Here is a 143,516-nt window from a genome sequence, read left to right as displayed (position 1 = left end):
CCTCTAAACCCTTCCTATTCATTTACCCATCCAGATGCCTTTTAAATGCTGTAATTGTACCAGCCTCCACCACATCCTCTGGCAGCTCATTCCCCACACGCACCACCCTCTGCCTGAAAAAGTTGCCCCTGAGGTTCCTCTCTCACTTTAAACCTACGTCCTCTAGTTTTGGACACCTCCTACCCTGATGAGTACGAACCTTGTCTATTTACTCTATCTATGCCCCTCATGATTTCATAAACTTCTATAAGGTCACCCCTCAGCCTCCGATGCTGCAGGTAAAGCCGGCCCAGCCTATTCAGCAATTCCCTATAGCTGAAACCCTCCAACCCTGGCAACACCCTTGTAAATCTTTTCTGAACCCTTTCAAGTTTCACAACATCTTTCCTCTAGCAAGGAGACTGGAATTGAAAGCAGTAGTCCAAAAGTGGCCTAACCAATGTCCTGTACAGTCACAACGTGATCTCCTAACCCCTACACTCAATACCTGACCAATAAAGGAAAGCATACCAAATGCCTTCTTCACTATCCTATCGATCTGCGACTCTACTTTCAAGGAGCTATGAACCTGTACTCCAAGGTCTCTTTGTTCAGCAACACTCCCTAGGGCTCTGCCATAATGTCACTGAGGACGCATTTCAGAAAGCTGTAAATTCTGACAGGACTAGACTGGAAAGATGTTCCTGATGACCAGGGAGTCCAGAATCAGGGTTCACTGTCTAGGGGTAAGATGGCGGTCATTTAGGACTGAGGTGAGGAGAGATTTCTTCACCCAGAGAGTGGGGAGCCTGTGGAATTCTCTACCACAGAAACCGGTTGAGGCCAAAACATTGAATGTTTTTGAGAAGGAGCTGGATATAGTTCTGAGGGCTAAAGGGATTAAAGGCTATGGGGGAGAAAGTGGGAACAGGGAACTGAGGTGGATGAGCAGCCATGGGTCAGATTGAATGGCAGAGCGGGCTCGAAGGGCCGAATGGCCTACCCCTGCTCCTGGTTCTTATGTTTCTGTGATTGTTTGTGAATGTTTCCTCTTGTAAGAGCCCTCTGTTTAAATACAACAGGCCATCCGTTTATGACAGAGGTGAGGAGATTTTTTTTCTGTCAGACGATAGTGTGTCTTTGGAACTCTCCGGATAAAAAGCAGGTGGAAACAAAGCCCTCTAATCTTTTTAAGGCAAAAATAATAAATTCTTGTCAAGCGACAGGGGTGAAAGGTCACCACGGCTAGGTGGGGGAGGGGGATGACAGTCCAATCAGCCATGATCCTGTTGGTGGTGTAGCAGGCCTGAGGGGCTGAGTGGCCTCCTCCTGCTCCTTGTTACAAAGTGTTTGTTGCCCAGACACCGTCAGGCATTGCTCTGGGCAGTTTCACTCAGTCTCTGTCCCTTCTGCACAGCCCCCACCACAGAAACTACTGCCAGAGCACGCTCAGACCCTGGAGAAATATGACTGGGAATCGTTTGACAGCCATAGCCAAGGTACCGATCCTGCCTAACCCCTCTGACGGCTCTCCCCATGGGTGTGGGCCCTGGTGAGTGTGTGCCCCCCATGGTGAGTGTCCCCCCCCACCCCCCAGTGAGTGTGGGCCCCCCGGTGAGTGTCTCACCCCCCCCCCCCAGTGTGTGTGTGGGTCCCCCGGTGTTGTGTGGGGCCTGGCGTGTGTGTGTGGGGGGCCCCCGGCGAGTGTGGGCCCCCCAGTGAGTGTCTCCCCCCCCCCCCCCCCCCCTGTTGAGGGTAGGCTCTGGTGAGTGGGCCCTCCGGTGAGTGTCTCCCCCCCCTCAGTGTGAGTGGGCCCCCCGGTGAGTGTGTGAGGCCTGGCGTGTGTGTGTGGGGCCCCCGGCGATGGTGGGCCCCCCCGGCGATGGTGGGCCCCCCCGGCGAGTGTGGGCCCCCCGGTGAGGGTGGGTCCCCCGGTGAGTCAGGGCCCTGGTGAGTGTGGGTCCAGTGAGCGTGGCCCTGGTCAGTGTGGGTTCCCCCGGTAGGTGTGGGCCCGGTGAGTGTGGGTCCCCCGGTGAGTTTGGGTCCAGTGAGCGTGGCCCCGGTGAGTGTGGGTCCCCTGGTAGGTGTGGGCCCGGTGAGTGTGGGTCCCCTGGTAGGTGTGGGCCTGTGACTAACAACCTGCTGTCTTGCAGTGAACTACCTGCCGGAGAATGTCTTCCTGCTGCTGCAGTCAGTTGTGGTGAGTGAACGGGGTTTCCTGGGCTGCGAGCTGGGGTTGTGCCTGCAGTGATCATGTGGAGGGGCTGGGGGTGGGGGTGGGGGTGGGAGTGTGGGTTAGAGGGTCATTGTGAACTGGAGCCATTTACTATCCACTGACTCTGACTCCGACCCTGTGTCGGCAGCAGATTCTGACTGTGGGTTCCCGCTGGATTCCCCCGATGGCAGACTTGCCCCGGTGCGGCTGACCAAGGGAGCTGGTGTCTCCCCCCCACCCCCCTGCCCCCACCACCCCCATGTTGCAGCTTTCCCCTGGTGCAGCCAGGATGTCCCACGCACTGCCCTCTCACTCCTTGGGGCTGAGAGGAGGCGAGACACAGTATGGGGGGGGGCCTGGCTGGAGACTGAGTGGGCGATCGGGAGAGGGTATGATCTGGGAGGGGAAGGGTCAGTGTTTGTGGCAGAAGGGGTGGTTGTGTGAGGGAGGGGGAGGAGTGGGTGTGCGTGGGGAATGGGGAGGGGGCAGTGTGTATAGGAGAGGCCGAAGGGTGGGGGTGAGTGGGGGAGACAGAGGGGGCGGTGTATGGAGGAGGGGATGATGCTGTGGGAGAGGTGAGGGGATAGTGTGTGTGTGAGGTGGTGGGCCTAGGTCTGGGTGGTGGGTGTGGATGTGGATCTGGGTCTCTGTCTGGGTCTGGCTCTGGCTCTGGCTCTGGCTCTGGGTGTCAGCTGCTGCTGCCAGAGGGAGGAGGGGGAAGGTGACGGTGAGTGAACCTGATGCTCTCCGACACTCCGTGACCAGCTCCTCCTTTTATTTTCACAGATGGCCTGTCAGGAGAAGGATCTCGAGTCCTTAAAGGTTCTGCAGGTGGAGCTCTGGTGAGGATCACTGCTCACTGCTGCCCACAAAGTGGACAACTCCATCCCGATTCCCTTCACCTCCACCTCTACCTCCCCACACCCCCTCTCACTGCACTGTCTGCGGATCTCAGGGATCTGTGACCGTGATCCTGCCTGTGACCAAGTGATTTCCCCTCACACTCCCCAGGCACCGAGATCTCCGGGCCCCAGCTCAAAGCGGGGGGGGGGGGGAATCAGGGCTGGGTCCATCTCTCAGTGTGAACCCCTCCAAGACTCCAGGGGGCAGCTGCTGCTCATTTCTCTCACGAGAGAAATCGCCTCAGAATGAGAGGGGGAGGGCGTTTGGGGTTTGCCGGGGGGGGAGGGGGTGAGAGTGGGTCATCTTGCTCAATGGTACCTTGAGCTAAAGGGGAGTGGGAACCTGGGAGCCGTTCTGGATGAATTGGAGGAGTAAACGGGAGGTTTTTCAGGACGTGGGTCACGGTGGAACCCTGACCTAACCCCACGACAGTATGAGCTCGATGAACTGAATGGTCTCTTTACCAAGAACAATGCTTGGGGCAGGGATCACAGGCCCCATTGTGTCTCCTGACACAGACCCCCCACCCCCCACCCCCAACCTTAGTGTGACCCCCAGTGTCCCAGGTAGTGCTCCAGTCCCTGTGCCTGTCTGAATCTCCCGGGTGGGCCCACTCTTCCTCATCCTCCTCTCCAGTTTCTTCCCCAGTGGGGGCTGTAGTGAGGTGTTGCTTGAGGGGACCCAGTTTGACGATTGTTTGCCTCCCTATGAGCTTTCCCGTTGGGTGAAGGTCCCTCCGATGGGCAGTCCCTCTGTAACCTCCGCCCTCTCTCTCTATAGGCCGCTGTTGACCCCCGAGCAGAACCACCTGCTGCACCTGGTACTACAGGAGGTCCTGGCACCCTCAGGCCGAGGTGTGTGAGATCCCACCCACGTGCCCCCGCCACCGAGATCTCCTAACTGCCGTCAAGTGATTGGGGTGTTGTCTGTACTGTCGAGTGCTCCCTGACCGTCCTGCTGGGGAGCTGGGATTTAAAATGTATTTAATAAAGGTAACACTGACATGACCCCACTTTGGTTTGTGTCAATGTGTCCTCACTCTCTGTTCTATCGAGTATCGTTCTGAGCGTGGGCAGCATTTTCACTCTGGTCTTGATGCAGAATGCTTGAGGATTGCAATTGACGCTGGCTCAGTGGTTAGCTCTGCTGCTTCACAGATTTGATTCCAGCCTCGGGCAAAAGCCTGTGTGGGGTTTGCACGTTCTCCCCGTGTGTGTGTGTGTGTGTGTGTGGGCTTTCTCCAGGTCCCACCCACAATCCAAAGATGTGCAGGTTAATGTGAATTGGCCATGCTAAATTGCCCATAATGTACAGGGATGTGTACATGAGGTGCATTAGTCAGGTGTTAGTATAAGGTAGAGGGAATGGGTGTGGGTGGGTTACTCTTCGGAGGATCAGTGTGGACTTGTTGGGCCGAAGGGCCTGTTTCCACACTGTAGGGATTCTATGATAATGAAATCTATGATGATGGATTCAGTAGACAACAAATAAAAGGGCACAGAGACTGATGTGCAGTATCCAGGCCACACTGTGCTGCTAGCTCTCACCTGGCTCCTCTGTGGATATTAAAGATCCCAATGGAGGAAGAGTGGGTGATGTCTGTCTGGACTCCTGTAACCTTATTTATGCCTCAACCAATATGGCTTTCACAAAATAGAAAGGTGTTCTGGCCATTACCATATTCCTGATTTTGGGAGCTTTCTGTGCATACACTGACCGTCGTTGTTCCAATATTATCAGTCACCATGTTTCACTTAGATATCTTTTTAACCATTTTGGGAAGCTGTTGTGTAGTTACCTCAGGTGTAGGCGTTGACCAGGACTTTGGTAAGGCCTCTTCCGGAGTAGAGCATCCTGTTATAGGAAGGAGATTATTTAATCTGGAGAGGGCTCAGAAAACATTTACCAGGATGTTGCCGGGAATGGAGGCTTTGAGTTATGGGGAGAGGCTGGATAGGCTGGGACTGTTTTCCCTGGAGCGTAGGAGGCTGAGGGGTGACCTTATAGAGGTTTACAATACTGTGAGGGGTATAGATAAGGTGACTGGCAGGTATCTTTTCCCCAGAGTGGGGGATTTTAAGACTAGGGGGCATAGTTTTAAACTGAGTGAGCAGTTTTTAAAAAGAGATGAAGGGCAATATTTTGACACCGAGGGATTCACGTGTGAAATGAACTTCCTGAGGAAGTGGTGGATGTGGGTACAGTAACAATGTTTAAAAGACATTTGGATATGTACATGAGTAGGAAAGGTTTGGAGGGATATGGGCCAAGTGCAGTCAGGTGGGACTAGATTAGTTTGGGATTATAGCCAGCATGGACTGGATGGATCAAAGGGTCTGTTTCCGTGCTGTATGAGTCTATGATGCTGAAAACGAAAAGGGTTCATTTTGAGGTGGGGCTTTAGGGCTGTACAGAAAACAGATAGGGAGGGGTTGGGTGTCAAAGGTAGCCAGGGTTTGTTTCACACTGTTCACTCCTAATTGTGGGGGTGGGTAATTAAACCAGGTATAGGGGCAGGCACCACCAAACTGTGGGAAGTTACTGGTGTAACGGGGATGGAATTGGCAACGAAATGTCAAAGTGGATATACAGTATGTGATTTGATGGGAAGAATAAGCCACACATTCTCTGATCCAGATGTAGACTAGCTGGGTAGAGCAGGTGCTGCCACATGTTTCCCATAATCCCACCTGGACAAGGTCGCTAGCCTGAATCCAGAGGTTGAAGCTTGAAGGAGTGCCACCTCCCATCAAATATGACTGATCACAAGTCCCTCCCCAAGGGCATGCGACATCAAGGCCAAGTAACAAGGGCTGCTGGTCCTAGGGTCCAGTAACTAAGGCCTGGGGTCCTGGGGACCAGTAACTAAGGCCTGGGGCCCAGTAACCAAGGCCTGAGGTCCTGGAGCCCAGTAACCAAGGCTTGGGGCCCAGTAACCATGGCCTGAGGTCCTGGGGCCCAGTAACCAAGGCCTGAGGTCCTGGAGCCCAGTAACCAAGGCCTGGGGCCCAGTAACCAAGGCCTGGAGCCCTGGGGACCCGCTGTGCTGGGGACAGCCCTGAGGCCCATCCGCAGCCTCAGACATGTTGGAAAGCTTGACAATTACACTGTTTCTAATTGTAATCTTCAGCCCCTGGAGTGGGATGTCAGGGACTGAAAGAGGGAAAATCTGCAGGACTACATCTGGAGGTTTAAAATAAGTAGTTACACTGGATATAAACTGCTCTGAGATTCGACAGTGATTTCAGGGGATTTCATGTTAGCGAACAGAACATCGCTGTTCAGACATTTGGGAGAGAGAAACTGAGATTAACAGACCAGTTCACTGGAAAACAAGGGGACTACAGGCAACTTATCGTGAACAGAAGGAGCTGCAGGCTGGTTCCCATCAAAACAGAACTAGAAGCTGGTTACCATGGAAACCGGGAAATACCGGCCAGTTACCATGAAAACCGGGAACTACCGGCCAGTTACCATGAAAACCGGGAACTACCGGCCAGTTAGCCTGACACAAGTCAGCAGGAAAGTGCTGTAAGCTGTCGTTAAGGAGATCTTAACACTTGGAAACATCGAGTGAACAGAGTCACCATGGTTTTCACAAAAGGCAAATCATATTTGACAAATTCATTCGCATTTTTTGTGAGGATCTAACCACTCCAGTAGAAGAGGAAGTTGTTGGGGCAGCAAGACCAAATAAATCACTCAACACCTGGCAGTCTACTTCCTGCATCAAACAATTTATTGAAATGATCCTGAGGGAAGAGTCCCAAGAATCCAAAAACTTCTTCAGGAGACAAAGGAAAGACATACATTTTTATACATTTGTTCTCAGCCTGCCTTTAGCAATTACAAATCAATCATATTATTAGTTAATTCCATACACTTCCAATTAAGCTAATCATTGTAACTGTAATCATGTAATCTCATGGCGAGAGATGGGCAGTCTTATGGTCTCATGATTTTTCCACAACGCTCTCATTTCCTTTCTTGGGGCTTTTCACCATGTACAATGGATTCAAGTACATTACGTTGATAACCACGCTCTTTCTCAGATATTTGCTAACTGCCTAACGTTAATTAACAATAATTATGACAATGATTACTAAACTTAGTGATCTCAAACTAAGCCCCACTCTCCGCAACTGGATCCTCCGTTTCCTGACCCACAGGTCACTATCAGTGAAGATTGGGGACAATATTTCATCCTCACTAACACTCAACACTGGAGCCCCCCAAGGGGTGCATAGTCAGCCCCCCTACTGTACTCACTTATACCCATGAGTGTGTCACCAAATACCAGACTAATGCCATTTACAAGTTCGCTGATGACACCACTATAGTCAGTCGAATCTCAGATGGTGACGAAACAGACTACAGACGGGAGGTGGAAGACCTGGAAAAATGGTGCACTGAGAACAACCTAGCTCTCAATGCTGGCAAAACCAAGGAGCATTTGGCCCCTCTCTACATTAACAGCACAGAGGGGACCGCGTGGAGAGTGGTCATCCACAACGAGCTCTCTTGGACTCTTCATGTGGACGCACTGGTTACAAAGGCCCAACAACGTCTCTTCTTCCTCAGGCAGCTGAGGAAAACTGGCATGATGGCGAATACCCTCGCCAACTTTTATAGGTGTGCCATCGACAGCATTCTGTCTGGATGTATCACTACCTGGTATGGGAACTGTACCATTCAAGATGGTTACAGAGAGTGGTGAACTCGGCCCAGACAATCACAAAGGCCAACCTCCCATCTATAGAATCCATCTACCAGGCCCGCTGTCAAGGAAAGGCCTCCAGCATTCTCAAAGACCCATCCCACCCTGGCAATGTTTTTCTACAACCTCTACCATCGGGGAGAAGGTACAGAAGCCTGAACACACGCACCAACCAGTTTTGAAATAGTTTCTACCCTCCTGTTGTTAGTTTATGGGCGGCACGGTAGCACAGTGGTTAGCACTGCTGCCTCACAGCGCCGGAGACCCGGGTTCAATTCCCGCCTCAGGCGACTGACTGTGTGGAGTTTGCACATTCTCCCCGTGTCTGCGTGGGTTTCCTCCGGGTGCTCCGGTTTCCTCCCACAGTCCAAAGATGTGCAGGTCAGGTGAATCGGCCATGCTAAATTGCCCAGAGTGTTAGGTAAAGGGGTAAATGTAGGGGAATAGGTGGGTTGCACTCGGTGGGTCGGTGTGGACTTGTTGGGCCGAAGGGCCTGTTTCCACACTGTAATGTAATCTAAACAAAAAAAAATACTGAATGGACTCATACTTAACATTCGCCTGTAGCTATGTTTTTGTTTTTGCCGCTGTTTCCCTATTATTTACTTCTCTATGCTACTTAACTCTGTGAGCTGCCTGTATTGCTCACAAGACCATAAGACATAGGAGCAGAATTTAGGCCATTCAGCCCATCGAGTTTGCTCCACCATTCAATCATGGCTGATATGTTTTTCAACCCCATTTTCCTGCTTTTTACCCAGTAATACTTGATCACCATTATACTCAAGAATCTATCTCAGTCTTAAATATACTCAATGACCTGGACTCCACAGGCTTCTCTGGCAATGAATTCCATCGAGGCAACACACTCTGGCTGAAGAAGTTTCTCCTTATCTCCATTCTAAAAGGTCTTCCCTTTCCTCTAAGGCTGTGCCCTCGGGGCCTAGTCTCTCCCACCAATGGAAATATCTTCCCAACATCCACTCTGTCCAGGCCAGTCAATATTTTGTATGCTTCAGTTAGAACCCCCGCCTCATCTTTCTAAACTCCATTGAATGTCCAGGGTCCTCAAACATTCATCGTACGTTAAGCTTTTCATTCCTGAGACTATTCTCGTGAACATCTTCTGAACGCACTCCAGGGCCAGTACATCCTTCCTGAGATACGAGGCACAAAACTGCACACAATACTCCAAATGTGACCTGACCAGAATCTTATAGAGCCCCAGATGCACATCCCTGCTTTTGTACTGACAACGCTTTTCACTGTGCCTCAGTAGGTGTGACAATAAATTCAATGCTATTCATAATTTCTCACTAAGGACCTTTCGAATTCCGTTGTACGGTTTATTTTTCTTTCTGCACTCATTACAGAAAATACAAAAGGTTGCCAATTTCTACCAATGATTTGAAAATCTGCGATGTAATGTTATATCTGTAATATGAAGTTCCAGTATAAAGTTAGTGTTTTTTTTAGATTAGATTACTTACAGTGTGGAAACAGGCCCTTCGGCCCAACAAGTCCACACCGCCCCGCCGAAGCGCAACCCACCCATACCCCTACATTTACCCCTTACCTAACACTACTGGCAATTTAGCATGGCCAATTCACCTGACCTGCACATCTTTGGACTGTGGGAGGAAACCGGAGCACCCGGAGGAAACTCACGCAGACACGGGGAGAATGTGCAAACTCCACACAGTCAGTCGCCTGAGGCGGGAATTGAACCCGGGTCTCTGGCGCTGTGAGGCAGCAGTGCTAACCACTGTGCCACTGTGCCGCCCACTAAAGTTATACAATTACACTTCAGGTCAATATGAGAACAGCTCCTCTCTCACTGAAAGTCACTCTGTCTTGCAGCTGCAGGTGTAACTCTTTGCCAAGACATCGCTCGGCTGGTGGTGAGAAGGGCACTGACTGTCAGATCCTTCATGTACGCCCGGTCGGTCTGTGCCACCGCACGCTGCCCTCGAAATGGCTGGGGGGGGGGGGGGGGGGTAGAGACTATCACATCTCCTTCTGGAATGTGCCTTTTGTTATGAAGATGTGGGTGTACCTTGAAGAGAGTTAAAAGCAGCAGAACTACTGGACGGAGCACCAAGTGTTCTCAATAAGGCAACAATGTATGTAAACACTGGGTTGAACAACTCAAGTAGTTAGTTGCCTGGAGCCAAAAAGCAAATTCAAATTCGGCAAATCAGTTTAAATTATACTCCAAAAAATACCAATTTCCAATCAAGTTTGAATTGACAATCTTAAAAGTCAATGACACAATCCGATGCTTTGGGGTATAAGACTAGGGGAAAATTGAACACTTGAGAGGAGAACTGCCAAGTCCTAGCATGTAACAGACTGCTTGAAAAAAAAATCTCTCTTAAAAGAACCTTTTCAATCAGTAACCTGTGATGCAGAAATTCTTAACAAGGAGAAAAGAAGACACAGGAAGATCTGAAGACAAGCACCTATAGCTGCCTGGTTTTGAGGTAGGAAATGTTGTTTTGTAAATCTTAATTGGGAGTTTTATCAGAGTAGTATTATAGAAGGAAAGGTAAAAGATATGTTAGAGAAAGAAATTGTAAATAATGGTTAGTTAATTTTCCTCTGTTATAAATTAAGAAATAAAGTGTTACTTTTTATTTTACAAAGTTCTAGACCACTTGAATTTTTACAGATTGCTGCACGGGATGAATCTTTTCTGTGTTGCTGGTTTTAAATTAAGCAGGAGGGTTTAGCCCGTGTCATAACACTTTGTAAAGGAAGTCTGGAGAGAGATGTAGTGGTTTGTGTCAAGGTTTGTCCCGAGCAGCTCCGTGACACAGGAAATGGCGTGGGGGTCAGGCCGTCTGCCTCCACACCCTCTCCCTTCCTCTGTTCCCTCCCCCTTCTCTATCCCGTCCTGTTCACTGGAGGGTTTGGTGGGCGAAGGCAGTTGGTCTCCTCGGTGATGGCCGCGTTCCCAACTCAGACCAACAGAGGGCTGGGTCCAGTGGAGAGCAGGGAGCCACAGTTTACCCGAAAGTGAGGCTGGAGGCTGGGTGGAGGATTGGTCCTTTGACCATCCACCTTCAGAGTCCTGTCGAGGCTCGTCCCGAGCAGCTCCGTGAGGCGGGACTCTATGGGTCTGTTCCCCGGGACACACACCGAGACAAACACCGACTGCGCCTGGAGGACCGTCAACTCAGTGAGAGACGCTCTTTGATCTGCCCGAAACGTGTTGGTCTTCCAGAGCAAGGAGCTGACCCTGACCGAGTGTTACAGACTGACACCTTCCAAGGTCCAGGACTACGTGCTGAGGGGCGCACTGAAGCTTGGGGCAGCTGCTGCCAAGGGGCAGCGGGGAAAGACCCCTGTCTGAGGGCTTCCTGCTGAAGGGAAATGGGGGTCTGATCAGTTATGAGACTGTTCCAGTCGCTCAAATATGTGTAAATATCCTGTAGGTAAAAAATGCTTTGGTTTGTCTGTTGGACAGAGTCAAACTCCAATGTTTGTTCGTTTCTTCATATGCTACTGCCCAGAACCAAACTGTTTTTGTGACTACTTTATGAATAAAGTATATTTTTGATTTAAGGAAATATAACACATGCTGTAAATGGGTTTCCTTACAGTTCATCTCTCGAGGTGTTTATTAAAGGAAATGGAATCGCTTAAATGTTTATGGTGGGTTTTAGGTTCGAAATCTATAACTATTAGATGAGATACTCTACAGTATGGAAACAGGCCCTTCAGCCCACCAAGTCCACACCGACCCTCCGAAGAGCAACCCACCCAGACCCATTCCCCCCTACATTTACCCCTTCACCTAACACTACGGGCAATTTAGCATGGCCAATTCACCTAACCTGCACATTTTTGGATCGTGGGAGGAAACCCACACAGACACAGGGAGAATGTGCAAACATCACACAATCACTGAGGCGGGAATCAAACCTTAGGTCCCTGGTGTTGTGAGGCTGCAGTGCTAACCACTGAGTCATTCTGCCGCCCTGAAACTATGGTCATCTAGAAATCTTAACTAAAGTAAATAAATCTTTTCTGCTTGGTTACCTGCGAAGTCTTGTTATCCAGCCTGTAGAGACTGTCTGTACATTCTTCATTACCTGGAATTATCTTGCCCTTATCTCTCCGCCTATAAATTCTGTGCACCTCTCTCCAGCTCACCTGTCGAAGGTGGAGAGAGGCGCTCCGAAAGCTTGTGATTTCAAATAAACCCTGTTGGACTATAACCTGGTGTCGTGTGACTTCTTGACTTCGTCCACCCCCAAGCCAACACTGGCACCTCCACATCTTGAGAATAGGACTAACTGCAAATTTCCCTCCAGGCCACTCACCGTCCTGACTTGGAAATATGTCGCTGTTCCTTCGGTATCGCTGGGCCAGAATCCTGGAATTCCCTCCCTCCCTCCCTCCCTCTGGGTCCACCTCAACCCCCCGCAACTGCAGTCATTTAAGAATTGTCTCCAGGAGCAATTAGGGAGAGGCAAGTAAATGCTGGTCGAGCCAGTAATGTCCCATGTCATGGGAGGAATTAAGGTTTTATGACTTACATTTATTTCCAATGAAGACAGTAATATAGATTGAATTTCATTCAGCAGATCATGTAAATCCTGTATTTCCCCTTCAATAATACTGAAAGATTGGAGTATGAATTGGGCCACATATAGATATTAAATAAAACAAACTAGATGATTCATAACGAGCTTAAAAGATGATTAGGATTGAAACACAGGCTTACAGAAAGGTGTTGTGGTGAATAAAAGGAGGAGATGGGTGACCCATAATGCGGCACGGTGGCTCAGTGGTTAGCGCTGCTGCCTCACAGCGCCAGGGACCCGGGTTCAATTCCAGCCTCGGGGCGACTGCGCATTCTCCCCGTGTCTGTGTGGGTTTCCTCCGGGTGCTCCGGTTTCCTCCCACAGCCCAAAGATGTGCAGGTCAGGTGAATTGGCCATGCTAAATTGCCCGTAGTGTTAGGTGTATTAGTCAGGGGTAAATGGATCTGGGTGGTTTACTCATTGCAGGGTCGGTGTGGACCTGTTGGGGCCGAAGGGCCTGTCTCCACACTGTAGGAAGTCTCGTCTAGTCTAAATACAACTGAGGCATACATCAGCACCAATCTGACTGAACAGTGGAACCAGCTAGAGAGAGTGAATCTTGGTTTCATCTCCTGTCTGGGACTATTTATACGTGACTCCAGTCACATGACAACATGGCGGCCGACTCCAAACAGTCCTCTGAGGTGCCCCAGTCAGGGAAGGGGCAGGCAACTCCTGAAGACTCCCGAGACAGTGCCTTCCAAACCCACAGCCACTTCCACCTCGAAGGACAAGGGACAGCAGATACATGGGAACACCAACTCCAGCAAGATCCCCTCTGAGCCCCTTCACCATCCCGACTTGGAAATCTATTGCTCTTCCTTCAGCGTCGCTGGGTCAAAATCCCGGAGCTCCCTCCCTAAAGGCCTTGTTCTGTACGCCCCACAGAGTGACGAGAAGGCAGCTCAGCGATAGGGCAATTGTGGACGGACAATATACCCTCACCTCGCCAGACATCACCACGTGCTGGAAAATAATGACAGCTTCTCTTTTTAAAGATGCTGGTTTTTGCCAATATCATTCCCAGGGTTGAATTTGAAAAAAAAAAGCTGTTTTCAATCAGCGAAAAAAGCGACTGCTTTTACAGGACAGAGGATTAGAATCAAATTGAAGGCAAGATCTGGGATTAAACTGCGATCAATTCAAAGCCAGCCCTGACAGGAAGGGAATTTTATTACTAACTGGAGAATCAGCAAACTGAACACCATCCTCCTCAGAAAGGTGAGGCAGAACATTATTTTAAACAACATTCTTGTATTTTCAGAGTTCACTGTGAGATAATTGTCTTCAAAGTGTTTAATTGCTGTCTATAAATGTGATTAATGCTCTTGCTTGTCTCATCTGGGCACACGAGGGATAACAGAAACTGCTTCCGTCGTAGAGAACCTCAAACTACAGCTTTCGATAATCTATCGAGTTCATTCCACAGTGTCAGCCATCCCTTCGTGTAAAACCATGGAGAGACACTAATGCCAGTGACACTCCGACAGTGCGGCACTCCCTCAGCACTGACCCTCCGACAGAGCGACACTCACTCAGCACTGACCCTCCGACAGTGAGGCAATCCCTCAACTCTGACCCTCCGACAGTGCAGCACTCCCTCAACTCTGACCCTCCGACAGTGCAGCACTCCCTCAACTCTGACCCTCCGACAGAGCGACACTCATTCAGCACTGACCCTCCGACAGAGCGACACTCACTCAGCACTGACCCTCCGACAGTGAGGCAGTCCCTCAACTCTGACCCTGCGACAGTGCAGCACTCCCTCAACTCTGACCCTCCGACAGTGCGGCACTCCCTCAACTCTGACCCTCCGACAGAGCGACACTGATTCAACACTGACCCTCTGACAGTGAGGCAATCCCTCAACTCTGACCCTGCGACAGTGCAGCACTCCCTCAACTCTGACCCTCCAACAGTGCAGCACTCCCTCAACTCTGACCCTCCGACAGAGCGACACTCATTCAGCACTGACCCTCCGACAGTGAGGCAATCCCTTAACTCTGACCCTCTGACAGTGCAGCACTCCCTCAGCACTGACCCTCCGACAGTGCGGCACTCCCACAGCACTGACCCTCTGACAATGCAGCACTCCCTCAGCACTGACCCTCCGACAGTGCAGCACTCCCTCAGTACTGACCCTCCGACAGTGCGGCACTCCCACAGCACTGACCCTCCGACAGTGCAACACTCCCTCAGCACTGACCCTCCGACAGTGCAACACTCCCTCAGCACTGACCCTCCCGACAGTGCAGCACTCCCTCAGCACTGACTCTCCGACAGTGCAGCACTCCCTCAGCACTGACCCTCCGACAGTGCAGCACTCCCTCAGTACTGACCCTCCGACAGTGCAGCACTCCCTCAGCACTGACCCTGTGACAGTGCAGCACTCCCTCAGCACTGACCCTCCGACAGTGCAGCACTCCCCCAGCACTGACCCTCTGACAGTGTAGCACTCCCTCAGCACTGACCCTCCGACAGTGCGGTGCTCCCTCAGCCCTGACCCTCCGACAGTGCGGTGCTCCCTCAGCCCTGACCCTCCGACAGTGCGGTGCTACCTCAGCCCTGACCCTCCGACAGTGCCCACTCCCTCAGCACTGACCCTCCGACAGTGCGGTGCTCCCTCAGCCCTGACCCTCCGACAGTGCAGCACTCCCTCAGCACTGACCCTCTGACAGTGCGGTGCTCCCTCAGCACTGACCCTCCGACAGTGCAGCACTCCCTCAGCACTGACTCTCTGACAGTGCAGCACTCCCTCAGCCCTGCCCTCCGACAGTGCGGTGCTCCCTCAGCACTGACCCTCTGACAGTGCAGCACTCCCTCAGCACTGACCCTCCGACAGTGCGGTGCTCCCTCAGCACTGACCCTCCGACAGTGCAGCACTCCCTCAGCACTGACCCTCCGACAGTGCAGTGCTCCCTCAGCACTGACCCTCCGACAGTGCAGCACTCCCTCAGCACTGACCCTCCGACAGTGCAGCACTCCCTCAGCCCTGACCCTCCGACAGTGCAGCACTCCCTCAGCATTGACCCTCCGACAGTGGAGCACTCCCTCAGCCCTGACCCTCCAACAGTGCGGTGCTCCCTCAGCACTGACCCTCCGACAGTGCGGTGCTCCCTCAGCACTGACCCTCCGACAGTGAATGTGAATGGGGTGAAACCTGAAACCTTGAATGATGCAGCCCTTGAGAGTCAACCGTTTGGTTTAATTTGATGGATGGGTGTTGTACTGTCTGTCCTCACTCAGGGTCGTTGTGGTTGTGTTCTGCAGGCAGCCGGCTTTGGGATGGGCTGTTTGTCCATGAACCGGGACACCGTTTCGCTGGTGTTGAATGTTCTCGCTGTGGGCCTATCGGCCGTGGCTCTGAGCAGCACCTACTGGTGTGTCGGGACACAGAGAATACTGAAACCCGCCTGTACCGAGTTCAGGAGGACAGACTGCACCGTTCGCCCGGACACGGAGACAGAGTCTGACAGTAGCACTGGGCACAGCCAGTACAACTGGGAAATGGGAGATGATCGTTTCACCTTCCGATCATTCCACACCGGGATCTGGATCTCCTGTGAAGAGAACATCACCGGCACAGGTCTGAAAATTCCGATCTCTCTCTCTGGTGTCGTGAAACGTGAAAGGGTTCAGAAAAGATTTACAAGGATGTTGCCAGGGTTGGAGGGTTTGAGCTACAGGGAGAGGCTGAACAGGCTGGGGCTGTTTTCCCTGGAGCGTCGGAGGCCGAGGGGTGACCTTATAGAGGTTTACAAAATCATGAGGGGCATGGATAGAATAAACAGACAAAGTCTTTTCCCTTCCTATTCATATACCCATTCAGGTGCCTTTTAAATGCTATAATTGTACCAGCCTCGCAGTGCCAGGGTCCCAGGTTCCACTCCAGCCTCGGGTGAGTGTCTGTGTGGAGTTTGCACATTCTCCCCGTGTCTGCGTGGGCTCCCTCAAGGGGTCGGGGGAGTCCAGAAATAGAGGGCATAGGTTTAGGGTGAGAGGGGAAAGATATAAAAGAGACCTAAGGGGCAACTGTTTCACGGAGAGGGTGGTACGTGTTTGGAATGAGCTGCTAGATCAAGTGGTGAGAATTAGAATTCAAATTAGATTCCCTACAGTGTGGAAACAGGCCCTTTGGCCCAACAAGTCCACACCGACCCTCCAAAGAGTATTCCCCATTCCCCGACATTTTCCCCTGACTAATGCACCTAACCTACACATCCCTGAACACTACGGGCAACTTAGCACGGCCAGTCCACCTCACCTGCACATCTTTGGACTGTGGGAGGAAACCGGAGCACCCGGAGGAAACCCACGCAGACACGGGGAGAATGTGCAAACTCCACACAGACAGTCGCCTGAGGTGGGAATCGAACCTGGGTCCCTGACACTGGGGGCTGGTACAATTATAGCATTTAAAAGGCACCTGAATGGGTAATGAATAGGAAGGGTTTAGAGGGATATGGGCCACATGGGGTTAGATTAATTTAGAATATCTGGTCAGCATGGACGGGTTGGGTGTGTTTCTGTGCTGGACATCTCAATGACTGTATAAATCCCCTGCCTCAGGGATAGGGGGCTCATGGAGTTCGGATCAATCCTACACGTCACAAAGTCTTTCTCCATGAGATCTGTAACCATTCACCATTCACCTAGTCTCTCTAACCCTCCCCAACACACATTACCCTCATCCATCACCACCCACTTCCAATTCCAGCCAATCACCAATACCAGGCAGAGTGTACGGACTGGCACTGCGTCCAGACAGAGTGTACGGACTGGCACTGCGTCCAGACAGAGTGTACAGACTGGCACTGTGTCCAGACAGAGTGTACGGACTGGCACTGCATCCAGGCAGAGTGTACGGACTGGCACTGGGTCCAGACAGAGTGTACAGACTGGCACTACGTCCAGACAGAGTGTACGGACTGGCACTGCGTCCAGACAGAGTGTACAGACTGGCACTACGTCCAGACAGAGTGTACGGACTGGCACTGCGTCCAGACAGAGTGTACAGACTGGCACTACGTCCAGACAGAGTGTACGGACTGGCACTGCGTCCAGACAGAGTGTACAGACTGGCACTGCATCCAGGCAGAGTGTACGGACTGGCACTGGGTCCAGACAGAGTGTACAGACTGGCACTGTGTCCAGACAGAGTGTACGGACTGGCACTGCGTCCAGACAGAGTGTACGGACTGGCACAGCGTCCAGACAAAGTGTACGGACTGGCACTGGGTCCAGACATAGTGTACGGACTGGCACTGCGTCCAGGCAGAGTGTACGGACTGGCACTGCGTCCAGACAGAGTGTACGGACTGGCACTGAGTCCAGACAGAGTGTACAGACTGGCACTGGGTCCAGGCAGAGTGTACGGACTGGCACTGCGTCCAGACAGAGTGTACGGACTGGCACTGGGTCCAGACAGAGTGTACAGACTGGCACTGCGTCCAGACAGAGTGTACGGACTGGCACTGCTACCAGACAGAGTGTACGGACTGGCACTGTGTCCAGACAGAGTGTACGGACTGGCACTGCGTCCAGACAGAGTGTATGGACTGGCACTGCATCCAGACAGAGTGTACAGACTGGCACTGTGTCCAGACAGAGTGTACGGACTGGCACTGCGTCCAGACAGAGTGTACGGACTGGTACTGCGTCCAGACAGAGTGTATGGACTGGCATTGGGTCCAGACAGAGTGTACAGACTGGCACTGCATCCAGACAGAGTGTACGGACTGGCACTGCTTCCAGACAGAGTGTACGGACTGGCACTGTGTCCAGACAGAGTGTACGGACTGGCACTGCGTCCAGACAGAGTGTATGGACTGGCACTGCATCCAGACAGAGTGTACAGACTGGCACTGCGTCCAGACAGAGTGTACGGACTGGTACTGCTTCCAGACAGAGTGTATGGACTGGCATTGGGTCCAGACAGAGTGTACAGACTGGCACTGCATCCAGACAGAGTGTACGGACTGGCACTGCTTCCAGACAGAGTGTACGGACTGGCACTGTGTCCAGACAGAGTGTACGGACTGGCACTGCATCCAGACAGAGTGTACGGACTGGCACTGCGTCCAGGCAGAGTGTACGGACTGGCACTGCGTCCAAGCAGAGTGTACGGACTGGTACTGCGTCCAGACAGAGTGTACGGACTGGCACTGCGTCCAGACAGAGCGTACAAACTTGACTGGGTCTATACAGGGCCTACAGACTGGAACTGTCTGTCCCTCAACGATTCCCCTCAGTCAGAGGGAATGTTGATGAAAGGCTGGGATTTGAACACATGAACAATAGCTGGTATTTCAAAAGCACCCAGACCGCAGTGAAATCAAAGTCTCCTTTACTGGAGTAATCGCAACGCAGTCTGACCTACAGTGACAGGAGGTGATAGTTGTGCAGCTGACCAGAAGAAACTGGCTTTAAGGGTCACCTTAAAGGAGTGGGGTCTGCTGGGAGACAGTGGCAGGATGTCCCTGTTCTGTAAGTACAGGGACAGTCAGAAATCAGCGATGGTCAGAGCCCAGGAGCATCTGGGATGCAGAGATCTTGGACAGGGTCGTGAGGCTGGATTAGCTTCGAGAGGTAGGGAGCAGGTGGAGGGGGAAAGGCCCAAGGGGAGGTGGAGACATGGATTTGAAATTGATATTCCAGAATTGCGGCTTGCTCAAAGGGGAGCCTGTGTAGGTGATAGTACCAGGGTGATGGGTGAAGGGATTTAGAACATAGATCAGAGAACTGTCCAGCACAGGACAGGCTCTCAATGTTGTGCTGAGTATTTATCTTAATCTAATATCTGGTGAGACTCCAGCTCAGCTTTGTGGAGGGTGCAATGAGGAATGCCCCCTCCCCAGTGGGGGGTGGTGTTTAAGCTCCACACAAACCCCATTCCAGCCCCCTCAGCAAACCCCTCGATTTCATTCGCCCTCATTTACCCCTGCTGCTCCCCCTAGTGTTCACACGATTCGACGGTATTTATCTTGCGTGAGGAATGGAAGAAAAGTAGGTTATTTGAAAGCAGGAAGATTAATCACCGGGTCACACAGTTCAAAGCAGAGATTACAGGAGTGTAGATTGGAAACGAAAGCAAAAAGAAAATAATGCTGCAAACCCACATCCGACTGGAGGAAGGTTGAGACTTTAATCTCATCACGAACACTAGCCGAGAAATTAGATTACTTACAGTGTGAAAACAGGCCCTTCGGCCCAACAAGTCCACACTGACCCGCCGAAGCGTAACCCACCCATTCCCCTACATTTACCCCTGCACCTAACACTACGGGCAATTTAGCATGGCCAATTCACCTGACCTGCACATCTTTGGACTGTGGGAGGAAACCGGAGCACCCGGAGGAAACCCACGCAGACACGGGGAGAATGTGCAAACTCCACACAGTCAGTCGCCTGAGGCGGGAATTGAACCCGGGTCTCTGGCGCTGTGAGGCAGCAGTGCTAACCACTGTGCCACCGTGCCGCCCACCATGATGTAGGGACTGAGTGGGCCAACACTGGTCGATGCTCCAGCCTCCGCATTTTACCAGGATCTTGCCAGGTTTGGAGGGAAGGTCTTACTAGGAAAAGCTGAGGGACTTGAGGCTGCTTTTGTTAGAGAGAAGACGGTTGAGAGGTGACTTAATAGAGACATATAAGATAATCAGAGGGTTAGATAGGGTGGACAGGGAGAGCCTTTTTCCTCAGATGGTGATGGCTAGCACGAGGGGGCATAGCTTTAAATTGAGGGGTGATAGATATAGGACAGATGTCAGAGGTAGCTTCTTCACTCAGAGAGTAGTCGGGGTGTGGATGCATTGCCTCCAACAGTAGCAGACTCATCGACTTTAAGGGCATTTAAATGGTCATTGGATAGGCATATGAATGAAAATGGATTAGTGTAGGTTAGATGGGCTTCAGATTGGTTCCTCAGGTCAGCGCAACATCGAGGGCCGAAGGGCCTGTACAGCGCTTTTGGAAGTTTATAATATCATGAGAGGTAGAGATAAGATGAAAGACAGTTATCTTTTCCCTCGGGTGGGGGATTTCAAAACTAGGGGCACTCACTAAGGTGAGAGAAGAAAGATTTCAAAAAGACACGAGGGGCAACTTTGATTTTTACACAAGAGAGTGGTTCATGTGTGGAGTGAACTTCCAAAGGAAATGGTGGATGTGAGTAGAGTTACGACGTTTAAAAGATGTTTCGACAGGTTCATGAATAGGAAAGGTTTGGAGTGATATGGGCCAAGTGTAGGCAGGCGCGACTCGTTTAGTTTGGGATTCTGGTTGGCCTGGATGGACTAGTTGGACCGAAGGGTCTGTTTCCGTGCAGTATGACCCTAAGACTCTAATATTGCCAGCACCATCCATGAACTTGCACCTTTCTCTCAGGTCTCTCCTCCTGCGTCCCTCACCGTCTTTGAACCCTCTTCTCTCTGAGACCCAATCCTTGCCCTTCAATCCTTTATGTTCCTTCATTCATTCCTGGGATCGTACCAGCCATCTCTAATCGTCCCTTGAACTGATTGTCTCTCTAAAACCATGTCAGAGAGGCTGTTAGGAGTTCATCCCATTGGCGTGGGTCAGGGGTCACATGTAGGGTAAGGATGGGGGTTGGTCTCCTTCCCGAAAGGGCATTAGTGGGCATCAAGGGGCTTTTAATCCTTGTTGCCATGGTTACCATCACTGAGGTAGCTTCTGAAATCCCAATTTATTAAACTCTGGCCACCACCATGATAGGGTTTGAACCCACGTCCTAAAGTGAATATGTAAATGCAGTAACTGCCTGTTCTTTTCCTCAGGGGAAAGGTGCCGGAGTTTCATTGATTTGGCCCCTGTCACTCAGCAAGGTAAGAGGGGGCAGGTCACTGGGATCTAGTGGAGGATGGATCACTGGGGGGGGATGGGGAGTGAGTGGGGAGGGGTGGGTGGAGGGTGACTGAAAGCGGGGTTTGGGATGGGGACGAGGGACACTGCGGGTGATGGCACTTGTGGAGGGATAGGCAGGAGGGAGGATAGCTTGGGAGGGAGAGTGAGAGCTGAGGGTTGGGTGAGGAGGGAAGGCAAGGGGCTGGGGGCGTGGGGAGAATTATTCATCGTGGGTTCAGTCTGAAATCAAGCATTCAACACAAAAAGCTGCAAAAGATCAATTTGTGAATGAACATAAATCTCTTTGAGATTAAAGACGCACTGTGTCGATGTTACAGTCTTCTTGTGAAGTGAGACATGTACATTTCTCGTTTTAAATAAGGACGAATTTTTAATCATGGGTTATTAGGGAAAAGCAGGTCTCATTGCACGATGGGCCGAATGGCCCACTCCTGCTCTAGTTTGGTCATATCGCTGTCAGGCCTGGTCTCTCTGGTCTCTACCTCGGCCTAGTGTGTGCTGTCATGCCTGTCTCCTGTCTTTCTCACATGTTATTTGTCTCCTCTCTCATCTTGTTATTTGTGAGTCATTTCATATTCCTGTCTGTCTGAGTCTATTCTCTAGTTCATCTGATCTTTCTGTCTGCCATTTCTCATTAGTTTGTCTCGTCTGTCACTTGTCTCTTGAATGTGCACTGGGTCTCATATTGGGACTGATGCTGACTGACTCCCTAATCCACACTCTCTCTGACTCTGTGTCTCTGTCTCTCTCTGTGCTATTTACCAGGTATCCTGTGGCTCTCATTGGTCTCTGAGGTTCTCCATGTTGGCCTGCTCTCCTTCAGTTTCCTGCTGATGGGGTTAGACTTCTGTTTATCTGGCAACCCTACCTGTGGCCTCAAACTCAACGCGTTTGCAGCCATTTTCTCTGTTTTATCGGGTAAGGAAGTGTCAAAACTTATCAGAGCGTCCACAGGATTAGATACTGAGTAAAGCTCCATCTACACTGTCCCCCATCAAATACTCCCAGGACAGGGATAGAATGGGTTAGATACTGAGTAAAGCTCCTTCCACACTGCATTCCACACCGCCCCATCAAACACTCCCAGGACACCACTGTCATAGATTAGACACTGAGTAAAGCTTTCCCTACCATTTTAAACTGAAAGTGAAGCCTCCTCTGCACTGTTCCCACCAAACACTCCCTTGACAGGGACAGCACGGAGTTAGATACAGAGTAAAGCTCCCTCTACACTGTCCCCCATCAAATACTCCCAGGACAGGGTCAGCACGGGGTTAGATACAGAGTAAAGCTCCCTCTACACTGTCCCCCATCAAATACTCCCAGGACAGGGTCAGCACGGGGTTAGATACAAAGTAAAGCTCCCTCTACACTGTCCCCATCAAACACTCCCAGGACAGGGACAGCACGGGGTTAGATACAGAGTAAAGCTCCCTCTACACTGTCCCCATCAAACACTCCCAGGACAGGGACAGCATGGGGTTAGATACAGAGTAAAGCTCACTGCACCGTCCCCCATCAAACACTCCCTGGACAGGGACAGCATGTGGTTAGATATAGAGTAAAGCTCCCACTACACCGTCCCTCATCAAACACTCCCTGGACAGGGGAAAATTACTTGTAATTTCAAAAATATACTTTAGTCATATCCTTGGATAGAATTGAATTGTTGTAGTGACTATGTATGTATAAAGCGTACAATTCTGTAAATACAGGCACAGCATTGTCAATACTGACAGAACTAGCACATAAATGTGGTGTTTATGTTCATGCTGGAGTCTGGAAAGGTGAATGCCTGCATTCCTAAACAGCAATGTGTGCACAGTGTGTTAGTTACTGCTCCTCGGGGCTGTGTGACTGCCTGTGTGTGAAACTGTGATGCTGGGTGACTGTGTATGTTAGTGAATGCCAGTGTGAATGTCACTGTGTGAGCACCTGCAAATATGTGTGTTAATGTGTGACAATATGCACAAGTCATCTTTGTATGTCAGTGTGCGAGAATGTGTGTGTTGGTGTATGTCTCTGTGAGGGTCTCAGTGGTGTGTGAGAGTGTGTCAGTAAGAATGTGTCAATGAAAATCTGTCTGTGTGTGTGTCAATGAGAGTATGTCAGTGTATGTTAGAATGTGTCAGTGAGTGTGTCAGAGTGTCAGTGAGATTCTGTCAGTGAGTGTGTCAGTGTGTCAGTGAGTGTGTCAATGAGTGTCAGTGAGAATCTGTCTGAGTGTGTCAATGAGTGTGTCAGTGAGAATCTGAGTGTGTCAATGAAAGTGTATCAGTGAGATTCTGTCAGTGTCAGTGAGTGTGTCAATGAGTGTGTCAGTGAGAATCTGTCTGTGAGTGTGTCAATGAGAGTGTGTCAGTGTGTCAGTGAGATTCTGTCAGTGAGTGTGGTAAATGAAAGTGTGTCGGTGTGTCAGTGAGAATCTGTCATTGTGTGTGTCAATGAGAGTGTGTCAGTGAGAATCTGTCTGTGAGTGTGTCAATGAGAGTGTGTCAGTGTGAGAGTGTGAGACTGAGAGAGATTCTATCCCTTTGCTCTCAGGGTTGCTCGGAATGGTCGCCCATATGATGTACTCGCAGGTTTTCCACGTGACAGCGAGTCAAGGGCCTGAGGACTGGAGACCCTATCACTGGGACTTTGGCTGGTCCTTCTAGTGAGTACCTCACTGTGGGGGGGTGGGGGAATGCCAACGTCTCGTTTGATTTGATGTGATTTATTGCTTCACATGTACAACACAAAAGTGTTGTCTTGCATGCTCTACAGGCAAATTGTACCATACACAGTGCATCAGGGTAACGGAACAGAGTGCAGGATACAGTGTCACAGCCACAGAAAGGGTATAGAGAGAGAGAGAGAGAGATCAGCATTCACATTTGAGAGGTCTGTTCAAACGTCTGCTCACAGCGGGGAAGAAACTGCTCTTGAATCTATTCAGACACATGTTCAAACTTTTATATCTTCTGCCTGATGGAAGAGGGTGGGAGAGAGTATAACCGGGGTGGGAGGGGTCTTTGATGATGTCGGCTGCTTTCCCGAAGCAGCGAGAAGTATAGATGGAGTCAATGGGGTGGAAGGCTGGTTTGGGTGATGGACTGGGTTGTGTTCATGACTCTCTGACGTTTCTTGCGATCCTGGGAAGAGTAGTTGCCAAACCCCCCCCCCCAAGGTGGGATACATCCGTATAGGGTGCTTTCTGCAGTGAACCTATAAAAAGTGGTCAGGGTCCTTGTGGACATGCCGAATCTCCTTAGCCTCCTGAGGAAGTGGAGACGTTGTTGTGCTTTCCTGACCGTTGTGTCAGCGTGGGTGGACCAGGACGGATTGTTGGTGATCGTCACTCCCAGGAATGTGATGTTGTCCACCATCTCCAGCTCAGCACCATTGACACAGAGGGGCATGCCTTCCACTCTGCTTGCTGAAGTCGATGACCAGCTCCTTTACTGTGCTAACATCGAGGGAGAGATTGCTGTCTTTACACCACACGTCTAAGAACATGATCTCTTTTCTGTGTTCTGTCCCATAATTGTTTGAGATCCAACCTATAACAGTGGTGTCATCAGCAAATTTGTTAATGGGGTTGGCATGGAAACTGGCGACACAGTCATGAGTGTGTAAGGAGTAGGTTAAGGGGCTAAGTATGTGGCTTTGTGGGGCACTGGTGTTGTGGATTATGCTGGAGGAGGTATGCTTATCCTCACTGATTGCAGCCTACAAGTTAGGAAGTCGAGGATTTGGTTGCAGAGCAGGGAGCAGAGTCCTTGGTCACAGAGAGTAGAGGTGGGTCTGGTTGGAATTATGATGTTGAAGGTGGAGCTGTAGTCAATATGTAGGAGCCTGATGTAGGTGTCCTTATTATCCAGATGTTCCAGGGATGAGTGTAGGGTCAGGGAGGTGTCTGTTGTGCCAGGAGGTGAATTGCGAAGGATTGAGGTAATCTGGGAGGCTGGAGTTAATGTGAGCCATGATTAACCTCTCACAGCACTTCATAACGCTGGAGGTCAGAACCACTGGCCAGAGACATTGAGTTTTGTTTGGCACTGGGTATGATGGTGGTCTTCTTGAAGGAGGTGGGAACCTCAGATCATAGTAAGGAGAGGTTAAAGATGTCTGCAGAGGTCCCACCATCTTTGAGCATTGCTGTATAACCATCAGAGATGCCTACTGCTCCATCCTCCGTCTGCATTTTGGAGATCACCCTCTGTGCTCCTCACCCCGGTCTACAAGCAGAAAGTGAAGCGTGGGGACCCTCAGTACAGAAGGTAATGCAGGGTTGGTCTGAGGCAAAGGAACAGTTTCTGCAAGACTGCTTCGAGTCTGTGGACCGGTCCATATTCAAGACCTCAGTGGCCAACCTCTGCCTCACAGGATCTGAATACACGACCGGGCAGTCCATCCAAGCCAGTCACTTTCCGTGGGCTCACTTTTAAGAAGGCCAGCCTGACGTCAGCAGTGGTGACCATGGGTACAGATACACCCGAGGCTGATGGGATAGGTGACATCGTTTCAATGACCTCCTGTTCAGAGCGAGTGTAGAATACATTGAGCTCGGTGGGTCGGGATGTTCTGTTACCCACGATTCTGTTCAACTTCGCTTTGTAGCCCGTTATGTCGTGTAAGCTTCACCATAAACAATGGGTGTCCGTGTGGTTAGTCTGGGTCTCAAGCTTAGTTTGCTGTTGCCTCTTGGCATCTCTGGTGGATTTCCTGTATAGGTCAGGGTCACCCGACTTGAATGGCTCAGACCTGGACTCCAATGGGAAGTGGGTCTCCATGGTTTTCGATTGGGGATCATTCGGATTAACGTAGTCCTCTACATACTGAAGTCTATAACAGTAGTGACGTACTCGTTTAGGTTGGCTGCTGAGTTCTTACATATGGCCAAGTCACTGACTCGAAGGAGTTCTGTAGAAAGTGTTCCATTGCCTCAGACCAACACTGCATCACCTTCTGCACTGAGGGTTTTCACGCTTCACTTTCTGCTTGTAGGCCGGGTGAGGAGCACAGAGGGTGATCTGATAGTCCAAAGTACAGATGGGGGTAATGGAATGGTTGACACTTCTGATGGTTGTGTAGCAACGGTCAACCATGTTCAGGCCGCTGGTGGGACAAGCGATGTGTTAATGGTAATTTGGTAGTGCATTCCTGAGGTTGGCCTGGTTGGAGCTATGATAAACAAGGCCTCGGAATATTCAGTCTCAAGGCTTCATCACGAGCCCTCTTCACTTTCGCGTGGGGTGGGACATAGACTGCTGTCAGGGTGGGGGAGGTGAACGCACACATCATAGGGTCATAGGGACGGCACTTTACCGTGAGATGTTCCGGGGAAGCATTAACCTGCCTGGATCGCCATGCCTGAGCACCAGGAGGTGTTGGTCGAGAGGTAGGCCCCACCCTCCCTTGCTTGACGACACCAGGTGGGAACGTTTGGAGAACTGGGAAACCCTCAGGGTGTGAGGTACACTGAGGTGCACCAGGAGTGAGCCATGTCTCTGTAAAACCCGAGTACACAGCAGTCCCCTCTGGAAGGTGAGTCTCGCTTTAAGTTCATCCATTTTGTTCTCAATGGTCTGGATGTTTGCCAGGAGTATTCTGGGGAGGGGGTCCTTGAAACCCTGAAGTTTCAGTCTCACCGGACGTCCAGTGTCTCTCCCACATTTCCTGGGTAGGTGGCTGCTCCTAATCAATCCCGGGTATTGGTGAGGGATGTCTGCTGCGCCATGTGGGCACTCCCGATAGAGTCCTGAGCACCAGTCGCGGCTTTGAGCGTTCTTAGGGATTGGGAGGGGGTAGGGGGAGGTGGTGCAGTGGGCCTTACGGTCAGTTTGGCCAGGCCTCCTCAATGTCAGGTCACAATGTTCCTGGTTCCACCGCTGGTCAGGTCTTGGTTCCGGGGTTCCACAAGCTTGGGCCTGTGACAGGCCGGAAGGCCTCTGGCCTTGTACCTCCAGCATCAACAAGGTAAGTAGATGCGATCAATGGGGTGCTGGGCACTAGCCTAATTCACAAGCACTCTTGGGCAGGGTCATGTGGCTGTTGGGGCTCCTTAGTGTCGGGTCACTGTGAGGTTGGGTTTTATTCCCGTGCTGGCCAGGCCTCAGTTTTCTCTGAGGTGGTCCAGGGAGCCAGGCCCTTGTCGGGCCTTGTTGTCTGTTTCTGGTGACCGCTCACTCTCTGTCCTGCCCCTAACCTTCTGCTGTTTTCTAGCTTCGCTTGGGCTTCCTTCACCTTCTGCATGGCCTCCTCAGTCACTGCTCTGAACAGCTACACCAAGACAATCCTCGAGTTTAACCAGCTGCAGAAAATCTGCCGGCGCTATTCGGAGCGGGGGCTGGATTCTCTCCCGGGACGGTCCTGTAGCTCAGTCCAAACATTTCCCGATCCGGTTCGCGGCCTCCTGACCTGCAGGCCACCAGCAGATGAACTCGACACCGCGTCCCTTGGTGATGAATGTTGTTAACTCCAGGAAGACAGACTGTGTCTGCCTCATTCCTCTTCATCGATATGATCCCTTTCCAATATTGTCAACGTAAAAGCTTTCCCCAATAAAGAAACTGAGCTGTGGTCAGATTGAGCCCCTTCCTGGAGGTTGGTGTTTGGAAATCAGTTTCTTTCCCAGTCACTGAGTGGGACTGTCAGCAGGAACCAGCTACAATGTGAGCGACCACACCATCAGCCAATAGGGCTGCACGGTGGCTCAGTGGTTAGCACTGCGGCCTCACAGCGCCTGGGTTCGATCCCAGCCTCGGGCGACTCTCTGTGTGGAGTTTGTACATTCTCCCCGTGTCTGTGTGGGTTTCCTCCCACAGTCCAAAGATGTGCAGGTTAGATGGATTAACCACGCTAAGCGTGGGATTATGGGGATAGATTGAGGGGCAAAAAGAGTGACGCTGGAAGAGGAACAGGAGATTTGATGTTTTGAGCATAAGCTCTTCATCAGGAACATTCCTGATGCTTGAATCGTCGACTCTCCTGCTCCTCGGATGCTGCCTGACCCGCTGTGCTTTTCCAGCACCATACACTTTGACTCTGATCTCCAGTATCTGCAGTCCTCACTTTCTCCCTAATTGGTCGGGGGGCTTGTAGGTAGGTTGCTCTTTAAAGGGTCGGCGCAGACCCAATGGGCTGAATGACCTCTGCCTGCATTCTAGGTGTGAGGAAAGTTCCTTACACAGAGGGTGGGCGGTGCCTGGAACGTGCTCATCTGGGAGGTGGGAGAAGCTGATCCAATAGCAATGTTTAACAGTCACTTGGACCAGCAGGGAATAGACAGGTATGGACCATGTGCAGGCAGGTGGGGGTTAGTTTAGAATGGCATCATGGTCAGCACAGACATAGTGGGCCGAAGGGCCTGGTCTTGTGCTGTACTGTTCTGTGAGTACATAAACACATTAGGTGTGAGGGGTGGGGGGGTGGGAACGGTACAGAGTGTGTGGGAGGACAGGCCTGTAATCTGTGCCAGAATAATCCTGTATTTCCTCAAACAGTCTCGGAAAAGGCTGGGTCATGTGCGTGACACCGAGGTGAGGAAGCGTTTCGGTTCTCCAAGGTTAGAAACTGAAAAGGCTTCGGGGAAGAGTGTTTGAGAGAGAGAAAGGCAAGGTGCTGGAACAGAGAAGGAAGTCAGACTAAGAGAGAGAGAGAGAGAGAGAGAGAGAGAGAGCACGACAGAGGAGCTGTTCAGGGAAAAGTGGTGAATGAGAAATTGGCAAAGCAAGGGATGAAAGATTCAGGGAGGGAACATAGAAGTTATTTGAGATGTAGGAGCAGAATTAGGCCATTAGGCCCATTGAGTCTGTTCCATCGTTCGATCGTGGCTGACGTTTCTCAACTCCATTCTCCTGCCGTCATCCCCTTACTAATCAAGAAGCTACCTATCTCCATCTTAAAGACACTCAATGACTCGGCCTCCGCAGCCCTCTGCTTGTGGCTCCTCTGAGGTTAGTGAGGGACTGGCTGTTGAAAAAAGCTGACGATTTTATTCTGGGGCCCGGGTCCCCAGCTAGCACACTCAGGAACAAAGAGGGCAGTTTGAATCAAACAGCCCATTGTCACCTGAAAGTACAAGCCACCAGCCAGCTCGCTCCTCCCAGCTCACCCCCCTGTCCCATCAAAGGACTTTCTCACAGCTGCCCAGTGACGGAGAGGATGCAGGAACAAGGTGGTCTATTCTCTTCCAAGATCAAAATGACGAGTGAGAGCTAGGGACGGCCACGTGACAGATCAAACTGGGGTTTCTGATAGCATCACAAAAGGAGCCCAACTGATGTTGTCAGGGTTGAGCTATAGGGAGAGGTTGAATAGTCTGGGGCTGTTTTCCCTGGAGCATCAGAGGCTGAGGGGTGACCTTATAGAGATTTATAAAATCATGAGGCGCATGAATAGGATAAATAGACAAAGACTTTTCCCTGGGGTAGGGGAGTCCAGAATTAGAGGGCACGGGTTTAGGGTGAGAGGGGAAAGATATAAAAGAGACCTACTTTTTCACTCAGAGGATGGTACATGTATGGAGTGAGCTGCCAGAAGAAGTGGTGGAGGCTGGTACAATTAAAAGGCATCTGGATGGGTCTATGAATAGATTAGATTACTTACAGTGTGGAAACAGGCCCTTCGGCCCAACAAGTCCACACAAACCCTCTGAAGAGCAACCCATCCAGACCCATTCCCCTACATTTACCCCTGACTAATCCACCTAACACTACAGGTAATTTAGCATGGCCAATCCACCCTAACTTGCACATCTTCGGAAGATGGGAGGAAACCGGAGCACCCGGAGGAAACCCATTCAGACACGGGGAGAATGTGCAAACTCCACACAGACAGTCGCCTGAGGCGGGAATTGACCCTGGGTCCTGGTGCTGTGAGGCAGCAGTGCTAACCACTGAGCACCGTGCTGTCCACGGAATAGGAAGGGTTTGGAGGGATATGGGCCGGGTGCTGGCAAGTGGGATTAGATTGGGTTGGGATATCTGATCGGCATGGACGGGTTGGACCGAAGCTGTACATCTCTATGACTGTATAACTTGTCCCTGAGTGGAACAGTTAATATTTAAACAGATGCTGCACCATGGCTGGTCTATCTGAAACTAAAGAGGGGCCGATAGGACAGTGAAAGGACACAGGGACTAGTGCCATTGCTCCTGAATGAGGAACTAACAGCATTAAGGGGAAAAAAAAACTTGCATAACTATTCTTTCAAACAGTGAGCATGGCTATACTGGTCAAGTGGTCTTTCTGTTCTACAACCGATGTGTCAACCGCTACCTAGAGGGAAAAGCTGATCACGGTACAGGACAGATGGATTGGACTGAGATGAGGGAAATTTGAGCTGACTGAGAAGGGAGGGATGAGTATTTACTGTAATATATTGACTCGAAGGTAGCTGACAGAGGGTGGTGGTGGAGGGTTGTTTTTCAGACTGGAGGCCTGTGACCAGTGGAGTGCCTCAAGGATCGGTGCTGGGTCCTCTACTTTTTGTCATTTGTATGAATGAGTTGGATGTGAACATAGGAGGTTTGGTTAGTAAGTTTGTAGGTGACACTAAATTGGAGGTGCAGTGGATAGCGAAGAAGGTTACCTCATACAACGGATCTTGATCAGATGGGCCAATGGGCCAAGGAGTTTAATTTAGATAAATGCGAGGTGTTGCATTTTGGAAAAGCAAATCAAGGCAGGACTTAGGCACTTAATGGTAAGGACCTAGGGAGTGTTGCTGAACAAAGAGACCTTGGAGTGCAGGTAGATAGGATAGTGAAGAAGGCGTTTGGTATGCTTTCCTTTATTGGTCAGAGTATTGAGCACAGGAGTTGGGAGGTCATGTTGCAGCAGTACAGGACATTGGTTAGGCCACTGTTGGAATATTGCGTGCAATTCTGGTCTCCTTCCTATCAGAAAGATGTTGTGAAACTTGAAAGGGTTCAGAAAAGATTTACAAGGATGTTGCCAGGGTTGGAGGGTTTGAGCTACAGGGAGAGGCTGAACAGGCTGGGCTGTTTTCCCTGGAGCGTCGGAGGCTGAGGGGTGACCTTATAGAGGTTTTTTAAATTATGAGGGGCATGGATAGGGTAAATAGGGGGAGTTGAAGTGGTTGGCCACAGGGCAGTGGGGTTGTTGGATGTGTGTGTCCCAGAGATGTTCCCTGAAACAATCTGTGAGTTGGCACCCTGCCTCCTATCACTATCAACCCCCCCCACTTGCATCTACCTATTGCCTTCCCACCTATCTTCCCAGTACCCTCCTATTTATCTCTCATGCCCCCCCTCCTCCCGATGAAGGGCTTATGCCTGAAACGTCAACTCTCCTGCTCCTCGGATGCTGCACACGTCACACTGTAATTACACCCTCTCACCACTTGTGGCACTAGAATGTCTCAGCTTGAACTGAGAAGAACAATGCTGTACCCCAGAAATTTCTGGAAAAAGTCATCTGGTCTGGCAGCATTGGTGGAAAGAAAACAGAATCAGTGTTTCAGTGCTGCAGAACTGTTTGAGGTGGCATACCTACTGAAGACTGGGAAGGGAAGGAAAGGGGAAGGGGAAGGGAGTCGATGAGGGGAGGAAGTGCAGCCCAGAGAGAAAGACAGAAAACAGCAGTTGGGCAGACTAAGGAATGGATGATGGTGAACCAGGCAGAAAGGAAAGCCGCTAATGGAGACCATTAGTGGACATGGGAGAAGATGATCAGACCCTAAAATTGTTGAACTCAATATTGAGTCCTGGAGGCTGTAGACTTCCCAAGTGGAAAGTGAGATACGGTTCTTCCAGCTTGTACCAAGCTCACTGCAGCAAGACTGAGACAGAGACATTGGCCAGGGAACAGGGTGGATGAAGTGGCAGGCAACAGGAAGCTCAGGGTCTTTTTTGCGGCAGAGGTTAGGTATTCTGCAAAGCAGTCACCCGGTCTGCATTTCATTTCCCCAGTGAACAGCAAATACAGTGGAGTAGATTGAGTGAAGTGCAGGTAAAATGGCTGCTCCATCTGGAGTGTCCCAGTCGATCCTGTTGATGTTGTGGGTGGGAAGAGAAGGGGGTGAGGATAGAAGTATGGGAGATAGCTAAGGGCTTTATGAACCACAGTGCTGAGGAATCTTTGGTTGAAGAACAAGGTGGATATTTCTGAGACTCTGCCACCCCCCCCCCAGTGGAAGTGGCCTCGACAGATGTGACAGAGACACAGAAACTGGGACAATGGGATGGAGTCCTTGCAGGATGTGAGGATGTATAATCAAGGTAACTGTGGGAGCCGGTTGGCTTGTATCAGTGGCCAGCCAATCTCCAGAAATGGAAACAGAGATGGCGAGGAAGTGAAGGAAGGGGGTCAGAGATGGAGCAGGTGGAGGTGAGGGTAGGGTGGGAATTGGAAGCGAAATTGCTGAACTTTTCCAGTTCTGGAGGAGAGAGGGAAGCAGCACTGAGGATGTCATCGGTGGACCGGAGAAAAAGGTGCGGGTGGGGGCCGGAATTGGGACGGGAACAAGGAATGTTCCACGTACTCCATGAAGAGATAGACAGTATTGGGGCCCATGCGGGTACCCTTTGACCTGAAGAAAGTGAGAGGAGTTAAAGGAGAAGTTGTTTGGGATGAGGACGAGTTTGGCCAATGAGAGGAGGGGGGTGGTGGATGGGAATGGTTCAGGCCTTTCTCCCAGGAAGAACAGAGAACTCTGAGACCATCCTGATGGGGGATGGACGTAACAAGAGATTGCATGGCAATGGTAAAGGGAAGTCCACTGGTGCCCTCAAACTGAAATTCTGAAGGGGACATAAAGCGTCAGAGAAATCGCGGATGTCAGTAGGAAGGGATGGACAAGGGAATAAAAAATCATGTTGAGGAAGGAAGAGATGAGTTGCGTGGGGCAGAAACAATGGGTCTGCCCGGGCAGTCCTGTTTTTGGGTTCTGGAAGGAGGTAGAAGTGAGCTGAGCAGGACTGAGAGATCATGAGCTTGGAGGCAGTGGTGGGGGGAGATCACTGGATGGAATGACTGCTGGACACACAACATTCTGGTGTGAGATCATGGTCCAGAGGGAGATAGGTATGTGAGAGCTGGCGCTCAGCCTCTGCGATGGAGAGATCAGTACACCAGACTACAACAACGCCACCCTAGTCAGTGGATCTGAGAGCAAAGGGTGAAGTCAGTTCATGGAGAGATAAAAATCACACAACACCAGGTTATAGTCCAACAGGTTTAATTGGAAGCACACTAGCTTTTGGAGCGACGCTCCTTCATCAGGTGATTGTGGAGGGCTCGATCCTAACACAGAATTTATAGCAAAAATTGACAGTGTTATGTAACTGAAATTATACATTGAAAAATTGATTGTCTGTTAAGCCTTTCATTGTTAGAATACAGTGATAGATTCACTTCTTTCATGTGTAAATCACTTTCTTTAAAGTTGCATTCTCGGGTTAGCTGTTAACAATGGTGATAGCTAGACAATATGTTGAAGGTGTTAGCCCCCTGTGTTCTCTGTCTATGACCTGATGTTTAGATTGATTCTAATCTAAAAAGTGAGATAACAGAGTTTTACATAAATTCATGCAGTTTTTGAGCTCAGAGTTCTACATGAATGTATGCAGTTTTTGAGCAAAGTGCAATGTAACTCTGCAAGTACAAATTCACCACACAAAATATATGGGTCTTTGTCTGTGTGTGTGTGTCTGTCTGTCTGGGGTGGGGGTTGTGAGTGTGAGAAAGTGTGTGTGTGTAGTGAGTGCAGAGTGTCTTAAGTCTGTGAGGGGGTGCATGTGTGAGTGTGTCTATAAGGCTGTGTGTGGGTGTCTGTGTGCATGTCTGTGTGTACCTGTGTCTGTGTGTATGTGAGTGTGTGTGTGTGTAGGAATATCTGTGTGTGTGTGTAGTGCAATGGTGATCACCTGATGGGGAGAGGACTCCTGTCCAAAGAAAGGGACGCGGGGGATGAAGGTGATGGACAACTTTAACGGCATGCCCTGCCCAAAATGCATCAAGGTGGGGATGCAGAGGAATTAAAATGGAGACCTTTGCTGAGTGCAGGACATTCAGCATCGGAGAGCAGAAAGTCAGTAGGGGATAGTACATAACTGACAGGAGATGGTTTGGGAGAAGGGTAGGGTCAGAGGAAAGGGGTGGGGAGGAAGGTTTCAGTGGGGGGTGCGTTAGTATTTCTGAGTTGTTGCAGCTTGCATTCCTCAATGCCTGAAAGGAAGAGAAAATTGATAATAGGAGCTGAGGGAGTAGTACAGCTCTGAGCCAGAGTGAGGCGATGTTGATGGAGAGAGAGAGAGAAAGAGGTAGGGAATATGCATATGGCACTGAGTGTGGATCACAGCATGTGGTTAGAACAACTGTCTGAGGAACACTGTACATCAGAGAGATACCGGCGATCCTGGGTGGATTCAGAACACAAAGGAAGAAACTTCAGTCAGAATCCACACGGGGTGAGCCCGAGCCAGAGGCAGAGAGTTTTGGCAAACACCTTGTCAAACACCAGGGGTGAAAACAAAAGTAATGATGATGATGAAAAAGAAAGATTAAGACAGAAATCCTGTTGGCAAGAGGAGCAGAATGTCTTCAAGGTGGGCACACCTGGGAGAGATGTGGCATTGCTTGGTGTTCTTTGTTTAAGTGAAAAGACCTGCTGATTATGAAAATCTGAAACAAAAATAGACATAGCTGCACAAACCCAGCAGGTCCGTGGAGAGAAAGCAGAGTTAACGCTTCGGGTCCAGTGACCCTCCTTCTGAACTGACTGTTGCTGGTATTTTCACTGAAGACCAGGGCTTTCTTGAGCATTCCATGTTCCAGTCCTATCCCGCACAACCCTTTCTCCAGTACATTAATGACATCAACGCTGCTGCCTCCTCATCTCAACTGGAATTAGAATGATATTGCTTCCAATTTTCAGCCTTCCCTCCGGTCCAGCTCTGATCCCCCCTTTCCCTCCTCGACGTCTGTTTCCATTCCTGGAGAGAGGCTGGCCACCAATATCCACTGCAAGCAGCGCGGTGGCTCAGTGGTCAGCACTACTGCCTCACAGCACCAGGGTCCCAGGTTCGATTGCAGCCTCGGGTGACTGACTGTCTGTGTGGAGTTTGCACATTCTCCTCGTGTCTGCGTGAGTTTCCTCCGGGTGCTCCAGTTTCCTCCCACAGTCCAAAGATGTGTAGGCCAGGTGAATTGGCTGTGCTAAATTGCCCACAGTGTTAGGTGCATTAATCAGAGGGAAGTGGGTCTGCGTGGGTTACTCTTTGGAGGACTGGTTGGGCCAAAGGGCCTGTTTCCACTCTGTAGGGAATCGAATCTAAGTCCACCGACTCCCAGTTACCTTGATGATACATCCTCACACCCTACTTCCAGTAAGAATTCCATTCCATTCTCTCAGTCTGTCCAGAAATGTTCACCTTCTTCCTCAACCGATGGTTCCTTGGTACCGTTGTTGACAGGGCCCAATCTTCCACCCTCATCCCTACTTTTCCCTCCCATAACAGCGAAAGAGTCCCCCTTGACCTCACCTACCATCCCATCAGCATCCACATCCAAAAGGATCATAACCATCATTTCCACCACCTCCAATGGGATATGTTATGAAGGTGTGTATTGTATCTTTAAGAGAGAGGGGGGGAAGCTGGCAAGGACTGACTGAAAGCACCGAGTGAGTTAAACAACTTAAAAATGTAACATTTGGTTGAAACAAATAGCTGGAGTTGTGTTGCCATGGAACAAAAACAAGTTCAAATTCGGCCAGTTTAAATTATGCCCCAGATACCAAAATCCAATTGAATTTGAATTTCACTGTTTGGGATGACATCAAACCAATGAAATGATCCGATATTTTGGGCTATAAAATGGGACATTTTGAGCAGTTAAGGGAAGAACTGTCAAGCACCAACAAGTACAGACTGCTAGCCGACTAACTCTCTGAAAGGTACCTGTCCATAAGAAGTTTGTGCAGCAGGACATCGAAGCTGACCTAGTGAAAAATCTACAAAGCTGACTGCTTTTGAAACGTGATTTTTTTTTTTAGTAAATCTTTTTTAAAAATTGGGCCAATATTTTAGAGTGGAGGTAAAGGATAGGTTTAAGAAAGGAGCTGTAAATAGTGGTTCTAATGTTCTCCGTTGAACTTGAAAAATGAAATTATTTATTTTTACTTTAAATAGTGAAATCTGGGATAGTTCTTTTCCCCTCAAAATTTAACAGATTATGGCACGATGTGAGCTTCCCTTTGTGTCGGGTTTAAATTAGAAGGGGTTAGCCTGTGTTGTAACAGAAGACACAACTAGATACATATTCCCTTCCCTTGTGCGCCTTCCACAGGGATCATTCTCTCCGGGACATCCACTCCTCTTCCTCACACTCCCACAGCACCTTCCCATGCAATCGCAGATGGTGTAACACTTCCTCTTCACAATCCAAGGCCCCAGACGCACCATCCTGGTGAAGCAACCATTTACCTACACTTCACTCAATCTAGTCCCACTGTAATCACTGCTCAAAATGTAGTCTCTTTGCACTAGGGCGACGAAATACAGACTTGGACAACTGCTTTTTGCAGAATACCGATGTTCTGTCTGGAAAAATGAACTAGAGCTTCCTGTTGCCTGCCACTTCAATAGTCCACCCTGTTCCCTGGCCAACATCTCTGTCTCAGTGCTCCAGCAAAGTTCAGCACAAGCTGGAAGAACAACACCTCATTTTCTGCTTGGGAACCCTGAAGCTTTCTGGACTTAATATCAACTTGAAGAATTTTCTGGCCTGAGCACCTTCTCCCATGTCCTTTACCAACCCCCACACACTTGGCCTTCACATCACATGGGCAGCTTTCAGCACAGCTAACCCATTTTCTCTCACTGATGATCCCCCATTAGCAGCTGTTCTTTTTGCCTGTATTAAAACTATTAATAAAAAAATCCAGGAGACGACATCGCAGTGAATGGCATTTTACTTCTGTACCTGATACTTTTATATCAAGCATAGCACACGGAAATACGGAGACAGCAGATGGAATTCTGAATTTACAGACCATTCTTGCTGATAGATGATCAAAAGCGCAGACACTTAGAGCTCACACGCAGAGTGCATTTCCCCATATACCACTGATTAGAAGGACAGCACCCTCTCCACCATTCCCACCTGGTAAAACACTCGGACTCAAAGCTTTAACTCTGTTTCTCTCTCCACAGATGCTGTCAGAACTACTGAGTGTCTCCAGCATCCTCAGTATGTTGCCCTTATCACACTGTTGTCTCTTGCTGCACAGACTGGAGAATTTAACAAACAGCAACATCAGATTGCAAGGGGTCCCCAATTTATGAACTCTTGGGCTCACAAACGTGATCCCATACAGGAGTGTAATTTTAAAGACACAGCATTGCGAATGGTTGCTTTATATTATACCCCAACTTGAACTGAACAGAATTAACTTTATTGTCACCTGTACTCACATAAGCACAGTGAGAAGTTTACAAGTCACCACTCATAGCACCACCAGGTACCTCGGTACAGATTCTTCAGTACAAGTTCTTAGGTTAAAAAAGGAAAAGCCCAGCATTTCAGATCGTAGTCATAAATTAGAAAGTAGAGAAATGGCCCTGACTCAGACCATACTGGGCTTCACCTCGAGCCCCGGAGGCCGCTCTGAAATCACCTCGAGACTGGAAGTCCATGCTGAGGTCACACTAGGCTGCGAGACCACCACGAGCCACTGGGAGACCACCATGCCAGGCTGGGAGACCAGCATCCAAACCAACGCGCGCACAGACTTCAGAACAGAATCCATTTGTAACCCAGGGTTTGAGTGTATAGTGCGAGTAATCAAAGGGACTTGGGTATGATTGGACAAGGATCACAGACAGTCAGCAAGAAATGAGGGAGGTCAGCGGCATCTTGGCTTTTATGTGGAGAGAATACTGTGGGCAGTTCTGGTTTCCACATTTACGAAAGAACACACTTGCACTGAATGTGGTAGAGTGGTCAGTTCACTAAATTGGTCCCTGGGCTGAGGAAATTGCCCGCGATGCTGGATCCACATTCTCTGGAGTTGAGCAGAATGAGAGCCACAGCTGACAACTGCAGAGGGTTGAGAGAAGGTAAACACACAGCGTGTTCTCCCTCATCAAGGCATTGGGAATGAAGAGGCACAGTCTGGATTAAAGGTCTGATCATTTAGGACAGAGAGGAGAAATGATGACACTCAAAGACTGCAAACCTTTTATAATTCTCGATCCTAGTAGATTGTTGATGCTTCATTGTTGAATATGTTTCAAGTTTGGGATTGAAGAACTTTGGTCTCAATTTGGGAATTGAAGGGCGAGGGGAACAGGAGGGGAAGTGAAGTTGAAGCCCCAGTTCAGCCATATTGAACAATGGAACAGATTCAATTGGCCAAATGGTCTACTGGCACTCCGATTTCTTGTGTTTTGGGCAGGAACAGCCACAGACTGGAGTGAAATAATCTCAGCGTGGGTTCCAATGTTTTCAGAAAAGAGAAGGATGGGCATGGAAAATGTATATGAAGAAAGACAGGGACTGATGGGTTACTTAGAGAACAGGCTTAGGGTATGACAGAACAAGCACCTGCCCATGAACATTCTGTTGTAAAAATATATTAATTTCCGAACTGCCTTTGGGAGGGAGAGTGCACCACCAAATCAGTCCCGTGTTACATGCAGAGCTGTGTGTGTATGTGTGCATGTGCGAGGTGAGAGAGTGAGAGACAGAGAAAAGAGAGAGAGGCAGAGACAAAGACAGAGAGAGAGAGAGAGAGAGAGAGACAGAGAGAGAGGCAGAGACAAAGACAGAGAGAGAGAGAGAGACAGAGAAAAGGCAGAGAGGCAGGGACAGAGCAAAGCGAGAGAGAGCGCAAGAGAGAGAGAGAGAAGATGGGAGGCTGACTGTACTTTCTGACCCGCATGTCTGCATCAGGTACCCTATTGATGGTAAAAGGGTGACCCCTCCTGTAATTGACCCGTAGTCTGAAATAACCACAATGAAGAATTAAAGATCTGTTGATTTGGAAATACAGAAACAACCAGCATGAATTACAGAAGCAAAATGGCATCATAGTCATCTCAAGATTATGCCCTGGTGTCCTCTGAACCCTGAGGTGGCCCCACAGTTGACTCCATAAGTCAAAGGTCACGCTGCCCTCGTTTCTCAAGAAGGGGACCAGGTTGATGCCAAATTAAACACCATAAATTCAGGTATCTTATATATTAAATTTGTTTAAATCACATAGAAACCATTTTAGGATATATCTATTTACAATCTAGGCCTACTTCAGCTCCTATATACAAATAAATCATTTACAAATCTTTTCTATAAGTTTAAGTTCACATTCAAGCTTTTTGACTGGTTCAGCGAAGACTATAATAAACTCTAATGATAAATAAGTTTAGATTGTAGCTACAATAAGACACAAGATTGCGCTAATCTAAAGTGCAATTACTACAGGCAACACTTGTAAACGTGTGTGCTTTAAAGAGGACTGTGTGGGAACGAATTGCCCATTCCTGCATCAAGGAGAGGCCTCATTTAAAGCTGGATCCTGGTGGATAACAGATAGACGTGACTGCTCACATGGAGATGGCTGAACTTAGCCAACTACACACTGGGGATGAACTGCCAGACGGTTGTAGCAAAGAGAAGGAACTGGATTCTTTTGAAATATTGTTCTGACTGAGCCAGTAACTAGTGGGAAAGCCCTGGCTAGGATTGTTGCCTTGGAGATCATTTTCAAGTCATTTTCCAGATCAAGTGAGGAGCTCCCGTGAGGATAGTGAAGGGCGGGGAGGAGGATACAGGGACACTGCTGGAAGGGAGCATGGTGATTGGGATGTGACGTTCCTGCAGAAAGCAGTAAATGAGCTTCTGTTCCTTGCGTCACATCATGGTCGGTGTCTGTAGTGACTGCACAGAAATAACAAAACAATCCATCAGTGACCGCGCCTCTTCACCACAGAGAAGGAGGAAAGGAACAGCTGAAGGCATGGTCTGGTAAACAGTTTTGGAAACAAATTTCTCCTCACTGTAGGAAGCTCTATTATTGGGAATTCTCTACTCCAGAGAACTCCTACATTGGGGATACACAAGGTGCAGGTTTGCTGGATATCTTGGCGCTTGGTGAACTGAAGGATGTGGGAATTGTGGGGGGCAGCCATGATTGTTCTGACCACCAGAGCAGGGTTGATGGCCAAATGGCGAACTCCACCTCCAGGTTTGTGTGCTATCAGCTGGACAGTTCACTGCTCTTACTAACGACATGCTATTAGTGAAGATGGAGGATTAGGCAGAACTATAGAGATTGGGATGGTGTTGATATTAGAGTGCATAGACCAGCAGAGTTCAATCGCAGAGCTTTGCTGGCAACTGGGGGTGAGGGGGTGGGGGGGCGGAATCTTTCTTCTGGGGATAAGGGAACTCTAGGGAAGCAAAAAAAAATCAAATCAGCACACTCCTGGGCTGGTGTGCGCGGGGGCACCAGACAGCTAACGAGGACCTGGCTCTTGCTCTGCAGAGTTACACATGACCCAGACATTTGTCAAGGGATGGTGGTATTTTTGAGCCAATGCCCATTGCACTGTCCACAGTTCAGGTGCTGGGTAACAACACTCCCTTAAACTTTTATTTTCATTCACCGGTAGGAGGAGGGGGGGCAGTGGTGGTGGTGAAGGAGGGCAGTGGAGGAGGGGGGGTGTGGTGGTGGAGGAGGGGGGGTGTGGTGGTGGAGGAGGGGGGGGTGTGGTGGTGGAGGAGGGGGGTGTGGTGGTGGAGGAGGGGGGCGGTGGTGGAGGGGGGGGCGGTGGTGGTGGTGGTGGAGGGGGGGTGTGGTGGTGGAGGAGGGGGGTGTGGTGGTGGAGGAGGGGGGCGGTGGTGGAGGGGGGGGCGGTGGTGGAGGAAGGTGGGTGGTGCGGTTGTGATGGTGTTGGGGTGGGGTTGTGGTGGTGATGGAGGGGGGGTCGGTTGTGGTGGTGGTGGGGGGGGCAATTGTTGTGGAGGAGGGGCTGTGGTGGGGGGGGGAGAGGGGGCGGTGGTGGTCGTGGTGGAGGAGGGGCGGTGGTGGTGGTGGATTGGGGCAGTGGTGGCGGTGGAGGGGGGGCAGTGGTGGCGGTGGAGGGGGGGCAGTGGTGGCGGTGGAGGGGGGGCAGTGGTGGCAGAGGCGGTCGTGGTGGAGGAGGTGGAGCGGTGGTGGAGGAGGAGGGGGGCGGTGGTGGTGGTGAAGGAGGGGGAACAGCAATGGTGGTGGTGGAGGGGGGATAGCGGTGGTGGTGGTGGAGGGGGGACGGCAGTGGTGGAAGAGGTGGCGGTGGTGGTGGTGGAGGGGGGTGGCGGCAGCGGCAGTGATGGAGGAGGGGGGCGGTGGTGGTGGTGAAGGAGGGGGAACAGCAATGGTGGTGGTGGAGGGGGGATAGCGGTGGTGGTGGTGGAGGGGGGACGGCGGTGGTGGTGGTGGAGGAGGGTGGCGGTGGTGGTGGTGGAGGAGGGGTGGCGGAGGCGGTCGTGGTGGAGGAGGGGCGCGGTGGTGGAGGGGGACAGCGGTGGTGGTGGAGGAGGAGGGTGGGCGGTGGTGGTGTTGGCGGAGGGGGGCGGTTGAGGTGGTGGTGGAGGGAGGGCGGATGTGGTGGTGGAGGGAGGGCGGATGTGGTGGTGGAGGGGGGGCGGTGGTGGAGGAGGGGGGGCAGTTCTTGTGGAGGAGGGGCGGTGGTGGTGGCGGAGGGGGGTGGTGGTGGCGGTGGAGGAGGGGGTGCGGTGGGGGTGGCGGTGTCGGGGTGCGGTGGGGGTGGGGGTGTCGGGGTGCGGTGGGGGTGGGGGTGGGGGTTGTGGTGGGGGTGTCGGGGTGCGGTGGGGGTGGGGGTGTCGGGGTGCGGTGGGGGTGGGGGTGTCGGGGTGCGGTGGGGGTGGGGGTGAGGATTGGGGTGGGGGTGTCGGGGTGCGGTGGGGGTGGGGGTGTCGGGGTGCGGTGGGGGTGGGGGTGGGGGTTGTGGTGGGGGGTGACAGCTGCTCTGCTTCCTTGTCTTTTTACCTGTCAGTGCTCGGCCGCAGTGAACTGGATCTTGGAGACGATTTTCTGGATGGTGGTGACAGCGCCGTCCTCCAGGGCCACCGTCCTGCTGTGGGAAATCGCCCAGTTCAGGCCCAGGCCAGTCACCATGAGGTGCCCAGTGTGACTTTCACGGGACCAGCGTGCGGTGCCCATCGTCACGGTAATGCAGAAAGCGTCCTTTTGTTGCTCCAGTAACCCAGCTATAGAATGGAAAAGACAATCCCAGAAAGTTCTACATGACGTACATTGATACACTATAAAACAGCAGGGAAATTCAAACAAACTAAAGGGACTCTCAACGGGACGATTTGATTGGCAGTGTCTGGCAGCACTGTTGGATTTAGCTGCTTCTAAGTTTCATCACCCGCTGCATTTGCCTGGAACTAAATCCCATTTCTCTCCAGGCCCAATCTGAGACCTATCGCCTCAGGAAGCAATGACAGTTCCCTGGGGCGCAGTCGTGATTTCCTGGATTAGATGGTGGTGGGACTGTCATAATCACCCCGAATGACTCATCCCCCCCCACACCCATAAGCTGGGTCAGGTAGGTGGGCTTTGAGGGGGCGACAGTGGTGGTGTCCCCTTAAAGGAGGGGAGGTAGACAGCTAGGGAGGGAATTCCAAAGTTTCGGGCCTATTTAGCCAAGAGAATGGCCGATGAGAATGAGGGATTTGCAAGAAGCACAGAAATCTCAGAAGGTTGTAAGACCGAGGAGGTTACAGAGATAGGAAGGGGAGAGACCATGGAGTGATTTGAAAATGAGGATGGAGATTTCAAATTGAGACTCCCAGGATGGAAAAGAGCACTCAGGACAAAAAAAAAGGGAGACAAACTGCTGTAGCTGGCAGGTCTATGTCGGGGGGCTTGCAGGGGGAACACTGGGATAGACTGGCTGGCATTTCATGGGGATCTGTACCCAATATTTGTACTGAACTGGTCATTAGGTTCCAAAGCACAGGGCTCAACTGTCCCTGGCCAGAGCCAGCAGTCTAGGTGGGATTAGGTGCTCCCTGTCACACCGCACAGACCTAACCTCCAAACACACCAGCTCAAACAATACAGCTTCTTGCAATAATTAACCTTCTTAAAAACACTGTTCTGAAGCTCGAGTACACGGGTATAAATTTCCACTGTAACGAGGTCACAGAGAAAGGCCGAGTCGACAAACTCCTTTTAAAAGGAGCTGGCTGAATAGTTACCTATTGTGGAAAAGGTTGTAAGGATGACAGGACAGTGAAATGAACACATTCTATGTGGGACACAATGTTCAGCTGTGATCAGGGCTCCCCCTGGGAATGTTAGGCAGAACATGCTTGGCTCCGCTGAAGGCAGCAGACTGTGATACGATATCTGAGACCCAAACAGTTTTCCTTCAACACCTCTTCCCTAGGGTAGGGGAGTCCAAAACTAGAGGGCTTAGATTTAAGGGGAGAGGAAAAAGATTTTTAAAAAAAGGGGAAACTTTTTCACACACAGAGGCTGGTGCATGGATGGAATGAGCTGCCAGAGGAAGTGGTGGAGGCTGGTGTAATTGCAACTTTTAAAAGGCATTTGCACGGGTACATGAAAATAGGAAAGGTTTGGAGGGATATGGGCCAAATGCTGGCAAATGGAACTATATTAGGTTAGGATATCTGGTTGGCATGGACGGGTCGAGCAAAGGGTCTGTTTCCGTACTGTATAACTATGAATCTATAACATATTATGTGAACCTGACTCAAACACTGCTCACCCAGTGATCCCCTACTCATTGATCTATACCATATTACCCATGGAAAGTCCTGATCTTGGAACTCGATCATAAACTTCTGTGCCTTCCCCCTTGGTAATGCTGCTTGAAACGGCCCTCTCTGCTCTTTGCTCATCAATGCTAACACTTCCTTATGTGGGGATGCTGGTGGTAGTCCCTGTGAATGAGGGTGACACCAGCTCATGGTGACAGCCTGCAGGCGGAGTCTCTGAACAAGAGGAAGCTGTTGGACTGCAGCGATTGTGGGCATCTACCTCCTCAGGTAGCAAACCCATCCCTTCCCGTTCTCTTTTAAAGACTGAGAATCAATCGGTTTGACTGTGTCACAACAATTCCTGCAGCAGGAAGTGAATGCGGGACTTCTGGGCCAGAGGTGGGCAACACCGCTCACAAGGCTTCCTTATGTGGCCTATCAATTTAGAGTCATAGAGATGTACAGCATGGAAACAGACCCTTCGGTCCAACCCGTCCATGCCGACCAGGTATCCCACCCCAATTTAGTTAATTTGCTTGATAAATAATGTGAGAAGTGGAAACTTTTAAAAATAACAATGAATAGGAGCTGTGGTCGTCTTATTTGCAGTCTCTTCTCTCCAGATCGAACACAAACCAGGGCATTGATGCACTGGGACAAGCCAACACAGCAAGGTCTCAATTTCCATTTTGAAATGTTCAGGAATTATTTTTGTTCAATTGTAATTGCGTTGATCTTTCATAATCCTCTTGTTTTTATTTCGTTATGCACTCGAGGGATGAGAGCCCCACTGGCTAGGCCAGCATTTACCTGCCCACCCCTGGAGGCAGTGGTGGTGAACTGTCTTCTTAAACCACTGCCGCCCACATGGGGGAGGGACACCCACAATACCACAAAAGGAAGGAATTCCAGATTTCCTGACACTGGCAATATATTTCCAGTCAGGATGTAAGTGGCTTGGAGGGGAACTTGCCGGTGGATAATTAAGTGTGCTGCTTTGTCCTGGATGGTGTCAAGTTTCTTGAAAGTTGTTGAAGCTAAACCCATCCAATCAAGTGAGGAGTACTCCATCACACTCCTGGACTTGAGCCTTGCTGGTAGTGGACAGGGGAGTCAGGAGGCAAGTTATTCACTCAAATGTCACCCCAACACTCTCCCTAAGTTGACGGCTCACACGGGGCTCTCTCTTGATTACTCCGCCGCCATCCCTATCCACCGTGCGGCTGGACAGCTCGGAACGGAGGGTTGGCAGCCAGTGAGAAAAATGGCACTGAGCCCAATGTTTACCTCGGTTGCTGGCTGGAGAGGTGAAGGGTAGTGGTCCCTGGATTGGGACCAGCTGCAGGAGTCCTGGCTGAGAGATAACCTGGTCACATTTACTGAGCCACCTTGGCCAGGACTGGGACCCATTCCTGATGAAGGGCTCTTGCCCGAAACATTGATTCTCCTGCTCCTTGGATGCTGCCTGGCCTGCTGTGCTTTTCCAGCGCCACACTCTCGACTCTGACTCTCCAGCATCTGCAGTCCTCACTTTCTCCTGGGACTGGCTAACCCATTGCAAATGGAGGCGCAGTACAGTGTACTGCCACACTGACCATTTGCCTATCCAGTCAAAAAAGTGTAAGAATGCAGGGTAATTTCAACAATGTGAATTAAAAAGATTGTAAAAAGTCATTGTTTCTTTTCTTTCAAGATGGTATTGGCACTCTAAAGCCAAGATGAAGGACATAATGTAAATGAGTGCCAACTTACAATCACCTTTGGTACAGCAGATGCTGAGAGTGGAATGGGAGATTAACTGGGTATGAGCTGAAAATGTGTTGCTGGAAAAGCGCAGCAGGTCAGGCAGCATCCAGGGAACAGGAGAATCGACGTTTCGGGCATAAGCCCTTCTTCAGGAATGATTAACTGGGTATATCTGGGAGGGAATGATGGGATTCACAGGCTGCAGGAACAATGCTGTGCCCCAAACCAAACTGCTCACCCCCAGCATGACTGACTGCCCACCCACTCCCTAGCCCAACTGCCCCTTCTTTCTGATGCCCTTTGAAACTTTGGTGTTGTGAATATACTTACTTGCTGATGCTGTCACAAGTGCTGTGCTGTTGGCCAGCTGCAGCAGGACACTGGGATACAACGGGTGCAGGAGGTACAAATGATACTGGTTCGGAGAGTAAATGTCTGTCATCTGACCCTGCGATGACATAGAACAGACAGCATTCATCAACATAATCCTCGAAGTCCCAGTCACACTTGATTGTTTTGTAAAAGGCTTTTACACAATAAATGCATTGTGAAGAAATAGAGGGAGGCAGTGGGTTCCAGAACAGCAACATATCACTGACCTCAAGCTGCTAATCTCCTGCCAATCTGCACAATGAGGTTTCTGCTGGGAGGAACAGCCCAGTCCAGATAATGGAGACTGGGCCCCAGGCTGATGGAGAGCATGACTCCTGACTCACAGCGGGGAGCTGCATCTAGGGGATGTGAAGGTTAATTGTATTTCACATGAGGCAAGTTCAAATCGTGGAGATGAGATTCTGCGTTCACACTCACCATACCCTTCATGGCTCTACTACTCTGTTGATTAGAGAGGATTCAGAGCAGATTCAGTAGTTGAAAACGGGACATCCATGAGGATCACTAGCAACATAACTGTACTCATCCACAATCTGTCACCACATGACCCAGTATTTCTCTCACCCTGTTATCATTAAGCCAGGGAACAAACTGGTTCAATGAGTGTAGTACAGCAGAGAGTCACACAGCACGGACACTGGCCCATTGGTCCAACTCGATTATAATCCCAATCTAAACTCGCCCCACCTGCCTGCACTTGGCCCATATCCCTTCAAACAATTATGTATTTATCTAAATTTCTTTTAAACATTGTAACTTCATCTGCAACCACCACATTTTTTAAAGATGAGATTAGATTCCCTACAGTGTGGAAGCAGGCCCTTCGGCCCAACCGGTCCACACCGACCCTCTGAAGAGTTACCTACCCATTCCCCCTAACACTACGGGCAATTTAGCATGGCCAATTCACCTGACCTGCACATCTTTGGACTGTGGGAGGAAACCAGAGCACCCATAGGAAACCCACGCAGACAGGGGGAGAATGTCTGTGTGGAGTTTGCACAGTCACCCGAGGCTGGAATTGAACCTGGGACCCTGGTGCTGTGAGGCAGCAGTGCTAACCACTGAGCCACCGTGCTGCCCCATTTCCCCTGGAAGTTCATTCCACATACAAACCATTCTCTGTAAAAAAAAATTGTCCCTCTTGTCTTTAAATCTTTTGCCCCTCATTTTAAAAATACGCCCCTTAGTTTTGAAATCTCCCACCCTAGGGAAAAGACACCTGCCATTTATTTTATCCATACCCCTCATGCTTTTATAAACTTGTGTCAGGTCAACCCTCAAGCTCCAGGGAAAAAAGTCCCAGCCTGTCCAATCTCTCCTTATAACTCAACCTTCCATTCCTGGCAACATCCTGGTAAATCTTTTGGGTGGCACGGTGGCACAGTGGTTAGCACTGCTGCCTCACAGCACCAGAGACCGGGGTTCAATGCCCGCCTCAGGCGACTGACTGTGTGGAGTTTGCACATTCTCTCTGTGTCTGTGTGGGTTTCCTCCGGGTGCTCCGGTTTCCTCCCACAGTCCAAAAAATGTACAGATTAGGTGAATTGGCCGTGCTAAATTGCCTGTAGTGTTAGGTGCAGGGGTAAATGTAGGGGAATGGGTCTGGGTGGATGCGCTTCGGCGGGTCGGTGTGGACTTGTTGGGCCGAAGGGCCTGTTTCCACACTAAGTAAGTAATCTAATCTAATCTAATCTGTAAGTAATCTAAAACCCTCTCCAGTTTAATAATATCCTGCCTATAACAGGGCGACCAGAACTGCACCGTATTCCAGAAGGAGCCTCACAACGTCCTGTATAACCTCAACATAACTTCCCGGCTCCTATACTGAAAGCATGTTAGCGGTATCACGTGCTTGAAAAGGAGATGCCAATCCTGTGGGGTTATAAAAACAGGACTAAGGACATGCTGAAGAGCAGAAGCAGCAGGTCATTATACAAAGCACCGCCACCACCAACAATCAGACCAGAGTCCAGCTGCTCTGCCTCAGCCAGTTGTGACTGATGGTTGACAATTAAGTAACTAACCACAGGAGGGGGCTCTCCAAACAACGCCAGCCTCAGTGTAAAAGACCATGCGATGTGTCAGAAGTGTGGATTGGATGGGCGGTAGAAGAGAAAGCGGAGTTAGCAGCTTCACAAACAATGTGACAGCATGGGTCAAGAGCTTCAGAAAGAGAAGATTTGACTGCCATGAGGAAGGCAGTGAGAACGGGAGACGAGACCCGTGGCCAAAAGCTCCTTTAATCTGTTTCCACCCGTCAGATACGAAGTGCAACATCACAGGAAAACAGGAGCTGAAACGGACAGCTAAGAAATTCACTTTTAAAAATTAACATCCAAATTCAAATTTTAGAAATCTTGAATTAGGCATCTCATGTTACCAAGAAAGCATTGCTGATTGTTGGAAAAACTCAGCTGGTTCATTAAAGGTCCTTTAGGGAAGGAAATCCCCCATCCTTACCCGGTCTGGCCTCCATGTGACTCCAGACCCACAGCAAAGTGGTTGACCTTTAACTATTGGGGATGGGTAATGAATGCTGGCTTGACCAGCAACTCCCACACCTCATGTATTTGAAAAAAATAATAGCCTATTCCTGTATCTTATCATCTTAGTGCAGCTTTGGTACAAACACAGGCAGAAGAGCTGAATTACAAAAGGTGTGGTGACTTCAATGCAGTATTTGACTAAGTGTGGCACCAGGGAGCCCCAGCGAAATGGAGGTCAATGGGAGTTAGAGGAAAGCCTTCCACTGCTGAAGACCATGCTCGTTCCTCAGGCAGGTGTCCTAGCCCAACCCAACTTTAGCTGCTTCCTCAACCTACGGTTATATGTGGGGGCTGTTCAGTTGCAATTCCATTTGCAACTCCTCAAATAATGATACATTCTGGGCCTTTATGTAGTGGGACCTCGACAGCAGTCAGGTTGGAGTTGATATACAGCAAGTAACATTCATACTACATAAGGGCCTTGCTATTGACCTTTTCTAGTGAGAGGTTACAGCTCCTCCTCGCTAATACTTAACACCATTACAATCGCTGAATCCCACAGGAACAAATGTTTGGGATGGCACAGGCCTCCCAGAGCCAGGGACCTGGGTTTGATTCCAGCCTCGGGTGACTCGCTGTGTGGAGTTTGCACATTCTCCCAGTGTCTGCGTGGGTTTCCTCCCACAGTCCAAAGTTGTGTAGGTTAGGTGAATTGGCCGTGCTAAATTGCCCATAGCGTTCAGGGATGTGTAGGTCAGGGGAACTGTGGAGTAACAGGATGGGTGGGTTGGGTTACCCTTCAGAGGGTCGGTGTGGACTTGATGGGCCAAAGGGCCTGTTTCTACACTGTTGGGATTCTATGATTATGATTGTTTGGGTGCAAGCATTGACGAGTAACTTAACCGGATCAGATATATACAGTGGCCACAACAGCGAGTCAGAGGCTGGACGTTCTCCGGTGAGTGAATCTCTTAACTCCCCAAAGTCTGCCCACCATTTACAAAACACAAGCCAGGAGTGTGGTGGAATACTGTCCACAAAGCCTGACTGGGTGCAGCTCTAACAGCACTCAAGATGCTCATAGCCGTAACCAGAGCCAAAGCCTCTCGCTTTATGGACATTCTATTGACTCCCTCCATCACTGGCACACTGTGCTTTCAGTTTGCACTATCTACAAGATGCATTTACACCAACGCTCCTGAAATAGCAACCCCCCCCCACCCCAGGACAAGAACAGCAGGTATGTGAGAACCACTTATAAATCACCCTCAGAGTCACACAATCTGGAAGAGTAACGCTCTTCCTTCGCTATCACTGGACCAAATTGCGGCACTGTTGGATGTACCTACATCACACGGGCTGCAGCAACTCAAGGCAGCTTTCTGCCTTCTCAAGGAGAATCAGGAATTGGTAATAAATGCCAGTGATACCCGTGTCTTGGGAATGAATACAATTGTAAAGTTCCAAGGGGTGCAGCTTACAATCACAGGGCTGACTAAACTCACCAAGTGGGCCACTCCACACGCCTCAGTCCAGAACAGAAATGCAGATCTCCCATTGGACATTGGTACAGAGGCTGCTTCCTGGACACGACAGTCCACGTTTGCTTTCCAAAGTTCCTCACCCGAACTCCCATCGATAATTAAACTCTAGGATCAGTATAAAGAAGTTCAGAATTTATTGGCCAAGCAGTAACACATAGCTCAAATTTTGGCATCACTACAGAAATAGCAGCAAACTGGAGACACAGTAAACCTAGGTCCATAGCAAATTACTTCTGGAAGCGTTGTCCCACCTATGCACTCTCTCACTATTCCGGTCACATTTACACATTGATACATACAGCAATCAGTGGGACAATTTGGGGAAAAATCAATACAAAGCAATGAGCAGGAACCATATTAAAGAAAGTCTAAATAAGCATGAGGGAGAAAGGAATAGGATATAGTGATGAGGTTTGATCAGTGGTTCTGAAATATGTTTGTTGAAGAATACCTTTAAAATGGATTAGTAACCACAGGCAACATCTAGGTTCTGATGACACAAGTCCTTAGAGATGTTGATGATGACCATTCCATTTCATGAGGTATTTGATGGGTCTCTGGTTGATACATGGGTGAGTATTTGATGGGTATTTGATGGGTCTCTGGTTGATACATGGGTGAGTATTTGATGGGTATTTGATGGGTCTCTGGTTGATACATGGGTGAGTATTTGATGGGTCTCTGGTTGATACATGGGTGAGTATTTGATGGGTCTCTGGTTGATACATGGGTGAGTATTTGATGGGTCTCTGGTTGATACATGGGTGACTGAGTTCTGTGCCTGGAGGGAACAGGACCAGATACTGGAGACTAATGAATTATGCAGCTAGCAGAAAGTGAGGACTGCAGATGCTGGAGATCAGAGCTGAAAAATGTGTTGCTGGAAAAGCGCAGCAGGTCAGGCAGCATCAAAGGAGCAGGAGAATCGACGTTTCGGGCATAAGCCCTTTTTCAGGGGAGTTTCCGGTTCAGGGTTTCCTCTGTGTTTCCCCTCAGCCTCTGATGTACACTTGCTTTGGAAGGAGGCTACAATGAATGCTCTTTGCAGCGATCCTGGGTGGGTTTTTCCCTGGTCTCGTGGTTGATTTCAAAACTCTTCAGCAAAGTGTTTCGAATGTGTCTGCAGCATTTCCATGACACTGCATCCCAGGCACAAACCATCAGGCTCAGATTCAGGGGGGCGATCATTTAAAACAGAGATGAGGAGAGGTTTTGTACCACAAAGGGTTGCAAACCTTTGGAATTCTCTACCCTAGGGGGTCATAGATATTCCATTATTGAAAATAGTTAAGGCTGTAAGAGACGATTTGGAGGGAATTGAGGGATTGGGGAGCAGGTGGCCAAGCCAAGTTGAAGCTGAAGACCAGCCATGATCTCACTGAATGGCGGAGTAGGCTTGACAGGTTTCATCATCACCTTGTCTCATTTCAGATGTCTCTGCACAAGATTCACTTTGGTCATCGAGAGTTGGGCCCCCTAGCTACATGACCAGCTCAACTCAGTTGCGACCGGAAAGCAAGGGTGGGCTGTCGTTTCCAGGTGTCAGTGGTGCGGCTGCTTGGCACGCCAACTTGGTGAGCACCTCAGTGCCTGGTATTTTGTCTTGCCATTTGATATTCAGAAGCTTCCAAAGGCAGATCAGGTAAAAGGTGTTGAACTTGCTGAGATGACATTGGGACACTGTTCAAGTGTCACATGTGCAGGGCAGTGAGAGTAGGACTATACTCTATTGATGCTCAGTTTGGTAAACAGACCTACTCTGTTTCATCCCCACACTGCTGAAGACTACAACTGCTGTATCAATCCTTGCACCAGTCTCCTCTTCTATACAGACATCTCAAGAGACAGTGTTGTGGAGGTAAATCCTGCTGTGGACAGGTTCTGAAATCTTGAGCTCAAGATGGGCCCTTCCAGGAGTAGGCTGGACCATTACCTCAGCTTTGCTAAGGCTGACGTTATCACACGCAATGGAGAATATGTCCATGCCTCATTGCCTGTCCAGTTCTGAATCGTCGGCTTGTGCACAGTCATTGGGAAACAAGAAATCATGGTGCCCTTGGAGACCTTGGTTTCTGTCCAGAGTCTTCTCAGATGGAATATTGTATGGCCAGTAGCTACTCAATGTCAGGGTTATCCTGATGGAAGGCATCAGAGAGCAGGGAGGAGAAAACCATGCTGAAGACAGCACATTGACCAGTTTAACTCCATTAGTGACTCGGAATGGGTTGTGCCCATGTATGACAGTGTGGAACTCTCCAACCATTGTGAAGAATCTTTTGGGGTCATCAAATTTCTCCCTAACCTCCAAACACCCTCATGGCTTTGACTGTCTCAAAGGGTTTGCTCGTTGATGTAGTGCAGAGGGTCTATCCTCTGAGGTGCATGGTTTTCCTGGAGCTGTATAACTGTAAGCCCCACATCAGTGGTTCTTCAACCTCTGAAACTGCAGCGCCTCTCTGGCAGCGGGTGCTGGTTGAGAATTGCATTAAGCAGCTCAGGAGGACTCTGGTGAAGATTTTGAGATGGAGAGGAGGAGGGTGACTATGACTGTTGCAAGATTAGCAAGTTCCTTCCCACTTATACAGTTGGACAATGGAGGCACCTTATTATTCTTCCAGGATGGTCCCTTGCTTACACATAGATTCAAATACTTCAATGAACTTCTCGACAGGTCTTCGACTTCCAGCCTTGTATACTCAGCCAGAATAAATACTGCTCCTGGAGCTGTGTCTTTGGTGAGGGCTTTGGTAGCATTTGTTGTTCTGTACAAATGTTTCACCGTAGCAAGAGTCTATCTGCTTGTCTATGCTTTCGATCAACCTGGGTCTAAAAGACAGGTAAACTGGGGACTTACACACCTTGAAACACAAATTTAATCGAACACAGAAAGCTCTTCATGGAAATAGTTGATGGCAACTTTTGGTAGTTTGTTGATTGCTTCTTCACTGATGGATGAAGGCATTTAGTATTAGTTTAAAGCACTTTAGCCATTTTTGTAGAGTTTGGGTTTTTTTCTGGGAGGAATATTGGCCAGTCAGCTCTGGCGATGAACCAGTACATGGGGCCTGTGAACTAATGCCAGAGCTAAATTCTCACCCGATAATAACATCCATAATATGGAAGTGTTCTGTGTAAACAGAGCCTTAATGTTTTTGGGAAAGACGGAAATCCCCACAGAACTTGAGAGGAGCAGGGAGAGAACAGGTGCACAGGGTTAGGGATGGAAGGTAACATCTCCTATAGCTGTCACTGCACACTGCCCTCCTCTTGACTTCAGCACACTTGGCAGTGCCCATCTCACGACTGCCATGCTGACACTGCACTCTGAAGGGTGCCTGCGGTCAACAGACCCTAATTTGAAAAACACTGGGTTAGAAGAGGAGGGCTGGGAAGAAGTATTAGCACTGGCATTGGCCTGTTCATGTTCACCATTTTGCATCTTACTCCCTACCTCTCTTGTAATTTAAGGAGCTGGTTGTTCTACATTTCTCCCTCATGGGAAAACATCCTCACGGCACCAAACAGAGGCAGCCCCATTGTCATTGTTCTGATGAACAGTCATCAACCTGAAAGTTAAATGTCGCTCTCTGTAGATACTGCCTGATGTGTTCTGTACTTCCAGTGTTATGTGCTTTTTATTTCAGATTTCCAGCAGTATTTCGTCCCTGGTTTCCTACTTCTGTTTAACTTTCTGGATTAGATCTGTTCTCACCACACTGGGGAGAAGGCCAGATTCAATTAATTGCATTGACTCTGGATTGCTCCATCTCCTTTCCCCATAGCTAATCCAAACCCTATGATACTATGATCACTGTCTGCTAAACGTCACCCTAGTGATATTGATAAACTTCACTCACTTCATTTCCCCCATCAGAACGATATGCACAAAGGCGTACTGCATGCTGAGTCAGAAATATACAGGTATAGAAAACTGTCCTGCAGGCATCTCAAATCTTTCCCTCTCTGCCGTTTACACTATTACTCTTCTAGTTTAAATTAGGATACTGGAAGTTCTCCATTATATTGTTATTCTATAATCCTTGCACCTTTGTAACTTCCTTGTAAGTTTAGTTGTCTACATTTCTACCATGGGTGGCCTGAAGAATAAACACAGTAGTGGATGGAAACCCTTATTTCTAATCCAATAGAATCTGCCCTTGTCCACTCCTCGCTCCCCCTCTAAGATGTCCTCTCCCTCCAGCCCTGGAATATTATCTTCCATCAATCTGTCCTCCTTTCTTTCAATCCCCAGGTTTTCTGAACACGTTGTATCCAGGCGTGTTCAGTGCACAGTCCTGCTCTTTTTTGAGGAGAGTCTATTATTCATTACAAAGATCAGGAGTGGATGTCTGCTTTACCATTCAATGAGAGCGTTCTCAGATCGACTTTCCTGCCTTTCCCCCATAACCCTAATCCCCTGATGACTAAACGCCCGTCTATCTCAGCTTTGAATATACTTAACAAGCCCTCTGTGGTAAAGAACTCCATCAATTCACTACCCTCTGAGACAAGGCATTCCTCCTCAGCTCCGTCCTTACTCTGCCATCCCTTATTCTGAGATTATGCCCTCTGGTCCCAGACTCTTTCCACAGGGGAAACAGCCTCTCATTACCCACCCTGTCCAGTCCTCTAAGAATCTGATAGGATATAATGTATAGAATATATAGAATCCCCAGAGTGTGGAAACAGGCCCTTTGGCCCAACAAGTCCACACCGACCCTCCAAACCCACCCAGACACATTCCCCTACTCTCTTTTTCCCTGACTAATGCACCTAACCTACACATTCCTAAACACGATTGGCAATTTAGCATGGCCAATTCACCTGACCTGCACATCTTTGGACTGTGGGAGGAAACCGGAGCACCCAGAGGAAACCCACGCAGACACGGGGAGAATGTGCAAACTCCACACAGACAGTCGCCCGAGGCTGGAATTGAACCCGGGTCCCTGGCGCTGTGAGGCAGCAATGCTAACCACTGAGCCACTGTGCTGCCCCGTGTATTTCAATAAGGTCACCTTTCATTCTTCTAAACTCCATCTCTTGCCATGAGAAAAAGGAATCGCTCCATACTGGAGATCAACCATGACATCAGGATCCCAAATATTTTTATGCATTATCACATATGTTCAATCACTATATACCGGATTTAGACCACCTCCTGCAATCCTGAGCTGACCAAATACTTTTCCATTTCACAGTCCTGTGATAGCTTTTGCTTCAAACTGTTGTGCACCTCAGCTTTCCTCTCTACTATTACCCAGCCCCTACATCCCTGCGAAGTTAATTTAAAACCTCTCCAGTAGCACAAGCAATTTGCCTTACAGTGACTGGAGGAAGGGGGGCACTAAGGAGCACTTCGTCACTTGTTGAGGAATGGTACATGGTACTGAGACACTACCAGAATGAGATGGAACCCTTCAAAGCAAATGTGCAACCCCCACCTCTCTCACGTTGCTCCTGTTCATGATCTGGATCAGGAAATCCAGGGTGTCGTCTTCGTTGAAGAAGCCAGTGACAGGAGAACTGGAAGGAAAATCATTGTAATTAGTGTTACGCAGAGGGAATAAAGTGTGCACTCTCCTGCAGGGGACGGGAATCCTCAGTGTCCACCTCCATCCCAAATGGCATCAAGCCTTCCCCACCAACCACAGAGGAGATGGTAACAGAGACACATCCAGGGACAGCACACCAACAATCACACAGCATGGAGTGACATGTGGACTGTAACGCAGTGTGATTATTCAAGGTCTGTACAAGAATAAAGTGCCAATATTGTAATAACAATGTCAAGACCATGTCTTTAATTTTCCATCTTTTTTCAATTGTGGACTAAAAGGAACCGAGTATTGCTGAAGGATTACTGCAGGTTTTGAAAACCTGACACGCACTGTTCAGACAGATGTTGGTTCGAACAGACTGGGCTAGTACTGACTGGGATTTAGAAGAACAAGGGGGGGCGGGGGGGGGGGGGGGGTCTCAAAAACATACAAAACCCTGGTGTGGCAGAATAGCTAACTGTGGGACTGAACTAAGTGTCACAGTCTAAGAATAAGGGGCAAGTCATTCAGGACTGACAGGAGGAAGAATTTCTTTTGAGTGCATTGTGAACCTGTGGAATTCTTTCCCACAGGAAGCTGTTGGGGGCAGTTTGTTAGATATATTCAAGAGGGAGCTGGACATGGCCCTCACAGCGAGGGGGACCAAAGAGTATGGGGAGAGGGCGGGATTGGGATACTTAAATTGCATGATCAGCCATGATTGTATTGAATGGTTGTATGGGCTCAAAGGGTTGTTTGGCCTACTCCTGCACCTATTTTCTACGTTTCTCCAAATCTAGGGGTGAAGAGTAGCCGGAGCCAAGGGTATGTACAAATGGAAAGCTGGCAACAAGCAGCTGATTGGTTTGTGGACTGGTGACCAATTAGAGAATGATGAAAGTCTTCTGCCTGCTAAAACCTACGGGACTGGTCCTCAGGTAGCTGAACAGTTTGGGACTGTGAACAAGATAGACAGAGGTCATCCAGTCTCCACCAGCTCTGAATTTGAAGGGAACTTCTGAATAAAATTACAATGTTTAGAAGACATTTGGATGGATACATGAATAGGAAAGGTGTGGAGGGATATGGGCCGGGAGCAGGCAATGGGACTAGTTTAATTTGGGATTCTGTTCGGCATGGACTAGTTGGATCTGTTACCGTGCTGTATGGCTATGACACTCCTCTGTTCTTTGCAACAAAACCTACTTTCAGCAATGGAGACAGACAGTTTATTCTTCTTTATAGCTGTTGCTAATTAACTAACTTCTAATGAATAAGTCAGAGAAATGTGAATCAGACACCGTACGCCTCCCTTAAACAAGTGGAAGTGTCCAGAGGAGGAGGACTCAGAAAGTGTTGCGATCAGGACAAGAATGATCTCAGCAGATTCTGTGAACTGGGACAGCCTGGACTGCCTTCCCAGTTCTTCCCTCTGCCTCGTTTCTTTTCTGTCCATGACACTGTAAGGGGCAGTTTATAAGGAGATTACAGGTTTAATTAGCAGTGCTTTATGCTAACAATTCTTATTTGCTTACTTGCAGCCAGAGTCTATTTTGCTTATCTAGGTTTTCCATCAACCAGGGACTAAAAGGCAGGTACGCTGAGAAACTGTCTCATACTGTAAAAGAATCTTTAACAATCCAGGAATAGTGGGATTTGATTTTCGGTACACTATCACAGGGAGGTGTGACTGTAGCAAGAGGGGGAAAAATCCCTGCCTTTAGTTTTACTGAGCAGATTCCTGCACAGAATGACATTCCCCAGACATCACTCTGATGAAATTCTGCCACACCACAGGCTCACCTTTCGATGCTGCTTCCGTTTGCTGACCACACCTGCAGGAGGCGCTGCCGATTCAGAATGTGCAGTCTGCTCTTTGTGGTGATCAATATGTCACTGTCACTCCCTCCATGTCTGCTAAGAGTCTGTACGTCCCTCACAGAATCATTACTGCGAGGACAAAATGAACCCGATCACATTAAAGTTAGTTGACTTTCAAAACAAAATCTAATGTCAAATACGGACCCCCAAGACCCCACCACAGTCCCTGTATAGAACCCTGTCAAATCCCCTGCACAGACCTCCCTCACCCAGACCCTGTACAGACCCACCCCGTGAAGGTCTGGATGCTGGGAGACACAGGACAGGGGAGGCTGGTGCTGGGAGCAAAGGTCAAGCACAGTCAGAGTCAGTATCCGATCGTGGCAACAAAGCTAGGTGCAAGCAAAAAGCAGCAACATTTTGAGAGTTGCTGGCTACAATTCCCATTTCACACTGAAAATTGAAGCATTGAGATTTTCATGTCTAAAAGAAATAGTTAAATTCAGTAAAGCCTATCCATTTCGTTAAGCAATTCACTGCCATAGTATTAAAGGTTTAGATGGAGAGGAATTTGTTAAGTGTGTACAAGACAATTTTATGATTCAGTATGTGGATGTATATACCAGAGAAGGTGCAAAACTTGACCGACTCTTGGGAAATAAGGCAGGGCAGGTGACTGAGGTGTGAGTGGGGGAGCACTTTGGGGCCAGCGACCATAATTCTATTAGTTTTAAAATAGTGATGGAAAAGGAAAGACCAGATCTAAAAGTTGAAGTTCTAAATTGGAGAAAGGCCAATTTTGATGGTATTAGGCAAGAACTTTTGAAAGCTGATTGGGGGCAGATGTTCGCAGGTAAAGGAACGGCTGGAAAATGGGAAGCCTTCAGGAATGAGATAACAAGAATCCAGAGAAAGTATATTCCTGTCAGGGTGAAAGAGAAGGCTGGTAAGTGTAGGGAATGCTGGATGAAGAAAGAAATTGAGGGTTTGCTTAAGAAAAAGAAGGAAGCATATGTCAGGTATAGACGGGATAGATCGAGTGAATCCTATAAAGTAGGAGTAGACTTAAGAGGGAAATCAGGAGGGCAAAAAGTGTACGTGAGATAGCTTTGGCAAATAGAATTAAGGAGAATCCAAAGGGTTTTTACAAATACATTAAGGACAAAAGGTTCATTCGGGGGAGAATAGGGCTCCTCAAAGATCAGCAAGGCGACCTTTGTGTGGAGCCACAGAAAATGGGCGAGATACTAAATAAGTATTTTGCATCAGTATTTACTGTGGAAAAGGATATGGAAGATATAGACTGTAGGGAAATAGATGGTGACACCTTGCAAAATGTCCAGATTACAGAGGAGGAAGTGCTGGATGTCTTGAAATGGGTAAAGGTGGATAAATCCCCAGGACCTGATCAGGTGTACCCTAGAATTCTGTGGGAAGCTACAGAAGTGATTGCTGGGCCTCTTGCTGAGATATTTGTATCATTGATAGTCACAGGTGAGGTGCCAGAAGACTGGAGGTTGGCAAACGTGGTGCCATGTTTAAGAAGGGTGGTAAGGACAAGCCAGGGAACTACAGACCAGTGAGCCTGACCTCGGTGGTGGGCAAGTTGTTGGAGGGAATCCTGAGGGACAGGATGTACATGTATTTGGAAAGGCAAGGACTGATTCGGGGTAGTCAACATGGTTTCGTGCGTGGGAAATCATGTCTCACAAACTTGGTTGAGTTTTTTGAAGAAGTAACAAAGAAGAGTGATGAAGGCAGATTGGTAGATGTGATCTATACGGACTTCAGTAAGGCGTTCGACAAGGTTCCCCATGGGAGACTGATCAGCAAGGTTAGATCTCTTGGAATACAGGGAGAACTAGCCATTTGGATACAGAACTGGCTCAAAGGTAGAAGACAGAGGGTGGTGGTGGAGGGTTGTTTTTCAGACTGGAGGCCTGTGACCAGTGGAGTGCCACAAGGATCGGTGCTGGGTCCTCTACTTTTTGTCATTTATGTAAATGATTTGGATGCGAGCATAAGAGGTACAGTTAGTAAGTTGGCAGATGACACCAATTTGGAGGTGTAGTGGACAGCAAAGAGGGTTACCTCAGATTACAACAGGATCTTGATCAGATGGGCCAATGGGCTGAGAAGTGGCAGATGGAGTTTAATTCAGGTAAATGCGAGGTGCTGCATTTTGGGAAAGCAAATCAAGGCAGGACTTATACACTTAATGGTAAGGTCCTAGGGAGTGTTGCTGAACAAAGAGATCTTGGAGTGCAGGTTCATAGCTCCTTGAAAGTGGAGTCACAGGTAGATAGGATAGTGAAGAATGCGTTTGGTATGTTTTCCTTTATTGGTCAGAGTATTGAGTACAGGAGTTGGGAGGTCATGTTGCAGCTTTACAGGACATTGGTTAGACCACTATTGGAATACTGCGTGTAATTCTAGTCTCCTTCCTATCGGAAAGATGTTGTGAAACTTGAAAGGGTTCAGAAAAGATTTACAAGGATGTTGCCAGGGTTGGAGGGTTTGAGCTATAGGGAGAGGCTGAACAGGCTGGGGCTGTTTTCCCTGGAGCATCGGAGGCTGAGAGGTAACCTTAGAAGTTTACAAAATTATGAGGGGCATGGATAGGGTAAATAGGCAAAGTCTTTTCCCTGGGTTAGGGGAGTCCAGAACGAGAGGGCATAGGTTTAGGGTGAGAGGGGAAAGATATAAAAGAGACCTAAGGGGCAACTTTTTCACGCAGAGGGTGTTACGTGTATGGAATGAGCTGCCAGAGGAAGTGGTGGAGGCTGGTACAATTGCAACATTTAAGAGGCATTTGGATGGGTATATGAATAGGAAGTGTTTGGAGGGATATGGGCTGGGTGCTGGCAGGTGGGACTAGATTGGGTTGGGATATCTGGTCGGTATGGGCGGGTTGGACCGAAGGGTCTGTTTCCATGCTGTACATCTCTATAACTCTATAACTGTTGTCCCTCTCAAAACCGTGCAGGGAGTGAGCAGCAGGGGGCAGTGCTCTCCAGTTGATCCCGGCTGCATTTGGAGCATCTCCGTGACCCCTCTTACTGCACATGATCAGAAACACAGCCTTGGGGTATCAATGTATTTGAGAGACAAAGTGAACCTCAATCAGTCTGCGCCCCACTCCATCTCAGAGTACACCCCAGACTCCCTCAGTGCATATCCTGGGCTCCCCTCGGAGCAGCCTGGACCCCCCTCGGAGCAGCCTGGGCCCAGAGTGCAGGGGTTCTGTGGGCAATAACATTATGCCAGAATCTCAGGGTGGGCTCAATCAGTGAGTGAGCTGGGTTAGGTTTCAGTATTGAAGATATCTCATCCTCGGTGGGGACTGATACAGAACAATGCCAGGAAAACTCTCCCTGTCCCTGGAGTAAATGGGCAGACGTGGAATTCTCGAGCACCAAAGCTGCAAGTGGAATTGATTTCTTATGAAACCATCAAACAGTCTCACTCAGTCTCTGTATGTGTGCACTGGGTTCTTTGTGAGGTGATATTCTTTAACTCTGTCCAGATATTCCCTGCAGACACAGAGCTAACATTTCTGTGTGAATAGCAGTGCAGCAGGGGAAGGAGTGTGTGCCAGAGAAGCTGAAAGGGGATCGGTGATGGGCTCAGGCTGATATTGGACCTGTGTATGGACACACAATCCACCTGCTGCCTTGTCTCTCACAGTTCTGTATTACATGTGATTTGAAAGAGTCAGGGCGATGGAAAGATACAGCTCATGCCTTTCAATTGACTTCTCTTCCTAGTTTTCCTCCTCTTCACAGGTTTTTATTACATCACATCAGCACGGAGTGTTGATGGAAAAGTCACAAAGATTAGCCATGCCCTGGCTTTTAAAACGTGAGAGAGAGCGAGCGAGAGAGAGCGCGAGAGAGAAGAGTGTGTGAGAGAGAGAGAGAGAGAGAGAAGAGAGAGAGAGAGAGAGAAAAGAGAGTGAGAGAGAGAGAGAAGAGAGAGAAGAGAGAAAAGAGAGGAGAGAGAGAGAGAGAGAGGGAGATTGTACTAAAGGCTCACTCTGCTTTGTCCTAGTTATGTGGCCTTCCTGTTTGACGGTTGTTTGAACACTCAGTGGCTTTCGATCACCGTGCTGATCATGGGCCATTGTTTATGTCATAGATTCCTTGGCCTATGGGCAGCACTTGTGGCTTGCATGCTATTTGCTGCCCGACACCAGAAAGTCAAAATGGCAGAAACGCCGCGCCACAATTATCCACCTGCATCTGACGGCACTCAACCCAGCTGAAGGCATTTGTCAAGTGGACTGCAACACAGTCCACGTGTGGGAGGCTCTGTACACGGGAGTTCAGGAGGCGAAGGGACGGACAGGGAACATGAGGTGGAGGGTACAGACAGTGCACCGGTGCAGATCATTTGTGAGAGGGCGAGCACGTCCTGTGCATTGATCTCATGCAGTCCGTAAACTTTACATGAACAATCTATTTGCAGTGTATCAACTACAAAGACAAACTCCCCCTTCATGTTCACCCCATCCAGCTCAGAAGCACTTAGCCCATGAATAAATGGTTCTGAGCACATCACTGTGTTAGCTTGTTCACCTAAAGTGACCCTGCGTCCTTGGCTCTCAAGGTCATCTTTAAAAGGCTGTTGTTGATAGCACAATGCAGTCATGTGAGAAAGCACTGCTATAGCAGCTTGTTCAAATACGTGACTGATTGCAGAAACAGGTCAGTTTATTGCTATTTTGGACTGCAGGACGATGAGCCTCTTTTGGCATCATTCTTACTACGTGACTAAATGCAGTCTCCTGGAAGGGAATCAGTGTCACATGCAAACCTTCAGAGAGGCAGCACAAAGGAAGATAGTAACGTCATGCCCTGCACAATTTAACCATCAAACAGAGCTCTCTGCCTTAAGTTCACCAATCAACAAGTCACTGTTAGAAAGGATATTATTCCACGCTAACAATTAATATACACAGAGCCGCAACTAACATATCAAATTAAAGCTCTTTTGTGCCAACTTATGAATGGTGGCGGACAATTAAACAATTCGATGGAGAAAGAAGCTCCAATAACTGCCCTCACCCTTAAAATGGGTCCCCCGTGGTACAAATACCAGTCTTCAGCCAATTCAATCCACTGCATGTGATAGTACGAAACAGTGAAAGGTGAAGGTAGTGGATGCTGCAAACGCTATGAGCCCTGACAACATTCCAGCAGTAGCACTGAACAAACTGGGTCTCTAACTGCGCTATTCCAATGAAGCTATAACATCTACCTGTTAAGGTGGAACATTGTCCAGGAGGGTTCTGTCCAAGTAAGGCAAACACAATCCACTCAGTTAGTGCCCCATTCAGCAAGGTGTCATCAACTGTGCTGCAAAAGTACTTCAGCAGCTGTGATGCACTTTGGGTTGAAAAGCACGACTGAAATGCGTGAGACAGGTGTCTCAGCTCATATGCTTTGTGGGCTGAAGACTAGTCACAGATGTAAGGAGTTTCCTGAATCTGAGCCTCAGACCACTTTCGCAGCCTGTCATTTAATTAAGGAGCCCTCTTGCAGGCCTACACAAAAACTACTGCTGCCACTGATTGCTCAGTTTGGTTTTGACCAGATGTTCGAAACACCCTGAAAGTAGGTTACAGCTTGATGACAGCAGCTAGCTCTCTGAACCTCCTAATGCACCAAGTCCACGCTCTCAGACACCAACCCTGTAAAGTGCCCTGCGTAAACACTCCCTACTGCTCCACGTGCTGTTTATGTGATAGTCACCTGTACAGTCCAGACAGGTTCTCGTTTCTCTTCCATTCCCATATGGAGTCCTGGCTTTGTAGAGATGGAGGTAAGCTGCCTTTGCCATTTGCTTGGGTGTAAATGCCCTTCACGGCCACAGCCTGGATATTTCCTTTAAAAGGGAAGATTGTTGGGTTAGTGAAGAGCAGGAGGATTCTTTACAAAGAATAGTTGCTCCCTATTCTAGGCATTAGGAGATTTTTTTTGTGCTCCCGTTGTGTCATCTTTCAGCTGTTGTTCACGGCTTTATTAAATTGACTGACGCAGGGCTGTGGTTTAGGGGATAATTTAATTACCAATTAGGACCAGAAGTCAAAAACAAACATGCAATCTTTAGCTAAACAGCTGCATTTGCTGGGAATTGGGATGACTTTCTGTTTAAATCACTGCGTTTTTGTCCCCAAATATACACCTTATTCATAAAATTTGTAGACTTCAAATTTGTCAATATGCAAGATTATATAAAATAACAAAGTAATACTTTATTTTTGCAGTGTTCCAAAAGCTAATGCTTCCGAATAAATCTGTTGGACCATAACCTGGTGTTGTGTGATTTTTAAACTTTGTTCACCCCAGTCCAACACCAGCACTTGCAAATCAAAATAATATGGTTCAACTTTCTCTCAATACATGAAGATGGCACTCTTGACGTGCTGGAAACTTAATTTTTTTTTGTTTAAATGATATGATGATTATTTTTCTGGTTGAATAATTGGTCAGATTGAGATTCTGACTGTAGGTGCGTCCCCTCACAACTGCGCAATTCCTGTATCGTCTTGTCCTGTTTTTGAAATAAACCTTTCAGATCCCTCAAAACCCAAGCTTGGGGTCCCTTTCTCACCACAATCTGAGTTATCCGCTCTTCTCTCAGGTTTCTCAGCCTCAGTACTGTACTGAACGGTGGCCAGAGTCCTGATCAAAACTGCAAACTTGCGTTAAAAACATGTAACTCTTTCCTGCACTCTCATATTCTCCAAGAGATGGCGCTATCAACTGTAAAATATTAATCACCTTATCCATTTCCCAAAGGTCAGGCTGTTTACTGTGAATGTTGCCGGCTGGCTGGAATTCTTCTCGTGCACAAGCAATGAGCATTTAAAAGTTATTTGTGGTGAATAATCTTTACTTTCTTATTGAAGAGTGACATTGAAGACACAGAGAAGAAGGTTACCTCAGAGTACAACAGGACCTTGATTGGATGAGTCAATGGACCGTGAAGTGACAGATGGAGTTGAGATTAGATCAGATTCCCTACAGTGTGGAAACAGGCCCTTCGGCCCAACAAGTCCACACCGACCCTCCGAAGAGTAACCCACCCAGACCCATTCCCCTCTGACTAATGCACCTAACATTATGGGCAATTTAGCTTGGCCAGTTCACCTGACCTGCACATCTTTGTACAGTGGGAGGAAACCGGAGCTGAAAATGTGTTGCTGGAAAAGCGCAGCAGGTCAGGCAGCATCCAGGGAACGGGAGAATCGACGTTTCGGGCATAAGCCCTTCTTCAGGCCTTCCTTGAAGAAGCTCTCTTCCCAAAGATTTCAACCTACTGCGAATCCTTTCACAAGGATGCCTTCCTTGAAGAAGCTCTCTTCCAGGATGCTGCCTGACCTGCGGCGCTTTTCCAGCAACACATTTTCAGTTCTGATCTCCAGCATCTGCAGACTTCACTTTCTCCTCAAGGAAACCGGAGCACCCGGAGGAAACCCACGCAGACACGGGGAGAATGTGCAAACTCCACACAGACAGTTGCCAGAGGTTGGAATTGAACCTGGGACCCTGGTGCAGCAGTGCTAACCATTGAGCCACCGTGTTGCCTGTGAATTTCAAAGGAAAGCCTAATTTTGATTAGGCTTTCCTTTGATTAGGCGGAGTTTAATTTTGATAAACAGGAGGGGCTGCATTTTTGGAAAGGCAAATCAGGGCAGGAAGTACACACTTACTGGGAAGGTCCTGGGGAGTGTTGCTGAACAAAGAGACCTTGGATTGCACGTTCATAGTCAAGTCGCAGGTAGATAGGATAGTGAAGAAAGCGTTTGGTATACTTGCCTTTATTGGTCAGTACATTGAGTACAGTATTTACTACTTCCTCAGCACTTTAGTAAATCAGTACATTCAATGTAGGAGTTGGGAGGTTATGTCGCGGCTGTGCAGGACTTTTGGTGAGGTCACTTTTGGAATACTGCGTTCAATATTGGTTTCCCTGCTGTAGGAAGGGTGTTGTGAAACTTGAAAGGGATCAGAAAAGATATACGAGGATGTTGCCAGGGTTGAGACTTGAGCTAAAGGGAGAGACCAAATAGGCTGGGACTATTTTCCCTGGAGGCTGAGGGGTGATCTTAGAAACTTTATAAAATCATGAGGGACATGGATAGGGTGAATACAAAAGGTCTTTTCACCGGGGCGAGGGAGTCCAAAACTACAGGGTTTAAGGTGAGTGGGGAAAGCTTTAAAAGGGACCCAAGGGGGACCCTGTTCACGCAGAGGGTGGTGCGTGCATGGAATCAGCTGCCAGAGGGAGTGGGGGAGGCTGGTACAATAACAACATTTAAAAGGCATCTGTGTGAGTGTACGAATAGGGAGGGTTGAGAGAGATATGGGCCAAGTGCTGGTCAATGGGACTAGATTTATTTGGAATATCTGGCCGGCATGGACGAGTTGGACCGAGGGGTCTGTTTACATGCTGTACAGCTCTATGACTTTGTGACCAGATGAATACAAGGTGTATTTTGGGCATGACATGATGTTGAACATATCTTCCGCCACCTTTGCCTCCACGCTCATTTCTTTGGACAAGAGCTTTCTCCCCATCTTCACCCACCTCCAACACTCTCCCTCCACCTGGACCCCTCCCTCTGACCTTTTACCCATATTCGATCGCTCATAGAGAAGTCTCAACATGACGCTGGTTGCCTCATTTTCTCTGCCCCTCCTCCTCCATTCCAAATTATCTCCCTTTGAACTGACCACACTCCATGCTCTCAGATCCAACCCTGACTTTGTCATCAAGCCAGCTGCTAAGGATGATGCTGCTGTCGTGTGGCGTACTGACCTGTACATTACAGAGGCTGAGCACCAGCTCTTGGACAACTCCTCCTATCTCTCCTGGACCATGATCCCACCATGGAACACCAGGATATTGTGTCCACAACGGTCACTAATCTCATCTTCCCCCACCACTGCCGCCCAGCTCATAGTTCCCCCAACCTCAAACAGCTCGCTTCTGCCTCCTTCCCAAAACCCACAAACAGACCCATTATTTCTGCTTGCTCCTGCTCCACAGAACTCAACTCTTCCTACCCCAACTCAATATTTACTCCCCTTGTCCATTTCCTTCCCACTTACATCCACAATTTCTCTGACACTTAATGTGCCCTTCAGATTTTCATTTTGTTGTCTCCTCTTACCATTAGGCAAAAATGAGGACTGCAGATGCTGGAGATTAGAGTCAAGATTAGAGTGGTGCTGAAAAGCACAGCAGGTCAGACAGCATCCGAGGAGCGGGAAAATCGACGTTTCGGGCAGGAGCCCTTCATCAGGAATAGGCTGGAATCCTTGGGGGTGGAGAGATAAATGGGAGGGGGTGGGGCTGGGGAGGAGGTAGTTGAGTGTACAATAGGTGGATGGAGAAAGGGGTAATAGTGATAGGTAGGAGAGGAGGGTGGACCGGATAAGTGGGAAGGAAGATTGACAGGTGGGACAGGTCATGAGGGTGGTGCTGAGCTGGAAGTTTGGAACTAGGGTAAGGTGGGGGGAGGGGAAATGAGGAAACTGGTGAAGTCCACATCGATGCCCTGGGGTTGAAGTGTCCCGAGGCGGAAGATGAGGCGTTCTTCGTCAGGTGGTGAGGGAGTGGCAGTGGAGGAGGCCTAGGACCAGCAAGGTGAGAGGGAAAATGTTTAAAGGAGATATGTGGAATGTTCTTTATGCAGAAGGTACTGGGTGCCTTGAACGCGTTGCCAGTGGAGGTGGTAGAGGCGGGCACAATAGCGTCATTTAGGATGTATCGAGACAGATACATGAATGGGCAGGGAGCAGAGGGATACAGATCCTTAGAAAATAGGCGACAGGTTTAGATAGAGGATCTGGATCGGCACAGGCTTGGAGGGCTGAAGGGCCTGTTCCCGTGCTGTAACTTTCTTTGTTACAAACTATTCTGTGACTCTACGGCATCCTAATGCTGAAATAGAAACTAGCTGCAAAACCACACTTAATCCAATTAAGGAGGCATTAGGGAGAAAAGCCTTTATTACATGCAGACATTTTTTCATCCGATGAACTTTAAAGATAAATTTAGATTTCTGAGAAGCCACACAGACAGACGGCCTCTTAGGCTCAAGTACAGAAGGCACACTGAGCAGGAAGCGAAACCAGGCGAGAGAGGACAATGTAGAGATACTAGAGATGAGAAGGCCTCCATGGAAGCTTAGAAAAGCAGGGAGGAAGTGGACAGATTACAGGAATTCTGGATCAGTGGTGCTGGAAGAGCACAGCAATTCAGGCAGCATCCGAGGACAGGCAAAATCAATGTTTCAGGCAAAAGCCCTTCATCAGGAATAAAGGCAGAGAGCCTGAAGCGTGGAGAGATATGCTCGAGGAGGGTGGGGGTGGGGAGAGAGTAGCAGAGAGTACAATAGGTCAGTGGGGAAGGAGATGAAGGTGATAGGTCAGGGAGGAGAGGGTGGAGTGGATAGGTGGAAAAGGAGCTGGGCAGGTCGGATAAGTCCGGACAAGTCACGGGGACTGTGCTGAGCTGGAAGTTTAGAACTAGGGTGAGGTGGGGGAAGGGGAAATGAGGAAGCTGTTGAAGTCCACATTGATGCCCTGGTGTTGAAGTGTTCCGAGGCGGAAGATGAGGCGTTCTTCCTCCAGGCGTCTGGTGGTGAGAGAGCGGCGGTGAAGGAGGCCCAGGACCTCCATGTCCTCGGCAGAGTGGGAGGGGGAGTTGAAATGTTGGGCCACGGGGCGGTTTGGTTGATTGGTGTGGGTGTCTCGGAGATGTTCCCTAAAGCGCTCTGCTAGGAGGCACCCAGTCTCCCCAATGCAGAGGAGACCGCATCGGGAGCAATGGATACAATAAATGATATTAGTGGATGTGCAAGTAAAACTTTGATGGATGTGGAAGGCTCCTTTAGGGCCTTGGATGGAGGTGAGGGAGGAGGTGTGGGCACAGGTTTTACAGTTCCTGCGGTGGCAGGGGAAAGTGCCAGGATGGGAGGGTGGGTCATAGACCTGACCAGGTAGTCACGGAGGGAACGGTCTTTGCGGAACGCGGAAAGGGGTGGGGAGGGAAATATATCCCTTGTGGTGGGGTCTGTTTGGAGGTGGCGGAAATGTCGGCGGATGATTTGGTTTATGCAAAGGTTGGTAGGGTGGAAGGTGAGCACCAGGGGCGTTCAGTCCTTGTTGCGGTTGGAGGGGTTGGGTCTGAGGGCGGAGGTGCGGGATGTGGACGAGATGCATTGGAGGGCATCTTTAACCACGTGGGAAGGGAAATTGCGGTCTCTGAAGAAAGAGGCCATCTGGTATGTTCTATGGTGGAACTGGTCCTCCTGGGAGCAGATACGGCGGAGGCGGAGGAATTAGGAATACGGGATGGCATTTTTGCAAGAGATAGGGTGAGAAGAGGTGCAATCCAGGTAGCTGTGGGAGTCGGTGGGTTTGTAGAAAATGTCAGTGTCAAGTCGGTCGTCATTAATGGAGATGGAGAGGTCCAGGAAGGGGAGGGAGGTGTCAGAGATGGTCCAGGTAAATTTAAGGTCAGGGTGGAATGTGTTGGTGAAGTTGATGAATTGCTCAACCTCCTCGCGGGAGCACGAGGTGGCACCAATGCAGTCATCAATGTAGCGGAGGAAGAGGTGGGGAGTGGTGCCGGTGTAATTACGGAAGATCAACTGCTCTACGTAGCCAACAAAGAGACAGGCATAGCTGGGGCCCATACGTTTGCCCATGGCTACCCCTTTGGTCTGGAGGAAGTGGGAGGATTCAAAGGAGAAATTGTTAAGGGTGAGGACCAGTTCGGCCAAACGAATGAGTGTGTCGGTGGAAGGGTACTGTTGGGGACGTCTGGAGAGGAAAAAACGGAGGGTTTGGAGGCCCTGGTCATGGCGGATGGAGGTGTAGAGGGATTGGATATCCATGGTGAAGATGAGGCGTTGGAGGCCGGGGAAACGGAAGTCTTGGAGGAGGTGGAGGGCGTGGGTGTTGTCTCGAACGTATGTGGGGAGTTCCTGGACTAGGGGGGATAGGACAGTGTTGAGGTAGGTAGAGATGCCACTTTAGAGGACCTGACCTAATGGCAGAAGGCAGAGCTGTGAATGATGAAGCTGTTGGCAGCATGTGTAGCTGCTGCGTACACAGACTGATTCCTGAAATGGCAGGAGTGACATATGAAGGCTGGATAGGTCAGAATTATAATCACTCGAGTTTAGACGAATTGTAGGGGTGGGTGGTTCTCTCAGAAAGGTACAAAATTCTAACCGGGACTAGACAGAGTAAAGGCAGGAAGGATTTTCCCCGACGACTGGGAAGTCCAGAACCAAGGGTCACAGTCTAAAAATACATAGCAGGCCATTTAGGAATGAGATGAGGAGAAATTTCTTGTCCCAGCAAGTGGTGAGCCTGGGAATGCTCTGCCATACAAAACAGTTAATTTCAGAACATTGAATGTTTTCAAGGAGTTAGATATAGTTCTTGGGGCTAAAGGGATCTAAAAGGTGTGGGGAGGAATCAGGAACATGGAGAGTGAGTTGGATGATCAGCCATGTTTGAAGGGTCAAATGGCCTCCTCCCATCTCCCATCTATGTTTCTATGTAACAGATGGCATTTGAAATAACCATAGTCCCGGAAACCCACAGGCTGCACGGACATTACAGAGAGGTGACTGGAGGAGAGTTCAACCTGAAGGTCACTATGCCTTATGCAAGGGGTAAGGTTGAGAAGGCAGAGCCTTTCATGGTGACCTCAACGAGTGTGGGAACTGAACTCACACTGTTGGTATCACTGCGCATCACAACCCAGCCATCCATTCAATGGAATCATGGAGGAGAACACACTGTCATAGAACCACACATCACAGAAAGCAGGAAGCCATCAGGGGGAGTTTAACAAGAAATGAAGGGTCTTGAAGGTCTTCCCTACTATTGACTGTAGCAGTCAGTGCAGGGATCAGCAAGCGGCAGTGTGGGAGTGACTTTCTCAGCATTTTACACTGACCTTGGTGATGGAAGGGGAGAAGGTCAACTCTACATCCCAACATTTTGGATCAGCACCAGCTGCATGAAGTTTATACTCTCACACCAGAGGTTCTAGTCTAGCCTGAATGGGGAATGGTGCTGCAAACTGGCATCTAAGTGGCAGAATGGTACAGTGCGTGATGGCACGGACAATAACCAAAAACTTGGCCTCAGATAGGCGTGGCACAAAGGAGCTGAGGATCCAGATGGGAAACAGTAGTCCAACATTAAGAAGTGATCAGGGAAAACTAGTTTGCTTTCTCCTGCTTACCGTAGCCAAACAGAACGTACAGCGTGCCTCCTCCAGACACGTAGGCCTTTGGACCAATCAGCTTGCCCTCACCGGTGACATTGTAAGAAACTGACCGGCCAATCAGGCCCCCTGTTGCTCCTGACACGAACACAAAGGAGATGTCACGAAGCCGACTGGTCTGGAACAGAAACAAATTTGTTAGAATCACGTGCAGCAAGACTTGGATATTCACTGGCGATTGTACTCCTCCCTCCCATCGGAGTGAACTCACCTCCTTCTCAGTGAGCTGCATTATGTGACTGGAACAGGAATCCAAACCCCAGGATTAGTAACCCAGAGAACGTGACTTTGAATCCCTGAGAACTGAACTTTTAGTTTTAAAAATATGACGTTAGTGAAGGAGACGATGAAGCTGTCAGAAAGACTGAACGGATTCACTTGCACCCTCTAAAACAGGAATCTCTCATTGTCACCTGGTCAGGCTCTAAAGGCACTCCAGTCCCATATTACTGTGAACGCTCTGTCTGGGATATCCCCTTCTGGAATCCTAACTTCCAAACCAGACTGGATGAAAAGTCGCTTGCTTGCCTGCAACGGAGCTTATTGACCAAATGTCCAGGCCAAAAAAAATCCCTCTGAGCTGAAGGAACTCAATTCAGTGCAGCAGTCACATGGGCAGCAGTGGGGTGGATCAGTGCTGAGACTGTGCCCCTTCTGCAGTGGGAGCTGACTTCGTTTGAGGAGGGGAGCAGCGGTGAGTAGGTAAAGGGTCAGCAGCCAACAGTCATAACAGATTTTGGCTCCTCTAACTTTTCCCAGCTAGCTATTAAGATGATCGAGTTAGAACCTTCTGAAACCTCTAATTGAGACCTGGATACATTTTCAGAGGTTTCCACACACCACAGAATCGCTCACTGGAATATTCAACTTCCCGAGCAACTCCCGGCTGCGTTGGGATGTCCACAATGTCCAAAAGACCACTCCAGTCTCAGCTTCAACAACAACTATCGTTCTATCAGAAGATCTGGGCCAGAATGACAAGAATGGCAAGTGGAGCAAGTTTCTAAAGCATAGTTAGAGCCCATGGAGGGGGGGGAGGGGGAAGAATATCAGTTAAAAACAGGTAAACCCCATAAGATCCACCAGTTGCTTCAGTGAAGCTACAAGACATCCAAGGTGTCACAACAGTGGGGTTCAGAGTTAATAGTTCCAAATTAATTTACTGACATAAGGGAGAATGTTTTGATTGGATGGTCACTGAGTAATATTACTGACACAATAGTTCAGTGAAGCTCAGGAGATATATATGTGTATTGTTTCATTCTACAAATAAATGTCCCCCTCCAATTGCAGACAGGCTGTGGAATCTTCTTTCACCAATTGGCTACCGGGAGTATAACAGAGAGCAGCAGTATTCTTGAGGGACCGATAGGAGGATGTACCTTAAATACCCATGTTATGCTCACCCTGATACTGAAAAACAGGAAATTGTTGTTGCATGCACTCGTTGTTGCTCGATTGTTGTTACAGCTGTTATTTTATCAGCGCAACCACCCATTTCATGTGGCCGACAGATCACAGTATTAACAGCTGGCAGGTTTACCCGAATCTGGGAGCACACTCGCAGTCTGCATAAATACTTGGCACTTGTTGGGATAGGAGATATATGCCCCGAACAGGCACAGTGTGAACACAACTCTGATCACCAAAGGCCAGAGATGATGGCAAAGGATATAATTTTTATCCTCACTTCAACCTAGTCACATACCCAAATGCAAGTAAACCATCTCAGGCTGATGAGTGGGCTCACAGTTTGAGAAAGTGACATCAGGGAGATGATAAACTAGGATAGTGCAGAACTAAAGATGATGTATTTACCATATCCCTTCTTGATATTCAAAAACATCTGACGGGCCATTTGTGAAGTGACATCGTGGTTAATATTGTGCACACGTATGTGCGCAGGAAGATCCCAGAAACAACCAGGGTAACTGCTCAGCAAGTCTGCTCTATCTTTGGACAGGATGCTGGCTCAGGCAGTGAGAGAACTCCCTGCTCTGTTTATGTCCACCAGAACCAGGTTTAATGTCTCCCCAAAGATGGGACGCGCCTGACAATCTCACACCCCTTTAGGACAGGACATGATTGTCAGCGATGGGGTAAATTCCTATCGAGGCTTTTCACCTTAACTTACAGAAGGAAGGCAACATGTAGGAGAGCTCCCACACTGAATTTGCTCAAGGGGTGGCCAAATGCTGGAATGGGGATTGACCCCCAGAGTATTCTGACTCAGAGGCAAGAGCAGTACCACTGAACCAAGCCAGCACTTACTAGGCATGAAGGGTGATTTTACCACCCTAACTGCGGAGGATGCCATCCTCTGGCTATTTCACTGGGAGCTCTGCAGTTGTGTCAATCGAAGGCTGAGTGTTGGTCCATACCAGTACAGCAGGTCTGCTCCCAAGCAGCAAGTCTGTGAATCCATCACCGTCTACGTCTGGAAGCAACACTGCTGGGGCGGCTGGAATCTGATGGGACCGGTACACGCTCTTCATTTCCCACAGGCTACTTCCTGAAAAATAACAAATCTGATTACTTAAAAGAGAATGATTGCTCTGCAATATCACTGTCACAGACAGAGTGCTCTGTAACACAGTGCCCAGCCAGAGAGAGTGTGCTTTGTAAACAAGAGAGTCTGGACAAAGAGACAGAGCCCTGAAATAACACAAGGTACCATCATAGATAGAAAACTCTGTAACACAGTGCCCTATGGAGGTCGTCAACATGTGCATGATCCAAAGCAAACATGTTTGCAGTAAATGTTATGCAGTTTGAGAGGAACTGGCTCAGAGTCATTGAGCAAAAGACAAGCTGTAGACACTGCAACACATTGGGTGCGGGACAAGTAGTCTAAATACTTTGTTGCAGGAAGTGGTCAGACTCCCCAAGGATTGCATGACCTGATTTGGTCCACGGTCAGGGACTTTGGTGGGTATACTGTAAGCAAGGCAGGTAGCTGAGGAAGAGCCTGAGCCCTTGCTATCATCTGAGAGACTGGGAATTCTGGCAAGCTCCGTGCAGGTCAGCAGGGCAGATGAGCAAACTGACCATGGCATTGTGATCCAGGAGGTCTCCAGACTGGGTGGAGTTAATTGGAACGTTGTAGTTGGATGGAGACGGTACAGTGAGGAGGATAGAAACAGCTCTCATTAGCCAGGAGTTAGATTCCAGAAGGCTGTGTTACTTGCAGTTTTCATGTCTACAGGGTACCAAAGGCATAGGTCGGACTAGTAAAGAAGGAGTATGAAAAGCTAGGGGCTAAGTTAGAAAGCATAAAATAATGCCTGGATTATTTTCAGAGCTAAGACACTGGCATCATTTCTGGGGAAAGTGGAAGTTGTAACACTGGGGTAGTATTCACCTGAATAGTGCTAGGTCTCGTGTTGTGTGAGTTGCAAACCTACATTAGCAGAGATAGCTTTAAACTAAATTGTTTAAGTGAGGGAACCTATGATAAAATATAGGGAGAGGACAAGGTAAGGCAGCAAAATTGCAATTAGGATAACGATAACATGATAGAAAGGGACAGAGTGCATAAAGAGTGTCCCAGCAAGTAAAGGTAGACATTGCTTAGTAGGTACAGAATTTAAACATTGCTCATGGCCATCAGACCTTAAATATTGCTAAAAAGAGACACCAAGTCAATGCTTTTCATCTTGTACCCTTCAGGACATCTGATTTGGAAAGGGAACATCAATTTTTACAGAAATAGTTGCAAGATAACAAACACTAGACTCTAATGTTCAACAGAACATGGCATTTTGGAAAAAAGGAACGTAGGAAAAGTTGGAGGGGTAGCTCTATTAATTAAGAATGGCAAGTACACAATAGTGAGAGCTTGTCTCAGTGTTAAGTTGCAAGGTACAGAATCAGTTGGGATAGTGAAGAAATAGCAAAGAGGTCAGTGTGGAAGTAATTTATAGGCCGCTACTGTAAGCACAAGGTAAGACAGGGTAACAGGAGTAAATAATGGGGCTTGTGAGAAAGGTATGGCAATAATCATGGGTGATTTTAAATCAATATATGGTGTGAAGAAATCAGATTGACAAATTTAGGAAATTTTTCAGGACAGAGTCGAAGAGAATACTGAGACGCAGACTACTGGATGAGACGGGATTGACGTTCGCAAGGAGGCAGTGTTAGCAATTCTGGAAAGTGTGAAAATAGATAACTCCCCTGGGCTGGATGGGATTTATCCTAGGATTCTCTGGGAAGCCAGGGAGGAGATTGCAGAACCTTTGGCTTTGTTCTTTATGTCAACATTGTCTACAGGAATAATGCCAGAAGACTGGAGGATAGCAAATGTTGTCCCCTTTTTTTTAAGAAGGTGAGTAGTTATAGACCAGTGAGCCTTACTTCGGTTGTGGGTAAAGTGTTAGAAGAGGTTTTAAGAAATAGGATTTATAATCATCTCAAGAGGAATAAGTTGATTAGGGATAGTCAAGACGGTTTTGTGACGGTTCGTGCCTCACAAACCTTACTGAGTTCTTTGAGATGGTGATCAAACAGGTCGATGAGGGTAAACCAATTGATGTAGTGCATATGGATTTCAGTAAGGAGTTTGATAAGGTTCCCCATGGTGGGCTAGTGCACAAAATACAGAGGCATGGGATTGAAGGTGATTTTGCGGTTTGGATCAGAAGTTGGCTAGCTGAAAGAAGAGAGGGTGGTGGGGGTTGATGGGAAATGTTCATCCTGGAGTTCAGTTACTACTGGTGTACTGCAAGGATCTGTTTTGGGGCCACTACTGTTTGCCATTTTTACAAATGACCTGGATGTGGGCGTAGAAGGATGGATTAGTAAATTTGCAGATGATGCTAAGGTCAGTGGAGTTGTGGATAGTGCCGAAGGACGTTGCAGGTTACAGAGGGACATAGATAAGCGGCAGAGCTGGGCTGAGAGGTGGCAAGTGGAGTTTAATGTGGAAAAGTGTGAGGTGATTCACTTTGGAAGGAGCAACAGGAATAAAGAGTACTGGGCGAGTGGTAAGATTCTTGATAGTGTAGAGGAGCAGAGAAATCTCAGCATCCTTGTACATAGATCCTTAAACGTTACCACCCAGCTTGATAGGGTTGTTCAGAAGGCATACAGTGTGTTAGCTTTGATTGGTAGAGGGATTGTGTTTTGGAGCCACGAGGTCATGCTGCAGCTGTACAAAAGTCTGGTGCAGCCACACTTGGGGTATTCTGATCACCGCATTATAGGAAGGATGTGGAAGCTTTGGAAAGGGTTCAGAGGAGATTTACTAGGATGTTGCCTGGTATGGAGGGAAGGTCTTACGAGGAAAGGGTGAGGGACTTGAGGCTGTTTTCTTTAGATAGAAGGAGGTTGAGAGGTTACTTAATGGAGATATATAAGATAATCAGAGGGTTAGATAGGGTGAACAGTGACAGCCTTTCTCCTCAGATGCAGATGGCCAGCATGAGGTGACATAGCTTTAAATTGAGGGGTGATAGATATAGGACAGATGTCAGAGGTAGTTTCTTTATTCAGTGTGGTTGGGGTGTGGAACGCCCTGCCTGCAACAGTAGTAGACATGCCAACTTCAAAGGCATTTAAATGGTCATTGGATAAAGATATGGATGAAAATGGAATAGTGTAGGTTAGATTGGATTGGTTCCACAGGTCAGTGCAACATCGAGGGCCGAAGGGCCTGTACTGCGCTATAATGTTCTATGACAGCTTCTAAGATCAATAAGTTCTAAAGCAAACCAGAAAGCAAGCTATTCTAGATTTGGTAATGCTCGATGAGACATAAGTGGGCATATTTTTCAGTTGAGAGAAGAAAGATAAAAAAAAAGACATGAGGCGTTTATAAGGGCAAGCTGTGCTCTCTCAGTCCGGAACCGTCAGCGTTTGGGCTGAAAGTAGCACACTATATCTTCTGGGGTTCTGAGGAAGGGTGACTGGACCTGAAACAATAACTCTGATTTCTCTCCACAGAATCTGGCAGACCTGCTGAGCTTTTCCAGCAGTTTCGGTTTTCGTTTCTGATTAAAGCATTCGCAGTTCTTTCGGTTTATACTCTCTATATCTTTCTCACTGAGGTAGTTTGAAAAAAACCCTTATGAAAACTTTTTCAAGTATCAGCATCTCTGCTTCTCCGCTGAATCTGAAACCTTGTTGGAAGATTTTCCATTATTCTGCAACTGTTAGCAATCAGACCTCATCAAAAGGAACTGAGAGGGGTCAAATTAGTTTTGATATCGGAATTCACCACTTGACCTAGAGGAGTGTTTGTTTTTTTACCCTTTGTACCTCACCTTTTTTCTCCACGTGTAATAGCTCTGCAGAATTATGAATGTGGGAATGTATTCGGGATTAAAGGGGCACATGGTTTAACTTACATTGTAAGAGCAAATTACTGCAGATGCTGGAATCTGTACTTAAAACAAACAATGCTAGAGATCACAATGGGACAGACAGCATCCATGGAGAGATAAATAAGCAAACATTTTGAGTCTGAAGAATCATCTAGACTCTGAACGTTACCTTGCTCTCTCTCCATAGATGCTGCCTGATCCAGTGATTTCCAGTACATTTTGTTTCTAATTCACATAGTAGCTGGTTAAAACCGCCTTGCCACTTGTTTGCAGAATAAGTTTGCCAATGATAAAGGTGTTAAATTTGAGTTTATTGAAAGGCCTGGTTGAACTCCATTTCTTTTTAGGTAACATTAGGAAAGAGAAAGAAATTGACTATTTTGGTGACTTAATAAAATACTTACACTTTTGTGCAGCTTGGTTTTCAGTCCTCTGCTCCTGCTAGAGTCTCGTGAGTGTGCTGCTACATGGGTCACAAAATGTTATTACACAGGTGCAGAGAGTGATTAGGTAGGCAAATGGTATTGTAAAGGGAGTGGAACATATCACCAGGGAAGTTTTGCTACAGTTGTACAAAGCATTAGTGAGACTACATCCAGCAGTCCTGTGTACAGTTTGGGTCTCCTTATTTCAGAATGTATATGATTGTGTCAGAAGCAGTACAGAAAAAGTTCAGATTCCTTGGATGAAAGCGGGGAGGGGGTTGGACAGGACGAGTTTTTATCCATGCAGGTTTTAAAAGAATAACAAATGCTCTTGTTGAAACATATAAAATTCTGAGGAGGACTGATGCTAGAAGGATGCTTCCAATTATGGGAGAGACTAGAACGACAGGTCACAGTCTTAAACTAAGGGGTTTAAGACGAAGCTGAGGTAAAAAGGTTTATTTCAAGAATTCTCTTCCTAAGATTGTGGAGGCGGCAGGATCATTGAATGTTTTTAAGGCAGAGTTAAATAGATATTGACTAACGAGTCAAGGGGATTGTGGACATGCAGGAAAATAGATTTGAGGCCACACTTGGATCAGCCATGATGCTATCAAACAATAGGCCAGACTTGAGATGCCAAAAGGTGTATTCTTTCTCTTAATTTGTAGGTGCGTAGACTGCGCTCTTTAACATGGAAACTGAAAGAACTGCAGATGCCGTAAAACAGAAACAAGCTCAGCAGGTCTTGCAATGTTTGTGAAGATCTCCCCACAGATGCTGCCAGACCACTGAGCTTTTCCAGCAATTTCTTTAACATAGAGTACTGTTGTAGAGATGTAAAACGGTAGTGACAAATCTCAGGTCCTGGCATTCCATGGGACTGAGAGCTGGTTAATTGCACAGCCACCTTCAATAAAAAGAAAACTTGCGAAGATTCTGATTTACCACACGGCATTGAGGACAGGTCTCCAGAATGTCACTGTTGGGAGATGCTGTACCTGAGCTGCTGTTAACGACCTTCAACATGTGACTGATTCCAATCAGGAGGCAGACAGAACCCGGCCCTCCTAGATAGCCGATACCGCACTGGATAAATTTCAGTCGCTCTGGAGCCAGGGATGTCCACAGTATGCTGCCATCAACCCCAGATAACACTGCTACCGACGTGTGAAGTTTCAACACAGCTGCAGAAAAAGCAAAAGCCATGAGATAATCCATCGTATCACCTGCATCCCGGGTTACCAGCTCCTCCACTATATACATGAACCACCATTCTGCAAGCTTCCCATTTCTCTGGCTGTCTCTTGGTTCCAGTCCCTCTCCTCGGAGTTGCCAATTATCAGGTGTCAGCCCGTGTAACAACGTGCTAGCAGTCGGTTCCACCGCCAGGAAGGGAAAAGCTGGCCTTGCAACTATTTGCCCTGTGAGCCCAATGGCCAGGAATATTCAGCCACCAGTAGGAGCAATTGTGAGCAGGAAACCCAGATGAACCAACCAATTTTGAGGATCAGGCCATCTGTCCTGCTGCACAATGCAGACCCCTTCGCACCTGTTATTAGGCAGCTTCTCTAGAAAGTGGTTTTAGTTAGTGGCTCAAGAAGGCAATTTTCTGTGGCCAACCAATACTGATTTAAATCATTTAAAAAAAATCTAACATTTAATGCTTTTTACAGAATGGTTTCCTTAACAAGCTTAAAATGTTACATCATGGGGTAAACCGTCCTGCTTAATTTAAACCAGCAACACAGAAAAGATTTATCCTGCGCAGTAATCTGTCAAAATTCGAGGCCAAATTATTAAGTAAGAATTAACAACTTTATTTCTTAAAGTCTAACAGAGAATAACTAACTAACTACTACTTACAACTCCTTCCGCTAACCTACCTTTTACTTTCCCTTCTATAATACTAGTCTGATAAAACCCCTGATTAGGATTTATCAAAATTCAAATTTCAAAACGAGCCAGCGGTCGAATCTTCTCTTTACATCTTCCTCTGTCTTCTTAGGGATTTCTGTTTCACAGGACACTGATCATAAAGGTATCTTTAAGAGAGCTATTTTTCAGGCACAAGCTGGTGGCTTGGCAGTTCTCCTCCAACTGTTCAATTTTTCCCGGTCTTATACCTCTAAGCATCAGATTGTTTCATTGGTTTTTAATATTGTCAATATACTAAATTCAAAACTTGATTAGAGGTTGGTATTTTTTGGGGTATAATTTAAACTGATTGGCCTAATTCAATTTTTTTTTGTCTCCAGGCAACCAGCTACCCTAGTTGCGGGAACGAAAGGTTACATTATATCACGTTCAGAACACTTGGTGCTGTCAGGCAGCTCTGCTAGCTTTTAAAAGGTACACTACACCCACATCTTCAAAACAAAGTGTGGATTTTTGTTTTTGCTAATTTGCCTTGCTTTTACAGATCACGGAGGGATTTTCCAGCTCTCTTTGACTACAGTGTTGAAACTCCTGTTTGTCACAGGTCATCTTCTTCCCAATGGAGGCCATTATGTTCCTCTTTACTGTCTTCATGTCAGAGAACCATACAGACTCTGGCTCAGCTCATTCAACTTAAACAAACACGATTCGACTGGTCAGCTACCAGACAGACAACTGACTATCACCATACCCAGAAGCATCTGCCCATACAACAGCTGGCATTTTCTTACTGCCTTTAATGTAATAAAATACTCAAGATACTCACAAGAATGTTATTAAACAGCCACAGAAAGAGATATCAGAGCAGATGATCAAGAGCTTGGTCAAATGTTTTAAGGTGATAGGAGGAGAGAGATAGAGACAAGTTCAGGGATGGTATTCCAGAGTCCGCTGAAAGCAGAGCCACCAATGTGAGCAACTAAAACTGGGAAGTGCAAGAGACCAGAATTAGAGGAGCTCAGAGACCTTGAATTCCTATAGGGCTGGAGGAGATTACCAAAAAGGAAAGGGACTGACCTCAGAGAAATAGGGTGGAGGATTTTAAATTTTAAATTGGAGGTGTTGTCAGTCCAGACCCAATGAATGTGCAAACGGAGGGTGGAAAAATACATGGTGCGAGTTAGGTCACAGCCATAAAGAGTTTTGGATGAGTGCATGTTGATGTTGATTGGAAGATGGGGGTCTGGCCTGGAGAACAATGGACTCATCAATTGGAGGTAATAAATGCAGGAATAAGGCTTTCGGTAGCAGATGAGATGTGGCAGTGGGTAATATAATGGAGGTAGAAGTGGGGGATCTTGGAGTCAAGAACAACATGAACAGTGCAGATGGACTGGCTCAGCTTCAGGCAGTTACCAAGGATGGAAACGGCAGTCAGGGAACAAGAGTTTACGGCAGGACAAAGGCAATGGCTTCAGCGTTTAGTTGCAATCATATGGTTTATCTGAACAAACTATTAGGAGATACGCCAGGGACAGAGTTACTAAGGTACTGGACAACATATGGAGGGGGACAGCATCACCAAGAGACTGAGACACACACCCAGGGGGGAGGGGGAGTTGTGTTACTGAGATACTGAGAGACACAGTGAAATTCCTTATAGAAAGCTGTAACCAAAGCCTGCCTTTATGATATGAAAAGGAGTTAAATGTAGGATCCTTGGCTGGTAGAGAACCTTCTGTAGTTTACAATGTTGAGTGTACATTATTATGGAATAAAGCAACTTTAATTGATGCAGTGAAAGTGATTGACAAAACATTGTGGAATCCTGAAACAAAAACAGAAATTACTGGCAAAACGTAAGTGGCCTTACAACATCGGTCGGAAGAAAGCAGAGTTCATGTCTGGAGTGTTCTTCATTTGAACGGATAGCAGGTCGGAGGAACAGGTATGTATGCTGAAGACAAGGTTGGTGGTGGTAGTGAGTGGTTGGTGTAAGGACTTAGGTGGAGATGGAGCTGAGTGAGTGAGTGAGAGAGACTCTTCTTTAAGCTTGTACTGAGGCTTGCTGGTGGTAGGAGGTACAGGCAGGTGTTAACACTTTCTGCGACTGCATGGGAAGGTGCCATGGGTGTGTGGGAGGTGTTGGGAATGGAGAAGGGATGTACCAGGGTGTCCTAGAGGGAACAGTCCCTGCTGACAAGGGAGGGAAGGCAAATGCATATCTGGTTGTGCTGTCCTGTTGGAGGTGATGGAAATGGTGGTCTACAACCCTTTTCATGCAAAGGCTGGTGGGTGGTGGGTGGTGAGTGAGGACCATTGGGATCCTATCATTGTTGTGGGAGAGGAAAGTGGAGTGAGGGCATAAGTCTAGGAAATGGGTCGGACACAGCTAAGGGCCCTGGCCTTTGCCAGCTACTTCTGTTTTTGTTTCAGATCTCAAGCATCCAGCCTTCTTTGTCTGATTGTTGTGGATTCCTGTCCAGGTAGTCACCATAATGTCACAACTGCAGCAAATACTCCATCCAGCTACCTTGTGGCCTGAGGCCTCCTCTCTGGTCCTGGACTTTCCCGGTGGAACTGAACGAAATAATTACGTCAGAAACTTGGTCATCATTAACATCCCAAAGCGTCATCACAGAAGGGAAACCTAAAGGAAAGAGAGGGAATCCTGGATGAACAGGACAGACACAGAAATACATCTAGAACGAGCAAAGGCCTCTTTGCCCATGGAGCCGGGGTGGATTTATTTAAAAATGGTCAAGCTTTTTGGGATCTTCTGCCTATTCCTACAGTTCCTTTGCTCTTAGGCAGCAGTGACCATCTCTCAGTTGCCTGCTGCAGCTTCTTCTGGATGTGGGCAGAGAGACCTGTCCTACTCAAAGTCAATACAAAGACTTGAGGGTTGAAACTAATGTGGTTCACTGATATAGAACTTGGCTTTCTGTGTGCTCAACCTGGTTTTCTCTTACCAACTCTCAGCAGCCTGTCAGGGAACATGGAAACCGAAATAGGTAACTTAGGCCTTTGGAGTCTATGCGGCCAATCAGTGAGAATGTGGCTAATGTGCAGCCTAACCCCACATGATGGTCTTTGCCCCATGCTCATTTAGTGCCAGATATTTCTCCTGGGTCCTGTAGACTTTGCTCCTCTCCTGGTGTTCCCCTTATTTCTGCTCTCCTCTGGTGTGTCTCTCATTGTATCTGACCTCCTGATTGCCCTGCAATCTAAAACATCACTTCACCAGGGAAACCAGGGACATAGCATTCAGGCCATCAAAAACCGTGCCCCAAAAAAGCCTTCAATGTTAAAGAAAATCAACCAGCAAGCTGCTGATGATGTAAGTGTTCATAATAAGGGTCTCATCGGTTTGGAAGACTGCAAACTAGACAGAGCTATAGCAAATCGATGGCATCTAGAGTTCTTAAAGGGGAGGCTCAACTTTCAATGTCTATGGTGATCATCTGGCTCAGATTTAGCATGAAATATGCAATCACTGGGCACAAGTCAGGGCTTTTCCATTTGTTCAGAAGACAAGCTGTATTTGCTCAGTTAGGATGTTTAGAGCTCAGTCTGGAAGCTACAGGATCACATAATATGGAAGTAGGCCATTCAGCCTACTGTATCAGTACTGGCTCTGGCAAAGCACTGCACTTCTGCTCTTAACCCACGTCCCTGCAATTTACTTTCTTTTCAAATATTTATCTAATTCTATTTGCAATTTATTACTGAAGCTGCTCCCACCGCCCTTTCGGCATCTCATTCCAGATTAGAGAAAACTCATCTTCTAGATTAGATTACTTACAGTGTGGAAACAGGCCCTTTGGCCCAACATGTCAACACCGACCCACCAAAGCGCACCCACTCAGACCCATTCCCCTACATTTACCCCTGCACCTAACACTACGGGCAATTTAGCATGGCCAATTCACTTAACCTGCACATCTTTGGACTGTGGGAGGAAACCGGAGCACCCGGAGGAAACCCACACAGACACGGGGAGAATGTGCAAACTCTACACAGTCACCTGAGGCGGGAATTGAACCCGGGTCTCTGGCGCTGTAAGGCAACAGTGCTAACCACTGTGCCGCCCACTCTCTGGTCCTTTTGCCAATCACGTTGCATCTGTGGCCACTGGATATCAACTCTCCTTCCAGTTTTCCTTCTTTACTTTGTCAAAAAAAATCCATAATTTGGTTCACCTCTCCCTTTCAACTTTCTTTGCACCAAGGAGAGCTTCTCTAGTTTCTCTGGAGAGCAGTAATCCCTCGCCCCTCACTAAACGACTTGATATGACGACCTGTTGGGTTCCCAGAAACATAGGATGCACATGAGGCCATTTGGCCTATGTATCTTTGCCAGCACAAAAACAGCCTGTAGTAAATTTAAAATGCAACAAGGGTTTCTGCTTCTACCACGTTTTCAACTAGTGAGCTCTGACCCTGGCCCTCAGGTTGAAAAGATTTCACAACCCTCTACAGATTTCTGTTTTTTGTGACTACACTCCTTCAAACCACCTTGAAATGTTTTACTATGTTAAAAAGTATGATATAAATGCAAGTTATTGTTGAATTAGCAAAGAGTTACACATTTTTTGCGAAGGATATGGTGCCAATCTGAAATGCTATAAGTCTCGTGCTTAATGTTTTATTGCTGTGGTTTATTCTTAAGTGTAATAAATCAGATGTGCAGTTTATAACCTGAGTAACCTGGTCTGAATGAGAGAGTCTGCAAAGAGGAGGGGTCAGAGGTCTGGTGTCAATTAACAAGAGTGTGTTTTGCTGACAAAGAGACTTGACCATCTCCCTCTGCAGCTCACCACAGGAACTGTTGCTTTACACTGCAAAACAAATCTTGTAAAATGTTACATTTGTTATCTTACTTGTACACTCTTGGAAGAGATGCTGAGTGCTGGGCAATGCTTTGCTGATAAATTGCAGCAGTGCTTATTCCTAGCCCGTTCCCAATCTACTATCAGCTATTGGTTCTGGTAGATGTCATTACTAAGCTGGAGAGGGTTCAGAAGAGGTTTGCCAGGATGTTACCGGGAATGGAGGGTTTGAGTTATAGGGAGAAGCTGGATAGGCTGGGACCTTTTCACTGGAGGGTAGGAGGTTGAGGGTTGACCTTACAGAGGTTTATAAAATCATGAGGAGTCGAGATAAGGTGAATGGCAAGTGTCTTTTCTCTAGGATGGGGGATTTCAAGACTAGGAGCGGCAGGGTTGCTCAGTGGTTTGCACTGCTGCTTCACAGCACCGAGGATCCGGGTTCAATTCCAGCCTCAGGTGACTGTGTGTGGAGTTTGCACATTCTCCCAGTGTCTGCGTGGGGTTGCTCCAGTTTCCTCCCACAATCCGGAAACGTGCAGGTGAGATGGATTGGCCGTGCTTAATTACCCATAGTGATCAGGGGTGTGTAGGTTAGGTGGATTAGCCATAGGAAATGCAGAGTTGCAGGGATAGAGTACAGGGGTGTGCCTGGGTGTGATGCTGTTCTGAGAGTCAGTGTGGACTTGTTGGGTGGAATGGCCTGTTTCCACACTGTAGCGATTCAGTGATTCAATGATTTTTAAGATGAGAGGAGAAAGATTTTAAAAAGACATGAGGTAATTTTTTTAAAAACACACAGTTTGTGTGCGGAATAAACATCCAGAGGAATTGATGGATGCAGGTACAGTTACAACGTTTAAAGACATTTAGATAAGTAAATGAATTGGAAAGGTTTGGGTGGGGGTTGGCGGGGGGTGTGGTGGATGTGGGCCAGGGTGGGAATAGTTTAGTTTTGGATTTTGGTTGTCTTGGACTGGTTGGACCAAAGGGTCTGTTTCCGTGCTGTATGATTCGATGTGAGTGGGGGAGGTGTCTGTTCACTCAAAACACTGGCTCTGTGACAACCGGAAGAAGCATTCAAGAGGGCAATTGACAATTAGATTACATTAGGTTAGTTACAGTGTGGAAACAGGCCCTTCGGCCCAACAAGTCCACACCGACCCTCCGAAGCGCAACCCACCCGGACCCATTCACCTACATTTATCCTGCACCTAACACTACGGGCAATTTAGCATGGCCAATTCACCTGACCTGCACATTTTTTGGACTGTGGGAGGAAACCGGAGCACCCAGAGGAAACCCACGCAGACACAGGAGAATGTGCAAACTCCACAGAGTCAGTTGCCTGAGGCGGGAATTGAACCCGGGTCTCTGGCGCTGTGAGGCAGCAGTGCTAACCACTGTGCCACCATGCCGCCGACAATCACATAGCAATAGTGTGCAAGGGTATGGGGAGAAAGCAAGATATTGACACCAGGTAATGGTTGTTTTAGGAACCGGTACAGACTCAATGGGCTGAATGGCCTCCTTTTGCACCTTATCGGTTCTGTTAAATCTTAGGAAAACTGCAAAGGCAAATTGTCCTTCATTCAGAGCAACTTCCTTGCCTTTGAGTGAGGCTTTTTCGGTTGTACTCAGCCTGACTGTACAGGAACAGCTGCAGTCTGATGTCAGCCAGTGTAGTCTCCACCGCAGAATGGTGAAGGGTAATGAGAAATATTAGGGCTCCCCTACGCCTGAACTTCACTCAGCATCTCCTAAATATGACTGGGCAAAGGTCAGCAATTCTCCCTGGCTGAATCACTAGGTGTTGTACTGGTCCTCCCTTCCCAATACTCTATGACATGAGGCATGGCTGCCATTGCATTTCCACTATCTGAGCTCTGCTCACTGGCTGCTTGGCCGAGGCTTCGGTTCCACGAGGTCATCAGCGGCTGGCTCCTCGGACACGGGATGAAGAAAGCGCAGGCCAGAACAAGGACCATGGCGAAAGCGAGAGTGAGCAGGAAGGCAGCTGTCCGCAGGCAAGGGACGAGTGAGGTTCTGGCTTTAACGGTAAACTCGTCGGAGACCTCAGTTGCATGGACCTCCGTGGAGCTAGGTTCGTCCAGTCGCCGTTGTTTCATTTTCAACGTGTGCATTTCAACTGCGGCATCAGTATCTCCATCACACGCAGCCTCGACGCTGCCCTCAGTCTGGACGGTGCCATTTTTCTGGTAGCTGAGATCGCTATCGTCCTCGCTGTCATCACTGTCAGCTTGCCGGAGTGGATCGTATTCCCCCAAATCGTGAATCTTTTTCCCTGGAAAGTAAAGAGTTGTTGAAAATAATGTTCACCAATGTTGCCCTCACTTGTCACTACTCTAACTCTACGCCAACAGGATCCTGTGTTCTTCTTTTAGTCACCCAGCCCTGCAAACATCATTCCCTACTCACATTGAGCTAGTGGATTTCCATCCAGGCATCTCCCAAACCCTATTGGATGTGGCAAGAAAAGCTCTGTAGAGTACTCAACTCTGCATCAGTCCCTCCCAATCCAGTTACATGGGACTTTGGAGTGGGAGTAGGCCATTCAGCCCTTGGAATCCGCTCCACCATTCAACAAGACCATGGCTGACGAGGTTGTGGTCTCAACCTCACTTCCCTGCATGCCAACTGTCCTCAACTCCATTAGCTATCAAAAAGCTGTTTAACTCACCCTTAAATGAAGTTGAAAGATCCAGCCTCCATTACTGTTTGGAGATAAGAATTCCACACATAGATGATTGAGAGAAAGGAAAATCTAATCCCTGACTTAAAAGGGAGGGGCTTTATTCTTGAATCATATTTTCCATAATGTACACAAGGACTCCTAGTCTCTATAACATACACAAGGACTGCTGCTTGCCATGATATACACACAGACTGCTATTCTCTCCAATACATAGAGAAACTGCTTTTCTCTATAATTCACAGGAATTTTGATTCTCTATAGCATACAGAGGGACTATTATTCTCTGTAACATGATAAAGAGAGAGAGAGAGAGAGAGAGAGAGAATAGACAATAGATAATAGGTGCAGGAGTAGGCCATTCTGCCCTTCGAGCCTACACCACCATTCAGTATGACCATGGCTGATCATCCTTAATCAGTATCCTGTTCCTGCCTTATCTCCATCACCCGTGAGAGCTCTATCCAACTCTTTCTTAAATTAATCCAGAGACTGGGCCTCCACTGCCCTCTGGGGCAGAGCATTCCACACAGCCACCACTCTCTGGGTGAAGAAGTTTCTCCTCATCTCTGTCCTAAATGGTCTACCCTGTATTTTTAAGCTGTGTCCTCTGGTTTGGCACTCACCCATCAGCGGAAACATGTTTCCTGCCTCCAGAGTGTCCAATCCTTTAATAATCTTATATGTCTCAATCAGATCCCCTCTCAGTCTTCCAAACTCAAGGGTATACAAGCCCAGTCGCTCCAGTCTTTCAGTGTAAGGTAATCCCGCCATTCCAGGAATTGACCTCGTGAACCTACGCTGCACTCCCTCAATAGGCAGAATGTCTTTCCTCAAATTTGGAGATCAGAATTGCACACAGTACTCCAGGTGTGGTCTCACCAGGGCCTGTACAGCTGCAGAAGAACCTCTTTCCTTCTATACTCAATCCCTCCTGTTATGAAGGGCAGCATGCTATTAGCCTTCTTCACTACCTGCTGTACTTGCATGCTTACCTTCATTGACTGGTGTACAAGAACACCCAGATCTCTCTGTACTGCCCCTTTACCTAAATTGATTCCATTTAGGTAGTAATCTGCCTTCCTGTTCTTGCGACCAAAGTGGATAACCATACATTTATCCACATTAAACTGCATCTGCCATGCATCTGACCACTCATCTAACTTGTCCAGGTCACCCTGTAATCTCCTAATATCCTCATCACATTTCACCCTGCCACCCAGCTTAGTATCATCAGCAAATTTGCTAATGTTATTGCTAATACCATCTTCTATATCACTAACATATATTGAAACAAGCTGCGGTCCCAGTACTGATCCCTGTGGTACCCCACTGGTCACTGCCTGCCATTCTGAAATGGAACCGTTTATCACTACTCTTTCAATCCAAGTTAGTACTTTGCCCCCAATACCATGCGCCCTAATTTTGCTCACTAACCTCCTATGTGGGACTTTATCAAAAGCTTTTTGAAAGTCCAGGTACACCACATCTACTGGATCTCCCTCGTCCATCTTCAGAGTTACATCCTCAAAAAATTCCAGAAGATTAGTCAAGAATGATTTCCCCTTCATAAATCCATGCTGCTTCTGTCCTATCCTGTTACTACTATCCAGATGTGTCATAATTTCATCCTTTATAATAGACTCCAGCATCTTTCCCACCACCGAGGTCAGACTAACTAGTCTATAATTTCCTGTTTTCTCTCTCCCACCTTTCTTAAAAGGTAGTACAACATTAGCCACCCTCCAATCCGCAGGAACTGATCCCGAATCTATCGAGAGAAAGAGAGAGAGAGAGAAAAAGAGAGAGAGAGAGAAAGAGAGAGAGAAAAGAAGAGAGAGAAGAAAGAGAGAGAGATAAAGAAAGAATGGGGGGGGGAGAGAGAGAGAGAGAGAGAGAAAGAAGAAAAGAAATAAAGAAAGCGCAAGAGAGACAGCGATTCTCCGTAATATTGTCAATTGTTGGAAAAAACATCTGGCTCACTAATGTCCTTCAGGAAAGGAAACCTGCCATTCTCGCCTGGCCTGGCCTATATGTGACTCCAGACACACAGCATTGTGGTTAACTCCAAACTGCCCTCTGGGCAATTAGAGCAATAAAGAGTGGACCAGCCAGTGATGCCCACAAAAAGGTGGCATCCAAGTCCACAGTAATGGGGGAGACAAATAGAATGTTGGTCTTTATTTCAAAGGGAATGGAGTATAAAAGTAGGAAGGTTTTGCTGAAACTGTGCAACCAATAATTAGTTGGTAAACTGCAAACAGTTTTGGTGCACTTATCTAAGGAAAGATATATTGATATTAGAGGCAGTCCACAGCAGGTTTGCTGGGCTGAGGTTCGGAGGGACTGCCTTATGAAGAGATATTGAATAGACTGGGCTGGTTCTTGTTGAAGTTTAGAAGAATGAGATGTGACCTTAAAGAAATATAGAACATTCTTTGGGGACTTGACAGGGTAGCTGCAGAAAGGTTGTTTTCCCTTTCGGAAGACTGCAGTACCGGTGGGAATCAACTCAGAACAAGAGGGTCACACATTTAGAACAAAGAGGAGGAGGAATTTCCTCTCTCAGGGGGGTTAGTGTATCTGTGGAATTCTTTAGAGCAGAGAGTTGATGATGAATAAGGATACTCGAGGCTGAGATTGGCAGGTTTTTTAATCATTAAGGGAATCAAGCATTATGGGGAAAAGACAGGAAAGTGGTGTTGCAGATTATCAGATCAGCCAAAATCTCATTGAATGGTGAAGACCCTATGGGCTGAATGGCTCATTTCTGCTGCTGTCTCTTATGGGCTGTATAGAAGACATCACAAGTCCTCATAAACCCTCCATCAAGAGGGTATAAAACTTTTATTTTTGAGGGCTAATTTGTAATTTTCATTGGGCTACCTTTCATTTTGATTCCTTTTTTTAAAAAAGATGATACAGTCACTTAATAACATTACCTAGCGTGTTTGTGTTAACATCAAGGGCATTCAGACTGCACAGAAACAGAATTTGAAGAAAACGTCAATGTCTTCAATAATTATCAAAACTCAATTAAAATTAAAACCACAACACAGAAGTAAAGCACTAATTTTTGAGACATCACAGTATTTAAGTTGGCAAATGGTAACAATTTTTTTCCCCAAAATAAAATGTCATACTTTTGTGCACAAAAAGCCATAACCCTAAAGACACCTTTCAGATTGGTGAGTTCATAGTTGGTGTGTTTCTAGAGTCAGAGTCATAGAGATGTACAGCTTGCATAGTCACAAAAATGGAATACTTTAGCCAGGCATTTAGGACTCTTTTTAAGTCATCTTGGATTTGAATTTAACAACGAGCACAGAATTCATTTCAACAACATCCAGTGTTCAGTACTGAACATATGCAACATTAAGCTCTCTTACAGACTCCCTGTCATACACCTAGCTCCCTTGTGAACACACTATCTCCCTCCCACTTCTGGGAGCTCCTTTATAGGTCTCCTAATGCCGCACACCCCACTATAGCTCCCTCACTGACTTTCTGCTGCCCTCCCTCCAGCACCTTTTTGACCTCTGTGCTGCACCCCCAGCTCCCTTGTGGCCTTTCTGTATCCACTTCATCCCCTTGCTGTCTCCTACATCCAAATACTTCCTAAATAAAGTTGCCTGCCTTTTTAAAAATTCATTCCCACGATGAGGCGTCAGTGGCCAGGCCAGCATTTATTGCGCATCCTTAATTGCCCAGAGTATAAGTAAGAGTTAACCATAATGCTGTGGGTCTGGAGTCACATGTAGGCCAGACCAGGTAAGGATGGCAGTTTCCTTCCCTAAAGAACATGAATGAACCAGATGGGGTTTTCCAATTCTTACTTCCAAATTTTACTGATTTCAAATTACACCATCTACCATGGCGGGTCCCCTGAACATTACCTGGATCTCTGGATTAACAGTCCAGCAATAATACCAATAGGCAATTGCCTCCCACTGCCTCTGCCAGAATATTAGCTCCCAACTCTCTGCAATTTCTGAGAAGATTTGTAGCTCAGGTTGAGGTTCAGGTTATAAGTTTGCTCGCTGAGCTGGAAGGTTTGTTTTCAGATATTTTATCACCATGCTAGGCAATATCATCAGTGATGAAACTTTATTGCTGGAACAGCACAGCAGGTCAGGCAGCATCCAGGGAACAGGAGATTCGACGTTTCGGGCACAGGCCCTTCTTCAGGAGAAGAAGGGCCTGTGCCCGAAACATCGAATCTCCTGTTTCCTGGATGCTGCCTGACCTGCTGTGCTGTTCCAGCAATAAAGTTTCAACTTTGATCTCCAGCATCTGCAGACCTCACTTTCTCCTCGAAAATATCATCAGTGAGCCTCCGTGAAGCGCTGGTGGTATGCCCACTTTCAATTTGGGTGTCTTGGTCTCTTAAGGCTGGGTGATTTCCTGTTCTTTTTCTCAGGAGTTGGTAAATGGGGTCCAAATTGGTGCGTTTATTGATGGAGTTTCGGTTTTCCAGGAATTCCCAGGCGTGTCTCTGTTTAGGTAAAAACAATGACTGCAGATGTTGGATTCCTGATGAAGGGCTTTTGCCCGAAATGTCAATTTTCCTGCTCCATGGATGCTGCCTCAACTACTGTGCTTTTCCGGCACCACTCTAATCCAGAATCTCAGGTCCCTGTTTCGCCTGTCCTAGGATGGATGTGTTGTCCCAGTCAAAGTGGGAAGGGAAATATATCCCTAGTGGTGGGGTTTGTTTGTAGGTGGTGGAAATGGTAGAGGATATCGAGCTTATATACCACCACCATCACTGAAACTAGCATTCAATTCAAAATTTCATTAATTGAATTAAAATGTGGGATTTGGTGACTAACCCAAGGCTCAGGATCACTCCTTCCTCTGCTCTATGTGGCGAGCTATAATGTTGCTATTAAGGATGTTGCGGGGAGCAAGTGACCTTCAGAAGAGACTGGAATATCATTAAAAGTGTGACACGTTTACATAGCTTCTGTTCTCACTGCAGAATTACACAGCAGTAGTACTATCGCAAAAACTGTTAATCTAGAGACCTTGGTAATATTCTGGTAAACATCTGGAAATAGGAGTCTCACGGTGATTACAAAACCCTTGTTGACTGGAGGGTGGGGGACATTTGGTTCAACATTGTCCTTTAGGGGCGGAAGCTGCCATCCTTAGCTGACTCCAGACCCATAGTGAGGTCTGAGCAGTAAAAGGCGGCTAATAAATACTGATCTGGCCATTCCGTGAATGAATTTTTTTTTTAAAAAGTATAACATAAAATAGACTGCAAAAATAAATCTCTCCGTCTGAGTCGAGATGGATGCGGTGTATGGGTTCAGATAAACAGATGTAACCTCTCCTGACCATGACATTATAATTGGAGCTGCGCTCACCTGGAAGCTTCAGCGCCCGGGACAGAGCCGCCGCCATCTTGGCACGCCGTCGCCGCGCATGCGTGGAGCCCCGCAAAGCCTCTTGGGAGTTGTAGTCCGGGCTCTGCGGTCAAACAGATTTGAAAACAAACCGAGCCACGGCCTTTGCTCGCACAAAAGCGATTGGAATTCCCGCCCGGATCAATATATCTGACCGCACGCTTTACGTGTCTTCCAGGCCTCATGGGATTACCCCTTCCGCTCTCCACTGGAGCGGTCGGTCGGTCAGTCCGGACCGGTTTCCTGTTTGCACCCAGTGGCTTGCCGGAGAGTCACAGTCACCGCGGGACGAGCGAAACGTGTCGAGGCGACGAACGGTCCCCCCCCCCGCCCCCAACCCCGCACCCCGCACCCCACACCCCACTTGGAGCGCGGCTTTCCGAAGTTGTGGAGGGCAAGCCGGTGGCAAACGAGTGAGTGTCTCTGTGCGAAAGTGAGGCCTAGGACCGCGGGGTGGAGGTGGCTGCCAGCCCACAGGCCGGGATGACGGGGCTTGCCGCCCGGTCTGTCAGTCTGGGGGATTTTGATTCTCACTCTGTGTCTCCTTTGGCCTAAGGTGGGGTGGGTGGTGATGGTGGGGAGGGTGGGGGTGGAAGGGGGGGGTGGTGATGGTGGGGAGGGTGGTGGTGAACTGGAAGTGTCCCGAACCAAAGCCTAGCTTCGAGTCCCACCCAACACGGAGGTATGTCCCAACAGGTTGATTTAAAAAGTTTAGAAATGCCCCCCCCCCCCCCCCCCCAGGTTTTGTTTTGGAAAAACTCAGCAGATCTGCCAGTATCTGTTGAGAGAAATCAGAGTTAACGTTTCTGCTGCAGAGACCCTTCCTCAGAAACTGATAAGAACTACTTGGCTAGTTCCACTCCCCTTGTTTTACTGAAACAAAAGGAGACTCCTGTGTAATACAAACACCAGCATAGACAAGATGGGCAAAATGGCCTATCTCGGTGCTGTATGTATTTGATCTAGAAACATAGCAAAAAAGGAGTAGGCCATGTCCCTTGAGCCTCTTCGCCATACAATATGATCATGACTGATCATCCAATTCAGTAACCTTTCTCCTTGCAGCATTTGATCCCTTGAGTCCTAAGCACTATATTTAACACCTTCAGACAACTATCCAATTCTCTTTGAAAATCATTATTGAATTTTCTTTCATCACACTTTCCAGTGAAATTTTACAGATCCTAACCACACAATATTTAGATAGTGTTTCCTTGAAGTCACCATTGCTGCTTTAGCCATGTGATGAACGGGTATGGGTCACTCTCCATGTACTTTGCTGAGGCCCTTTTTGATTTTAAATATTTCCTCACCGCCTCCTTTTCTCTGAGGACAACAATTCCAGCTTCACCATTTTATTCATGAAACAGAAATTTCTCATCCCCAGATCTCTTTGTCAAGGTCTTTCTTGACAGCCTTCTTACCGTGTTGTGTCCCAGTTTTTTCACACTACTCCAGTAAATCCAAACCAGTGTACATAAAGGTTTAGTGTAATTTTCATTTTTTTGTACTCAATGCTCTCATATAAAGGCCAGGATCCCTTATGCCTTTTGACCCATTTTCTCAACTTGCTCTGTTCCGCCCTTCAATTATTTTTCTATATATACTTCCAGGTTTCTTGTTGCCTCTTTAGAATTACACATTTTTTAACATTCATTTAACTCTAATAGAGTTTTATAGAATTGAAAGGGGTCTTTTGGCCCATCATGTCCACCACGACTTTCAAGCACCTTTCTCTCTAGTCCCATTTTTCAGCATTTGGCCAATAGCCTTGTTTGCTGTGGCACTTCAAGTGCTCATCTAATCGCTTCTTAAATGTTGTGATGGTTCCTACCTCTATCACCTATTCAGGCAGCAGGTTCCAGATAACCACCATGCTCTGGGTGAAAAAATCTTCCTGAAATCCCCTCTGAATCTCCTGCCCTTTATTCATAAATCTATGCTTCCTGGTATTTGATCCCTCTACCAAGGGAAAAAGTTTCTTCCTATCTACCTTCTCTGTGCCCCTCATAATTTTGTGTACCTCAATCAGGACCCATCTCAGCTTTCTATGCACTGTTCTTCCTACCAAAATGTAACCTTTCAGTTTTCCGCTTTAAATGTGTTGTTATGTTTTTGCAAGGTTTGTGGTTTAGGGTGTAGGTTTGCTTGCTGAGCTGTAGGTTTGATATCCAGACATTTCATTACCTGGTTAGGTAACATCATCAGTGGCGACCTCCAAGTGAAGCGAAGCTGTTGTCTCCTGCTTTCTATTTATATGTTTGCCCTGGATGGGGTTCCTGGGGTTTGTGGTGATGTCATTTCCTGTTCGTTTTCTGTGGGGTTGTTGTGTTTGGCCATTCAACAAGCCTATAGCCATTTGCAATTTGTCACTATTTTTCTCAAATGTAATAGTACTTCCAGGTTTTGTTTTATCTGAATATCTTGAAGTTGTGATCTTTTCAGCCATGTTTAGGTAATTTAAAATATATCAAGAAAACCAGTGATTCTTATACTGATCTCTGGGAAACCTCCTGTATATCTTCAAATCTGAAAAGTCTTCCCTGTCACTTAACCAACTTTGAATCCATGCTGGCACTGAACCTTTTGTACTTTGCTGACACATTGAATTCCAAAAGGAGTTTTGATAATGTTTTCTTTGTCATCCCTCTCTGTTAACTCATCAAAATAATGAAGTTAATCAAACACAATTTGCTAATAATAAATCTGTGTTGGCTTTCATTAATTAATCCAACTTGTCTAAGTGACTTAATTTTGTCCATGGTTATCCTTTCAAAAGTTTTCCCACCACAGAGATTAAACTGTGGCTGTAGTTACTGGAGAAAGTGAGGGCTGCAGATGCTCGGAGATCAGAGCTGAAAATGTGTTGCTGGAAAAGCGCAGCAGGTCAGGCAGTATCCAAGGAACAGGAGAATCGATGTTTCGGGCACAAGCCCTTCTTCAGGAATCTCCTGTTCCTTGGATGCTGCCTGACCTGCTGCGCTTTTCCAGCAACACATTTCAGCTATAGTCACTGGACCTATCATTACATCCTTGTTCAAAAAAGAGGTAATATTTGTTAATCCCTCCGGTTTGGGTACCACTTTAGGAGAGTTAAGACCAAGTGCACATGCAATTTTTTTCCCTTGCTTCTCTCAGTTCTTTGATCCATTATGTCCAGTCCTGGTGATTTATCAACCTTGTGTACAACTAATTTTTCTAAATACCTCCCTTCCAGAGTCACAATCTCCTCCTCTTACAATATATTTTTTCTTTGGTAAAAACAAATACAAAATATAGATTTGTTACTTCAGCCATGCCCCACGCAGAGATGCCTTTTGATCCTTCTTCTGTTTCCCATCCTTTTTGTACATTTCTTGCATCTATAGGGCAACAAAATACTTTGATTCCTTTTTATGCTCACTGCCAGTCTCTTCTCATAATCTCTCTTTGCCTTCAGTAATTTCCACTTCTCCTCTAAATGTTTCAACATGTGGCCTGGTTCGTACTTGAACAGTCAACCTGAATTATGAAGGTTTGTGGTGTATTATTAGTATTGGGAAAGTTGAATTCTAATCAGACCATAATATTTAGGAGAAGAATTCAGCCATTTGGCCCATTGAGTCTGCTCCACCACTCAATCATGGCTAATACATTTCTCAAATCAATTCTCCTGCCTTCTTCCCATAATTGTTGTCGTTCTGTTCGCCGAGCTGGGAATTTGTGTTGCAGACGTTTCGTCTCCTGTCAAGGTGACATCCTCAGTGCTTGGGAGCCTCCTGTGAAGCGCTTCTGTGATGTTTCCTCCGGCATTTATAGTGGTTTGTCTCTGCCGCTTCCGGTTGTCAGTTCCAGCTGTCCGTTGCAGTGGCCGGTATATTTGTTTGTTTCACAGGTCGATGTGTTTGTTGATAGAATCTGTGTATGAGTGCCATGCCTCCTAGGAATTCCCTGGCTGTTCTCTGTTTGGCTTGTCCTACAATAGTAGTGTTGTCCCAGTCGAACTCATATTGCTTGTCATCTGCGTGTGTGGCTCCTAGGGATAGCTGGTCGTGTCGTTTCGTGGCTAGTTGGTGTTCATGGATGCGGATCATTAGCTGTCTTCCTGTTTGTCCTTTGTAGTGTTTTGTGCAGTCCTTGCATGGGATTTTGTACACTACGTTGGTTTTGCTCATGCTGGGTATCGGGTCCTTTGTCCTGGTGAGTTGTTGTCTGAGAGTGGCTGTTGGTTTGTGTGCTGTTATGAGTCCCAGTGGTCGTAGTAGAGTTGAAAAATATGGTGCTGGAAAAACACAGCAGTCCAGGCAGCATCCGAGGACCAGGAGAATCTGCTCCTCGGATGCTGCCTGGCCTGCTGTGTTTTTCCAGCACCACATTTTTCAACTCTGGTACTCCAGCATCTGCAGTCCTCACTTTCTCCTCGTGGTCGCAGTAGTCTGGCTGTCAGTTCAGAAATGTTGATGTATGGTAGTGTGGCTAGTCCTTTGGGTTGTGGCATGTCCTCATTCCATTGTCTTTCCCTGAGGCATCTGTTGATGAAATTGCGCGGGTATCCGTTTTTGGCGAATACATTGTATAGGTGTTCTTCTTCCTCTTTTTGCAGTTCTGGTGTACTGCAGTGTGTTGTGGCCCTTTTGAACAGTGTCTTGATGCAACTTCTTTTGTGTGTATTGGGGTGGTTGCTTTCGTAGTTCAGGACTTGGTATGTGTGTGTGGCTTTCTTCCCATAACCTTTGATCCCCCCTCTGTCTTAAATATGCTCAATGACTTGGCATCTACATCTTTCTGTAGCAATGAGTTCTGCAGATTCACCACCCTCTAGCTAAATAAATTCCTCATCTCCATTCTAAATGGTTGTCCCTTCATTCTGAGACTGTGCCCTTGTATCCTCGTCTGTTCTACTCTTGGAAGTATCATCTTCACATCTACTTTATCCAGGTCTCTCAGTATTCAGTAAGTTACAATGAGCTCCTCTTTATTCTTCTAAACTCCTTGAGTACAGATCCAGAGTCTGCAACTGCTCCTCATATGACAAGCCCATCATCCCTGCGGTCATTCTTGTAGACCTCCTCTGGACACCCTCCAATGCCAACACATTCTTCCTTAGATATGAGTCCCAAAACTGTTCTCAGTATTCCAAATGTGGTCTGTCCAGAGTCTTGTACAATTTCAGCAGTGCATTTAGTATTCTAGCCCTCTTGAAATGAATGTAATGTTGCATTTGCCTTCCTAATAGCCAACTACACTGGGACTCCCAAAGCCATTTGCACTTCAGATTTAGAAAATAGTTGGTTTAATAACAGGAAGAGAAAATTCCAGAACTGTTGAAGAAGAGGTATTTAGGAATCCACATTAATAAATAATGAAAGGAACAGAATAGGACCCCTCAAAGATCAACAAGGCAGCCTATGTGTAGAACCGCGGGAGATACTACATGAGTATTTTGTATCAACGTTTACTGTGAAGAAGGACATGGAAGATATAAAATGTGGGGAAATAGATGGTGACATCTTAAAAAATATCCATATTATAGCGAAGGTGCTGGATGTCTTGGAATGCATAAAGGTGGATAAATCCCCCAGACCTGATCAGGTGTACCCTAGAACTCTGTGTGAAGCTAGGGAAGTGATTGCTGGGCGCCTTGCTGAGATATTTGTATCATCAAAAGTTACAGTTGAGGTGCTGGAAGACTGGAGGTTGGCTAACGTGGTTGTGCTAGTTACAAAAGATGGTAACGAAAAGCCAGGGAACTATAGACTGGTGAGCCTGACATCGGTGGTGGGCACGTTGGAGGGAATTCCTGAGAAACAGAATTTACGTGTATTTGGAAAGGCAAGGACTGGCTTTGTGCATGGGAAATCCTGTCTCACTAACTTGATTGAGTTTTTTTGAAGAAGTCACAAAGAGAATTGATGAGGGCAGAGCAGTGGATGTGATGTATGTGGACTTCAGCAAGGCGTTCAACAAGGTTCCCCATGGGAGACTGATTAGCAAGGTTGGATCACGTGGACTATTGGGAGAACTAGCCATTTGGAGACAGAACTGGCTTAAAGGTAGAAGACAGAGGGTGGTGGTGGAGACTTGCTTTTCAAACTGGAGGCCAGTGACCAGTGGAGTGCCACAAGGATCGGTGCAGGGCCCACTGCTATTCATCATTTATGTAGATGATTTGGATGTGAACATAGGATGTTAGTTAGAAAGTTTACAGATGACACCAAAATTGGAGGTGCAGTGGACAGTGAAGAACGTTACCTGAGTACAACATGATCTTGATCAGATGGGCCAAGGAGTGGCAGATGGAGTTTAATTTAGATAAATGTGAGGTGCTGCATTTTGGAAAGGCAAATCTGGGCAGGATTTATACACTTAACATTAAGGTCCTGGGCGGTTTTGTTGAGAAGAGAGCTTGGAGTGCAGATTCTTAGTTCCTTGAAAGTAAAGTCTCAGCTAGATAGGATAGTGAATAAGGCATTTGGTATGCTTTCCTTTACTGGTCAGAGCATTGAGTATAGGAGTTGGGATGTCATACGGCAGATGAATATTGCATGCAATTCTAGTCTCTTTCCTTTTGGAAGGATGTTGTAAAACTTGAAAGGGTTCAGAAAAGATTTACAAGGATGTTGCCATGGTTGAAGGATTTGAGCTATAAGGATAGGCTGGGGCTGTTTTTCCTGAAGTGTCACAGGCTTATAGAGGTTTATATGAAGAGTATGGATAGGATAAATAGACAAGGTATTTTCCCTGGGTTGGGGCAACCCAGAATGAGAGAGCATAAGTTTAGGGTGAGAGGGGAAAGATTTAAAAGGGACCGGAGGGGCAACCTTTTCATGCAGAGGGTGGTGCGTGAATGGAATGAACTGTCAGAGGAAGTGGTGGAGGCTGGTACGATTGCAACATTTAAAAGGCATCTGGATGCGTACATGACTAGCAAGGGTTTAGAGGGATATGGGCCAAGTGCTGGCAAATGGGACTAGATTAATTACTCTCTATGACTGTATTAAAGGTTTGTTATGGGGCTTATGAAGAGGCTTTCACTGAGTGAATGTAGATGTACAGTTGTAACAAGACTTCTGTTTTTTAAATTCCAGCCCCGAGTAATAAAGATCAAAATTCTATTTACCTCCTTAACTACTTGATACATCTGTATGCAAACCTTTTGTACTTCATCAACAAGAACACCCAGATTACTCGGTGCTACGGTTTTAGAGTCTCTTCCCACGTAAATAATAGCGTGCCTTTTGATACTTCCTTCCAAAGTGCAGGATCTCACACTCCACCTGCCAGGAATTTTGCCCACAAACATTCAATCTGTTTGTGACCCCTCGCAGATTCCTCACTACAACAAGCACCTCTTTTTGCATTATCAGCAAATTTGGATACATTATACTCTATCCCCTCCTCTGAGTTATTAATATAGATCATGAATAATCGAGATCTGAGGTCTGATCTTTATGGTACTCCACTAGTTATGTCTTTCTGAACTGGAGAAAAACCCATTAATCTTGATTCTGTCTCCTGTGTTTTAGCCAATCCTCAGTCCATACTAATACCTTATCCCCAATACAATGAGCAACTAAATTGGGTAAAACTTTTAGGGCAGCATGGTGGCTCAGTGGTCAGCACTGCTGTCTCACAGTAGCAGGGTCCTAGGTTTGATTCCAAACTCGGGCGGTTGTCTGTGTGGAGTTTGCACATTCTCCCCCTGTCTGCCTGGGTTTTCTCCGGGTGCTCCAGTTTCCTCCCACAGTCCAAAGATGTGCAGGTCAGGTAGGTTAGCCATGCTAAATTGACCATAGTGTTAGGTGCATTAGTCAGAGGGTGGGTTACTCTTCGGAGGGTCGGTGTGGACTGGTTGGGCTGTTTCCACACTGTAGGGAATCTAATCTAGTCTTTTATGCGGTACCTTCTGGAAATCCAAATGCACATCTAGTTGTTCTCCTTTATCAACTCTGCTCATTAAATTTGTCAAACTTGATTTCTCTTTCACAAAACCTATTTGAATGTGATAGACTTTTCTAAATGGCCTGTTATTTCTTCCTTTTCCCCTTGACAGATGTAATGATAACTAGCCTATATTTCTTGATTGCTGTCTCCCCTCCCATTTTGAATTAGCAGTTTTCTAACCCACTGGAACTCTTAGAACATAGAACATAGAAGAATACAGCGCAGTACAGGCCCTTTGGCCGATCCAAGCCCAACTAACCTACACTAGCCCACTATCCTCCATATGCCTATCCAATGCCCGTTTAAATGCCCATAAAGAGGGAGAGTCCACCACTGCTACTGGCAGGGCATTCCATGAACTCACGACTCGCTGAGTAAAGAATCTACCCCTAACATCTGTCCTATACCTACCATCCCTTAATTTAAAGCTATGCCCCCTCGTAATAGCTGACTCCATACGTGGAAAAAGGTTCTCATGGTCAACCCTATCTAAACCCCTAATCATCTTGTACACCTCTATCAAGTCACCCCTAAACCTTCTTTTCTCCAATGAAAACAGCCCCAAGTGCCTCATACGATCTTCCTACCATACCAGGCAACATCCTGGTAAACCTCCTCTGCACCCGTTCCAGTGCCTCCACATCCTTCCTATAGTATGGCGACCAAAACTGCACACAATACTCCAGATGCGGCCACACCAGAGTCTTATACAACTGCAACATGACCTCAGGGCTCCGGAACTCAATTCCTCTACCAATAAAAGCCAGTACACCATATGCCTTCTTCACAGCACTATTTACCTGGGTGGCAACTTTCAGAGATCTGTGTACATGGACACCAAGATCCCTCTGCTCATCCACACAACCAAGTATCCGACCATTAGCCCAGTACCCCATCTTTTTGTTACTCTTACCAAAGTGAATCACCTCACACTTACCTACATTGAACTCCATTTGCCACTTTTCTGCCCAGTTCTGCAACTTATCTATATCCCGCTGTAACCTGACACATCCTTCCTCACTGTTAACAACTCCACCGACTTTCGTATCATCCGCAAACTTGCTCACCCAACCTTCTAGCCCCTCCTCCAGGTCATTTATAAAAATGACAAACAGCAATGGTCCCAAAACAGATCCTTGCGGAACACCGCTAGTAACTACACTCCAAGATGAACCTTTACCATCAACTACTACCCTCTGTCTTCTTCCAGCCAGCCAACTCCTAATCCAAACCTCCAACTCACCCTCAATGCCATACCTCCGTATTTTTTGCAGTAGCCTACCATGGGGAACCTTATCAAACGCCTTACTAAAATCCATATACACCACATCTACCACTTTACCCTCGTCTACCTCCTTAGTCACCTTATCAAAGAATTCAATAAGATTTGTGAGGCACGACCTGCCCTTCACAAAACCATGCTGACTATCCTTGATCACATTATTCCTATCCAGATGATCATAAATCCTATCCCTTCCAATTCTCTCTAAGACTTTGCCCACAACAGAAGTGAGACTCACCGGCCTATAGTTACTAGGGTTATCCCTACTCCCTTCTTGAACAAGGGAACCACATTCGCTATCCTCCAGTCTTCTGGCACTATTCCTGTAGACAACGAGGACATAAAAATCAAGGCCAATGGCTCTGCAATCTCCTCCCTTGCTTCCCAGAGAATCCTAGGATAAATGCCATCAGGCCCAGGGGACTTATCTATTTTCACCCTTTCCAGAATTTCCAACACCTCTTCCCTACATACCTCAAAGCCATCCATTCTACTTAATTGTGACTCCGTATTCACATCGGCAACAATGTCCTGTTCCTGAGTGAATACTGACGAAAAGTATTCATTCAGTGTCTCCCCAATCTCTTCAGCCTCCACACGCAACTTCCCACTACTATCCTTGACTGGACCTATTCCTAACCTAGTCATTCTTTTATTCCTGACATACCTATAGAAAGCCTTAGGGTTTTCCCTAATCCTACCAACTAAGGACTTTTCATGTCCCCTCCTTGCTGCTCTTAGCTCTCTCTTCAGATCCTTCCTGGCTACCTTATAACTCTCAATTGTCCCAATTGAACCTTCACGCCTCATCTTTACATAGGCCGCCCTCTTCCATTTAACAAGGGATTCCAATTCCTTATTAAACCACGGCTCCCTCACACGACCCTTTCCTCCCTGCCTGACAGGTACATAATTATCAAGGACACTCAATAGTTGCTCCTTGAACAAGCTCCACATATCAATTGTGCCCATGCCTTGAAGCCTACTTTTCCAAGCCACGCATCCTAAGTCGTGCCTCACCGCATCATAATTTCCCTGCCCCCAGCTATAACTCTTGCCCTGCAGTGCACACTTATCCCTCATCACGAGAGTAAAAGTCACTGAAGTGTGGTCACTGTCCCCAAAGTGCTCACCTACCTCCAATTCTAACACCTGGCCTGGTTCGTTACCCAGAACCAAATCCAGTATGGCCTCACCTCTTGTTGGCCTGTCTACATATTGTGTCAGGAAACCCTCCTGCACACATTGGACAAACACCGACCCATCTAACGAACTCGAGCTATCGCTTTCCCAGTCAATATCTGGAAAGTTAAAGTCCCCCATAACAACCACCCTATTACTTTCACTCTTCTCCTGAATCATCCTCGTAATCCTTTCTTCTACGTCTCTAGGACTATTAGGAGGCCTGTAGAAAACTCCTAACAGGATGACCCCACCTTTCCTATTCCTAACCTCAGCCCAAACTACCTCAGATGGCAAATCTTCATCCATCGTCCTTTCCACCGCTGTAATACTATCTTTGATAAGCAATGCCACACCTCCCCCTCTTTTACCCCCACCTCTGACCCTACTAAAACATTTAAACCCTGGAACCTGCAACAGCCAATCCTGTCCCTGTTCTACCCATGTCTCCGTAATAGCCACAACATCAAAATCCCAGGTACCAACCCACGCTGCTGGAATACTGAGAGTTCTGGAATATTTCAACCAATGTCACAACTATATCTGCAGCCACCTCCTTTAAAACCCTTTGAAAGGTGATCATCAACTCCTGGCAATTTGTCTCCCATTATGAGATCATTTACCCATTAGCACTTTGCTTATGTGTTATCTTTGGGATGTTTATAGCATTCTGCATGAAATTTAATGCGAAACATTGGGATAAGTTAACTGCCATTTATATGTAATTAGTGTCCAAATCACATCCTCCAAGGGTCTCACACTTATCTTTTTTATTCCTATATCATAGGAGCTGTTTCTGTTTGGTTTTCTTTGTTCCTAGCTGGTTCCTAACTTGTTCCTAACTTTCACAATCAACTTCTGGCCCTCTTTTTTAGGCTTTTAGTCATTTGCCTATCATTAGATTTTGTTGCTTTGTTTGCCTTATTTTTTATATTGGAAATGTTCTATGACTGCCTTTGTTAGACACAAATGGTTCATTCTTCTCAAGACCTCCTTTTTGACTGGAATAAGTGTTTGCTTAATGTCATGAAATATGTGCTTCAATGCCTTCCCTGCCTCATCCACTGACTTTCCCTTTTAGTCTATTTTCTCAGCCCACTTTAGTTAACTTTTCATAACTCTAATTGCCCCTGTCTCAGTTGAGGACACTGGTTTGAGGCCTGCATTGCTCTCCATGATCTAAAATAGCCTGTTCCTAGGGAGATTCTGTGATATATTCTTCTGAGATACAATCTCTGCTGTACACTACAAAGTTGTCTTCTGTGTCCCCCTTCCCCATCTGATTTGTTCAGTCACGATTAAAATCAGCCGTGAAAATTGTAATGGCCATCTTACACACCTCCAGTATTTCCAAATTTATCTTGTCCTACAGTGAGACAACTCTTTGGGGGCTTGTAGATTACTTCCACCCATGACTGTTCCCTTATTTCCACCCCAACTGATTCCACATCACAATTTATTGCACCCATATCATTGCTCACCACCACATTTACACCATCCTTTATTAACAAAGCTACCCCACTTCCTTTTACATTTTGTCTATTCGGGAATGTCAAATACTGTTGAATATTGGCCTCGGCAACTCAGCTATCAAGTCACGTTTGTTTCTATTTGTGCCATCAACTCATCTATCCTGGATGAGATAGGTTTGCTCGCTGAGCTGGAAGGTTCATCTATCCTGTTACAAACACTGCATGCATTCACATAAAGAGCCTTAGGCCACGACTTTTCACCACTTATCACCTACCTTGCTTCCAATTTCTGCACTTTTCTCAATTTCTGCATTGCTCTGTGTAGATTTTTGTTCCTGTCACACTCCGGTTATCACTCATCCAATCACAACCCTGCACTTCGACACTCTCTCTCATTTTTGACTTTTAAAATTTCACTTCTGTTGAAACCCCCATCTATATAGAGTTGACAAGAAGTTTAGTCACCAATAAAGTGATGAGCCTATGGAATTCACTGCCACGGGAAAGTCGTTGATGTCAAAACGTGTTTTCAAGGAGGTGGATATAATTTGTGGCAGAGGGAACAAGGGATATGGGGAAGAGCGGAATCAGGATATTGAGCTCAATGATCAGCCATGATCATATTGAATGGTGGAGTATGCTCAGGATCGAATGGCCTACTTCTGTTCCTCCCTCTTATGTTTCTATGAAAATTCTTCCAAACTTTCTTCAGAAACTTTTTCCCCTCTTTGTCCTTTATTACTTCCTAACCCAGTATATATTTCCAACAGTTGGTGCTCTGTGTGAATGAATGAATGATTTTATTGTCACAGGTATTTTACAGAGAAGCACAGTAAAAATACGGTGAAAAGCTTTTCCACCGTCGCCATGGTCCAGCACCATTTTGAATAGTTTAAGAAAAAAAGAATTAGCAAGATATAGATTAAAGAGAATCCATCAGTCCTGAGCCAGCTCATCATCAACAATGCCAGTAGTATATACCTGTTGGTGTCATGGTATTTTTTTCTAAATTTACCAGAGAAATTTTGTCCTGGATCCCTCTAGGACCCTCCCTCCCTCTTTCTCTGTCTCGCGCGCTCTCTCTGTCTCGCGCACTCTCTCTGTCTTGTGATCCCTCTCGCTCTATCTCTCTCTTTCCTCCCACCCTTCCTCCAGGATTTTAATATTCTTCTTGCCCAATACTTCCAGTGTGTCTCCTTTCTTTTCGTCCCAATCTTTTTCGAATTCCTCAGATTCTGACCTTTTATTCAGCCCACTGTCCGTGGGTACTCATCACATGGGTTATCATTTGCCCTGCTGTGGTTGTTTAGATAGATACATTTTAAATCTAACTTAGACCTTATTACATCCCCTCTTTAATCAATGTCAGAGACAGTAGCGTTATGGTGATGTTATAGGACCAGTAATCCAGAGGCCCCAGCTAATACTCCAGGAACACAACTTTCCATCTCTCTGTCTCGAAGGAACAGAGCAATTGCTGAACAAAGCAGAGAGAGAACCCAATGGGCTGCACGCCTGGGGTTTGTTCCAACCCAAAGTGATATTTTGGGCAACATCCTCTTCCTTTAGTTTGGAACTTGTAAGTTACTTTTCTACACCCAAAGTCAATAGGAAAGTTTGAACAAACTGGCAATGTGAGATAATGACAGGGGATTGATGATGCAAGGTCATTCAGCTGAAACAGTAACTCTTGTGTTTCTCTCTCTCTTTACAGTTGCAGCCTTTGTGGTTTTCTGGGTTTATTAAAGAGCCTGTTGAACGTTTCACAGCTGCAGAATGTGTTGACCATCCAGTGAAGACTCTCAATTTCTCCAAAGGCTAACAGGCCATGTTTGTCCCCCGGTCGCTGAAGGTGAAAAGAGTGGAAGAAGGCGAAGGCCAAGCTGCCAAGAAAAGTAAAGTCCTTTGCGATGATTCGGGGGACACTGAGCAGTCCCAGGGGGTCAGGGAAGATCCTGAGTCCACTGCCGGTCCAGAGGAGGAGGAGGAGGAGGAGGAGGAGCCAGTGAAGCAGCTGAGCAAAGTCCAGCGCTGGCCAGAGCCAGGAGAACCGGTCTGCTCAGTATGTGGCCGGTACGGTGAATATATCTGCAATGAGACTGACAGCGATGTGTGCAGCCTGGAGTGTAAAGCCCAGAATCTGCAGCGTTTGGGATTGGGGGCTCCAGCACCCGTTGCTGAGGCACAGCCCAGCCTGCAGCCGGAGGAGCAGCCTGGCAACTACGTGGAGCACCCATTTATCTCCAGCCTGAGGGCCGAACAGGTGGAGGCCCTGCAGCACCAACTTGGCATCGCCGTGTCGGGCCCGGCTGTCCGGCCCATTGTGGAATTTGAGCATTGCGGCTTCCCCGAGACCCTGAACGGGAACCTGGCGAGGCTGGGCTACCTGAGCCCTACCCCGGTACAGATGGAGATGCTGCCACAAGGCTTGGTGGGGAAAGATGTCCTGGCAGCAGCGGACACTGGCTCAGGAAAAACTGCGGCTTTTCTGCTTCCAGTTATCATGGCAGCAATGCGAGAGGTGAGGGGCGACGGAGAAGGCTGGAGGGGCAGAGGGAGAGCGATGAGGAGAGGGAGGGTGGGCTGGAGGAGGTAGTTGTACATTGCAAATACAGAGGATCTCCAATTTGCATTAACGAAATGCTAAAGAATCTTGCACATTGTCCCTGTGTCCAAATTCTGACTTATGTTTTTTAAGTACAGAGCAAGTTATTGCAATCTGGAACATTGACCTGAAACAACAATGGAGGCGGAATCAATAGTGGCTTTCAAAAGGGAATATTCACAAAGGAAACTTTTTGCACGTTTTGGGATTAGCTCTTTCAAAGAACCCATCATGCACAATCGACTAAATCGCTTCTTGCTGTGCTGTTTACATGATTCTATGAATCCGAGTGAGGTAAAATTTGCACAGAATGCTGGTTTGACCACACACAACTTTGGGCACACTGTGGTCTCCACTTTATAAAACGAATGTTTGGATGCTGGGGAAGGTATGATAAAATATTTGCCAGGATGGTACCAGAAGTAAAAATTTGCATGACTATTTAAAATATCCTTTCATTGTTTAGCAGTCCAAAACTAGGAGGACCATAAATGTATGATGATCATTCATAAATTCAATCAAGAATTCAGGAGAAAACTTACGCAGAATCTGGTAGGATGTGGAACTTGCTACTACCCAATAGAATCTGTAACCTAGGTGTACTGTTTTATCTGCAATCTGGGTAAAAAGCAAGGACTGTAGATGCTGGAAACCAGATTCTAGATTAGAGTGGAGAAAGTGAGGTCTGCAGACGCTGGAGATCAAAGCTGAAACTTTATTGCTGGAACAGCACAGCAGGTCAGGCAGCATCTAGGGAACAGAAGATTCGACGTTTCGGGCACATGCCCTTCTTCAGGAATCAGGAATTCAGGAATCCTGAAGAAGGGCATGTGCCCGAAACGTCGAATCTTCTGTTCCCTAGATGCTGCCTGACCTGCTGTGCTGTTCCAGCAATAAAGTTTCAGCTCTAGATTAGAGTGGTACTGGAAAAGCACAGCAGTTCAGGCAGCATCCGACGAGCGGTAAAATCCCTTCATCAGAAATAGAGCTTTATCTGCAATCTGGCCACTGACTTAAGGGTACAGTTGAGTTGCCAATTTAGGTAATCGTATCTGCTGACTCAGAGAGTAGTTGAAACTGATTGGGAATTTCAAACATTGGGCCAAGGACTGGTTCTCTTTATAATCATTGCTCTGTGACTAACAAAGTGTGAGATTGTGAAGTTTTGTCTTGTCTGGACTGACAGATGTACATTAGAGACAAAAGCACTTTTGGCACAGTGAAGTATTTCTGAAGGGCAGTTGTTGTTGTAATTTTAAAAATTCGTTCATGGAATATGGACATTGCTGGCTGTGCCAGCTTTTATTGCCCAGAGGACACTTAAGAGTCAACATGGGCAGGCAGTGGCTTAGTGGTATTATTGCTGGACTATTAATTCAAGTAATGTTCTGGGGAGTGGGGTTCAAATCCCCCCTGTGGCAGACAGTGGAATTTGAATTCAATAAAAATCTGGAATTAAGAGTCGAAGGGGGAGCATGAAATCTTCGACAATTTTCAGAAAAAAATAATCTGTTTCCCTAGTCTCATAAACAGCATGGAAACAGACCCTTTGGTCCAACCAGTACTTGCTGACCATGTTGTCAAACTAAATTAGTCTCGCCTTTCCTATTCATGTCTTTATCTAAATGTCTTTTAAACTCTGTAACTGTACCTGCATTCACTATTTTCTTTGGCAATTCATTCCACACACAAACCACTCTGTGTTTTTTAAAAAAAAGTCTCCATATGTTCTTTTTTAAGTCTTTTTCCTCACCTTAATAATATGCTCCCCAGTTGTAAACTTCTCCAGCCAAGGGAAAACACCCTTGCCATTCACACTATCTATGCAACTCCTGGTTTTATAAACATCAATACATCACCCCTCCACCTGCTACGCTACAATGAAAAAAGTCCCAGCCTTTCTAATCTATTTTTATATCTCAAATCCTCCCAGCAACGTCCTGGTTAATCCATTCTGGAGATTTCTTAAATTTCCAGTTTAATGATATCCTTCCCAGACTACCAGAACTGCACACTTTTCGAGAAGGAAACTACTGTTCTTACCTGTGATTGCAGACCCACAGCAATGTGTTTGACAGTGAACTCTCGATTAGGGATGGATAATAAATGCCAGCTTAACCAGTGTTCCTCCATCGCAGAAATGAGTTTTAAAAAAAATGATTGTGGGTCTAAAGTAACATGTAGGCTAGACCAGGTAAGGATGGCAGATTTCCTTTCATTAGATTAGATTCCCTACAGTGTGGAAACAGGCCCTTCCAGTCCACACCGACCCTCAGAAGAGTAACCCACCCAGACCCATTTCCCTCTGACTGATGCACCTAATACTATGGGCAATTTAGCATGGCCAATTCACCTGACCTGCACATCTTTGGACTGTGGGAGGAAAGATTGGAGTACCCGGAGGAAACCCACACAGACACGGGGAGAATGTGCAAACTTCACACAGACAGTCGCCCGAGGCTGGAATCGAACCTGGGACCGTGGTGCTGTGAGGTAGAGGTGCTAACCACTGAGCCACTGTGCCGCCCCATAATGGACATTAGTGAACTAAATGGGTTTTGGTACAATCATTTTTTTTTCGAACGTTATTGAACTTTTAGGTGGTGGGTTTTGAACCCAGCTGGGGTTGTGGATTGCTAGTCCAGTATCGTGACTACGACGCACAAGTAGATTTATTTGCATAGCAATAGACTAGACTACAAACTGGGCAGAAATGGGAATAAACATTGCTTAGAATATTCTTAGGAGACAATGGATAAGAAAAAGCTGGGTTTAAGAAAGAAGTAATTCCTGGTAATTAGTGGATTACACAGAGTGGTAGAAGTGGACTGTTAGAATAAAAGGAAAGTTGCATAAAATTACATATAATAGTATGTGTATTTTCCAGTTGTGAGGATGCTTTTGAAGCAGAGGCTGTGCTTGTATTTGAAGGAATAGGGCATGTGATTTTTGGCTTATTGTTCATGTAGATGATAAACACCAACATAGAGTGGTATAAATAGCCTGTCTGTGTTATAATTTCTTCGTAATTTAATTTCTAACCCTGTAGCATCTAACCTTGGGTGTTTGGCTCTGTATCACTTTGTGTTGATCTCGGAGTGTTTTGATGACATTGAAAGCCCAAAATGAGAACATTTTTTGGTGTCTCCAGCAGTCGCATTCCATAAACTGAATAATTTAAAAAAAAGAATGGGAACACAAAATTCAGAAACTGATTACTTTCTCAGTTCAACGTTGCAGATGTGGAATAAAGCGGAACTGTCTGTCTCAGAATTTGAATGGTAGCATCTTTTGTTTTCCTGTCTTTCAGAACAAGAAGACTTCAGCCCAGCAGCCGACTGGACTGATCCTGACTCCGACACGTGAACTTGCCATTCAGATCGAAGGGCAGGCCAGGGAGCTGATGATGGGTTTGCCCAACATGAGAACTGCACTGCTGGTCGGGGGAATGCCTTTACCCCCACAGCTGCACCGCCTCAAACAAAGCATTCAGGCAATCAACAGTCTATTCAGACAGAGTTTTATTTGCTCAGTCTTGTAATTTCTCTGTTATTTTTCCCTACTTGTTGCTGCTTCTCTCCTTAAGAGACTAACTCTGAATAGGATGAAGTTACACAGATTTTGGTTGCCTTCATGGCCAATCCTTTTAATGAACTTGGGCAATAGTTGTTAGCAGTGTATTCAACTGTATGGCTTCGCATCTGAACTTAATCCTATCTTCTGTTCAACTTTTGCACAGTCACCCCGTTCCCATGAAATGTTGGCTTTGCCAATGACATTTTTCCACAAATGGACAAAATAGGGTGTCATGGATGAGGACTGCTAGTTAATTTTGTTTTTTGTTGTTTGTTTGTTTTCCAATTCCTTACCTGATGGTGTTAAGGCTAACTGCAGCCCTGTCTGAGATCTGGTAACTGCACAAACCAGCAATCCAACCAGGACCTGCTGGTCTGTGTGGCTGAGTCCCACCTGGCCTAGTTACCAATTAAATCATAATGTATTCTTTATTGGTTTGTGTTGCTTTCACATGAATGGACTGCTATTTCAAGGGCACAGTTTTCCAGCATTACCAAGAGCAGCCAGTCCTCAGAGTCTCACTTTAACATTGCTACTTGTGCTCTATAGGAGGATCCATGTAATGGTGCCTGTGATCACTCCTGTGTTATCTGTTAATAGTGGTGAGTTAGTTCCTCTGTCCATGTGAGAACAGTCATTGTTTCTGAGTTATTTCCGTGTTGTTGTTCTACTCAGTGCAGAAAATGAAACATGGGTCCTCCAGAATTCAAAACATGGGATACTGTTGTGTTCCTCTTGTTATCTCTGCACCAGTTCCTTCTTCCGCTAACCCAGAAATCTGGTTACAACATGACAATTGCTAAATCTCCTCCTTTAAGATACTCCTTAAAATCTATCTCTTTCACCAAGCTCTTGGACCACCTGTCCAAGTATCTTGCATAGCTGTATCAAATTGCTTCTGATAATACCTTTTAATGTAGCAAAAATGGCATTTTATCTGTGTTGGGATGAAAACAGATATACTCCGCAACTGTCAGGCAACATCAGTGGAGAGAAAAATGGAGCGAAAGTTGCAGATCTGTGACTTTTCATCAGATTGGGGCTTGTTCTTACAGTGGAGAAGTTAAGTAGAAGATTTGAAGAGAGGTGTTCAGTATCCTGAATGGTTTTGATAGAGTGAATAAAGGGAAAATATTTCCAGTGATATGGCCAGGATCCAGGGAGAAACCCTTAAGGTAATGGCAAAATAACCAGAGATTATGATCTGGAATGCAATACAAAACAGGTTTGATGGTGGCTTTCAAGAGGGAATTGAATAAATACTCTAAAGGGGAAAATGTGGAAGGCTATGGGGAAAGAACAGTAGACAGGATAGCTTCTACAAAGAGTTGTCACAGGGCTGATATCACCTTCTGAATTGTATGATGCTGTGACATTCTCAAACTGGAATTACTGATGTCCCGTTCTCTGGATTATTAATCCAGTGAAAAAAAATCATTAATGTACCAATTCAAATAAGATAGGGCGTCACGGTGGCTCAGTGGTTAGCACTGCTGCCTCACAGCACCAGGGACCCAGGTTCGATTCCAGCCTCTGGCTACTTCTCTGTGTGGAGTTTGCACATTCTCCCCGTGTCTGGGTGGGTTTCCTCCGGGTGCTCCGGTTTCCTCCCACAGTCCAAAGATGTGCAGGTCAGGTGAACTGGCCATGCTAAATTGCCCATAGTGTTAGGTGCATTAATCAGACGGATATGGGTCAAGGTGGGTTATTCTTCGGAGGGTCGGTGTGGACTGGTTGGGCCAAAGGGCCTGTTTCCACACTGTAGGGAATCTAATCTAAGATTAGTTTGTGTAAATCAATAAACATTTGCAAATGTAAGTTTTAAAATATGCCTACCACCTAAGGTATTAAATGTCTAACATCTGGTATGTACTTAGTGTTTGTGACTATTGTTACTTGGGTGGAACATTTGGATGTTAAATTTAACCACACGGCATGTATAGGAAAGATTTGTATGGATCCTTCACAGCCAATGAAGTACTTTGGAGTGTAGCTACAAATGTGATGTAGGAAACTTGACAGCTAATTTATACATTGTAATCTCTCACCAACAACATTGAGATTAGAACCAGATAATGTATTTTCAGAGATACCAATTAAGGCATAAACACTGCCCATGGCACTGGGAATATCTTGGTCTAAGTTTTGTTCTAAATTTGTGGACTGGGACTTCAATCGCATGACATCCTAACTCAGGGCAAATGTGCTACAGGCATATACAGTACTTAGCTTGCTATAAGTACGTGTACAGTACTTATTACCATTACCAGTGTCAGGTGGCACTACTGCTCCTGTATCGCTCAACCAAATCTATGCTCGATGTAAGATCACCCTTTTGAACTTGCAGATGGATTTTCAATTGATGGAAACTCCCAACCTGCATGACCATGAGTGTGACAGTGAAACATTCACTAACAGTAGGATTCTCAAACATACATGATAAGAGATGGTAACAGAGACAAAATGTGTGGCGCTGGAAAAGCACAGCAGGTTAGGCAGCATCCGAGGAGCATGAGAGTCGATGTTTTGGGCAGAAGTCCTTCATCAGGAATGCCAATAGTTGAGTGTAGAGTTGCCAACTGTGATGAAATATATTCCTGGAGGTTTCATCATAGGATCTACTTCCAATGAACAGCCAACATACCCACCCTTGTGCATTGCCTTCCAACTCCAATTGGAAAGCAAAAAATACTCTCATTACTCAAAGGGATGATACCTGACTGTGAGCTAAACAATCTTGAATCCGCATTTTCAATATTTTTATATCTGGTAAAGAGAAATGTTGAAAGAAAATGGCAAAACAAATTAATATCACTGTAATTTTTCTTTCTCAGGGCTGTATACCACATTGTCCTGGAGTGGACACCATTTCTGCCTACCCTGTCACCACCTCTGCACTCTCCTTTCCTTTCTACTCTTCTGTCCCCAGCTCTCATACCTTTGCCAACATCACCAATCTCTTACCTATCTCCCCACCCATTGGACTTGCCAACTTAATCACAAGTTAATCTCCAACAAAACTATCCATCTTGACTAAACTCATTGCACAGACTCTATGTGCACCAGCTACTGGGATAGTTAGGGTAGTTAGTTGCCTGGAAACAGAAACAAATTTGAATTAGGCCAATCAGTTTAAATATTCCCCAAAACAAATAGCAAACTCCAATCCAGTTTGGATTTAGTATATTGAAAATTTTAAAAGCCAATGACACAATCTGATGCTTTGGGGGTATAAGACCAGGGGAAATTGAACAGTTGAGAGGAGAACTGACACACTACTTGGCCCAAAGCACTTTCATGTCACCAGTCACTCCGTTAGTAGAGATTCTTTCATCCACCACCCTGGACTGCCTCTTCTCTCAATGTACTTCCTGCAGAATATCATTTGGTCTTTAATTTTAAATTAGACTTTTTGGTTCTATCCGCAGGTCATTATAGCAACCCCGGGGCGGCTGCTGGAAATTCTAAAGCAAGAAGCTGTCAGCCTGTGTGGAGTGCAGGTTGTGGTGGTGGATGAGGTAAATGTTGATGTTGAAGCATCCTTTTTAAAATCGCATCTGAATTCAACACTGCAGCCAAAGCTCAAGTCATCCCTGATTGAAAGAAGTGCTTTCCGCCTTGAATTTTGAATGAGTTTGACCAATATCTGTTCCATTTCCCATGGCTGTGACCATACGGTTTTGGTGATAATCCCAGGAGAGGCTGTTCTGTGATAACAGGAGGAGTTATCCTTGTGCAGAGTGAGCTCTCTGCAGACGTGGTCCAGTTAAATGAAGTATTATGTTGAATATATCCCATGCTTACCTGCCCTGTAAGTATTTGATGGGTAGTGTAGAGGGAACTTCAAACATTTAGAAGTTGCAATATGGAAACAGACCATTCAACAGGACCACTCCATGTTTGTGTTCATGCAATAACTAATATATCTTCTTATTCCTTCAAACCATTTCCCTTCAGTCACCCATCTAATCTTCAACATTGACGGATTCTACCTCAACCACTTCTAGAAGTCAATTCTACAGCCCCTCCATTCTTTGTAGACATTTTTCCAATCCTTTTATTCATAGGAAGAGGAGTAGGCTATTCAGCCCCTCCAGCCTGCTCCACCATTCTAGATTATCATTATCTACCCCGATGTAATTTTTCCATGCCTTTCCCATATTCCTTGGTGTAATTTGTATTCAGAAATCTATCAATTTCTGTCTTCAACACAGTCAGTTATGCTTCCACAGCCCTCAGAGAGAGAGGGAGGGAGGGAGTGAGAGAGAGATTTCTGAAGACACTCTACCTTTTGAGGGAAGAAATTCTTCCTCATCTTAGTCCTGAGTGGCTTGCTTCATATTCTGAATACTTCCTCCACCAACCAGTGGAAACATCTTTTCTGCATTTACCCCTGTTTATTTTAGAAGTTTCAACAGTATTTCACCCCTCATTCTCCTAAACTCTATAGGAAATATAAACCCGATGTTTTCAATCTTTCCTCATAGTCTTGCCTTTCCAGGGACTGGTCTGGCCAACCTCTCTCTCTGACAAATATATCCTTCCCAACTGCACAGGATACCCCGTGTCCAGTCTATTCTATTCAATTCAAGCAAAGTATCTTCACTTCTGTGCTCAAAGCCCGCTGTGATAAAGGCCAAATGTTATCTATTTAATTCTACATTTACAGGTTTCCTTGTTCTTAAATTCTCAACTACTGTTGGCCTTGGCTTTGAAGTACACTGTGAAGTCATTTAAATCACCTGCCCTGCAGGTTCGGATGTGATGTGTGATCTTTGGGGTGAGGTGGTTGACACCAATGCTGCAGGACTGTAAAGATAGCAGGATTAACTATGTTCAAAACAGGAAATCATTTTCCAATTAACTTGCAGGTGGGCTTTATGTTCTGTCTGTTGATTCAAGCTTATCATTGAGGCTGTTTTATAAGTAGCTCCCACACCTGCAACCTCTGCCCCATAGAAAGAGACAAATACAGTCAGCACAGGAACAGAGCTGACTGTTTCCAGTTTCCCCTCCAAGTCTCTCACCGTCCTGTCTTGGAAATATTTATTACTGTTCCTTCATGTCATTTGGGTTAAAATTCTGGAGCTCTGTACCTACACTGAGAGTGCCTTCACGACACAGATCTCAACAGTTTAATAAGGTTGCTCACCTCAAGTATTTTGAAGCAATATTACTGGCCTTACCCATATTCTGAACAACAATAACAAGTGTGCAACGTTGCTGATGGTAAACTAAAAGATGTTATTTTTCACTAAGGTTGACACCATGTTGAAGATGGGATTCCAGCAGCAGGTGTTGGACATTCTGGAGAAAATGCCCTCTGAGCATCAAACGATTTTGGTCTCTGCTACCATCCCAGCAGGTATCGAGCAGCTGGCCGGCCAGTTCCTGCAGGACCCAGTCAGGATCACAGTTGGAGAGATGAACCAGCCTTGTTCTAATGTCCGTCAAATTATCCTGTGGGTAGAGGAACCGTCCAAGAAGAAGAAGCTGTTTGAGATTTTGAACGCAAGTCGAATTGAATATTTCTGTACAATTGTAAAGTAGAATCTCTGTATCACCCCAATAGTGGGACAGGGACAAGGGAGAGTGGAACTTGCCTGTCGTTATAATCCAGAGATTGGCGACACAGTGGGGTGTACAGGCTCTTTTGTGTATCGATAGACAAGAGTGGAACTGAACCACTGCGAACAGGTTCTGTGTTTGATCCCAATCGGTGCAGAACTAACATTAGTGTTCAGGATTTGAAGGGTCGGAGTGGCAGATGTGGAGCTTCAGACACAGCTATTCTCACTCTGGCACTGATTCAAAGGCATGTGAATGTAGTAGAAAATTAAGGGTGAGGACATGATTAGGTGCTACTGAGATGCATTCGCAGTTAAATAGCTGCCTTGTTGACCTGAAAGTGTATCATTTGAGTAATGGACTGAAAGTCCATTTGAACCACAGGAAGTTGTATCTTCACAACTGGGGAGGTAGAGCGAAAGGAGCCAATGACCATTTTAGGAGGAGATTACTCCAGATGCTGGAATCTGAACTGAAAACAAAAAAATGCTGGAAATCACAGTGGGTCAGGCAGCATCCAGTATTTTTTGATTTCAGTTTAATAACCATTTTTACTTTCTCAACCTTTCTTTTGTACAAACACTTTCTAATCCATTTTTGGTTTGTTCCTCTGATCTAGGATGGCAAGCTCTTCCAACCCCCTGTGCTGGTGTTTGTGGACTGCAGACTGGGAGCTGATCTCCTGTCAAATGCTGTGCAGACAGTCACAGGCCTGAAAACAGTGGCCATTCACTCAGACAAGGTCCAGTGTGAACGGAATCAGATTCTGCAGGTAAAGGGCTGATGGAAACCAATGCGTGATGATACACCTCACTGAGATAGCATGCTGAAAATCAAATCCTCTATACCTGGAATCTTTACGAAAGTTAAAGATTTTTGGAAAGTACACAGAATTCCCCAATTTGGCTGTCTTTCAGATTCATGTTGACAGCATGGACCAGGTTTCACGCATGTAACAAGAATGACTACTTATTACCAATAACTAGATTCTAACTACAGATTAAAAATGTATGAACTGTCAACTTACATCTCTACTAGTTATAACTCTAACCACCTTTTAAATTCTTCCCCTACAAATATGCACATACAGTCAGTGGGAAAAGAAAACCGTAATATCAATGGATGGAAAGATTGGGAAGGCAGTTCAGTGGTTCGTGTCCATACGGTTTGCTGAGATGATTCCTGTGCTGACTGGAATGCTGCTGCGTAATCTTCCTTCTCAAGATACTTAGATCTGTTTGCAGAAGACCTATTACTGGTTCATAGTTATAAAGATTTTTGACATGTCAATTAAAAATCACAGCTTACTGGAAAGGGAAAAATAAATTGGTTATCTTCAGGCTTGAGATGACTTTTACTGCAAAGAGAAGAGACAGCTCCTGCCTTTGCAGAAATCTGATTGCTTCTATCTTGACCATGCCCCCAGGCTGATCAACTACCTGGGAGCCAATCACTGAGTTGTTGTCAGGCACAAGGCCTTTGCCATCGATAACTGGTCACTAGTCCATAGACCAAGCAGCTGCTTGTTGCCGGCCATAACTCTATTCGTCTGCATTCCTTGATTCAGCTCATCTGCAAACTAGGCATCTGCTACTGCTTGAACAAACAGCTGTATAAACAATACTTACAATGAGTGGCAGGTTACTTGCTTTTAAAAAGTGCAGTAATCCTTCAACAATCCTTAATTTTTAACCCCATTTCAATCCATGATCAAAAATACAGAAAAATAGTCTTTAGAGTGAATATGTGGATTTGCCTCCTATCTTACCGAGCTTTGCAGCTCAAACTTCTTAGCAACCACCCGTGCCCTGTATCATCTCAAACCCTGTGTTCAGAAAAGATTATTCTCCTGAATGCTGTTCATCTGAACGACACAGTAGACAAGTCATCTGTTGTTTAAGTTCACAGCTCGTGTTTATATAGTGACGTTAACATAATTAAAACATCCAAAGACATTTTATAGGAATATTATAAAGCAAATTTATAATTCTAAAATGGCGGACTGAGAGCAACGTGGATCTTGCAGCTGCTCCTGAGATTCAAGTTTATTTCTAGATTTACTTGTGGATTTCTTACAATTATTACATTTCAGTAGTATGTGTTTTTTTTTAATTCATTTTTAGTTCTTTTGTAGACTCTGACTATGACTCAAATTTGCCACTAAGCAGCATCAAATGATAGGGCAGACGACCATAGGCTTTCTCACAGAGACAGGTTTTAAGAAACATGTTGAAGGTGAAAGGTCAGTGGAGAGGTCTAGGGAGGGAATTCCAGAGTTTTAGGGCGTTGGCGGCTGAAAGCACAATCTTTAATGGTATGGAATTAAAATTGGGAATATTCAAAAGGCCAGGTTTAAAGCAGTACAGATATCTTATTGTAGGAGTGAATGGCAAGAATTTTGAAATTAAAGTTTGCTTAACTGGGAACCAGTTAGGTCAACACATTCAGAGATTAGGGTTTTATGGAGGACAGAATGTGAGGGGACAGTCAGGAGTGCATTGGAATCATCAGATCTAGAATTAACAAAGGCATGGATGAGGAATTAGGCTGCAAATAAACTGAAATGGAGCAAAGCCAGACACTGTTACATATGTTGAAATAGACGATTTTGGAGAACTGCCACTTGGGTGAGGTACTGGAAAGAAAGATTCACGTTTCTGTTACGCAGTTACAAACACATTGTCCCAAAGTACTTTACTGTCACTGAAATATTTTTGAGCTGTACTTTGTAATACAGAAAGCTTAGGAATTAAATGCTCAAGATCCATCAGGCAGCAATAGGATAAATGATCACATAAGAGATGTTGGTTGAGGGTTATGTATTGGCCAGAACCCCAAGGAGAGAAGTTCTGCTCTTCTATGCATTTAGCGTCATAGGCTGTTTTAAATTCATTAATGAAGCCTATCAGGGCCTTTGACCAGGTAGCACTCTTTCAGTAGTGCACAGAGTATCAACCTACTTAATATAGTTAAGTAGGAGCAGATTTAGACCATTCAGCCCATCAAGTCTGCTCTGCCATTTGATCATGGCTGATATGTTTCTCAACCCCTTTCCCCGCCTTTTCTCTCTCTAACCCTTGATCCCCATACTAATCAGGAACCTATCTAGCTCTGGCTTAAATAAACTCAATGACTTAGCTTCTGCAGCATTCTGCAGCATTAAGTTCCACAGAGTCACCACCCTCTTGCTGAATAAATCCCTCTTCATCTCAGTTTTAAAGGGTCATCCCTGAGGCTGTGTCCCTGGGTGCTAGTGTCTCCTAGTGGAAACATCTTTTATCTAGGCCTCTCAGTATTCTGAAAGTTTCAGTCACATCCCCCCCCCCCCCCCCCCCCCGCCCCCCAATCCTTCTAAAATTCCAGCGAGTACAGAGCCAGAGTCCTCAACCGCTCCTCATATGATCCCCTCCAAATCCTTCCTTCGATATGGGGCCCAAAATGGCTCATGACATTCCAAATACAGTCTGACCAGAGCTGGATACAGCCTCAACAGTAAATCTCTGATTGTGTTTTCTAGCCCTCTTGAAACAAATGTCAACAGGGGCAGCACAATGGCTCAATGGTTAGCACTGCTGCTTCACAGCACCATGGTCCCAGGTTCAATTCCAGCCTCGGGCGACTGTCTGTATGGAGTATGCACATTCTCCCCATATCTGCGTGGGTTTCCTCCTACAGTACAAAGATGTGCGGGTTAGGTGAATTGGCCACGCTAAATTAGGTGCATTAGTCAGAGGGAAATGGGGCTGGGTGGGTTACTCTTCGGAGAGTTGGTGTGGACTGGTTGGGCCGAAGGGCCTGTTTCCACACTGTAGGGAATCTAATCTAATTACATTTGCCTTCCTAACTGCCAACTGAATGTCGAGAATCCTGAACTTGGACTCCAAATCATTTTGTCCTTCAGATTCCCAAAGCCTTTCTGTATTGCCTTCCAGAAGTTTGAATTGTTACTTGACCTCTGACTCTAAGGGAAAAGCACTGCCACTGCTACCACCGCTTTGAATGTTGCTAGTGCTTCTGAATCCATGTCCAGATGGGAAAGGTCCCACTGAAGCACTCCGAAAGATGATCTAGGAGAAGATATAAAGAATCCACTAAATACATGTAAGCTAGAACAGTTCGAGGTGGCAGATTCTGTGAGATTTTGATCTACTCTGTGTTTGATTCATAATACCATCTACTACCATGGTTGTATCCATTCAAACTCTGAAGGTACACCAAGCCAGCAACTTTCACTGTCATTCTTTTAAGGTGAGGCCAGGAAAAAAATAACCAGATTCACTAAATTCAAGTTTGCAATTCAGTAAGGTCTGAACTCTCAACCTCCAGTGCCCCAGATAATGGGACCTGATATTGTTGGTGATGGGAGTGTTCAGTATCAGCAGGATATAAATTGTAACATTTGGTCACCTGATGAAGAAACAAAAAAGCTGCAGCAATTCAACCAAGTCTCTGATCAAACTGACCAGCTTTGCTCTGCTGGAATCATAGTCTTGGTACATACCATTTTTGTACTTGGCTGATAGCAAACCTTAGTATTTCTTCGCTGTTCAAGGATTAGCAAGATCCAGTTGGTCATTACCAGTCTCATGCTGGTTGTGAAAATTATGGGGAGGGAGGTGCATGTGGGTGGGGTTGATTTTCCTATCCCAGGTTATCCAAAAGTCTGCTGCTGTGATGTTTTACAGGGTCTGCTTCAAGATGACTATGAGGTTGTTGTTAGCACAGGAGTCCTCGGCAGAGGACTGGACCTCGTCAATGTCAGACTGGTTGTGAACTTTGACATGCCGCCTACCATGGATGAATATGTGCATCAGGTAGAGAAATTTACTGTGTGAATTCTTCATCTCCTTTCCATACCTCCTCCTACTGTCCCAGACTGTGAAATGCACAGCTGTTACAATGCAGGATGCAGAATTCAGGTAAAACTCTGATGTGCTGAATAAAAAAGTTTAATTTCTATGGTTAGCCAAGCTGAGAAGAAAGAGAGTATTAGATGCAAGAGTTAAAGAATACTAGAAACCAGACATTTCTAAATTGTGTAATGGATCAGGCGATAAACATCCTGTAGATATATCAAGGAGATGGCCTAGACACTAACTTTTGTCATACAGGTAGTTCTTCTGTAATGCGATGGTTGCATTCTTATGCACCCTCATGTTATAGATAAATCGTGCTTTAGCAACGGTGCTTAAAGTGTTGGTAATGTAATCGTGTTACAGCCAACACATGTTTTAAAAGTTCGCACTTTATAAAGTGTCCCCAATTTGTCAATGGCATTACACCGAATTTGCATTCATGAAACATGAGTTGTAACAGAACAACCTGTATATAAAGGCAAGTGTAAGGTGCTGCATTCCCGACGTAATTCAATTGGTCACACTATTCGGCTTTTAGCAAAACATTCTTTATTCTTGCCCCGCAGTTAAAATACAAACAAAAGAAAGAAGAATTGGAAGAACGACTCTATTGGAAAACTTCACAGAATAGTAGATTGGAACAGTTGCTGTTTAGTAGTTAAATATAGTAACCTTCCATAAACATTCCCTTGGCAAAGGCAGTAAAACAGATTTTCTGCTGCCAGAATCACATGTGAGACGGAAACCCAAGCTTTTAGCTGTAGAGAAAGATATAGCAGCTTCCACAACCAGGGTCAAAACTTCAATATCTACTGAAAACTAATCTAAACCTCAGCTTCTGTGGCAACCTGGCTCCACCCATTCCAGCTGCTTCCATTGTTCCAACTTCTTAAAAAAAATCCCAAAGCCTCTGGAGCCATTTATTGGACTGGAACACACCGCTCACAGCCTCTGTCTCAAACTCTCTTCATTTTAAAAAAAAAAACTCATTCAGGACAAAATACACTTGTTAAAGTCATAGTATTGTCATACAAGGTAACGTGTTGAACAGCGGGTTTACAATTGTGTAAGGAGACGGTGAGGTTGGAGTCTTGAAGAGACAACAGTGCTGAAAATAAGGGGAAGATCCTTGTACAAATCTCGAACAGTAGTCATTGATCTTCCTGTTTTTGATGAGCATCTGATTAGAGTTTGAGTCAGTCAAATGGGTGAAGAAGGAAGTTTTACATTCAGTTTAGAGAATAAGTGACTGCTTCATTGTATTTTAAATATCTTTAAGGTAATTCTGTAGTTAATAATAATGTTCTTGTTTCATTTAGGAAAAATATTTTGATTTAAACTGTGAACCTTGTAGTTTCATTCTTTTAGTAAATACCTGAATTATCAGATTGTTCTTTTTAAAAAAAAAGATTGGTTTCTGCTGAGATCATTAATAATCACTGTGTTATCTCGGAAACATGATAGCCAGTTTGTCCATGCAAGATCTCTCAAACTGCACTGTGGTAATGAGCAGATAATCTGTTTTTGTGATGTTGATTGAAGGATGAAAATTTCCCAGGACACTGGGGAGAACTCCCCACCTCCTCTTCAACATATTGTCAGTGGACCTTTTACATCCATTAAAAGAGCAGACAGATTTAATATTTCCTCTGAAATCATCTCGAATAGCATTCACTCGGTATTGCTATAAGTGTCAGTGTAGATTTTTGTGCTCATCTTTCTGGAGTGGGACTTAAACCCACAACTTTAAGACAAGGGGATGAGAGCTCCAGCAAATGAGTCACGGCTGAATAGGGATAAATCTTTAAATGAAACAGCAGCTTTGACATTAGACATGCTTTTATCTTGTTTCCATTCAGCCCATAGCGACAGGTGCACATCGTAAATGAATGGTTTTCTCAAACATGCTTATTTTTTCCAGGTGGGGAGAGCAGGACGGTTGGGTCACCAGGGAACAGCAATCACCTTTGTGAATAATAGCAGCAGCAAGCATTTCTTGGAATTGGTGAGACGGGTGAAGCCGACAGGTACACTGCTGCCTCCACAGCTCCTTAACTCGCCCTATTTAAATGAGCAACAGCGTAGAGAACAACTGAGAAACAAGCAGCGAGCACAGCAAGATGTGGTGACTGGGAAGAGTCTGATTGATATCATCAGAAAGCACGACCGGTGTGCGCTGCAGAAACGATAAGCTGTGACCTGTGGTGAGAGGACAGGCTGGGCTCCTTGTCTCTGGGTTCATTTTCCATTGCTCCACCATTGTTGCATTGAATCCGGGTACAGGCATACCACATTACACAAAACCGGGCAGAGGGATATAATTAAAATGATGTTTTTAAGTATTCTGTATGAGGTGTGTATACTTGTCTAATGCTGTAAATAAATATATTGCTGATAATTTACAAACTGCTTCTGTTTATTTGTTGAAAGGACGAGTGGTTCCAAACTGTTGAGCTTATAATTCACTATCTATCTGAGGGTGGGATGTTATCTGACCGACAGTAACACACAGAGAAAAAGGCAATATGTGTGCAATAACAGATCGCATTGGAGGAGCTATAATGCATCTTGGAGCTGGAATCTGAACAAAGCTGTATGTGCACATATGTAAACAGACGCAGAAGTTGCATGAATTGATTGGTGGAGTTACTTCAGGGAATGTACGTTGTGTAAAAGCAGAATCAGTAGTGTTTCAGTTTGCTTACAGCTATGAGATGGGCACTAGGGCAGCACTTGGGTAAGTATCCTGTGCTGAACAATTGCAGCAAGTTTATGATAAATCTAGATTAGAGTGGTGCTGGAAAAGCACAGCAAGTCAGGCTGCATCCGAGGAGCAGGAGAATCGACGTTTCCGGCATAAGCGCTTCATCAGGAATGGAGGCAGGGAACCTCCAGGTTGGAGAGATAAATTGAAGGGGGGGGGGGGTTTGTGGTGGGCCTGGGGAGAAGGTAGCAAAGAGTACAATAGGTGAATGGAGGTGATAGGTCAGAGGGGATGGTGGAGCGGAGAGGTGGAAAGGGAGGTGACAGGTCATGAGGATGGTGCTGAGCTGGAAGTTTAGAACTGGGGTAAGGTGGGGGGAGGGGAAATGAGGAAATTGGTGAAGTCCACATTGATGCCCTGGGGTTGAAGTGTTCCAAGACGGAAGATGAGGCATTCTTCCTCCAGGCATTGGATGGTGAGGGAGTGGCGGTGGAGGCGGCCCAGGACCTGCATGTCCTCGGGGGAGGGGGAGTTGAAATGTTGGGCCATGGGGCAGTGTGGTTGATTGGTGCGGGTGTCCCAGAGATGTTCCCTAAAGCGCTCCGTGAGGAGGTGTCCAGTCTCCCCAAGGAAAAGGAGACCGCATCAGGAGCAACGGATACAATAAATGACATTGGTGGATGTGCAGGTAAAACTTTGATGAATGTGGAAGGCTCCTTTGGGGCCTTGAATGGAGGTGAGGGAGGAGGTGTGGGTGCAGGTTTTGCAATTCCTGCGGTGGCAGGGGAGGGCGGGTTGTTGGAGGGTGTGAACCTGACCAGGTAGTCATAGAGGGAATGGTTTTAGCAGAAAGGGGTGGGGAGGGAAATATGTCTCTGGTGGTGGGGTCTGTTTGGAGGTGGCGGAAATGTCGGCAGATGATGCGGTTTATGCAAAGGTTGGTAGGGTGGAAGGTGAGCACCAGGAGGGTTCTGTCCTTGTTACAGTTGGAGGGGTGGGATTTGAGGGCGGAGGTGCGGGATGTGGATGAGAGGCGTTGAAGGGCATCTTCTACCACGTGGAAAGGGAAATTATGGTCTCTAAAGAAGGAGGCCACTGGTGTGTTCTGTGGTGGAACTGGTTCTCCTGGGAGCAGATACTGCAGAGGCGGAGGAATTGGGAATACGGGCTGGCATTTTTGCAGGAGGTAGGGTGGGAAGAGGTGTAATCCAGGTAGCGGTAGGAGTTGGTGGGTTCGTAAAAAATGTCAGTATCAAGTCGATCATCATTAACAGAGATGGAGAGGTCCAGGAAGGCCCCCTGCAAGTTTACGATAAGTCAACCTATGCATTTAATACTCCCTTTGTTTCACTGAGACTGCCTCCACCACTGTCTATTTTTTCCCAATATGTTTGCACTTATAAAAGTGCAGAATTGCATGCTTCTTGTTTGAGCTATCCAGTGACACTTTGGCATCAATCATGATCTCATGAGGGTCGACTGTGGCATGCTGATGCATAATAGGTGTTTCCTCTCCTCCTCAACAATGTGACCCAGGACCACTGCTGAAGTAACTGTCAGTTTGTCAGTTCCATTTCTCAAACTTTCCATTTTGCATTGGTTCTGTGGTTGTCAGTTTATCTGCTGAAGATGGATAAAGGGTCATTAGCAACTAGGTCAGGTGGCCTGAAACACATGCTGTTTCGTTGCTTATCACAAACGATTGGAGAAAACTTATTATCCTGTGACAGATTGCATTGAATCCAAATCTGAGTTGATTGACATGGCCATTATTAAAAAATCTTACCAGTAAAAGCAAGAATGTGATGCTACATCTCTACAAATCGTTGGTCAAACCACATTTGGAGTGTTGTGTTCGGTTCTGGATGCCTTATTAAAGGATGTTAAAACCCTGGAGAGAGTTCAAAGAAGATATACTAGAATGGTACCAGAAATGAAGGATTTTATATACAAGGAAAGATTCGAGAGATTTGATATGATTTATTATTGTCATATGTACCAAGGCACATTTAAAAGTGTGATCAGGGTAACGAGTACAGGATACAATGTTATAGCAGCCAAGATGCAGAGAGAGATTAACATTAAGTCCATTTAAAAGGCCGACAACAGAGGGAAGAAGCTTTTCATACATGTATACAAACTTTTATATCTTCTGATTGACAAAGGAGGGTGGAGGAGAGTATAAGTGGGGTGAGAGGGGTCTTAGATTACGCTTGTTGCTTTCCTGATGCAGCGGGATGTATAGATAGAGTCAATACTTGGGAGTCAAGACTTTGGTGCTGGAAAAGCACAGCAGGTCAGGCAGCACCCGAGGAGCAGGAAAATCAATGTTTCGAGCAAAGGTCCTTCATCAGGAATGAGGGTGGGAGCCTCGGAGATTAAGAGATAAATGGGAGGGGGTGGGGTGGGGCTTGGGGGAAGGTAGTTGAGAATGCGATAGGTGGATGGAGGTGGGGGTAATGGTGATAGGTCGGAGAGGAGGGGGAGAGGATAGATGGGAAGGAAGATGGACAGGTCATGAGGGCAGTGCTAAGCTGGAAGGTTGGAACTGGGATAAGGTGGAGGGACGGGAAATGAGGAGACTGGTGAAATCTACATTGATGCAATGGGGTTGGAGGGTCCTGAGACAGAAGATGAGGCATTCTTCATCCAGGCATTGGGTGGTAAGGGAGTGGCGTTGGAGAAGGCCCAGGACCTGCATGTCCTTGGCAGAGTGGGAGGGGGAGTTAAAATGTTTGGCCACGGGGCGGTGGGGTTGATTAATGTGGGTGTCACACTCTCTCAGAACTGCAAAGGAACCCTCTGTATTATATTCTCAAGCCCTGCGTCAGCTCAGGGCTACACTCTCCTCCTAACTACAATGGTCCCCTGCTGTATTATATCCTCACCGGGACACCCGCACCAATCAACCCTGCTGCATTGTGGCCGAACACTTTAACTCCTCCTCCAGCTCAGGGTTGCCCTCATGACCTGTCCTACCTGTCCATCTTCCTTCCCACCTACCCACTCTACCCTCCCCTCCGACCTATCAACATTACCCCCTCCTCCATCCACCTATCGCACTCTCAGCTACCTTACCCCAGCCCCACCCCTCCCATTTATCTCTCCATCCATGAACTCCAAGCCTTATTCCTGATGAAGCGTATTTGCCCAAAACGTCCATTTTCCTGCTCCTCTGATGATGCCTGAGCTGCTGTGCTTTTCCGGCACCACACTCTTGACTCTAATCTCCAGCATCTGAAGTATTCAGTTTCGCCTCCATGGATGGGAGGCTGGTTTGCATGATGAACTGAACTGTGTTCTCAATTGACTGTAGTTGGGCTTGTTGTCCTTGGAGCAGAGAAGATTAAGATATGACTTTATTGAGGTGTTCAAAATTTATTAACAATTTTGGAAGGGTAAAGAAAGATATTCTATTTCCACTAGTTTGTATGTCAGTAACTCGAAGTCACTTAAAGATTGTCAACAACAGGGCTAGGAGTGAGATGAGGAAAATCTTCTTTACTCGAGGGTTGTTAGGATTTGGAATATACTATTTGGGAAAGTGATAGAGGTGGATTGCATAGGAGGTTTCAGAAGTGAGCTGAATATATTATTTGAAAGGGATTAAGTTTGAGGGCTATGGAGATTGGGCTGGAGAGTGGAACTAGCTGGGTAGCTCTTTCAGAGCTGGTACAGACACTATGGCCTCCTTCTGTACCATAAAACTCTATGATCCTATAACTGCAAAATCGTGGACAACCTTAGAATCTCTACAGTGTGGAAGTAGGGCATTTGGCCCACCAAGTTCACACCAACACTCCAAAGAGCATCCCAGCCCATTCCTAACCCATTATAACCCCTCATTTTTCCATGGCAAATCCACCCAAAGGGCACATCCCTGGACACTATGGGCAATTTAGAATAGCCAATAGTTGGACTGAAGCGTCTATTTCCTTGCTGTACTTCTCTTTGACTCTAATCCACCTAACCTGCACATCTTTGGACTGTGGGATGAAACTGAAGTACCCGCAGAAAACCCATGGGGACATGGGGAGAATGACCCAAAGCTGGAATTGAACCTGGCGCTGTAAGACAGCAGTGTCTGTGCTGCCCAGACTGAGAGGGCTTACCAGACACAGTCCACCATCTTCCAGATCAAAAAGTGAGCACTCAGGAGTGACAGCAGCAAGGAGAAGCTCTCTCACCACGACTATAATGTAGCCTGTTTCAAGACCCCACCTACATCGACAAGAAATGTTCATTCACTGGGAGTGTGTCAATCTGGGGCTGAATTCTAACACGTGTTGTGACGAAGATGAAAATGCAGTGGACTACTGTTATTCCTGCTTACATCAGGAAGTACAATTGCTTTGAGACATGACACAAGGACATGTCTGTGCACCTACAGCCCTCCTTCAGAGATATACAAAATGGGGATGGTATGACTGTGGGGGAGTACAGGTATTGGCCTCTCAGTAAGTCTGTACATCTCAAGGTCACCAAAGTTGCAGAAGCAAAGAAACAATTCCAGAAATTTTGAATATGATTATTAAATGAATCAATCACAATCAAGTATCAAAGAACTGAGGGGAAAAAAAGAACAGGTGAGGAAGAATGAAATGGCTCCTCTCTTTTCAGCCTCCCATTTGGTCACAAAAATGTTTTAATTTTTTTTTTTAGCAAGCATCTATACCAATTGAACTGTGTTGTAGCACTCTGCCAATCATGAGGTTTTAGTGAGTTAAAAATCGGGTTTACTACTTGCTAATCCCAAGAAAATTAATAATGACATGACTTCAAGCCTTTCTTACAAAAACACACATGCAAAGTTGAAAGAAGATAATGTCCAATTCCAACAAAACAAAAGAATTGTACCCTTTAGAGTTCATTGGATGTCCTGGAGATGCAAGATTTTAAGCTAACATCATGATTAATTTGTTGTGTTACTTGATTATCAGCAGTTATGAACATTGCAGTTATCTTTTAAGTTCTTGGTTGCTTGATGTTTCTTTATAGTTAGTTTTGTTACTGGACATTTCTTCTTAAAGAATAGAAAGAGAAACTTTCTCCAGCCTGATTCACTTCTGCAATGTAAAATCCATCTCCTCCGCTTCTGCCAGAGGCCTCCTGAAATAGGAGCTAGTTTGTATATTCTTGTCTGCTGGGCTCATTGTGTCCAGGCTTTAGAAGTGTACGTGATGTTTCAGTAAATCAAAAAGATGATGAGGGCATTTTCATGCATCCCAGGATTTGGATTGATTGGTTTTAATGCTCTTGGGAAAACTGTTAATTTTAGCTCTGGTTGTCTTGCCACCCATGTTCATTCTGTGAAACTTGGCTAGCCAGTAATCAAAACATTGTGGTACTATCTCAATTGTTTCATTTGTTATAATCTGTTATATTTCAGCTGTGTGAAACTTGGAGAGGCAAGGATTAATGAAGAATAGTCAGTTTTATTTTGTCAGAGACAGATTGTCTGACAGGCTTGATTGAGTTTTTTGAGAAGGTGACTAGGTATGTAGATTCAGGTAGTGCATTTGATAGAGTATACATGGGCTTCAAAGAGGCTTTTGACAAGAATTCGCTTGGAAGACTGCTCAAGAAGATGACAGCCCTTGGGATCCAGGGCAATTTGATAAACTGGATCTTAAACTGCCTGAGTGGCAAAGGAGGAGGTGATGATCGAAGGTTATTTTAGGGACTGGAAGAGAAGCCTGTGTCCAGTGGCATTACACAGAGTTTGCTGCTGGGTCCATTTCTACTTGTGACGTACATGAATGATGTGGAAATGAAGGTAGGTTTGAACAGAAATTTGCAGATTATGCAAAAATTTGTGATGTGGTAAATAATAGGAAGAATACTTCAAGATGATATCGATAGGCTGAATTATACATTTTAAATGAAATTCAATTCTGGAAAGTGTGAGGTGATGCATTTTGGGAGGACTAACAAGGCAAGAGTGTAGTTGATGAATGGTAGGACCCTAGGAAATACAGAGGACCTTGGTTCGCATTCACAGATCCTTGATGGGAACAGGACAGACTGATGAGGTGATTAAGTCAGGTTGGATACTTTCTTTTATTGGTCGAGGCACTGAATTCATGAGCAGGAAGATCAACTGAGCTGTATAAGATGTTAGTTAGGGTACAGCTGGAATACTGGATGCAGTTCTGGTTGCCACACTATAGAAAGAATGTGATTTCAAGTAAGAGGATACAGACAAGACTCACCAGAATGTTGCCTGGGTTAGAGTGTTTCAAAGAAAAGAGACCAGATAGACTGAAATTGCTTTGCTTAGAGCAGAAGACAGAGGGGAGCGTAATTGAGGTGTATAAAATTATGAGGGGTGTAAGTCGGGAGAAACTTTTCCCCTAAGTGGATGGATCAATAAATAAGGGGAATAGGTTTAAGGTAAAGAGTAGGAAGTTTCAATTGGATTTAAGGAATCTTTTTCATCCAAAGGTGAATAGGTATCTGGAATTCACTGTCTGAAAGGATGATAGAGGTGGGACGTATCGCAACATTTAAAAAGCATTTCGATGATTGTTTGAATAAGCCTATGGGCTGAGTGCTGGAAAATGGGACTAGAGTAATTCGGTGCTTGGAGACCAGCATAAATGTGATGGCTGATGGGAATCTTTCTGCAATGTAAAACTCTGTGGCTTGATCACCAAAGTAAAGATATTGACACTGCTGTTCTATGGGAGGTGTAGTCATTCTGAGGAGACAGTAAGCCTATCTGACCATTCAGATGGATTTAAAATTATTTTGAAAAGTGGAGAGTTGTCCCTGATGTCCTGGTCAATATTTATCCTTCAATCAACATCACAAACTCATTAACTGTTCACTATCACTTGGCAGTTTGTAGAAGTTTGTTGTGCAAATTAGCTGCCTCTTCTCCCACATTTCAAAAGTACAGTTGGTTCTGCCCTAATATGTGTTTCTTCAATGCGAATTGGCTTCATGTGATTGAAGAATTGTAGAATGTGAACTTTCTTTACCTGTAATGGTTATAACATGATTTATTAGTTTAAATGGCACAGCTGCTGTGCTATTTTCTTATAATGTGAGATTGCATGAGAATGGAACCAACGCGTTATATCAGAACTGACTGTACATTGGCTATAAGGTGCTTTGAGATTTTGGGTGGTCACGACAAGTATTATACGAATGTAAGTCTTGTCAACCCTCGCTGAATTTCTGCCAGATTTCAGCACTGAGTTGCTCCCTTCCCAATCTAAGCTACAGCTGACAGCACCACCAGGAAATGTGACCTTTGATCTTCATATCTCTTAGTTTCCCCACTACCCTGTGACACTATCCTACCCACTCATCAGCTTCCACCCAAAGGAATGTGAAAAGAGCAGGAGGGAAAAAGAAATCGAGAACAGAGATACTACTGTAAAGACAAACTTGCAAGTAAAATATTATTGGAAACATAAATTTGTAAAACAACTAACACACTTCTATTGCAACATATTTGTAAGTTTTACCAAACTGTATTGCTGACAAATCATGAAACTGCAGCAGAGATGAACAAGCAGTACAAGCTCCTGTCTGAGAGTGTAAAGACTGAATTTGTTGGTGGCGATGCCATTATCTGACAGCAAACATAGTAAATCCAAATCAGATTAGTTAACTCTCTAAAGGTGATACAAAATGGCAGGCACACACTTTGCAGAGTAGACTGCGAGGTGATTCCACCTCCAGATAAAACGCTGCAGACGCTGTAAATGTGAAATAAAATCACACAATACTGGAAGTAATCAGTAATTAGTGTTGCTGGTCAATAACATTTCATCAGAGTAGATCTGAGGAAAAAGTAATTCATGCAAAATATTAATTGTTTTTCCCTCTCCACAGACACTGTCTGATTTCTTGCGTATTTCCAGCATTTTCTATTTTCTTTTTCATTTACTCATTCATAGGATGTGGACATTGCTGGCTCAGCCAATAAAGGAAAAAAAGACTTATAAAAGACTGTTGAAGCTATTCGTATTGCACTGTTCAGGACAGCAGCAGAAGTGCACCAAATCCCAAGGGGAAACAACAATTTATAATATTTAAACAGATGATGCTGATTGGTTGGCGAGTTGGCTGTAATTAGTTGAGGCAATGACATGGAGAATGCACCAGGCAACTATTGTCCTCCAGACATGTTGAGGGGTGACCTTATAGAGGTGTATAAAATCATGAGGGGCATGGAGAGGGTGAAAATCTAAGGTCCTCTTCTCAGGATAAGGGAGCCCAAAATTAGAGGGCATAGGTTTTTAAGGTGAGAGGGAAAAATTTAAAACAGAAGCTGTTGGAACAAGCTGCCAGAGGAGGTGGTGGAGGTGGGTATAGTTACAACATCTACAAAGCATTTAAAAAGATGGATACATAAATAGTAAGGGGTTAGAGGAATATGGACCAAATGCTAGTAAATGGGACTACACCAGTTTAGGATATCTAGATGGTACGGTCAAGTTGGACCCAAGGGTCTGTTTCCATGCTGCGTAATTATGACTCAAAAATTAAAAAGACAAATGTGAGGCTGAGCAAACAAAACAAAATGAGTTTTCTGTCCTCTGTTATAAAGGATTTGATTGTTTTATCGCACAGAGTCAGAGTTGTACAGAGTGGAAACAGATCCTTCCGTCAACGTTTTCATGTCAACCAGATATCTCAACTGATCTAGTCCCTTTGCCAGTATTTGGCCCATATCCCTCTAAACCCTATCTATTCGTGTAACCATCCAGATGCCTTTTAAATGTTGTAACTGTACCAGCCTCCACCACCTCCTCTGGTAGCTCATTTCATACTTGCACCACCCTCTGTTTTAAATCTTTCCCATCTCACCTTAACCCTATGTCCTCTAGATTTGGACTCCCCTACCCTGGGAAAAAGACCTTGCCTATTCACCCTATCCATACCCCTCATGATTTTGTAAACTTCTGTAAGGTCACCCCTCAGCATAATCACAAGGTGACAAAGTTCACAACACTAGTTTCCAACATCAATGTAGAATAATCCCTTCCCTAATCTGGGTATGCAGATTTAGATTATAGAGTAGGTATTATATTTATGATCCTGTTGTTTATTATATCTTTAGATCACTTGATCTAAGTAGCAGTCAACATCTTTTTCTGTAAAGCACTGAAATGCAATCCTGTAAAATTTCCTTTCTAAATAAAACGCTCCTGCATTGCAGGGCTATTGACTGTACTGGGAGGCTGCAGTTTAATTTGGGAGGCAGCAACTAATCAGTTCTCATTTCCCTGTCATTTCAAAGTGAAATCAGTCAGTGATGCATCCACTCCAGCAAACATTGGACTAATGTAACATGAAAATAGAAAATGCTGGCAATTCACTCCAGGTTAAAGATTCAGGTCTGTGTCCTGATAATTGAAAGTCACAGAACTGGATACTGGGTTGACCTGCTAAGTGTTTCCAGCAGTTTCTATTTTTATTTCAGACTTCCAGCATCTGTGGCGTTTTATAATAAAATGTGGATACAGACTGCACTTCAATAAACTAGGGTTAAATAGCAAATAACCTCCAACAAATGACCAGTTGACTGAGTGCCACACAGCAAGGACATAGCCAGAGAGATGGGATTTTTGGAACTGAAATTGTGATTTAGTTTATAAGCACTTCCAGGCTGTATGGAAATTGGCTTGTTCCAGAGAAAATGTGATAAGAAATGGGAAAATAAACTAGGAAAATTCCTATCAATACAGGATCTACAAATTTCACACAACCAACTAACACTCCATCCCACTTATCCACCGTGTCTTCTTCCTCCCAACTTTTATTCCTTCCCTCTCTCATCACTCTGTATCTCTTTTCCTCCCATCCTCCTTTGCTCTGTTACACCTCTCAATCTGTACACAGCCCTCCTCCCTTCCGCTCATCTCATTCTGTTTCTCTTTCTCACTCTGCCACCCTCTTCTCTTCAATCCACTGTCAGCCTCTCTCAGCTCATTTCCATCTATCATCATCCTACTTATAAAGTCAGAGAGATGTACAGCATGAAAACAGACCCTTTGGTCCAACTCATCCAAGTTGACCACACCCATTTTGTTGCACACACTTGCTGTCATCTTACTCCACACTTGTATTTTCCCCTTGCTACACCATTCATCTTTTGTATCTGCTGTTCCACCTCCTCACCTTGTCTTTCATTCTCTGTGTTCTCTCACCCATCCAATAATTCCCTTTATCCTTCTGCTCACTCTCTTTTTACTTCTACACTTGCCCTTCATTCCTCCAACAATACTTCACTCCCTGCACCTCACCTTCTCCCCTTCTCCTCATCCCAATCCCAATGGGCACAGACCCAGAAGGAAAATGACATATATTGGTCTGACTCATCTCATATATTCCAAAATGGTACTGCTGCAACACCAAGAGTATTCATTTCAAAGTATCAGTGATTTTAACTGCTTTCTTTTCCTCTCAGCTGTCCTTCCTCATTATATCCTCATGCAGTTTAGAAGTTCTGGGTCAATATTGGCGTACTAGTGGTTAGTGCTAAGACATTCATCTATGAAATGTCACTAACCATGCCAGTAAAAAATATGGCAGGGGGATCCAAGATGGCGGTGATTCAGGAAGATCACTTTGCAGAGCTCCACACCACAGGCGAACAAAGACCTAACCCACCCTACCCAGGTCATCACAGTATTCTCGGACTCTGAAAAAGTCACAGAGTCCTACAAAGTCCTAAGAAGGTACTTACCTGCATTTTCGCCGTCCAGGGATGGCTAAGAAGGGAGCAGGTTTGCCCGATGTGGGGGCCGCGGCCCAACCTACAGGACCCTCAGACTCGATTTCTTACCAGGCCCTGGTCTTGGAGCTTGCAAAATCTTGCGAGATGCTAGGTAAGCAAATCGAAGAGAAGCTGGCCCCGATCTCTATTATGCTGCAAAAGCACGAACAGCAGCTGGGAGACATCGGGAAAACGTCGGACGGGGTCGATCGCAGGGTCACAGTGATGGAAGCTGAGACTGATCCCTCCAAGAATAAGATCCAGGCCCTGAGAGGCAGGTCCATAATTTGCTTGACCAGGATGATGATCTCGAGAACAGGGGCAGTTGGAAAAATATTCGGATCGTTGGTTTGCTGGAGGGGAAGGAAGGTGAGCGGTCTGTGGAATTTATTGAGGATTGGCTGCCAAAATTCCTTAACTTGGAGGTTGGAATGGGACGTCTGAAGATTGAGAGAGCTCCCCGGGTCATGGCACGGAGATCGGGTCTAGACCAGCGTCCTCGCCCTATCCTGGTGCGTTTCCATAATTATACAGACAAGCAGAGAATTGTGGAAGCTTCCAGAATCCAGGGGAAGGATCCGAAGACCTTAGTTTACGAGGGCTCTAGGATAATTTTTTTCCAGGACTTCTCAGTGGTGCTGATCCAGAAAAGGAAATCCTATGATGGCATTAAGAAAAGACTGAGGGAGCTCACGATCCAGTACTCTCTAAGGTACCCAGCGGTGCTTCAGATTAACTTTAATGGATCCATACACTCGTTTGACTCGTCAGAGAAGGCAAGAGACTTTGTGGACAAATTAACTTAGTCTGAACGATTTAATATGTACAGATAATAGCATTATCTAGATATGTCTTTTTTTTAAAAGAAGGGAAGTCACGTTGGGGTTTCCTTAACTTTTTTTTGGTGATAATCTGGGTTAAACTATGCTCTAGGATGGATGGGATATTTACTTTTAACTTCTAAATTAAGCTATACCAGGAGATGGATGGGGTACTTACTTACTATTCACTTTTTAAACTTCTTTGTTCACATTGTTATTCTGTTTTGTTTTTTTTGTTGCTTGTGTTTGCGGTGTGGCTCTAGCGAGGAGGAGAGAAAATGGTTGGGATGGCTAGATGCCTATTTACAGGCAGTTTAAGGCCAGTTCAGGTATTAAAATGTCCTGGTTGCTGCATTGGCGGTAGGGCGCAAAGTTGGGTTTTGGGGTGTGTAGGTGTCCCCTTTGGTCAGGGGGTGAATCCCCCAACCAGGGCCATTGGCACTTTAAACGTTTTTTTCTAGTTTTTATTGTATACAGCCTTTGATAGTTGTGTAGGTTTGTTAACTGCAGTGGTTTTAGATTGTGTAGTTTTTATGTTCTGTGGATTTTCTTTTATTAAGACTTAGTGATTTGTAATTCAAGTTCTTCCTCCCTGGAGTCTAAATGTTACTGCAGAAGGTTATGGCTAATGACCTGTTCCTTTATCTTTAAGGATAGTAAATGTGGAGTATTTCTCCAATAATTCAAGTTCGGCTAGTAGCCCGTCCATTCTTTGGGAAACTGCTAAAGCTTATGCCAGAGGGTTACTTATTTCCTACTCCGCCAGTAGAAAGTGGCAGAAGGGTAAGTAGCAACGTCTGCTTGAAGCACAGCTGAAGGTAGCCAAGAAGGCTTACTTTGACAGGCTCTCACTGACTAAGCTGCAGAGGATCACAGCGTTTCGGTCTGCATTGAACTTCATGCTCACGCAGGCTGCTAAGAAGGAGCTTACTTTTGCAAAACAAAGGCTGTTTTTGAGGATGGTGACAAACCGGGCGAGTACTTAGCATATCTTGCCAGGAAAAAGAGTGCCCCCTCAATCCTTTACATTGATCAGGGAAGGTGCTGGAAACCTAACATGTGATTCTATAATGATTAATGTGGCTTTTCTGAGAGGTTACTCTGAATTATACCAGTCTGAAGGTTGTGAGGATGGGTAGGCTAGGATGGAGCCTTTTTTTAAGGATCTGGAGCTTCTGGGTGTAAGCCCCTGAACAAGAGTCTTTTCTCAATGCCCCCTTATCCAGAGCAAGAGGTGCAGGAGGCTGTGAAGTAGCTTCAGAGTGGAAAGGCGCCCGGTCCTGATGGACTTCCCAGCAAATTCTAGAAGGAATTTATAAACATCGGTGCTAGGTCCTCTACTTTTTGTCATTTACTCAAATGATTTGGATGCGAGCATAAGAGGTACAGTTTGTAAGTTTGCAGATGACACCAAAATTGGAGGTGTAGTGGACAGCAAAGAGGGTTACCTCAGATTACAACAGGATCTTGACCAGATGGGCCAATGGTCTGAGAAGTAGCAGATGGAGTTAGATTAGATTAGATTAGATTAGATTACTTACTTACAGTGTGGAAACAGGCCCTTCGGCCCAACAAGTCCACACCGCCCCGCCGAAGCGCAACCCACCCATACCCCTACATTTACCCCTTACCTAACACTACGGGCAATTTAGCATGGCCAATTCACCTGACCTGCACATCTTTGGACTGTGGGAGGAAACCGGAGCACCCGGAGGAAACCCACGCAGACACGGGGAGAACGTGCAAACTCCACACAGTCAGTCGCCTGAGGCGGGAATTGAACACGGGTCTCTGGCGCTGTGAGGCAGTTTAATTCAGGTAAATACAAGGTGCTGCATTTTGGGAAAGCAAATCTTAGCAGGACTTATACACTTAATGGTAAGGTCCTAGGGAGTGTTGCTGAACAAAGAGACCTTACAGTGCACGTTCGTAACTCCTTGAAAGTGGAGTCACAGGTAGATAGGATAGTGAAGAAGGCATTTGGTATGCTTTCTTTTATTGGTCAGAGTATTGAGTACAAGAGTTGGGAGGTCATGTTGCGGCTTTACAGGACATTGGTTAGGCCACTTTTGGAATATTGCGAATAATTCTGGTCTCCTTCCTATCGGAAAGGGTTCAGAAAAGATTTACAAGGATGTTGCCAGGCTTGGAGGATTTGAGCTATAGGGAGAGGCTGAACAGGCTGGGGCTGTTTTCGCTGGAGCGTCGGAGGCTGAGGGGTGACCTTATAGAGGTTTACAAAATTATGAGGGGCATGGATAGGGTAAATAGGCAAAGTCTTTTCCCTGGGATCGGGGAGTCCAAAACTAGAGGGCACAGGTTTAGGGTGAGAGGGGAAAGATATAAAAGAGACCTAAGGGGCAACGTTTTCAAACAGAGGATGGTACGGGTATGGAATGTGCTGCCAGAGGAAGTGGTGGAGGCTGGTACAATTGCAACATTTAAGAGGCATTTGGCTGGGAAGGGTTTGGAGGGATATGGGCCGGGTGGTGGCAAGTGGGACTAGATTGGGTTGGGATATCTGGTCGGCATGGACGGGTTGGACCGAAGGGTCTGTTTCCATGCTGTACATCTCTATGACTCTATAGTGTCAGGCCCAATACTCAACACGTTTAATGACTCATACTGTCATGATTGCCTCCCGCCATCTTGAAGAGAGGCCAATATCTCTCTTATTCTTAAAAAAGGGAAAGCCCTGGAGGACTGTGCTTCTTATAGGCCCGTTTCACTTTTAAATGTTGATTTTAAAATCCTTTCTAAGACTCTTGTGTTAAGGTTGGAAACTTATTATTAAAGAGGACCAGATGGGCTTTACAAAGGGCCGCACATCTTCCAATAATGTTAGGAGATTACTGAATGTAATTCAAGCGGGTCAACAATAGTCTGTACAAGGATTGGAGATCTCTCTAGATGCAGAGAAAGCATTTGATGGGTTGAATGGCTGTACCTTTTTGTACCCTCTTGCCGTGGTTCACACCAATGGTGTGCAATCAAGCAACTTCAATATCTTTAGGAGTAGCTGACAGGGCTGTCCCCTTTCACCATTGTTTTTTACATTGGTGATCAAGCTGCTGGCAGAGGCCATTTGTAAAGATCCTAATATATCGGCTCCAGAAGTGGGGTCAAAATCACATAAGATTTTGTTGTACGCGGACATATCCTCATTTTTTTTGTCTAATTCAGTGTTTCAGTGCCTTACCTGATACAGTGTATCAATTCGTTTGGCACCTTTTCGGGTTACAAGATCAATTTTGCAAAATCAGAGGCTATGCCTATGGGTGTATTACGAAAATACCAGGTTTTGAGGGCAAATCTCGATTGCCTTTTAAGTGGTCACAGGGGGGTTTTCTTTATTTGTGTATATTCATTACTCCAGTTTTCGATTGGCTGTTTAAAGCTAATTTTTCATTTATTCAACAAAATAAAACAAGACCTTCAAAGATGGGAGGTACTTCCGGTTTCTTGGTTAGGTCAGATAGCCCTCATTAAAATGAATATTCTCCCCTGTCTACTGTACCCTATGCGAATGTTCCCCTTGATTTTCACTAGGCAAATGTTCAGGAGACTGAATGGCTGGTTCAGCTCTTTTGTCTGGCATTGTAAGCAGCTCCTTACTAAATTGCAATTGCCTCACAGACTGGAGGGAGTGGATCACCCGGACATCAAAAATTGTCAACTAAGCTCGCTTTTATCTTATTAGAGTGAATGGGCTTGTGGAGAACCACTTTCAATATGGTTAGATATTGAAACTTCTACGGCAAGGTGCCCCCTCACTAGCTTCCTGTTCCTGGACAAAATGTGGACAGTTAAGGAATATTGCCACGACCTAATACTGTTAAAGCCTGGAGGGCAATGCAGTAGAGTGAAGATAATATTGTCAAAACATCTTTTTTTTCACCTGTAGTTGGCAAGCCTGGTTTTCAACTGGGATGATGAGCTCAGGGTTTAAACGCTGGGCAGCTAGGGGTGTGTCTTGCATGGGCGATTTATTTAAGGGGGTCACAATGATGTCTTTTGACCAGTTAGCTTGGAAATACGAGCTACCTGGTAGGGACTCTTTCATGTTTTTCAAATTAGGGATTTCATTCAAAAAGGACTAAACTTTTAACTGATCCTCTTGTCTGTGTCAGATCTGTAGGGGCGCCCAGTCCCTATGAACACACTTTCTGTCAGCACTCTTTATCACCTGTTGGGGGGGCCAGCATCTCAGATGAAACTGAATGGCTTTGCAGTGTGTGGGAGACAAAGTTGAGTGTTGAGATCTCCTTAGAGACATGGGAAGATATTTGGGAAAACATGAGAAAGATCTTGATTTGCAATAGGACCCATGCTTTACAGTTGAAGATTCTCCATATGGTCCACTTGGCTCCAGATCGTTTATCAAAATTTAAACCAGGAGTATCTTCAACATGTCCCAAATACAAAGCGAGTACAAGCACTCTTGCTAATGGCCTCTGGTCCTGCTGCAGGCTCCGGACATACTGGAGCGCTGTGGCAGGTACAATAGAGAGGATCTAGGGGACAGGGGTGCAGATGGAGCCTACTTCTCCTCTTCTTGGCCTGCCCAGTGTATATCCTGTAGATGCACAAAAAAAAACTTTTCAACATCCTTACTTTTTGCACAAGAAGAAATATTCTGTTAGGTTGGATGTCTGAAAATCCTCCGGGTTTGTTGGGTTGTCATAAGATATTTATGGAGCATATCCCTTTTGATTTTCTTACAGGTATGGTGCACCATAAAACTGAGAATTTTTATAAGACATGGCGGCCCTTTTTGGACTACCTAGATGCAAATCTGTCTGCCACACTAATAAGGGCTTTTATATAGCCAAAGAGGGGGAACTGCAAAGGTATGAATATATGTAAATTAATGCTCTTGATGGTCGAGAGCGAGTGTTTTGTCTCACTGAGCCATAGTATTATTATTTAGTTAGTTGTTAATTATTTATGCATTTATTTTTTTTTATATATAGATTTATACATTTGTACATGAGTGCAGTTGGGTTTTTTTTTGTTCTTGCTTTGCATTGTTTTGAATTGTATTGTTTTATTTTTGTTGTAATGTCAAAAAATCTGGATGTAGGTTTGCTCGCTGAGCTGGAAGGTTCATTTTCAGACATTTTGACACCATACTAGGTAAATTCCTGAAGAAGGGCTAATGCCCGAAACGTCGATTCTCCTGTTCCCTAGATGCTGCCTGACCTGCTGCGCTTTTCCAGCAACACATTTCCATATCCAACATCTTCAGTGAGCCTCCAGACGAAGCTTCCAACTCAGCGAGCAAACCTACATTCAGAATCTCAACCTGAGATGCAAATCTTCTCGAAACTTGTCAAAAACTCTATTTTTCAATAAAAATATATTTTAAAAATTGGCAGTTAGGTTTCATCAAGTTAATTTTTTTAAGAGGTTTTCCATTTTTTAATTCACTCATGGGACAGCACCAATCCTTGTGGCACTCCACTGGTCACAGGCCTTCAGTCTGAAAAGCAACCCTCCACCACCACCCTCTGTCTTCTCCCTTCGAGCCAGTTCTGTATCCAAATGGTGAGTTTTCCCTGTATTCTGTGTGATCTAACCTTCTTACCACGAGGAAACTTGTCAAACACCTTACTGAAGTCCATCTAGGTCACATCACTGCTCTGCCCTCATAAATCCCATTTATTACTTTTTCAAAAAACGCAATTAAGTTTGTGAGACTTGATTTCCCATGCACACAGCCATGTTGACTATCCCTAATCAGTCCTTGTCTTTCCAAATACATCTGAATCCTGTCCCTCAGGATTCCCTCTAACACCACAGATGTCAGGCTCACTGGTCTACTGTTCCCTGGCTTTTCCTTACTACCTTTCTTAAATAGTGGCACCACGTTAGCCAACTTCCAATCTTCCAGCACCTCACCTGTGGACTATTGATAGTACAATATCTCAGCAAGTGGCACAGCAATCACTTCCCTAGCTTTCTGAGGCACACCTGATCAGGTCCTGGGGATCTATCTGCCTTTATGTGTTTTAAGACATCCAGCACCATCTCCACTGTAACATGGATATTTTTCAAGATGTCACCACCTATTTCCCCACATTCTGTGTCTCCATGGTTTTTCCACAGTAAACACTGATGCAAAATACTCGTTTAGTATCTCCCCCATCTCCTGCTGTTCCACACATATGCACCCTTGCTGATCTTCAAGGGGACCTATTTTCTCCCTAGTTACCCTTTTGTCCTGAATGTATTTATAGAATCCCTTCAGATTTTTCTTAACTCTATTTGCTAAAGCTACTTCATGTCCCCTTTTTGCCCTCCTGATTTCCCTCCCAAGTATGTTCCTACTGCCTTTATAAGCTTCTACAGATTTCCTCGATCTCTGCTGTCTATACCTGACAAATGCTTCGTCTTTTCCTTAAACAAAACCTTAATTGAATCATAGAGATGTACAGCATGGAAACAGACCATTTGGTCTAACTCGTCCATGCAAACCAGGTATCCTAACCTAATCCAGTCCCATTTGCCAGCACTTGGCCCACATCCCTCTAAACCCTTCCTATTCATGCACCCATCCAGATGCCTTTTAAATGTTGTAATTGTACCAGCCTCCACCACTTCCTCTAGCAGTTCATTCCATACATGCATCACCCTTTGCATGAAAAAGTTATCTCTTAGGTCCCTTTTAAATCTTTCCCCTCTCACCCTAAACCTTTGCACTTTAGTTCTGGACTCCCCCACCCCAGGGAAAAGACCTTGTATATTTATGCTATTGATGCCCCTCACAATTTTATAAACCTCCATAAGGTTACCCGTCAGCCTCTAATGCTCCAGGGAAAACAGCCCTAATCTATTCAGCCCCTCCCTATAGCTCAAATTCTCCAACCCTGGCAACGTCCTTGTAAACCTATTCTGAACCCTTTCAAGTTTCACAACATCCTTTCAATAGGAGGGAGACCAGAAATGCAAATAAGTGGCCTAACCAATGTCCTCTACAGCCCCCAACCCCTATACTCCATGCTCTGACCAATAAAGGAAAGCATACCAAACGTCTTCTTCACTATCCTATCAACCTGCGACTTCACTTTCAAGTGAACCTGCACTCTGAGGTCTCTTTGTTCAGCAACAGTCCCCAGGACCATACCATTAAACATATAAGGGAGAAAGTGAGGACTGCAGATGCTGGAGTATCAGAGTAGAGAATGTGATGCTGCAAAAGCACAGCCAGTCAGGCAGCATCCGTGGTACAGGAGAATCGATGTTTTGAGCATAAATGCTTCATCAGAAATTAAGCTTCTGCTCAAAACGTCGATTCTTGTGCTCCTCAGATGCTGCCTGACTGGCTGTGCTTTTCCAGCATCACACTCATTAAGTGTATAAGTTCTGCACTGATTTGCCTTTCTAAAATGCAGTACCCCACATTTATCTAAATTAAACTCCATCTGCCACTCCTCGGCCCATTGGATCAAGATCCCGTTGTACTCTGAGGTAAGCTTCTTTGCTGTCCATTACATCTCCAATTTTGGCATCATCTGTAAACTTACTAACTATACCTCCTCGGGGAGGTCATGTGGTGGCTGTAACAGGACATTAGTTAGGCCACTTTTGGAATATTGAGTGCAATTTTGGTCCTATCAGAAGGATGTGGTGCAACTTGAAAGATTTGCAAGAATGTTGCCAGGGTTGGAGGGTTTGAGCAACAGGGAGAGGCTGTATAGGCTACAGCTATTTTACCTGAAACATCGGAAGCTGAGGCGTGAAGTCATAGAGGTTTATAAAATCATGAGGAGCATGGATAGGGTGAATAAACACGGTCTTTTCCCTGGGGTGGTTGAGTCCAAAACTGGACGGCAAAGGTTTAGGGTGAGAGGGGAAAGGTTTAGGGTGAGAGGGACCGAAAGGGCAACATTTTCAGCAAAGGGTGGCGCATGAGTGAAATGAACTGCCAGAGGAAGTAGTACAGGCTGGTACAACTACAACATTTAAAAGGCATCAGGATGGGTATTTGAATAGGAAAGGTTTCGAGCGATATGGGCCAAGTGCTGGCAAATGGGACTACATTAGATTAGGATATCTGGTCAGAGACAAATAAACTGCAGATGCTGGAATCTAAAATAGGCAGACGCAGGAGGCTGGAAGAACACAGCAAGCCAGGCAGCATCAGGAGGTGGAGAAATCGACATTTTGGGTGTAAACCTTCTTTAGGACTAGGGGTGGGTGTGGGGGATGCTGCAGATAGAGGGGTGGTGGGGACAGGGTGGTGAAGTGGGGATAGGTGAAGACAGGTAGAGGGTACGACTGGTTGGTCAATGGGAAGAATGAATCCAGTTGGTGGCAGGGT

General features: G+C 46.3%; 4 protein-coding genes and 1 pseudogene across 5 annotated transcripts in view; 4 read left to right on the top strand and 1 right to left on the bottom strand.

Annotated features, from left to right (window-relative positions):
* Positions 1 to 4,109, top strand: part of f8a (coagulation factor VIII associated) — a 161,469-nt gene extending 157,360 nt beyond the window's left edge. The window contains exons 9-12 of one of the 2 annotated variants that reach the window (XM_087978394.1): positions 1,397 to 1,478; positions 2,133 to 2,179; positions 2,981 to 3,036; positions 3,878 to 4,109. In XM_087978394.1, coding sequence (XP_087834520.1) covers positions 1,397 to 1,478; positions 2,133 to 2,179; positions 2,981 to 3,036; positions 3,878 to 3,959 — 267 coding nt within the window. In that variant the 3' untranslated portion in view covers positions 3,960 to 4,109. The remainder of the gene's footprint in view (positions 1 to 1,396; positions 1,479 to 2,132; positions 2,180 to 2,980; positions 3,037 to 3,877) is intronic. The other variant, XM_087978395.1, reaches the window with a different exon arrangement.
* Positions 4,110 to 15,659: 11,550 nt separating this feature from the next.
* gsg1 (germ cell associated 1) lies at positions 15,660 to 28,035 on the top strand. Its single transcript, XM_087978116.1, has 5 exons — positions 15,660 to 15,992; positions 21,202 to 21,249; positions 22,055 to 22,207; positions 23,834 to 23,945; positions 27,497 to 28,035. The coding sequence occupies exons 1-5, from the start codon at positions 15,692 to 15,694 to the stop codon at positions 27,747 to 27,749; spliced, it is 867 nt and encodes a 288-aa protein (XP_087834242.1). The 5' UTR covers positions 15,660 to 15,691; the 3' UTR covers positions 27,750 to 28,035.
* A 5,424-nt stretch (positions 28,036 to 33,459) lies between these two features.
* Positions 33,460 to 92,585, bottom strand: fam234b (family with sequence similarity 234 member B). Its single transcript, XM_043680000.2, has 13 exons — positions 92,431 to 92,585; positions 86,240 to 86,650; positions 82,051 to 82,167; positions 78,641 to 78,826; positions 73,273 to 73,403; positions 70,850 to 71,009; positions 63,322 to 63,454; positions 57,551 to 57,697; positions 55,652 to 55,733; positions 50,169 to 50,312; positions 46,112 to 46,229; positions 42,291 to 42,511; positions 33,460 to 40,177 (listed from the first exon to the last, which is right to left on the bottom strand). The coding sequence occupies exons 1-12, from the start codon at positions 92,465 to 92,467 to the stop codon at positions 42,294 to 42,296; spliced, it is 1,884 nt and encodes a 627-aa protein (XP_043535935.2). The 5' UTR covers positions 92,468 to 92,585; the 3' UTR covers positions 33,460 to 40,177; positions 42,291 to 42,293.
* Positions 92,586 to 92,655: 70 nt separating this feature from the next.
* On the top strand, positions 92,656 to 123,339 carry ddx59 (DEAD (Asp-Glu-Ala-Asp) box polypeptide 59). The gene is made up of 8 exons (XM_043680002.2): positions 92,656 to 92,882; positions 106,043 to 106,849; positions 110,244 to 110,426; positions 113,938 to 114,027; positions 115,769 to 116,020; positions 116,697 to 116,849; positions 120,763 to 120,891; positions 122,855 to 123,339. Exons 2-8 carry the CDS (start codon positions 106,157 to 106,159, stop codon positions 123,122 to 123,124), a joined length of 1,770 nt encoding a protein of 589 aa, XP_043535937.2. The 5' UTR covers positions 92,656 to 92,882; positions 106,043 to 106,156; the 3' UTR covers positions 123,125 to 123,339.
* Positions 123,340 to 123,647: 308 nt separating this feature from the next.
* Positions 123,648 to 128,159, top strand: LOC122542029 (small ribosomal subunit protein uS17 pseudogene; annotated as a pseudogene).
* The last annotated feature ends 15,357 nt before the right edge of the window (positions 128,160 to 143,516 follow it).

Source organism: Chiloscyllium plagiosum, unplaced genomic scaffold (assembly GCF_037043375.1).
Source record: "Chiloscyllium plagiosum isolate Xiang-an unplaced genomic scaffold, Cpla_swu_hap1 HiC_scaffold_33, whole genome shotgun sequence".
Lineage (NCBI taxonomy): Eukaryota > Metazoa > Chordata > Chondrichthyes > Orectolobiformes > Hemiscylliidae > Chiloscyllium > Chiloscyllium plagiosum.
The sequence above is the reverse complement of the archived record's forward strand: the minus strand, read 5'-3'. Positions and strand labels throughout refer to the sequence as shown.

Excerpts from the sequence above, each read along its gene's own strand:
- fam234b (XM_043680000.2), bottom strand. The coding sequence starts at position 92,467 with ATGGCGGCGGCTCTGTCCCGGGCGCTGAAGCTTCCAG. Across the intron at positions 82,168-86,239 it reads AAGCCTCGGCCAAGCAGCCA|GTTTCCCTTCTGTGATGACG; the intron begins GTGAGCAGAGCT and ends TCTTTCCTTTAG. Across the intron at positions 78,827-82,050 it reads AGGAGGCCTCAGGCCACAAG|CTGTGTTGAAACTTCACACG; the intron begins GTAGCTGGATGG and ends CTTTTTCTGCAG.
- gsg1 (XM_087978116.1), top strand. The coding sequence starts at position 15,692 with ATGGGCTGTTTGTCCATGAACCGGGACACCGTTTCGCTGGTGTTGAAT. Across the intron at positions 21,250-22,054 it reads GGCCCCTGTCACTCAGCAAG|GTATCCTGTGGCTCTCATTG; the intron begins GTAAGAGGGGGC and ends GCTATTTACCAG. Across the intron at positions 22,208-23,833 it reads CATTTTCTCTGTTTTATCGG|GGTTGCTCGGAATGGTCGCC; the intron begins GTAAGGAAGTGT and ends CTTTGCTCTCAG.
- ddx59 (XM_043680002.2), top strand. The coding sequence starts at position 106,157 with ATGTTTGTCCCCCGGTCGCTGAAGGTGAAAAGAGTGGAAGAAGGCGAA. Across the intron at positions 116,850-120,762 it reads AACGGAATCAGATTCTGCAG|GGTCTGCTTCAAGATGACTA; the intron begins GTAAAGGGCTGA and ends GATGTTTTACAG. Across the intron at positions 120,892-122,854 it reads TGGATGAATATGTGCATCAG|GTGGGGAGAGCAGGACGGTT; the intron begins GTAGAGAAATTT and ends TATTTTTTCCAG.